Source organism: Triturus cristatus, chromosome 1_1, assembly GCF_964204655.1.
Source record: "Triturus cristatus chromosome 1_1, aTriCri1.1, whole genome shotgun sequence".
NCBI lineage: Eukaryota > Metazoa > Chordata > Amphibia > Caudata > Salamandridae > Triturus > Triturus cristatus.
In genome coordinates, this window is record NC_140579.1 from 12,288,737 (window position 1) to 12,432,915 (window position 144,179).

At 48.4% G+C, this 144,179-nt stretch overlaps 1 protein-coding gene across 2 annotated transcripts; it reads right to left on the bottom strand.

Moving 5' to 3' along the window:
* Positions 1–5,141: 5,141 nt before the first annotated feature.
* Positions 5,142–93,948, bottom strand: LOC146869128 (E3 ubiquitin-protein ligase TRIM39-like). 2 transcript variants are annotated; one of them, XM_085626183.1, is made up of 6 exons: positions 93,446–93,945; positions 78,664–78,759; positions 69,631–69,861; positions 54,806–54,828; positions 43,133–43,185; positions 5,142–6,211 (listed from the first exon to the last, which is right to left on the bottom strand). In XM_085626183.1, exons 1-6 carry the CDS (start codon positions 93,857–93,859, stop codon positions 5,697–5,699), a joined length of 1,332 nt encoding a protein of 443 aa, XP_085482309.1. In that variant the 5' UTR covers positions 93,860–93,945; the 3' UTR covers positions 5,142–5,696. The 2 variants fall into 2 exon arrangements, with proteins under 2 accessions (XP_085482309.1, XP_085483100.1); XM_085626974.1 differs by lacking the exon at positions 78,664–78,759 and having other exon boundaries at positions 93,446–93,948.
* Positions 93,949–144,179: the final 50,231 nt, after the last annotated feature.

Genomic DNA, 144,179 nt, shown 5'->3' on the forward strand with positions numbered 1-144,179 from the left:
TAATTAAAATGTATGGGGAGAGAAAAAAGCAAGACTGTGTGAAAGGTTATTAATGGCTCCATTCGAAAAGGGTGGTTTGGCATTTCCTCATATTTTCAAATATTGCCAAGAGGCCCACCTCTGGATTTTAGTAGCATGGTCCATGCGCGAATCGGAGAAGTGGCAGCTTTATATGGATCGCGCAGTAGTGGACAGGGATGTTTGGGATCTGCCTTGGATACTTAAAACTCAAACATGTCCTTGTCTGACTGTAAGTTTTTAGGCAACAATAAAAATGTAAAGGCAACTTTGGCGATTAATGCTCCTGCTGGAGAGAGATGGGAGTTTTATCTAGTGGCTGTTTCCACTCATGTTAAAGTAGCGTAGAGGATTAAGGTGCCTGCTGCAAAGAACATGTCCTTGTGTGTTCAGAGGTTTTCAGGCAACAATAAAAATGTAAAGGTAACTTTGGCGATTAAGGTTCCTGCAGGACGGAAATGGAAGTTTTATCTAGTGGCAGTTTCCACTGATGCTAAAGGATCACAGAGGATTCAGATGCCTAGTGCAAAGAGCATGTCCTTGTGTATCGAGGGGTTTTCAGGCGACAAAAAAAATGTAAAGGTAACCTCAACAATTAATGTTTCTGTGGGAGAGAGATCAGAAGTTTTTTCTAGTGGCTGTTTGTTTCCACTCATGCTAAAGTAGTGCAGAGGATTAAGATGCCTGCTGCAAAGAGCATGTCCTTGTGTGTTCAGAGGTTTTCAGGCGACAATAAAAATGTAAAGCTAACCTCGGCAATTAATGTTTCTGTGAGAGAGAGATGGAAGTTTTATCTAGTGGCTTTTGCCACTCATGCTAAAGTAGTGCGGAGGATTAAGATGCCTGCTGCAAAGAACTTGTCCTTGTGTATTCAGAGGTTTTCAGGCAACACTAAAAATGTAAAGGTAACTTTGGCGATTAATATTCCTCCTGGAGAGAGATGGGAGTTTTATCTAGTGGCTGTTTCAACTCATTTTAAAGTAGCACAGAGGATTAAGGTGCCTGCTGCAAAGAACATCTCCTTCTCTGACTGTAAGTTTTTAGGCAACAATAAAAATGTAAAGGTAACTTTGGCGATAAATGTTCCTGCTGGAGAGAGATGGAAGTTTTTTCTAGTGGCTGTTTATTTGCACTCATGCTAAAGTAGCGCAGAGGATTAAGATGCCTGCTGAAAAAAGAACAAGTCCTTGCGTGTTCATACGTTTTCAGGCGACAATAAAAATGTAAAGGGAACTTTGGCGATTAATGTTCCTGCTGGAGGGAGATGGGAGTTTAATTTAGTGGCGGTTTCCAGTGATGCTAAAGTACCGCAGAGGATTAAGATGCATGTCTGATGCAAAGAACATGTCTTTGTGTGTTCATACATTTTCAGGCGACAATAGAAATGTAAAGGGAACTTTGGCGATTAATGTTCCTGCTAGAGAGAGATAGGAGTTTAATTTAATTTAATGGCTATTTCCAGGGATGCTAAAGTAGCGCAGAGCATTAAGATGCATGCCTGCTGCAAAGAACATGTCCTTGTGTGTTTAGAGGTTTTCAGGCAACAATAAAAATCTAAACTTTGGCGATTAATGTTCCTCTTGGAGAGAGATGGAATTTTTATCTAGTGTCTGTTTCCAATAATGCTGAAGTAGCGCAGACGATTAAGATGCATGCCTGCTGCAATGAACATACTCTTGTCTGTTCAGAGGTTTTCAGGCAACAATAAAAATGTAAAGGTAACTTTGGCATTCATGTTCCTGCTGGAGAGAGATGGGAGTTTTATCTAGTGGCTGTTTCCACTCATGTTAAAGTAGCATAGAGGATTAAGGTGCCTGCTGCAAAGAACATGTCCTTGTGTGTTCAGAGGTTTTCAGGCAACAATAAAAATGTAAAGGTAACTTTGGCGATTAAGGTTCCTGCAGGACGGAAATGGAAGTTTTATCTAGTGGCAGTTTCCACTGATGCTAAAGGATCAGAGAGGATTCAGATGCCTAGTGCAAAGAGCATGTCCTTGTGTATCGAGGGGTTTTCAGGCGACAAACAAAATGTAAAGGTAACCTCTACAATTAATGTTTCTTTGGGAGAGAGATCGGAAGTTTTTTCTAGTGGCTGTTTGTTTGCACTCATGCTAAAGTAGTGCAGAGGATTAAGATGCCTGCTGCAAAGTGCATGTCCTTGTGTGTTCAGAGGTTTTCAGGCAACAATAAAAATGTAAAGGTAAATTTGGCGATTAAGGTTCCTGCAGGACGGAAATGGAAGTTTTATCTAGTGGCTATTTCCACTGATGCTAAAGGATCACAGGGGATTCAGATGCCTACTGCAAAGAACATGTCCTTGTGTGTTCAGAGGTTTTCAGGCAACAATAAAAATGTAAAGGTAACTTTGACGATTAAAGTTCCTGCAGGAGAGAGATGAAAGTTTTATCTAGTGGCTGTTTCCACTCATGCTAAAGTAGCGCAGAGGATTAAGATGCCTGCTGCAAAGAGCATGTCCTTGTGTGTTCAGAGGTTTTCAGGCAACAATAAAAATGTAAAGGTAACTTTGGCGATTAAGGTTCCTGCAGGACGGATATTGAAGTTTTATATCGTTGCTGTTTCCACTGATGCTAAAGGATCACAGAGGATTCAGATGCCTACTGCAAAGAACATGTCCTTGTGTATCAAGAGGTTTTCAGGCGACAATAAAAATGTAAAGGTAACCTCGACAATTAATGTTTCTGTGGGAGAGACATCGGAAGTTTTATCTATTGACTGTTTCCACTTATGCTAAAGTAGTGCAGAGAATTAAAATGCCTGCTGCAAAGTACATGTCATTGTGTGTTCACACGTTTTCAGGCAACATTAAAAATGTAAAGGTAACTTTGGCGATTAAAGTTCCTGTGGGAGAGAGATGGAAGTTTTATCTAGTGGCTGTTTCCACTCATGCTGAAGTAGCACAGAGATTAAGATACCTGCTGCAAAGAACATGGTCTTGTGTGTTCAGAGATTTTCCGGCAACAATAAAAATGTAAAGGTAACTTTGGCGATTAAGGTTCATGCAGGACGGAAATGGAAGTTTTATCTAGTGGCTGTTTCCACTGATGCCAAAGGATCACAGGGGATTCAGATGCCTACTGCAAAGAACATGTCCTTGTGTGTTCAGAGGTTTTCAGGCAACAATAAAAATGTAAAGGTAACATTGTCGATTAAGTTTCCTCCAGGACGGAAATGGAAGTTATATCTCGTGGCTGTTTCCACTGATGCTAAAGGATCACAGAGGATTCAGATGCCTACTTCAAAGAACACGGCCTTGTGTAGCGAGAGGTTTTCAGGCGACAATAAAAATGTAAAGGTAACCTCGACAATTAATGTTTCTGTGGGAGAGACATCGGAAGTTTTATCTATTGACTGTTTCCACTTATGCTAAAGTAGTGCAGAGAATTAAAATGCCTGCTGCAAAGTACATGTCATTGTGTGTTCACACGTTTTCAGGCAACATTAAAAATGTAAAGGTAACTTTGGCGATTAAAGTTCCTGTGGGAGAGAGATGGAAGTTTTATCTAGTGGCTGTTTCCACTCATGCTGAAGTAGCACAGAGATTAAGATACCTGCTGCAAAGAACATGGTCTTGTGTGTTCAGAGATTTTCCGGCAACAATAAAAATGTAAAGGTAACTTTGGCGATTAAGGTTCATGCAGGACGGAAATGGAAGTTTTATCTAGTGGCTGTTTCCACTGATGCCAAAGGATCACAGGGGATTCAGATGCCTACTGCAAAGAACATGTCCTTGTGTGTTCAGAGGTTTTCAGGCAACAATAAAAATGTAAAGGTAACATTGTCGATTAAGTTTCCTCCAGGACGGAAATGGAAGTTATATCTCGTGGCTGTTTCCACTGATGCTAAAGGATCACAGAGGATTCAGATGCCTACTTCAAAGAACACGGCCTTGTGTAGCGAGAGGTTTTCAGGCGACAATAAAAATGTAAAGGTAACCTCAGCAATTAATGTTTCAGTGAGAGATGGAAGTTTTATCTAGTGGTTTTTTCCACTCATGCTAAAGTAGCGCAGAGGATTAAGATTCCTGCTGCATAGAACATGTCCTTGTGTGTTCAGAGGTTTTCAGGCAACACTAAAAATGTAAAGGTAACTTTGCGATTAATATAGTGATGGGAGTTTTATCTAGTGGCTGTTTCAACTCATGTTAAACTAGCACAGAGGATTAAGGTGCCTGCTGCAAAGAACATGTCCTTGTCTGACTGTAAGGTTTTAGGCAACAATAAAAATGTAAAGGTAACCTTGGCTATTAATGTTTCTGTGGGAGAGAGATCGGAAGTTTATCTTGTGGCTGTTTCCACTCATGCTAAAGTAGCACAGAGGATTAAGATGCCTGCTGCATAGAACGTGTCCTTGTGTGTTCAGAGGTTTTCAGGCAACACTAAAAATGTGAAGGTAACTTTGGCGATTGATGTTCCTGCTGGAGAGAGATGGAAGTTTTATCTAGAGCATGTTTCCACTCATGCTGAAGTAGCGCAGAGGATTAAAATGCCTGCTGCAAAGAACATGTCCTTGTGTGTTCATAGGTTTTCAGGCAAAAATAAAAATGTAAACGTTAACTTTGGAAATTAATGTTCCTGTAGGAGACAGATCGGAGTTTTATCCAATGGCTGTTTCCAGTTATGCTAAAGTTTTGCAGAGGATTAAGGTGCCTGCTGCAAAGAACATTTCTTTGTGTGTTCAGAGGTTTTCAGGCGACAATAAAAATGTCAATGTAACTTTGGCGATTAAGGTTCCTGCGGGAGTGAGAAGGAAGTTGTAGCTAGTGGCCTTATCCTTCAAGGAGTATGTGGGGAGGTGTGAGGCTACAGTGGAACTAGATTTGACTTTACAAAAAAGTGTTGGAAGAGTTTATCTGGTAATTGGGAGGGGGCGTTTGTGAGGCAAACGGTGTGTGAGTCCAGAGTCTTTTTTTTGGGGGGTAGAATTTGGTGCATTTATTGTACTTTATGGGGAACAGTAAATTTCGTAGATTTATAAAAACAAAGTTGCTAGTTCATTGCAATGAGTGACTGTGTGTTCTTGGAAATTGCCGCCAATCGATGTGGTTAGGGATTTAACAATTTGGAAACACAAACAGTAAAGTAAGAGTTAACGACAGGCCGGTAGTTTCGTTGTTTTCAATCAATATTTTACTATTATAAACATGTTAGATTGGTCCGTGGGGCCATGCATATTACATTTACCCTTATTGCCCTTTCAATAGTTTGCAGACAAGCATTATTGATCTAATTACAATTGGTGATTTTTGTTGTAAAGATGCATATGCCACCCACATGCACCCCAGCACACTACCCACATGCATCCCACCAACACACACCTTATAACAACACACCATGCCACTGGCCCCTGAACTAGACACCAAGTTTGCAGTACGGAGCAGAGCTACCACACTGCTCTACAATATACAAGGCGAGACCGTAGCCAATGCTTGTTTAATTCTGCAGAGACTTTATGATATGTTACATGCGGTTTGGTGCATGATTCACACGGCAAACATTGTCTGCCCTTGTTTTAAAAATGTACAAGGAGAAGAGATACATAGTTTCACGTGAGGCTTCTGGTTGTCATGGCAACAGGTGAGAGGGTCATTGTGAAGAAGGTCCCTCGGAATGTTGGTGTTTGAACCGTGGATGGCAGTTGAGGGGGCGGGAGGGGGGGGGCTCACACCAGCCTCAGCTCCGCCCCTCCCCAGAGCAGGAAGAGCGGGAAGAGCCTCTGCGTGAAGGGCGCCCGCGGGAAGGAGTAGAGAAGCTCCATGGAGTCCGCATTGTACAGGGACAGCCGCCCCCCCTCGTAGTCCAGATACACCCCCAGCTTCAGGGGCTTCTCACGAGGGGACAGAGGGGTCTCAGGGGAGGTGAGAGCCTCGTACTGACCCCCCCACCCCCGCACAGCCCAGACTCCCCCCTCAGGTGACCATGTGAAGTCTCCCTTCCTGTCCACAGACTCTGCTGCAGCCCCCACACGCCACAGCACCCCCTCCTGCAGCGGCTGAACCTCCCAGTAATGTCTGCCGGAGGTGAACCCCTCGCTCCCCAGCACACAGGGGTAGTAGTAGGTGAATCTCTTGGGGGTGTCCGGCAGGGTCTGTGCTGTGCCCGTCAGTCTCACTCGTCGCCCCCCCTCAGACAGGAGGAGCCGAGGATGAGCCGTGTCAGGATCCAGAGTCACCATCACTGCAGAGAAGAGATTCACAATTAGAGATTTAACGACACAAAGAAAGGTTGTAATTACTGCTTCTGCTTTACATATGATTAATGTACACCACACCTGGAAGGAGCACACGGCGCTAGAGGGCGCGGCACTAGACTGCTCACTACACTAAAGCGCGCGGCACTAGACTGCTCACTAGACTAAAGCGCGTATTCATCCAGAGCACACACTACACCGAACACCACACTGCACTACACAGGACATTCTACTACACACTACACGCAGCATACTACATTGCTCTACCACACACGACGCACACTACAATAGCAGAGTAACAGCAACTTGATTAGATGGTACAGAGTGACAGAGCTCCTACAAGGAAATCAGTACTAGTCAGTACCCTGGATTATATTGTGCAGAGTGAGAGAGCTCCTAGAAGTCATGCAGGACTAGTCAGCACTCTGCATGAGACGGCACAGAGTAACAGAGATACTAAAAGGTATACAGTACTATTCAGTACCCTGCATTGGATGGTGCAGAGTTACTTGAAAATATACTGTACGAGTCAGTACATTGTATTAGATGACACAGAGTGGCAGAGCTACTAGAAGTTATACTGTACTAGTCAGTACACTGCATTATAAGGTACAGAGTGACAGAGCTACTTGAAGGTATACTGTACAAGTCAGTGCACTGCATTAGATGGAACAGAGTGACAGAGCTACTTGAAGGTATACTGTACTAGTCAGTACACTGTATTAGATGGTACAGAGTGACAGAGCTACTGAAAGGCATACTGTACAAGTCAGTACACTGCATTAGATGGAACAGAGTGACAGAGCTGCTTGGAGGTATACTGTCCTAATCAGTACACGGCATTAGATGGTACGGAGTGTCAGAGCTACTCGAAGGTCTACTGTACTAGTCAGTACACTGCTTTAGATGGTACAGAGTAAATTAGCTCCTACAATGTATACTGTACTAGTGAGCACACAGTATCAGATGAAACAGAATGACAGAGCTACTAGAAGGTATACTGTACTAGTCAGTACACTGTATTTAAGGCTCCCTGTTTTCCGTTTTTACATATTTTTAGAGCAAAATACAGACAGAAAACTATGTTTTTTTCTGTCTGCATTTATTTATTAAAGCTGATAAATACAGAAAATTGTGCTTCTTTTAAGTGACTCTCCGTGCGGCCTTTCATGAATTATAGACCAGCAGCTGAGCAGATGGACAGCACGGGAAATCAAAAACAGAATGACGTTTCTTTAAATAGAAGCATATGTCAACATACTTTTATATCATAATGCTAGTTTTTACCAGTGGATATATTGTTATGTAGAGCTTCAATAGCTAAAATACGACAGATATCAAAGTATGAGTGCGCGTCTATCAGTTAAATAGACATGGAAATGTACAGTTTTACAACATCATTTATACGGAAAACACAAAATAAATACGGATAAATACATATAAAACGGCCAAAAAATAAATACCATAACCACATACAGCATAGCCACATGCAGTCTTACCACATGCAGTATTACCACATGCAGCATAGCCACAGGCAGTATTACCACCTGCAGCATAGCCACAGGCAGTATTACCACCTGCAGCATAGCCACATGCAGGATTACCACATGCAGTATTCCCACGTGCATGATTGCAATGTGCAGCATAACCCCATGTAGTATTTCCACATACAGGATTACCACATGCAGTATTCCCACGTGCATGATTGCCATGTGCAGCATAACCACATGCAGTATTACCACTCAACCAGATATCACTGGGGACACATTCCACTTTGGCTGAAATTACAGAAATTGTAGCAGGAAAACGGCAAATAGTGTTCAGGAATTATCTGCAGAAATCAGGGCAGCAGTTCTCTACTGTTGTCTGGTGTTGTGTGTGTGCGTGCATGCATGGCATGAGAGCATATCTGCGTGATGCGACGGGCCTAACTGCAAGTGCAGGGTGTGAGTGTGGACTGTGAGGGAAGATCTCATGAATTGTGGGGAAAGCAGCAAAACTTACCTTCTCTGGTCCACGCCTGTCCACACCAATATCGATACTGCCGCCACCGCCAGGAGTCACAAGGGGGCCAAAACCGTCCACAGAAGCAGCGGGTGCAATCTACCGCGTCGCCGCCCCGGGACTCAAACTCCCGGCAGCCCCAGCGGCGGCGCGTTGAGCTGACGCGGTGAAAGCGCCAGGTGGCGCCTACAAACATCGCGGAGGCCCGCTTCGCGGGACGCGCCGGGCGAAGCCCGGGCTAAGGGCGGGCCCTCTGTGGCCCTCAGAGGACCGAATGAGGCCGGGACGGGCCATGTTATTTGGCTGCCAGGTACATATCTGATATTTTTTTCACAAAAAGCAACCACTATTGAATTGGCGAAATACTAAATTCAGAGTAGTATAAAGATGTTGTTCAACTATCTACTTGACAGGTGGAATATCAAAGATATTGAAGTAAAAGCCTCACTCACATAATAGTGACATGCTTCATCATAGGCAGTTACTCCACACCCAGAGAAGGTGGTACTCTCTGGGCGGACTCAACCAAAGATATACTGGGAGTTCTTAGATAAATGAACCACTGGTTAGGCAGGGAACCAGATCAAATTAAAAATACCTATGAGTGTACCCTATTTTAAATCCTTTATTATTGGGCACTCATGATATCAATAAAAACTTATTGTCGGGGTTTCTTTGAACTCGATTTGTTCAATTGTACCCTCAACCGTGTGCCAACATGTTTCGGCCCGTCTTGTAGCCCAATCGGGTCTGGGGGCCTTCGTCAGGGCGATATCTTTCCTTTCCTTATGCTATAAGGTCCCTGCGATTTAGCTGTACATGTGCTTACATGCAACTCATTCGTACGTGAGGCCTAATGCACTCACCTGTCCATATGTGCCTTCCGACTTCAGTAGAATTTTTCTATTGGACATGGAACACAAAGTTAACATGTATTTCTTTGACGACACAACAACATGAATCTATCTACAGCCCGTCTTGTGCTCGTAGTCTTTGATTCTTAGTTGTAGTGATGGTGTACCACCTGACTATGTGCTCTCTATTTTAGGGCTTAGTGTAATACATTAATCATTTCAATTTGCTCACCGCCACATCACATCCACATCTATACACCACACAACGTGATCATCATACTGCTTGTGTTTGACTATGAGTGAAAAGGATTGTGGCTAGAATGTCTTTCCTAGCCATCAATCCTATAGCTCTCTGCTTAGGCACCCATTCCCTCGTTGTGTTGTTTATTCATTTCTTAAATATATCACCATGCATAGGGATCGTGTATATCTCTTTCATCCAGTATTATATTAAGAACTCCCGGCGCTCACCTACTGCCCTGTGCCTACTGGCATCATGCAGATCTCGTGTGTTCAGGTGCAGTCCTGTAGTCAAACACTGCGTCAGAGATAAATAAAGGCAACTATTATCACGTTCTAAACCGATCTAATGATATACATCTCGTTCTCTACAAGATTCTAGTTTACGGAACCTTATTACCGCGTTTCTATCTTTTTTCGGTTTGGCAGAATATATACAGGGAGGTATTTATACTTATTTCGTTTCCGTGCCAGTGTTCCTACTTAAATCTTCAAATCCTGTGTTGCAGGGTGAACTTTCCCCCTCTTGTATATGTTTTGTTTGCAGTCCCTTTTGTTATCGCTAATCTTTTTTTTATAAAATTATTTAACCAGAACAATTTGGAACCATTCAGAGACTCTACGGGCGTCTCTGCTATCAAAACAGATCATGCGGGACAAAAGGCGTCTTAATTACAAAGTTTTCCCTCGCTGTCACTTACTTCATCAAGGACACCGCACCGCCGTTGCACCTAGTCAACCACACCGTCTGCCGTCGGGGATGAGAGTACGGCGGTGGCGGCTTTTAACCGAAGGTGCACGAGCCTAATTGGAGGGCGGTTCTAACCCAATTCTCTACCGTCACGCAACGTAATCGCAGCTGTTCGGACTTGTATGAGGCTGAACTACAAGACTTGTGGGAAATGTAGTTCATTTCTGTCTGGTGCGCCGTGTTCGATCCCCCTCACGGCGAAGGATTTGTTGTTTACAATTTTGAGGAGTATTTTGTTGATCTCTCGCGTAGCTATTTAAAAGATAATCGCTTGAAGTGTTGAGTTACCATTTCGCCGTTTTATTTGGGGAAATAGCCTGTCTCACCTCACGACCAGTGTTAGTGGGTATGATGTAGCCCCACTTGAATTTTGTATATCTGCTGACGGCAGATCATTCTAGTTAGTAGATTAATCTAATTGACTGCACGTTTGTTGCCAAGTTTCAACTTTCATGGTGTTATCCCCCTATATTCCTAAATTCTATATATCGAGGACTGATGTTACACCCCAATCTTTTGTTGTTATATATGCCGGAGGCTTTATTGTCTTTCCAGGACTATGCCTATTGTCATTTGCTCCTATATGCCATATTTTAGGGCTGTGTATACTTTGTGGCCAACTCTAAGTTAAATCATCCTGCTGAGTTTTCTTGTTATTTCCTATTGTTGTTTTAAACGGGCAATAGATCTGCTTTTGATTGCCATATTCAGAGATATGTAGGCTGTGTGGCAAAGCTACGTCATAGAACACCATGGAATTTCCTCGTTCAGTCCTGATGTTGTGCTTGACAAGCGATAGATCCACCTTTGCTCTAGTTTTAGCAATTGTTTTTCGTTGCAGCTGTCTGGTAGTCTCTCAATTACAGTCCAAGTAAAGTCATCTTCACTGTGTTTCTGCGTTTGAAAATGTCTCATCATTTTCGTGATGGTTTTACCGCACCTAAATGTACTGCGGTGCTCATTGATCCTGATCTTGACCTTACGTGTGGTCATCCCGATGTATATTTTATTGCAGATGCACGTCATTAGGTAAACCACATTGTGGCTGTTGCAATTGCTGAAGGACCTTTGTTCCCATGGTGTTTTGAGGCCCACGTCGATTGTTTTGCTCTGTGTTGTTAATTTGCATACACTACATGATCCGCACGGGTAGTGTCCAGTTACCTCTGGTAGATTCCAGAGTGTGCTCTGTTGGCCTGTTCTGCCTTGTTTCTTTTTTGGTCTGGTATGTACAACAGAGTCTTTGATGGATTTACCTCTCTTAAATGCAAACAATGGTTTCTCTAGTTTAAGTCCCCCAGAGTTCAGTGTTCTCCAATGTCGTAGAACTATGTTCTTTACACTGTTGGAATCTGTTCCGAAGGTGGTTACGCATACCAGTTTTTTGTCATCCAGTTTCCTTTTTGGTTCCAAAAGCCCTTCTCTGTTGCAGTTTTTTGCCCTTTTATATGCTTGTTTGATCAGTTTAGTAGGGTAGCACTTTGTCTTCAATTTCTGTGTTAATTTTTTGGCGTGAATTTCATAATTTGTTTTTTTCCGTACAATTTCTCCTTAGTCGTAGGAATTGGCCTACTGGCAAGTTGTCTCGCAGCGCTTTAGGGTGGAAGCTGTCATATCTGAGGAGGTTGTTGGCGTCTGTAGGTTTGTAGAACACTTCCGTTTTTAGTGTCCCCTCCGCTGGCCAGATTTTCAAATCCAGAAATGTGATGGAATCTTTTGTTAGAGTCATTGTAAACTTCAAAAATTCATCCCTGTTGTTTAGCCATGTCAGAAATTCTTTTGCTTTGTCGGCATCTCCTTTCCAGACTATAAAGATATCATCTATGAATCTTCTCCATACTCCCAAGTTGGATTGGTACGGGTTGGAGTCACTATAGATGAAACGTGTTTCGAAGTCATGCACGTACAGGCATGCTACACTGGGGGCGCAGGTCATCCCCATTGAAGTTCCATGGGTTTGTAGGAAATACTCCCCTTCAAATTCAAAGTAATTTCTTGTTAGGGCTAATCGTACACATTGAACCACAAATTTTATCGGTGTTATTGATGACCAGTTTTCCAGACCCAGCAGATTTTCGATCACCCTAAGTGAGGCCTCTTGTGGAATACTGGTATACAATGCTTCCACGTCTAATGTCATTAGGTAGTCGGTGGTAGGACTGAAGCTCAAAGTTTGAAGTTTCAATAAGATGTCTTGTGTGTCTTTAAGGTACGAGGGCATCCTCTGCACCATTGGTCACAAGAAATGGTCGGCAAATCTTGACAGTGGTTCGAGAGCCGAACCAATGCCTGACACAATCGGTCTGCCTGGCGGTGGATGTACGTTTTTGTGCACTTTCGGGAGGATGTAAAAGTATGGAGTTTTTGGGTCAAGTTCTTGTAAAAAATTTTCTTCTGCCTTGGTAATCCATCCCTCTTGTGCTGCTTCCGAGACCATCTCTTGTATTTCTCGTTTCAGACTCCCAGTTGGATCTCTCTGTAATCGTGAATAATTCCGTCGATCATTAAGTAATCTCATACACTCATTTCTGTACATCTCAATGGGTAGTATCACCGTTGCTCCTCCTTTATCTGCTGGTTTAATTATGACATCCTGCATTTTGTCAAATTCTGCCAGTGTCTGCCGTTCAATCAATGTGAAGTTGTTAAATCTTTGGTTGGTGTTATCTTTCAATTCGTCGATATCCAATGTTACTGCCTTCTCAAAGGCTAGTAATGCCGGTGGCATTGTGTGATTCGGGGGGATGAATTTCGATTTTTTACGTAGGCCTGTATTTTTATCTGTCAATTCACTCAGGTCCTCCGGTCCCTCTGTTTCTGCAAAGAACACCGACAGACGGAGTCTGCGAAAGAATTCGGCAAGTTCAATTCTTAAATCAAAGAAATTTGACCGATTCGTCGGGACAAAGCCTAGTCCTTTTTTTAGGACATTTTCTTGTTGTTGGGAGAGGATTCTCTTACTCAGGTTCAGTATTCCCGTGCGTTCTTGCTCGTGCTGGGTCCCTGGTCCTGTGCTGTCAGGTCTTCTCTGTTTGTATCCCATTGAACCCGTTGCCCTCTCCGGTTGCCTCCTCCTCGTCTTCGGCCTCGCCCTAAAAAAGGTTGTTGATAGGGTTGCCACGGGTATCCAAACTGTGGTGGTTGGAAGGGCGCTTGCATGAAGGGGTTCCATCCAAAGGGTGGTTGTTGTTGTATTCCTCCTTGCATGTATGGGCCTCTGTTTCTTCTTGGGTTGTTGCCTCTGCGTCTATTGGTGCTTTTTCGGCCTTCAGATGATGTATCGCTGGAATAGTTGCCAGAGCCTGTGCTTCCTGTGTCTGAGAAATCTGAGTTGTCTTTGTCTGTTGGGGTATAATCCTCTCTCGAGTATGGAAAAACACTCTCAAACTTAAATTTTTTCAAGTCTTTCTGAAATTTTGTAATTTTTGCTTGAGTAAGATATTCTTTGTACTCATTAATTACTTTATTATTTTCGTCCAGTTTCTTTTTGAATTGTGCAATTGTGATTTGAGTTTTCAAACCATTTTCCAGTGTTTTTATTTCAATAAGGAGGGCATCTGAGAGTCTTTTAGCAGTCTTAATAATTAAGACCATCCAGTCCCTGCTGCATTTCCATGCGATCAAGGACCAGCTGCGTCTAAATTCAGGGTCATTCAGGAAAATTCGTGGGGAGTTTGCCACAATCAACCCGTTGGGTGCTATATTACCCCTCAAGTATTCAGTCATGATGGCTCCGTGAAGTAAAGTTTTGAATTGGGTCCTTTTCAATTCCGTTAGAGAATCCCAATCGCCATTGTTTTGGTTAACGTGTGTGAGTAGTGTCGGAGATCAGTGGTGGCATAGCTAAAATGGATGATATTTCATCTTCGTCATACGCTAATCCCTCGGCCATCTTGGCGGGATGATTGCAAGTCTGTGGGGTCAAGATACCCCAGACTTGTCGGGTGACCTGATCCAAACTATGTCAGGTGTGCCACACCTCTTCTAGGGAGGTGTATTTCAGAAACCTCTCAGGGCTATGGAGGCCCCTCTGAACTCTTTTATCACAAACAGAGAGTGAGAGAATAAACAACGTGGTTGCGTTCTCCCAGAGTAACTTTTTTTCACAAAAAGCAACCACTATTGAATTGGCGAAATACCAAATTCAGAGTAGTATAAAGATGTTGTTCAACTATCTACTTGACAGGTGGAATATCAAAGATATTGAAGTAAAAGCCTCACTCACATAATAGTGACATGCTTCATCATAGGCAGTTACTCCACACCCAGAGAAGGTGGTACTCTCTGGGCGGACTCAACCAAAGATATACTGGGAGTTCTTAGATAAATGAACCACTGGTTAGGCAGGGAACCAGATCAAATTAAAAATACCTATGAGTGTACCCTATTTTAAATCCTTTATTATTGGGCACTCATGATATCAATAAAAACTTATTGTCGGGGTTTCTTTGAACTCGATTTGTTCAATTGTACCCTCAACCGTGTGCCAACATGTTTCGGCCCGTCTTGTAGCCCAATCGGGTCTGGGGGCCTTCGTCAGGGCGATATCTTTCCTTTCCTTATGCTATAAGGTCCCTGCGATTTAGCTGTACATGTGCTTACATGCAACTCATTCGTACGTGAGGCCTAATGCACTCACCTGTCCATATGTGCCTTCCGACTTCAGTAGAATTTTTCTATTGGACATGGAACACAAAGTTAACATGTATTTCTTTGACGACACAACAACATGAATCTATCTACAGCCCGTCTTGTGCTCGTAGTCTTTGATTCTTAGTTGTAGTGATGGTGTACCACCTGACTATGTGCTCTCTATTTTAGGGCTTAGTGTAATACATTAATCATTTCAATTTGCTCACCGCCACATCACATCCACATCTATACACCACACAACGTGATCATCATACTGCTTGTGTTTGACTATGAGTGAAAAGGATTGTGGCTAGAATGTCTTTCCTAGCCATCAATCCTATAGCTCTCTGCTTAGGCACCCATTCCCAAATACAAGAGATGGTCTCGGAAGCAGCACAAGAGGGATGGATTACCAAGGCAGAAGAAAATTTTTTACAAGAACTTGACCCAAAAACTCCATACTTTTACATCCTCCCGAAAGTGCACAAAAACGTACATCCACCGCCAGGCAGACCGATTGTGTCAGGCATTGGTTCGGCTCTCGAACCACTGTCAAGATTTGCCGACCATTTCTTGCGACCAATGGTGCAGAGGATGCCCTCGTACCTTAAAGACACACAAGACATCTTATTGAAACTTCAAACTTTGAGCTTCAGTCCTACCACCGACTACCTAATGACATTAGACGTGGAAGCATTGTATACCAGTATTCCACAAGAGGCCTCACTTAGGGTGATCGAAAATCTGCTGGGTCTGGAAAACTGGTCATCAATAACACCGATAAAATTTGTGGTTCAATGTGTACGATTAGCCCTAACAAGAAATTACTTTGAATTTGAAGGGGAGTATTTCCTACAAACCCATGGAACTTCAATGGGGATGACCTGCGCCCCCAGTGTAGCATGCCTGTACGTGCATGACTTCGAAACACGTTTCATCTATAGTGACTCCAACCCGTACCAATCCAACTTGGGAGTATGGAGAAGATTCATAGATGATATCTTTATAGTCTGGAAAGGAGATGCCGACAAAGCAAAAGAATTTCTGACATGGCTAAACAACAGGGATGAATTTTTGAAGTTTACAATGACTCTAACAAAAGATTCCATCACATTTCTGGATTTGAAAATCTGGCCAGCGGAGGGGACACTAAAAACGGAAGTGTTCTACAAACCTACAGACGCCAACAACCTCCTCAGATATGACAGCTTCCACCCTAAAGCGCTGCGAGACAACTTGCCAGTAGGCCAATTCCTACGACTAAGGAGAAATTGTACGGAAAAAACAAATTATGAAATTCACGCCAAAAAATTAACACAGAAATTGAAGACAAAGTGCTACCCTACTAAACTGATCAAACAAGCATATAAAAGGGCAAAAAACTGCAACAGAGAAGGGCTTTTGGAACCAAAAAGGAAACTGGATGACAAAAAACTGGTATGCGTAACCACCTTCGGAACAGATTCCAACAGTGTAAAGAACATAGTTCTACGACATTGGAGAACACTGAACTCTGGGGGACTTAAACTAGAGAAACCATTGTTTGCATTTAAGAGAGGTAAATCCATCAAAGACTCTGTTGTACATACCAGACCAAAAAAGAAACAAGGCAGAACAGGCCAACAGAGCACACTCTGGAATCTACCAGAGGTAACTGGACACTACCCGTGCGGATCATGTAGTGTATGCAAATTAACAACACAGAGCAAAACAATCGACGTGGGCCTCAAAACACCATGGGAACAAAGGTCCTTCAGCAATTGCAACAGCCATAATGTGGTTTACCTAATGACGTGCATCTGCAATAAAATATACATCGGGATGACCACACGTAAGGTCAAGATCAGGATCAATGAGCACCGCAGTACATTTAGGTGCGGTAAAACCATCACGAAAATGATGAGACATTTTCAAACGCAGAAACACAGTGAAGATGACTTTACTTGGACTGTAATTGAGAGACTACCAGACAGCTGCAACGAAAAACAATTGCTAAAACTAGAGCAAAGGTGGATCTATCGCTTGTCAAGCACAACATCAGGACTGAACGAGGAAATTCCATGGTGTTCTATGACGTAGCTTTGCCACACAGCCTACATATCTCTGAATATGGCAATCAAAAGCAGATCTATTGCCCGTTTAAAACAACAATAGGAAATAACAAGAAAACTCAGCAGGATGATTTAACTTAGAGTTGGCCACAAAGTATACACAGCCCTAAAATATGGCATATAGGAGCAAATGACAATAGGCATAGTCCTGGAAAGACAATAAAGCCTCCGGCATATATAACAACAAAAGATTGGGGTGTAACATCAGTCCTCGATATATAGAATTTAGGAATATAGGGGGATAACACCATGAAAGTTGAAACTTGGCAACAAACGTGCAGTCAATTAGATTAATCTACTAACTAGAATGATCTGCCGTCAGCAGATATACAAAATTCAAGTGGGGCTACATCATACCCACTAACACTGGTCGTGAGGTGAGACAGGCTATTTCCCCAAATAAAACGGCGAAATGGTAACTCAACACTTCAAGCGATTATCTTTTAAATAGCTACGCGAGAGATCAACAAAATACTCCTCAAAATTGTAAACAACAAATCCTTCGCCGTGAGGGGGATCGAACACGGCGCACCAGACAGAAATGAACTACATTTCCCACAAGTCTTGTAGTTCAGCCTCATACAAGTCCGAACAGCTGCGATTACGTTGCGTGACGGTAGAGAATTGGGTTAGAACCGCCCTCCAATTAGGCTCGTGCACCTTCGGTTAAAAGCCGCCACCGCCGTACTCTCATCCCCGACGGCAGACGGTGTGGTTGACTAGGTGCAACGGCGGTGCGGTGTCCTTGATGAAGTAAGTGACAGCGAGGGAAAACTTTGTAATTAAGACGCCTTTTGTCCCGCATGATCTGTTTTGATAGCAGAGACGCCCGTAGAGTCTCTGAATGGTTCCAAATTGTTCTGGTTAAATAATTTTATAAAAAAAAGATTAGCGATAACAAAAGGGACTGCAAACAAAACATATACAAGAGGGGGAAAGTTCACCCTGCAACACAGGATTTGAAGATTTAAGTAGGAACACTGGCACGGAAACGAAATAAGTATAAATACCTCCCTGTATATATTCTGCCAAACCGAAAAAAGATAGAAACGCGGTAATAAGGTTCCGTAAACTAGAATCTTGTAGAGAACGAGATGTATATCATTAGATCGGTTTAGAACGTGATAATAGTTGCCTTTATTTATCTCTGACGCAGTGTTTGACTACAGGACTGCACCTGAACACACGAGATCTGCATGATGCCAGTAGGCACAGGGCAGTAGGTGAGCGCCGGGAGTTCTTAATATAATACTGGATGAAAGAGATATACACGATCCCTATGCATGGTGATATATTTAAGAAATGAATAAACAACACAACGAGGGAATGGGTGCCTAAGCAGAGAGCTATAGGATTGATGGCTAGGAAAGAGATTCTAGCCACAATCCTTTTCACTCATAGTCAAACACAAGCAGTATGATGATCACGTTGTGTGGTGTATAGATGTGGATGTGATGTGGCGGTGAGCAAATTGAAATGATTAATGTATTACACTAAGCCCTAAAATAGAGAGCACATAGTCAGGTGGTACACCATCACTACAACTAAGAATCAAAGACTACGAGCACAAGACGGGCTGTAGATAGATTCATGTTGTTGTGTCGTCAAAGAAATACATGTTAACTTTGTGTTCCATGTCCAATAGAAAAATTCTACTGAAGTCGGAAGGCACATATGGACAGGTGAGTGCATTAGGCCTCACGTACGAATGAGTTGCATGTAAGCACATGTACAGCTAAATCGCAGGGACCTTATAGCATAAGGAAAGGAAAGATATCGCCCTGACGAAGACCCCCAGACCCGATTGGGCTACAAGACGGGCCGAAACATGTTGGCACACGGTTGAGGGTACAATTGAACAAATCGAGTTCAAAGAAACCCCGACAATAAGTTTTTATTGATATCATGAGTGCCCAATAATAAAGGATTTAAAATAGGGTACACTCATAGGTATTTTTAATTTGATCTGGTTCCCTGCCTAACCAGTGGTTCATTTATCTAAGAACTCCCAGTATATCTTTGGTTGAGTCCGCCCAGAGAGTACCACCTTCTCTGGGTGTGGAGTAACTGCCTATGATGAAGCATGTCACTATTATGTGAGTGAGGCTTTTACTTCAATATCTTTGATATTCCACCTGTCAAGTAGATAGTTGAACAACATCTTTATACTACTCTGAATTTGGTATTTCGCCAATTCAATAGTGGTTGCTTTTTGTGAAAAAAAGTTACTCTGGGAGAACGCAACCACGTTGTTTATTCTCTCACTCTCTGTTTGTGATAAAAAAAACATATCTGATATTAACTGGACTTGGTGACCTGTTCAACTCCATGAACTAAGAGGCGCTACTGTGTAGGCTAAGAAAGTGTCTCATGTGTTATAATTAATTCAGTTTGGCTAACTCTTATCTTTGCGTAGGCGTTTTATTTTATTTTCACAGCCCGCAACTGTTTAATTTAAATCTTAATAAATCCCGAGGTATCCACGACTATGTCGAAAACAATGTCAGGAACTAAACCTGCCACTGCTACAACACTAGATAACTATCTAGTAAAAGTTGTTACTAAAATAAATAGTGAAAGACGCAAATCACTAGGTCAGGGCTCTACCCCGACCACCATCAGTACACCCACCTTGTTATCTCCGCCTACTCATGGTGTGAGTTGTTGTATTGAAAACCATGATTTGGTAACTTTGGGTGATCTAGTCCCTATTTCTTCTGACATAGAATTGGTTGAAACTAATAGGGACGCCTTAAAAGATATAAATGAGGCTCCATCAGAGGAGTCTCCTGATCCGGTAATACAGAGAGTCTTGAGACCTCGTAAACATACCCAATTTAAACGGGGAGGTGCTCGTAGTAGTAATAAAAAAACAGGTTTTGTGTCTTTAACTGGGGACACCCTGAGGGAAGACCCATCCAACAACCTAAAGACAAAGATAGATTCTGATCGATTAGATTGTCTGGTAGGCATTTTGGAGGCTAAAATTCTAAAGATAGTTGAACCGTTAGTAACTAAAATTGGTGAACTATCGGCGGAAATTGCAAGTTTACGAAACCTTTTAGGCCCTCGTAGTAACCCACCTGTGAAAGCTAGTATTGTAGCTGGGGGTTCACGTGGACTTGTTGAGCCACATAAGTCCCCTAAGGTAGTTTTAAATCCTGTTGAACCCTCAGATGCTGCATCTATGATAGCAGTGAATAAAACCACATTTCCAGACAGTTGTCCAAAAAGCAAGAGGGAAACCAGGATCATACGTACAGCAGAAGCACGACCAGACTTACCCCCTGAATGTGCCCCTTTTGTGGCAGTGTTGACAAATGTTCCACCCCTGATGGATGGTGATCAGATTAATAAATCAGAATCCCACGAATCCCTTAAGAACAAATCTGTTTCGTGGTTAAATGAACAGTGTGGGTTTCCCGTGCAATTATCACACCAGATATTAACTACTAGAAGAGTTTCATAGATAGGGCATTCTCGCAAGAACACAAAGGGGGACTGCGTTATAATAAACTTTAGTAATCCTTCTCTAGTCAATAATGCCCTGTTAAAAGCCACCCTGCTCCCTCATAATGATCAGGGTATCATTCTCCGCCCACTGGGATATTTTTATAGGCATCACACAAATCAATCCAATAGTGACCTGTTGAAGAGTAGAGCACTTAGCCATGAAGGACAGTTTTTTCACGGTGTTGTTACATCTAACCGTTTCCAACCTTTGAGTGATTTAGACTCAAATGATTGACTTCATCGTGATTGGGTTCTTCCTATATCCATCAGGGAAGCTTCTACATCGACTATGGAGGAGGATCAGGGGATAGCAGAAATTCAGTTAAACAAGGGGGTGGAGGGCATCCCTAACGTTACGACGATAGAGAGGAATGTTAAAGATGGTAATGTGGATAGCTCAGCTAATGTCCTACCCCAGCCTGTAGGTACAAGGGTCCTTAGCTGGAATATAGCCGGCCTTAACAGTAAAGCGCATGATCCCTTGTGGAGGGATTGTTTATTAGGCTGTGAACTCATTGGGCTACAAGAGACCTGGGACACGGAAAGTACCTTTTTGCTGGATGGGTATTCTGCTTTTTGGTCACCCGCGGTGGTCTCCTGCAGGGGGAGGGCAAAAGGTGGACTTTTAACCCTCATTTCAATGACACTCGAGGGTTTTTATAGTAAAGTGGAGACAGGTTCGCCTTATTGACTTGCAGTGGAAATTCAAACCAATCAAACCAAAGTTTTTCGTTGCAGCTGTCTGGTAGTCTCTCAATGGCTTATTGTCAATTTTTATAATTCTTTTACTAAAAGTACGCCAAACGAACATTTAGGTAGTCTATATGATTTCTTGCAATTGTATGATGATAATAACAAGAATCCCTATTCGGTTATAGTGCTTGGTGATTTTAATGTTCATCGTTGTTCAAGCAACTGTTTTGTATTGGACAGTCTAGGTCCTTCAAACCAAGGAAATATTCACTTTGAACATACACCGCAGGGTATGTTCCTAGATGAGCTTATCGCTGGAAACGCTTTGGTTCATCCCATTAATTATTTGGATGATACTCCAACTTATAAAGGAAGTGGCCTGGGCTCCACCATTGATTATATTTTTGTAAGCACAACCGTAGTAGATAATGTAAGTCAGTACAAGGTCAACTGGTCTATCCATGGTGACCATAACTCTGTCCAGTTGACCTTGTCTGACGACCTAAGGAAAAGAGATTCAGATATAGCAAAATCTGTTCACAGCTCAACAGTGACCTTAAAAAAGCATACAAGGCCAAACCCATGGATGGGGAGAAATGGTTTGATCACAGTTGCTCATCAGCCGAACGGAAGTTAATGAGAGCTTTGAAAGTTGTCCCCCCTGACAAAGCTGAAATCGCTGTACTCAGGAAAGCATATAAAAAGGCCCAGAGTAAGCGTAAAAATGAAATTAGGGAAGAAGCTTGGGATGAATTTTTATCTATAGATGTCATTAAAAATAGTGCCAAATTCTGGTCCGTGGTAAACAAGCCCTTTTTAACGGCAAAAGTAATAATGAGCTCGACTGCGGCATTCAGGAAGAAAAATGGTTTAGTCACTTTACACAGGTGTATGATGGAGACGGTCCCAGGGTGGCACCCACATTAAACCTGGAGAATTATACTCTGTCTTTTACTGAATTACAGGTCACACATGCCATCATGCAAATGACTAGCAATAAGGCTCCGGGACCTGATGGAGTCCCGGCAGACCTTTTTAAATCAGACATTAAAACGTGGTCTAAAATTTTATTCAACGTTTTTGTTAATGCATGTCAACTGGGTCTGCCCCCGACCTGGGCGAAATCTGTCATAATACCTATATATAAAAAAGGTGACAGAGGTGATCCGAGCTGTTATCGCCCAATATCTTTAATAGATTCCTCTGTGAAAGTACTGGGGAGGGTTGTCCTTGCACAACTGACTGGTTGGTTAGAGGAGACAGGAACACTCTCTAAGGCCCAGTACGGATTCAGAAAAGGGATGGGCACCATAGATCAATGCCTAAATTTACAACTATTAATAGGCAAATATACGGTGGCCAAGAAAGGAGTCTTACTGGTAGCCTTTATGGACCTGTCATCGGCGTTTGACCGTGTAAATAGGTCAAAATTGTGGTCCATGCTTATATCCCATGGAGTAGACAATAACATCGTCTACTTCTTAGCTGACCTACACAGGGATTTAACGGCTACGGTACGGTATGACCAATTGGGCAATTGTACAAAAGACATACCCATATCTAATGGAGCTAGACAGGGGTGCATTTTGGCACCCCTGCTCTTTACGCTTTATATAAATGAATTAGATAATGCTTTAATCACCTCTTGTAATGACATCCCCCGTGCAGGGAAATGTTTAATTCCCGCACTCTTATACGCCGATGATGCCGCCCTACTCGCAAGAACGGGAGTGGGCCTTCAGTTACTGCTAGATTCATTTGCGGGTTTTATGAAGGCGTTGGATTTAACTGTTAATTTTGCAAAATCGCATGTTATGGCTATTGGTCCAAAATCTACAAAGATTAAAACTTTTAAATGTGGGGGCCACCCATTATCCAGGGTATTATCATTCCCTTACTTGGGCATTCTTTTTGATGATCAAGGTTCTTGGGTAACCCAAATTACAGCAAAAAAGATTGTTTTATCTAGAGTGACTGTGGCTGTTCTAGGTTTTGCAAGAAAGTTAGGTGCCAGGCCAATGAAGGCCCTTATTCAAGTCTATAGAGCGAAATGCTTCTCTTTGGCAATGTATGGAGCTGAGGTATGGGGTATTAAAAATGTTAAAAGCATACAGATTGTTGAGGATAGGTTTTTAAAAAACCTCCTTTCAGTCCCGATCTCGACTGCCAATTATAATGTCCATCAGGAGCTTGGAATTGGCTTTGTAGAGGACTCCATTGCCCTGGCCCCATTACTGAAGTGGATCAGCATCTGGTTAAACCCGGACTTACAGCTCAATCGCACGATCATGAAAGATTGTATATCACTGGATTATGGGTCACGCATACCCTGGCTGAAATATATTCAGAACCTGGCAATAAAGCTAGGTAGACCTGAATTATATCAGTCACCAGAAGCCCTAGTAAAGGGAGATACAAAATGGTGTAAAGAAACCTTTATGCATATATCTACCATGGATAGGGAAGGGAATGAGCTGGTAAAGGGCACCGTTAGGGCTCACCAGCTATGTAAAACAACACCATCCATGGAATTATACCTAGGATACGTCACAAATGTAAATCACCGTTTCTTATTGACTAGATTCAGATTAAATCAATTACACCTACTGTTTGGAGAAAAGAAAGGTTGGAAAAGGGTTGAGGATCTTGGCCCTTGTTCCTGTGATAATTTTTCACCACAGATATCACACACTTTCTTTTCTTCTGTGAGCACTTTATTGATATCAGGAAACGCTTTTTACTCCCTATATTAAAAAACAAAGGCTTTGTGCAGGTGAGACCTGCTCTTCTTTACCTTCAAATGTTAAATGATGTTTGGGAAACTTATAACATTGCAAATTTTTTATCTGCTGTAATTAGATTTTTGAGGAAATGAACTGTATCCTCTTTTAAATGCTTTTCAAATGGAATTATTACTTTTCTTTTTTGGATTTAATGTGTTTTTAGCCTTAGTGATTATTTAAATTGAAATCTGTATCCTTTTAAGTGTGTTTTTTAGTAGTATGCTTTTATGGTTTGCACTTAAACCGAATAAAGACTTTTGACTGACTGACTGACTGACTGACTGAATTGTGTGCATGCGCTAGGCCAGTGTAGCTGCATGCGCTAGGTCAGGGTAGGTGCATACTCTAGGTCAGTGTGGGTGCATGCACTAGGTCAGTGTAGGTGTATGCGCTAGGTCAGTGTAGGTGCATGCGCTAGGTCAGTGTAGGTGCATGCTCTAGGTCATTGTAGGGTCACAAGCGAAGTCAGAGTAGGTGTTAGACGGACCGGGAGGGTCGGCCGAGGACAAGGGGAGAGGTCTCCGGGGAGAGCCGTCTCCAGCGATCGTACAGACGAGTAACTTCCCCCCCACAGATGTACACCACACAAAGATAGGTTTTAGCGTTATTTATAAGCAATCTTTAGGTACGATAGAATGGTACAAGGAGGTCAGGACTCAGGGGTCCCCTCGATTCTAGTCTCTTGGTTGGGAAAGGGGGTAGCGGGACAGTCATGTTACCAATCTGGTAGATGCGATGAAATGATGGATAGCTCACAATCCTCGAGCTCGGTGTTCCAGTCGGACGGGCCGCGGCAGCGCCAGCAGGTCCCGGTGAAGGTGGTCGTTACACGGTCCGCGGCAGCGCCAGCAGGTCCCGATGAAGGTGGTGGTTACAACGGTCCGCGGCAGCGCCAGCAGGTCCCAACGAAGGTGGTAGTTACAACGGTCCGCGGCAGCGCCAGCAGGTCCCGATGAGGATGGAGGATGCAGAAGGCCGCGGCAGCGCCAGCAGGCAGAGTGATAGTTCACAAGGCAGGGCTACGGCAGCGCCGGTAGTCCGTCAAGGATGAGTTCTTCTCGGTGTCTCTCGACTCCAGGATACAACTGCCTTCCTGCTCTGGAGCTGCCCCAGTTATAGGTCTGGCGCCCTTTGATGTTCGGCCCCTCGCACTTGGAGGCCGGGAGGTCCGGGGTGAGGGAGTCCAGACACCCAGCAGGGGGGTGGAGCCAGCGCCCGGGGGAGCTGGGGGGGCGATCGGCACCTGGCGGGGAAGAGCCATCGACACTTCTTTCTCCCATCGACCTGCCAAGTGGTCCGTTCACCTCCTGGGTGGATGGTGGTGCCGGGATGTCGGGGCCTGGCCAGGCCCAGGGTTAGGGTCGAGCTGAGGCCACGCGGCCTCGTGGTGCAGTGTCAAAGATGGCGGCCGGGCCGGGCGAGGAAGCCGGTAGTGGTTCGGCCCCATGATACAGAGATGTCCGGGGGCAGGAGTCCCGTATGACACGGGGTGCGGGTTGTTTCTGTGGGTAACACCTGGAGGGCCGGGGCTCGGGCCCTGTCATGCGGGGAGGGAGCAAGCCCTTCATGTGGCCTGTCCAACATGCGTCCCCCCCAGCTGAAGGCGGGGAGAGTCACCCATCCTCTTGGGGACTCTCCTCGTCGAGGCGGAAAAAGCGTGACAGGCCATCTGCGTTGGCGTGGTCTTGGCCCGGGCGATGTTCCACAGTGAAGTCCATCCCCTGCAGGGAGATGGACCAACGCAATAGTTTGGGGTTTTCCCCCCGCATCTGCATTAGCCACTGCAGGGGTCGATGATCTGTTTGCACCCGGAAGTGGGTACCGAAGAGATAGGGCCGGAGCTTTTTGAGGGCCCACACCACTGCGAAGGCCTCCCTCTCGATGGTGCTCCATCGCTGTTCTCGGGCCAGGAGGCGTCTGCTGATGAAGGCCACCGGTTGGTCAAGTCCCTCGGAGTTCAGCTGGGAGAGGACCGCCCCGATGCCATGGTCGGAGGCATCTGTCTGTACGATGAATTCCCGACTGTAGTCGGGGGCCTGGAGCACCGGGGCAGTGCACATGGCGGCTTTCAGCTTCTCGAAGGCCGCTTGACAGTCTGGGGTCCAGTTGATCTTCTTCGGGTGGTTTTTGGATGTGAGTCCCGTGAGGGGCCCCACAATGCTGCCATAGTCCCTCACGAACCGCCGGTAGTAGCCGGTGAGCCCCAAGAAGGCTCGGACCTCGGTCTGCGTGACTGGGGGCTGCCAGGACTGGATGGCAGCGATTTTGAGTTGCAGAGGGGCCACCAGACCGCTTCCCACCTGGTGTCCGAGATAGGTCACGGACCCCTGACCAATTTGGCACTTGCTGGCCTTGATTGTGAGGCCGGCCCGTTGGAGGGCCTGCAGGACCTCTCGGAGGTGGTGGAGGTGGTCGGACCAGTGGCGGCTGTACACAGCGATATCGTCCAGGTAGGCGGCGCTGAACTCCTCGAGCCCCGCCAAGACCTGGTTCACTAGTCGCTGAAAAGTAGCTGGGGCATTCTTCATGCCGAAGGGCATAACTTTGAAGTGGTAGTGGCCATCGGGGGTAGAAAATGCGGATCGTTCTTGGGCCCGGGGTGTGAGACCGATCTGCCAGTAGCCCGCTGTCAGGTCGAAGATGCTGAGGTAGCGGGCAGCCCCCATGCGGTCGATCAGTTCATCCGCTCAGGGGATGGGATGAGCGTCGGTTCTGGTAACAGCATTCAAGCCCCAATAGTCGACGCAGAATCGGAGCTCAGGAGTGGTGCCGGGGGCAGCAGCTTTGGGGACCAGCACGACCGGGCTGGCCCAGGGGCTGTCCGAGGGCTCGATGACCCCGAGCGTGAGCATCTTTGATACCTCCTCTTGGATGCAGGCCCGTATCCGATCTGGTACGCGGTACGCCCGGTGTCTGATAGGGGGACTGTCCCCAGTGTCCACGTCGTGCAAGCACCAGGGGGTGACCCCTGGGGTGAGGGAAAACAAGGTAGCAAACTGCAGCAGGAGGTCCCGGCAGCCTTGGCGCTGTTCTGGGGTGAGGGCATCGGAGAGCCGGACCCCGTCCACGGAACCATCTTTTTCACGAGTCTTCAGGAGATCAGGGAGAGGCTCGGAGTCTTCTTCCGCTCCACTGTCTGTAGCCATCAGGAGGCTGAGCTCCGAGCGCACAAAGTGGGGTTTGAGTCTGTTGGTGTGGAGGACCCGGAGGGGGTTCCGTGGAGATTCCATATCGATGAGATAGGTGACGGGGCTCTTGCGTTCGACCACTTTGAAGGGCCCCGTCCACTTGTCCTGCAAGGCACATGGTTCGGTGGGGGACATCACCCACACTTGTTGGCCAGGTTCGAATTCGATGGAGGAGGCATTTTGATCGTACCATTTTTTCATGTCCTCCTGACTGGCCTCAAGGTTCGCTTTCGCCATCTCTCGGAATCGCCTGGTCTGATTGCGTAGGGTCAGGAGGTACTTGAAGACGTCTGGAGGGGTCTTTAGGGGAGCCATCTCCCAACCTTCTTTGACTAGGCTGAGGGGCCCTCGTACAGGGTGCCCGTACAAGAGTTCGAAAGGGCTAAAGCCGAGGGACTTCTGGAGAACTTCTCGATAGGCGAAGAGGAGGCACGGAAGTAGTACATCCCACTGGCGACGGAGGGGTTCTTCCAACCCCCCAATCATTCCCTTGAGCGTGCGGTTGAACCGCTCGACTAGTCCGTTTCCTTGAGGGTGATAGGGGGTCGTGAATCGGTAGGTGACCCCGCACTGTTGCCAGAGGGACTTCATGTACTTCGAAATAAAGTTTGTGCCTCTGTCGCTGACGACTTCTCGGGGGAAGCCCACCCGGGAGAAGATCCCCATTAAGGCCCGGCCGACCACCGGGGCTGTTACAGTTCGCAGGGGTACAGCCTCGGGGTAGCGGGTGGCGTGGTCCACCAGTACCAGGATGAACCGATGTCCTTGTGCTGTACGGGGGTCCAGGGGCCCCACAATGTCTATCCCCACCCTCTCGAACGGGGTGGTGACAACTGGGAAGGGCTGCAGAGGTGCTTTGAGTTTGCGGCCGCTCTTCCCGCTGGCCTGGCACGTGGGGCAGGACCGGCAGTGGTTGAGGACGTCGTTTCTCATCTTTGGCCAGAAAAAGTGGGTCACCAGGCGACTGTAGGTTTTGTCCTGGCCCAGGTGTCCAGCCAGAGGGACATCGTGGGCCAAATTTAACAGGAAGTCTCTAAAACGGAGGGGCACCACCAGCACTCGACTGGCCCCTAACTCCGCGATTCTCTGTTCACTGTACAATAGTTCGTTGTCCCAATAGACCCAATGGGCTCCGGTGGTGTCCCCTGCGCTCTGGGCGAGGGCTTGCTGGCGGAGTCCCTCGAGGGAGGGACAGGTCTTCTGTTCTTGACGGAACTGTTCCTGGGTGGGCCCCCCTTCTTGACGCCACTGAGCCAGGTTGGGACGGTCCTGGGGCTGAGTGAGCCCTTCGGGGGTTTGCTCTGGGGGGTCGGTATGGTCGGTGTCCTCTACTGGAGCGATCGGGGGAGGAGGTGCTGGCCATTCTGGTTCTTCTGGTCGGGGGATGGCACGGGCGGCCATGGACCGGGTGGTTACGCACGCCCAGTCCGGGAGGCCCAACATCCCCAGGTGCTCTCTTCTTTCTACGGCGGCCCACGGGGAACTCTCTAGATCATTCCCCAGGAGACAGTCCACGGGGGCATCATCTCGGACCGTCACCTTCAACATGCCGGAGACACCTCCCCATTCGAAGGGGACGCAGGCCATCCGACATAGACTCTCCGAATTGTCGGCTGAACGGACGGGGCAGAGAATGTTCGGCAGGATCTGCTCTGGTTTTACCAGGTGACAGCGGACGGCCGTCACACTGGCCCCCGTGTCACGTAGTGCCTCGGCCCGGCGTCCATTAATGTTCACCCACTGACTATATTTCCTGGTGTTGGCGGGTAGGGGAGCCCGCGGGACCATGTCTCTTCCCCCTAGGCATGCTAGAACCATGGCGGCCGGTTCCCACTCTTGTTGACCCTGCTCGTATTCTTCCTGTTCTTCGGAGATTTGTTCTCCCCCCAGGGCGGCGGCAGCTACCTGGCGGGGTCTCGGGGTTTGGTTCTGTGGACAGTTCGGGTCATTGGCGTAGTGGCCGACTCGCTGGCATTGGTGGCACGTGACATTGGCTCGGAGCCCCGCGCGCATCGGGGGGTTGCCCCGGCTGGCCGGGGGCGGGGTGCTGGCAGCGGGAGCGGCCGGGACGGTGTCTCTTCCTCGTCCCTGGCCTCCTCCTCCTCCTCGGGGACGGTGCTGACCTTGGTTGTTCCGGTTCTGTTCGTGCGGCCCTCTCCGGCCCACTCGGGTGCTTTCCCAACGGTCAGCTTCGGCGGCGAGTTGACGTGGGTCAGTCAATTTACTGTCGGGGAGGTGCTGCCTGAGCTCGACGAAGCAGTTGTTAGAGAGGTGCTCCCAAACCATGAGATTAAAAAGTTGCTCGTAGGTCGCTACGTGGCTTCCCTTGATCCAACCCTCGAAGGCTCGGCTGAAATAGTTGACATATTCCACCCAAGTTGTACCCGGGATCCGGGTGCAGTCTCGGAACCTCTGGCGGTACATTTCGGGTGTGAGCCCATATCGGGTGAGGAGGGCAGCCTTCATGTGGTCATAGGATGACATCAGGTGGTCTGGGAGCTGTAACAGGGCATCGCGGCCTTCATTGACGAACCTCCCCCATAGACCGGCTCCCCAGTCACTTCGATCGATCCGGTGGGAGGTCATGGCGATCTCGTAGGCCTTGAACCACTGTTGTATGTCGTCTTCTCGGACATACTCTCGAGCGACATCCTTGGGGATGTGGACTTTCTTTTCTGTCGCTCCCGGGGTGCGTGGTCGCTCGGGCACCTCCAGTTCTTTGTTCTGCTTCCGTAGGTCTATCTCTGCCAGTTTGCGCTCGTGTTCGTATGCTAATCTCTTTTCTTCGAGCTCTCTCTGCCTCTGTTTTTCTTCCCGTTCTTCTCGGAGCCGCAGATGCTCTAGGTTCAGTTTTTGTTCGGCTAATTTTAGTTCACCGTCCATTTTGAGCCGTGCCATGTCTAACTCATGTAGTCTGTTTTTTTCTCTCTCTTGGATCTCTTCCTGCGAGAGGCCCGTTCTTCGCTCTTCGGGAGCCGTGGTGTTCCTTTCTGATGCTGTAATGTTTTGGTCCGGGGATCTGGCGGCCCCGGTTTCTGCCCACGACTCAATGGCGTGCTTGAAATCGTCTTTGGTACTCAGGCCGGTGGTAGCAATGCCTAGTTCAATGCAGAATTGTTTCAATTCACGATGGCTGTACTCTTCCAATTTCTCCATCTGGAATTTCTCGGTGGATCCGCTCTCTTTGGTTGACATCGTGGTTTTGTCGTGGGGTGAGCTACTCTCTGTACGATTACGCGTTGATTCGGATTGCGCCGCTGGCCACCAATGTTAGACGGACCGGGAGGGTCGGCCGAGGACAAGGGGAGAGGTCTCCGGGGAGAGCCGTCTCCAGCGATCGTACAGACGAGTAACTTCCCCCCCACAGATGTACACCACACAAAGATAGGTTTTAGCGTTATTTATAAGCAATCTTTAGGTACGATAGAATGGTACAAGGAGGTCAGGACTCAGGGGTCCCCTCGATTCTAGTCTCTTGGTTGGGAAAGGGGGTAGCGGGACAGTCTTGTTACCAATCTGGAAGATGCGATGAAATGATGGATAGCTCACAATCCTCGAGCTCGGTGTTCCAGTCGGACGGGCCGCGGCAGCGCCAGCAGGTCCCGGTGAAGGTGGTCGTTACACGGTCCGCGGCAGCGCCAGCAGGTCCCGATGAAGGTGGTGGTTACAACGGTCCGCGGCAGCGCCAGCAGGTCCCAACGAAGGTGGTAGTTACAACGGTCCGCGGCAGCGCCAGCAGGTCCCGACGAGGATGGAGGATGCAGAAGGCCGCGGCAGCGCCAGCAGGCAGAGTGATAGTTCACAAGGCAGGGCTACGGCAGCGCCGGTAGTCCGTCAAGGATGAGTTCTTCTCGGTGTCTCTCGACTCCAGGATACAACTGCCTTCCTGCTCTGGAGCTGCCCCAGTTATAGGTCTGGCGCCCTTTGATGTTCGGCCCCTCGCACTTGGAGGCCGGGAGTTCCGGGGTGAGGAAGTCCAGACACCCAGCAGGGGGGTGGAGCCAGCGCCCGGGGGAGCTGGGGGGGCGATCGGCACCTGGCGGGGAAGAGCCATCGACACTTCTTTCTCCCATCGACCTGCCAAGTGGTCCGTTCACCTCCTGGGTGGATGGTGGTGCCGGGATGTCGGGGCCTGGCCAGGCCCAGGGTTAGGGTCGAGCTGAGGCCACGCGGCCTCGTGGTGCAGTGTCAAAGATGGCGGCCGGGCCGGGCGAGGAAGCCGGTAGTGGTTCGGCCCCATGATACAGAGATGTCCGGGGGCAGGAGTCCCGTATGACACGGGGTGCGGGTTGTTTCTGTGGGTAACACCTGGAGGGCCGGGGCTCGGGCCCTGTCATGCGGGGAGGGAGCAAGCCCTTCATGTGGCCTGTCCAACAGTAGGTTTATGCTCTAGGTCAGTGTAGGTGCATGCGCTAGGTAAGTGTAGGTGCATGCACTAGGTCAGTGTAGGTGCATGCTCTAGGTCAGTGCAGGTGCATGCTCTAGGTCAGTGTAGATGCATGCGCTAGGTCAGTGTACGTGCATGCACTAGGTCAGTGTAGGTGCATGCTCTAGGTCAGTGTAGGTGCATGCTCTAGGCCAGAGTAGGTGCATGCGCTAGGTCAGAGTAGGTGCATGCTCTAGGTCAGTGTAGGTGCATGCTCTAGGCCAGAGTAGGTGCATGCGCTAGGTCAGAGTAGGTGCATGCTCTAGGTCAGTGTAGGTGCATGTGCTAGGTCAGTGTAGGTGCATGCTCTAGGTCAGTGTAGGTGCATGTGCTAGGTCAGTGTAGGTGCATGCTCTAGGTCAGTGTCGGTGCATGTGCTAGGTCAGGGTAGATGCATGCGCTAGGTCAGTGTACGTGCATGCACTAGGTCAGTGTAGGTGCATGCTCTAGGTCAGTGTAGGTGCATGCTCTAGGCCAGAGTAGATGCATGCACTAGGTCAGTGTAGGTGCATGCACTACGTCAGTGTAGGTGCATGTGCTAGGTCAGTGTAGGTGCATGCACTAGGTCAGTGTAGGTGCATGCTCTAGGTCAGTGTAGGTGCATGCACTAGGTCAGTGTAGGTGCATGCTCTAGGTCAGTGTAGGTGCATGCGCTAGGTCAGTGTGGGTGCATGCACTAGGTCAGTGTAGGTGCAGGCTCTAGGTCAGTGTAGGTGCATGCTCTAGGTCAGTGTAGGTGCATGCGCTAGGTCAGTGTGGGTGCATGCACTAGGTCAGTGTAGGTGCATGCACTAGGTCAGTGTAGGTGCATGCTCTAGGTCAGTGTAGGTGCATGCGCTAGGTCAGTGTAGGTGCATACTCAAGGTCAGTGTAGGTGCATTCGCTAGGTCAGTGTAGGTGCATGCGCTAGGTCAGTGTAGGTGCATGCGCTAGGTCAGTGTAGGTGCATGCTCTAGGTCAGTGTAGGTGCATGTGCTAGGTCAGTGTAGATGCATGCGCTAGGTCAGTGTACGTGCATGCACTAGGTCAGTGTAGGTGCATGCTCTAGGTCAGTGTAGGTGCATGCTCTAGGCCAGAGTAGATGCATGCACTAGGTCAGTGTAGGTGCATGCACTACGTCAGTGTAGGTGCATGTGCTAGGTCAGTGTAGGTGCATGCACTAGGTCAGTGTAGGTGCATGCTCTAGGTCAGTGTAGGTGCATGCACTAGGTCAGTGTAGCTGCATGGACTAGGTCAGTGTAGGTGCATGGACTAGGTCAGTGTAGGTGCATGCACTAGGTCAGTGTAGGTGCATGCTCTAGGTCAATGTAGGTGCATGCGCTAGGTCAGTGTGGGTGCATGCACTAGGTCAGTGTAGGTGCATGCTCTAGGTCAGTGTAGGTGCATGCTCTAGGTCAATGTAGGTGCATGCTCTAGGTCAATGTAGGTGCATGCGCTAGGTCAGTGTAGGTGCATGTGCTAGGTCAGTGTAGATGCATGCGCTAGGTCAGTGTACGTGCATGCACTAGGTCAGTGTAGGTGCATGCTCTAGGTCAGTGTAGGTGCATGCTCTAGGCCAGAGTAGATGCATGCACTAGGTCAGTGTAGGTGCATGCACTACGTCAGTGTAGGTGCATGTGCTAGGTCAGTGTAGGTGCATGCACTAGGTCAGTGTAGGTGCATGCTCTAGGTCAGTGTAGGTGCATGCACTAGGTCAGTGTAGCTGCATGGACTAGGTCAGTGTAGGTGCATGCACTAGGTCAGTGTAGGTGCATGCTCTAGGTCAATGTAGGTGCATGCGCTAGGTCAGTGTGGGTGCATGCACTAGGTCAGTGTAGGTGCATGCTCTAGGTCAGTGTAGGTGCATGCTCTAGGTCAATGTAGGTGCATGCTCTAGGTCAATGTAGGTGCATGCGCTAGGTCAGTGTAGGTGCATGCACTGCGTCAGTGTAGGTGCATGCTCTAGGTCGGTGTAGGTGCATGCTCTAGGTCAGTGTAGGTGCATGCTCTAGGTCAGTGTAGGTGCATGCTCTAGGCCAGAGTAGATGCATGCACTAGGTCAGTGTAGAAGCATGCACTAGGTCAGTGTAGGTGCATGCACTAGGTCAGTGTAGGTGCATGCTCTAGGTCAGTGTACGTGCATGCACTAGGTCAGTGTAGGTGCATGCTCTAGGTCAGTGTAGGTGCATGCTCTAGGTCAGTGTAGGTGCATGCTCTAGGTCAGTGTAGGTGCATGCTCTAGGTCAGTGTAGGTGCATGCACTAGGTCAGTGTAGGTGCATGCTCTAGGTCAGTGTAGGTGCATGCTCTAGGTCAGTGTACGTGCATGCACTAGGTCAGTGTAGGTGCATGCTCTAGGTCAGTGTAGGTGCATGCACTAGGTCAGGGTAGGTGCATGCGCTAGGTCAGTGTGGGTGCATGCACTAGGTCAGTGTAGGTGCATGCGCTAGGTCAGTGTGGGCGCATGCACTAGGTCAGTGTAGGTGCATGCACTAGGTCAGTGTAGGTGCATGCACTAGGTCAGTGTAGGTGCATGCACTAGGTCAGTGTAGGTGCATGCGTTAGGTCAGTGTAGGTGCATACTCTAGGGCAGTGTAGATGCATGCGCTAGGTCAGTGTAGGTGCATGCACTGGGTCAGTGTAGGTGCATGCTCTAGGTCAGTGTAGATGCATGCGCTAGGTCAGTGTAGGTGCATGCGCTAGGTCAGTGTAGGTGCATGCTCTAGGTCAGTGTAGACACATGATCTAGGTCAGTGTAGACGCATGCTCTAGGTCAGTGTAGGTGCATGCACTAGGTCAGTGTAGGTGCATGCGCTAGGTCAGAGTAGGTGCATGCTCTAGGTCAGTGTAGGTGCATGTGCTAGGTCAATGTAGGTGCATACTCTAGGTCAGTGTAGGTGCATGTGCTAGGTCAGTGTAGGTGCATGCTCTAGGTCAGTGTAGGTGCATGTGCTAGGTCAGAGTAGGTGCATGCTCTAGGTCAGTGTAGGGGCATGTGCTAGGTCAGTGTAGGTGCATGCTCTAGGTCAGTGTAGGTGCATGCTCTAGGTCAGTGTAGACGCATGCTCTAGGTCAGTGTAGGTGCATGCTCTAGGTCAGTGTAGGTGCATACTCTAGGTCAGTGTAGGTGCATGTGCTAGGTCAGTGTAGGTGCATTCGCTAGGTCAGTGTAGGTGCATGCGCTAGGTCAGTGTAGGTGCACGCGCTAGGTCAGTGTAGGTGCATGCACTAGGTCAGTGTAGGTGCATGTGCTAGGTCAGTGTAGGTGCATTCGCTAGGTCAGTGTAGGTGCATGCGCTAGGTCAGTGTAGGTGCATTCGCTAGGTCAGTGTAGGTGCATGCGCTAGGTCAGTGTAGGTGCATGCGCTAGGTCAGTGTAGGTGCATGCGCTAGGTCAGTGTAGGTGCATGCGCTAGGTCAGTGTAGGTGCATGCGCTAGGTTAGTGTAGGTGCATGTGCTAGGTCTGTGTAGGTGCATGCGCTAGGTCAGTGTAGGTGCATGTGCTAGGTCAGTGTAGGTGCATGCGCTAGGTCAGTGTAGGTGCATGCGCTAGGTCAGTGTAGGTGCATGTGCTAGGTCAGTGTAGGTGCATGCGCTAGGTCAGTGTAGGTGCATGCTTTAGGTCAGTGTAGGTGCATGCACTAGGTCAGTGTGGGTGCATGCACTAGGTCAGTGTAGGTGCATGCACTAGGTCAGTGTAGATGCATGCTCTAGGTCAGTGTAGATGCATGCTCTAGGTCAGTGTAGGTGCATGCTCTAGGTCAGTGTAGGTGCATGCGTTGGGTCCGTGTAGATGCTTGCGCTGGGTCAGTGTAAGTGCATGCGCTAGGTCAGTGTAGGTGCATGCGCTAAGTCAGTGTAGGTGCATGCGCTAGGTCAGTGTAGGTGCATGCACTAGGTCAGTGTAGGGCACCATACCATAGCACACCACACCATACCATCGCACACCACACCATACCATACCATAGCACACCACACCACACCATACCATAACACGCCACACCATAGCATAGCATACCACACTGTTGGACAGGCCACACAGATGGCTTGCTCCCTCCCCGCACGACAGGGCCCGAGCTCCGGCCCACCAGGCATATCCCCGCGACAAGCACCTGTGCCCCGTCTCCCGACGGATCTTCTGCCCTCGGACCTCTACTCATCACGTGTTCCAGCCCCACCGGCTTCCCCGGCCGGGTCAAGCCGCCATCTTGGGCCCTGCACCACGCGGCCGCGTGGCCTCACCCCGACCCTAACCCCGGGCCTGGCCGGCCCCGACATCCCGGCACCACCATCCACCCAGGAGGTGAGCGGACCACTTGGCAGGTCAATGGGAGAACGAAGTGTCAAGGGCTCTCCCCCGCCAGGTGCCGATCGCCCCCAGCTCCCCCAGGCACTGGCTCCACCCCCTGCTGGGTGTCTGGACACCTTCATCCCGGACCCTCCGACCTCCAAGTGCGAGGGTCCGGACATCAAAGGGCACCAGCCCTATAACTGGGGCAGCTCCGGAGCAGGAAGGCAGTTGTATCCTGGAGTCGAGAGACACCGAGTGAACTCAGCCTTGACGGTCTACTGGCGCTGCCGTAGCCCGCTCTTGTGAACCATCGTCCTGCCTGCTGGCGCTGCCGCGGCCTTCTGCAACCTCCATCTTCCGGGGACCTGCTGGCGCTGCCGCGGCCCGTTGTAACGACCATCCTCACCGGGACCTGCTGGCGCTGCCGCGGACCGTACATCTTCCTGGGACCTGCTGGCGCTGCCGCGGCCCGTTGTAACGACCATCCTCACCGGGACCTGCTGGCGCTGCCGCGGACCGTACATCTTCCTGGGACCTGCTGGCGCTGCCGCGGCCCGTTGTACCGACCATCCTCACCGGGACCTGCTAGCGCTGCCGCGGACCGTACATCGTCCATCTTTCGGGGACCTGCTGGCGCTGCCGCGGCCCGTACCACCTAACCACCAAGCTCGAGGATTGTGAGCTCATCATCATCTCATCCGAACTACCTGACTGGTAAACAGACTGTCCCGCTACCCCCTTCCCTACCTTGCAAGACTCTAATCGAGGGGACCCCTGAGTCCAGACCTCCTTGTACCATTCAACCGTACCTTACTAAGTGCTTATAAAGAACACTGAACCTTATCCGTGTGTGGTATCTGTCTGTGGGGGGGAAGTTACTTGTCTGTACGATCGCTGGAGACGGCTCTCCCCGGAGACCTCTCCTCCTGACCCCGGCCGACCCTCCCGGTCCGTCTACCTTTTCTAACATTGGTGGCCAGCGGCGCGATCCGAATCAACGCGTAATCGTACAGAGAGTAGCTCACCCCACGACAAAAACACGATGTCGACCAAAGATAGCAGCCCCACCGAGAAATTCCAAATGGAGAAATTAGAAGAATACAACCACCGCGAACTGAGACAATTTTGCATAGAACTTGGCATTGCTACCACCGGCCTGAGTACCAAGGATGATCTAAAGCGCGCTCTTGAGTCATGGACAGAAACTGGGGTCGCAGGACCCTCCGACCAAAGCAGCGTCACACCAGACCAAAACAGCATCACACCAGAGGGGAACGCCACGGCTCCCGAGGAGCGGGGAACGGGCCTCTCGCAGGAGGAGATCCGAGAAAGAGACAGAATCAGATTACACGAGTTGGAGATGGCACGACTCAAGATGGATGGGGAACTCAAGTTAGCTGAACAGAAACTCAACCTCGAGCATATGCGGCTTCGAGAGGAACGAGAAGAAAAGCAGAGACAGAGAGAGCTGGAAGAGAAAAAAATAACGCTCGAGCACGAGCGCCGACTAGCGGAAATAGAACTGCGAAAACAGAATAAGGAACTGGGGGTGCCTGAGCGACCACACACCCCGGGGCCAATTGAGAAAAAAGTCCATATCCCCAAGGATGTTGTCCGCGAGTATGTCCGAGAAGACGACATACAACAGTGGTTCAAAGCCTATGAGATCGCCATGACCTCCCACCGGATCGACCGGAGTGATTGGGGAGCCGGACTTTGGGGGAGATTTATCAACGAGGGTCGCAATGCCCTACTGCAGCTCCCAGATCACCAAATGTCGTCCTACGACCACATGAAGGCTGCCCTCCTCACCCGCTACGGCCTCACACTCGAGATGTACCGCCAGAGGTTCAGAGATTGCACCCGGATCCCAGGTACAACTTGGGTAGAATACGTGAACTATTTCAGCCGTGCCTTCGAGGGTTGGATCAAGGGGAGTCAGGTCACCACCTACGAACAACTCTTCAACCTGATGGTATGGGAGCACCTGTCAAACAACTGTTTCGTCGAGCTCAGGCAGCACCTCCTCGACAGTAAGCTGACTGACCCCCGACAGCTCGCCGCCGAAGCTGACCGATGGGAAAGCACCCGAGTGGGCCAGAAAGGGCCACACGACCAGAACAGAAGCAGCCAAGGCCAGCACCGTCCTCGGGGAGGAGGAGGGGGCCAGGGTCGAGGGAGAGACGCCTTGCCAGCAACACCCGTGGCCAGCACCCCGCCTCCGGCCGGCCGGGGCAACCCCCCGTTGCGGCCTGGGTTCCGAGCCAACGTCACGTGCCACCGGTGCCAGCGACTAGGCCACTACGCCAATGACCCGAGCTGCCCGCTAAACCAAACACCCAAGCCCCGCCAGGTAGCTGCCGCTGCCCTAGGGGAAGAGCGATTATCGGAGGAACCCGAAGAGTATGAGCCGGCCCAGCAAGGGTGGGAACCGGCCGCCATGGTCCTGGCGTGCTTAGGGGGAAGAGACATGGTCCCGCGGGCTCCCCTACCCGCCAACACCAGGAAATACGGTCAGTGGGTGACCATTAATGGACAGAGAGCCGAGGCCCTGCGTGACACCGGCGCCAGTGTGACGGCCGTCCGCTGTCACCTGGTGAAGCCCGAGCAGATCCTGCCGAACATTCTCTGCCCCGTCCGCTCGGCAGATAACTCTGAGAGTATGTGTAAGATGGCCTGCGTCCCATTTGAATGGGGAGGGGTCTCCGGCCTACTGAAGGTGACGGTCCGGGACGATGCCCCCGTGGACTGCCTCCTGGGGAATGACCTCGAGAGTTCCCCGTGGGCCACCGTCGAGAGAAGAGAGCACCTGGGGATGCTGGGCCTCCCGGACTGGGCCTGCATAACCACCCGGTCCATGGCCGCCCGTGCCGCCCCCCCGATCAGAAGAACCCGAATGGCCAGCACCTCCGCCCCCGGTCGCCCCCGTAGAGGACGACGGCGAGGCCGGCCTCCCGGACCCGACTACCGAAGAGGACGCGCAGCACCAGGACCTTCCGGATCTGGCTCAGTGGCGTCAAGAAGGGGGGCCCACCCAAGAACAGTTCCGCCAGGAACAAAAGACCTGTCCCTCCCTCGAGGGACTCCGCCAACAAGCCAGCGCCCAAAACGCAGGAGACGCCACCGGAACTCACTGGGTCTACTGGGATAACGACCTGCTCTACAGCGAGCAAAGAATCGCCGAGCTGGGGGCCGGTCGAGTTCTGGTGGTACCTCTCCGCTTCAGAGACTTTCTGCTCAACTTAGCCCACGATGTCCCCCTGGCTGGACACCTGGGCCAGGACAAAACGTACAGTCGCCTAGTGACCCACTTTTTCTGGCCAAAAATGAGGAATGACGTCCTGAACCACTGCCGATCTTGCCCCACATGCCAAGCCAGCGGGAAGAGTGGTCGGAAGCTGAAAGCCCCTCTGCAACCCTTCCCTGTGGTCACCACCCCGTTCGAGAGGGTGGGGATAGACATTGTGGGGCCTCTGGACCCCCGCACGGCACAAGGACACAGGTTCATCTTAGTACTAGTGGACCATGCCACCCGCTACCCCGAGGCGGTGCCCCTACGGACAGTGACAGCTCCGGTGGTTGGCCGGGCCCTAATGGGGATCTTCTCCCGGGTAGGCTTCCCCCGAGAAGTCGTCAGCGAACGAGGCACGAATTTCATATCCAAATACATGAAGTCCCTCTGGCAACAATGCGGGGTTACCTACAGATTCACGACCCCCTATCACCCCCAAGGGAACGGACTAGTGGAGCGTTTTAACCGCACTCTCAAGGGGATGATTGGGGGATTGGAAGAGCCCCTCCGTCGCCAGTGGGATGTACTACTCCCGTGCCTCCTCTTCGCCTACCGGGAAGTTCCCCAGAAGTCCCTCGGTTTTAGCCCTTTCGAACTCCTGTACGGGCACCCTGTGCGAGGGCCCCTCAGCCTAGTCAAGGAAGGTTGGGAGATGGCCCCCCTAACGACCCCTCCAGACGTCTTCAAATACATCCTGGCCCTACGAAACCAGACCCGGCGCTTCAGGGAGATGGCCAAGGCGAACCTCGAGGCCAGCCAGGAGGACATGAAGAGGTGGTATGATCACAATGCCTCCTCCGTTGAATTCGAGCCTGGTCAGCAAGTATGGGTGATGTCCCCCACCGAACCATGTGCCTTGCAAGATAAGTGGACGGGGCCCTTCAAAGTGGTCGAGCGCAAAAGCCCCGTCACTTACCTCATCGACATGGGGTCCTCCCGGAACCCCCTTCGGGTCCTCCACACCAACCGACTCAAACCACACTTTGTGCGCTCAGAACTTAGCCTCCTGATGGCTACGGACAGTGGTGCAGAAGAAGACTCCGAACCCCTCCCGGATCTCCTGAAGACTCAGGAGAATGACGGCTCCGTGGACGGGGTCCGGCTCTCTGACGCCCTCACTTCGGAGCAACGCCAGGACTGCCGGAACCTCCTGCTGCAGTTCGCTGCCCTGTTCTCCCTCACCCCCGGGGTCACCCCTTGGTGTTTGCACGACGTAGACACCGGGGACAGTCCCCCTGTCCGACACCGGGCCTACCGCGTACCAGATCGGGTACGGGCCTGCATACAGGAGGAAGTGGCCAAGATGCTCACGATCGGGGTCATCGAGCCTTCGGACAGTCCCTGGGCCAGCCCGGTTGTATTGGTTCCCAAAGCCGCTGCCCCCGGCACCGCACCTGAACTGAGATTCTGCGTCGACTACCGGGGCTTGAACGCTGTCACCCGGACCGACGCTCATCCCATCCCCCGAGCAGACGAGCTGATCGACCGGCTGGGGGCCGCCCGCTACCTTAGTATCTTCGACCTAACAGCGGGCTACTGGCAGATCGGCCTCACACCCAGGGCTCAGGAACGGTCAGCCTTCTCTACCCCCGATGGCCACTATCAATTCAAGGTCATGCCCTTTGACATGAAGAATGCCCCCGCCACGTTTCAACGCCTTGTGAACCAGGTCTTGGCGGGGCTCGAAGAGTTCAGCACTGCCTACCTGGACGATATCGCTGTATACAGCCGCCACTGGTCCGACCACCTCCGTCACCTCCAAGAGGTCCTACAAGCCCTCCAGCGGGCCGGCCTCACCATTAAGGCCGGCAAGTGCCAAATTGGCCAAGGGTCTGTGACCTACCTTGGGCACCAAGTGGGAAGCGGGCTGGTGGCCCCACTACAACTTAAGATTGCTGCCATCCAGTCCTGGCAGCCCCCCGTCACCCAGACCGAGGTCCGAGCCTTCTTGGGGCTCACCGGCTACTACCGGCGGTTCGTGAAGGACTACGGCAGCATCGTGGGGCCCCTCACGGGTCTCACGTCCAAGAACCAACCGAAGCGGATCAACTGGACTCCTGATTGTCAAGCGGCCTTCGAGAAGCTGAAGGCCGCCCTGTGCACCGCCCCTGTGCTCCAGGCCCCCGATTACAGTCGGGAATTTGTGGTGCCGACCGACGCCTCAGACCACGGCATCGGAGCCGTCCGCTCTCAGTTGAACCCCGAAGGTCATGACCAGCCGGTGGCCTTCATCAGTCGACGTCTCCTGGCCCGAGAACAGCGTTGGAGCACCATCGAGAGGGAGGCATTTGCAGTAGTGTGGGCCCTCAAAAAGCTCCGACCCTATCTCTTCGGTACCCACTTCCGGGTACAAACCGACCATCGACCCCTGCAATGGCTGATGCAGATGCGGGGGGAGAACCCAAAACTCTTGCGCTGGTCCATTTCCCTGCAGGGAATGGACTTCACCGTGGAGCACCGACCAGGCCAAGACCACGCCAACGCGGATGGCCTGTCCCGCTTTTTCCGTCTCGACGAAGAGAGTCCCCAAGGAGATGGGTGACTCTCCCCGCCTTCAGCTGGGGGGGACGCATGTTGGACAGGCCACACAGATGGCTTGCTCCCTCCCCGCACGACAGGGCCCGAGCTCCGGCCCACCAGGCATATCCCCGCGACAAGCACCTGTGCCCCGTCTCCCGACGGATCTTCTGCCCTCGGACCTCTACTCATCACGTGTTCCAGCCCCACCGGCTTCCCCGGCCGGGTCAAGCCGCCATCTTGGGCCCTGCACCACGCGGCCGCGTGGCCTCACCCCGACCCTAACCCCGGGCCTGGCCGGCCCCGACATCCCGGCACCACCATCCACCCAGGAGGTGAGCGGACCACTTGGCAGGTCAATGGGAGAACGAAGTGTCAAGGGCTCTCCCCCGCCAGGTGCCGATCGCCCCCAGCTCCCCCAGGCACTGGCTCCACCCCCTGCTGGGTGTCTGGACACCTTCATCCCGGACCCTCCGACCTCCAAGTGCGAGGGTCCGGACATCAAAGGGCACCAGCCCTATAACTGGGGCAGCTCCGGAGCAGGAAGGCAGTTGTATCCTGGAGTCGAGAGACACCGAGTGAACTCAGCCTTGACGGTCTACTGGCGCTGCCGTAGCCCGCTCTTGTGAACCATCGTCCTGCCTGCTGGCGCTGCCGCGGCCTTCTGCAACCTCCATCTTCCGGGGACCTGCTGGCGCTGCCGCGGCCCGTTGTAACGACCATCCTCACCGGGACCTGCTGGTGCTGCCGCGGACCGTACATCTTCCTGGGACCTGCTGGCGCTGCCGCGGCCCGTTGTAACGACCATTCTCACCGGGACCTGCTGGCGCTGCCGCGGACCGTACATCTTCCTGGGACCTGCTGGCGCTGCCGCGGCCCGTTGTACCGACCATCCTCACCGGGACCTGCTGGCGCTGCCGCGGACCGTACATCGTCCATCTTTCGGGGACCTGCTGGCGCTGCCGCGGCCCGTACCGCCTAACCACCAAGCTCGAGGATTGTGAGCTCATCATCATCTCATCCGAACTACCTGACTGGTAAACAGACTGTCCCGCTACCCCCTTCCCTACCTTGCAAGACTCTAATCGAGGGGACCCCTGAGTCCAGACCTCCTTGTACCATTCAACCGTACCTTACTAAGTGCTTATAAAGAACACTGAACCTTATCCGTGTGTGGTATCTGTCTGTGGGGGGGGAAGTTACTTGTCTGTACGATCGCTGGAGACGGCTCTCCCCGGAGACCTCTCCTCCTGACCCCGGCCGACCCTCCCGGTCCGTCTACCTTTTCTAACGCACACCATAGCCCACCACACCATACCATAGCACACCACGCCACACCATACCATAGCATACCACACCATAGCACACCACACCATACCACACCACACCATAGCCCACCACACCATACTATACCACACCACACCATAGCACACCACACCATACCATAGCCCACCACACCATACCACACCACACCATATCATACCACACCTAGCGCTGGGACACTCCCGGGTAGCCATGCGGTTTACAAATGCTTTTTCATTCATTCATTCATACCATAGTACACCACACCATATCATACCGTATCATGTTCATGAACAGTAATATTCAGAGCTAATCATCACAATGGTATTTACCTTTATAACTCTTCACCACCACCTCTGGGCTCTGAATCTTCACATTATTACACCTGTAATAACACACACATCATCGTTGTATTAAAGAACAATTACAGCTACAGGAACAAAGGATAAACATCACATAAGACCCGTATTTGGAATAAGATTCAGTATTAAGAGCAGCGCCTGCGGACTAGAGCTCAGTGTGAGTTACTGTTAGAAGGTAGTTATGACACTATGGGCGGCCCGGATTTTTCGCTTTTTGAGCACCTAATTGTTGAGCTTTTACTGTGGGGGAGCCTCATAAGTTGGGACTCACCCACAGTGAACTCAGGATGTAAGAGACTGCATGGGGATTTTACTGGGGTCCCCCTGGCTTCACCAGGCCACTGCGCAGCAGCTGGAGTCAGGGACACCGAGCTGGTTACATCCAAACACATGTGTACATGCGTGTACACACGTGTACGGGCTGCACAGGGGAGATTCCTAGTGTGTGCAGTCCAGGAGCAGCTACAAAGTGAATGGTGTGGCAGGACTTATGCAGTATTGGGTGGTGACATGGAATAGGCTTTATACGCTGGAAAGAAACATGCCAGGGAAAGTCAGTGTGTCTTACTGTGTTTTCACTTCATTATTCCCCTATGGGGATGTGGGGCCCATGGCTAGATTAACTTCCATTAGGCCTACAGATTCCAGACACGCACTTAAGTCCACTGTAGCGGATGTGAAAAGAAGTATCCCGCAGAGTCCAAAGTCATATTTGTACTGCTTTTGGGTCATCCAGAACTGTCATATTTCTCTGAGCCAGCCATGACCAGACCTAGGCTGAGGGCTGACCCCAGCTGGGTGGATTGATAACCTTTCTTCCACAAGCGAGGGCCTCCGCTCCATGAAGAGATGATGGGTGGGGCTACAGGCTCATCCATCACTAGGTGCCAGGTGCCAGGCTGCACCAAGGAGGGAAGGAGTTGGGTTTCAGAGGCCATGTGGCCAGAGACACTGGAGGACGCCATTTTGAACAAACCCAGAGGCTGGACAAGGAGGGAGGGAGCAGGGGCAGGGACGTGCTGTGTCGCTGTTTGATAGGACCAACAGAGACTTCCTGCCAGCCCCCTACTCAACTTTTAAAAAGTGCTTGCACAGGAAGAGAAGCTCTCTCTGGGGTGTGGTCTGCTGAGGCTGAAGGTGCTGGAGCCTGGCGCCATGGGCAGTTGGAAGAAGAGACCCCTGACGGCCCCCAGGACCCTAACAGCACCAGAAGAAGAGCCCAGGACTGGTGCGCAGAAGCGTGGCCCCTGCGCAGGGAGAAGAGAGGCCAAGGAGGAGAGCCAGGCGAAAGGGTGGCGCAGGGAGCCAGTGAAGACAGTTAAGAAGGTGGTGAAGAGATCTAATTGCACCAGAAATGCTTTTACTTATGTTATTTCTTTTGGAGGAACTGAAGGTCACATGTGTAATATGAAGCACTTGTATGAGGTGATGTCATAAGCAAAGTGGGGTTATGTTGCCAGACATTCCTCCTAGGGTGTCTGGCTGTATATGCATAATCCTGTGATTTTATCTGTGATGCCTTTAGGAGCTGCAATTGCAACGCATTCTAGTGACCCACAAATGTGATGAGTACTCTTATTGTAAAGTGTTCAAGATGATGCGCATGCATGGGAGTGGTGGTACTAGACTCCACCCCCCTGCGGGAGGGGTGGAGATGTTATGCAATGTCACAAAGTAATTCCAACAGCTTATGTATATTTTAAATTGGTGCATAGTATTGAGTGGTGTGTGTTTAATAAATGTACTCTTACTTTTATAAAGCAAAGTATAGACTGGACAATCAATTATTGAGTATTATTTTTGCGCACCTGCAAATGGCGATTACTAGCCCACACCACCTCCCTTGAGTAAGCCTCAGACTGCTCTGCAACGCTACCCTCAGAGTCAGGCGCTACAATTGGGTGTTTGGTTCCCAGTGAAGGACAAATGTAGTCATGTTATTTGTGCCGGCCTCACAGAGGCTGCCTCGTTTTCCAACAGTTACTGTTCATACACAACAGTCAAAGCTCTAACGATATCCAAAAGTACCTTTAACATCTTATGACAGGATGTGGGTGTTCTAAGGCAGATAGCTCAGTGAGACCAGCGCGCTTCATGTGATGCTATGGAGTGCCTCAGCATGGGTCTTCTAGGAGCTATAGTTAGCTCAGTGAGACCAGCACGCTTCATGTGATGCTATGGAGTGCCTCTGCATGGGTCTTGTAGGAGCTATAGTTAGCTCAGTGAGACCAGCGCGCTTCATGTGATGCTATGGAGTGCCTCAGCATGGGTCTTCTAGGAGCTATAGTTAGCTCAGTGAGACCAGCGCGCTTCATGTGATGCTATGAGTGCCTCAGCATGGGTCTTCTAGGAGCTATAGTTAGCTCAGTGAGACCAGCGCGCTTCATGTGATGCTATGGAGTGCCTCAGCATGGGTCTTCTAGGAGCTATAGTTAGCTCAGTGATACCAGCACGCTTCATGTGATGCTATGGAGTGCCTCAGCATGGGTCTTCTAGGAGCTATAGTTAGCTCAGTGATACCAGCACGCTTCATGTGATGCTATGGAGTGCCTCAGCATGCGTCTTCTAGGAGCTATAGTTAGCTCAGTGATACCAGCACGCTTCATGTGATGCTATGAATGCCTCAGCATGGGTCTTGTAGGAGCTATAGTTAGCTCAGTGAGACCAGCGCGCTTCAAGTGATGCTATGGAGTGCCTCAGCATGGGTCTTCTAGGAGCTATAGTTAGCTCAGTGATACCAGCACGCTTCATGTGATGCTATGGAGTGCCTCTGCGTGGTTCTTCTGGGAGCGCCATTAGCTCAGTGAGGGGGGCAGAGAAAGGTTACATCTGCTCCTGGAGGGGTCTCGTGCATATACTTAATAAATACCTTCTTACCTGAGGTCCACGTGAATTCCCGACAGCACCCACAATACAACATTGTCACATCCAATCCCTGCCGGTGTAAACCTTGGCACCATTCTCTACAACTAAGATATTGAAGAGCCTTAGTGGGATATATAAGGAAGATATGAACCCAGACCGATTAGTAATGAAAAACTGGTTGCAAACAAAAACTCCCACGTCTTACAGAACAGCAGATTTTAGGCCGTAGGGGAAAGATCACAGAGGGAGAGATAAGGGAACAGGTTAGGAGGCTCAATAAAGGGAAAGCAGCAGGCCCAGAGGGGATCACAGAGGGAGAGATAAGGGAACAGGTTAGGAGGCTCAGTAAAGGGAAAGCAGCAGGCCCAGGCGGGATCCCATCTGAATCCTCTTTCTTTTTCTGGCTATCTTATTTTAATGAGATCTCTCTGGAAGGCTGTTAAATTCCACCTTCCTAATAAGAGGCACCTGTAGTTATGATCCTTAAGCAGGGTAAAGATGCTAGGTTAGCGGATTCCTACAGACCTCTATCTTAGTTGAACTGTGATTACAAAATGATTACAGGAATCTTGGCTAAGAGGTTGTCAGATGTCCTTCCAAAGTTGATCCATTTCGATCATAAGTGGTTTGTGCCTGGAAGGAAGCTGTATGAATTAACCCAGTGACTTATCGGTGCGAATGATATGGCCGAGGCCTCTAATCTCCTGTTGACAATCGCAAGAATTGATGCTGCTAAAGCATTTGATACGGTTGATTGGTTCTATCTTTGGGAGGTATTGCAGGATTATCGTTTCCGCAGCAATGTTACCGAAGTTGTGCAAATGCTATATAAGGTGCCGGCGGCTAAGATTTTGGATGGCGATCTTAAAGCTTTGTTTCAGATATCCAGGGGAACTAGACAGCGGTGTCCTTTGTCGCCAATTCTGTTCTGTGTATATATTGGACCCTTTTCCCAGATGATTCGGCAGGATTAGACCATGCTTCCCTTTGAAGCTGCAGGGTTACCAACCAGACTAGCACTGCATGCTGATGACATAGTTCTGTGTGCATCGAAGCCAGAGCTCTGTGTTCCACAGCTTGAGACGCATTCCAGAGATTCTGGGAGTCTGTCAGGGTATCTAATCAATAAGAGAAGACTGAGATTATGACATGGGCTAAAGACAGGGTCGGGCTTCAAACCAGAAACCAGATTAGGAATCATGGGAGCATCGTAACTCAGAGTTTGGAGGAAATATCTATAAAACTTAACTAAGGTATCCCACTGTCAATTAGGAAAAAATCGATGCTGATATGACAAATGATACGTTTATTTATGTGAACAAAATCACGTCCTTGTTAACAAATTCACCCAATGTGAACGCCGCATCAACCCGACTCGCATATACGTAGCCTGGCAAGCACTGAGACCGAGGCCCAAGGTTACTGATTGACAGGCCACAGGTGAAGTGGCACGTAGCCGGCAGACAAATGCATGAACGGGGAATCCGAGATCAATCTCACAGATTAGTGAAGAGACACTACAATTGTTAAGGGAGGTTGGCCCAAATAAAGCGAGCATGGCTGGAGGGGGCACGCGTGCTCCAAAAACACCATAAAGTCAGATGCCACATGAGTTAGGGACATAGAGCAAATTAGAACACAGCACACGCAGTGATCACGTGCTCCCTGTGGCAGACATCTGGACACTTTAACCACTGGCCGCGTTTTGTCCTTGCAAGGTCGAGGCCCACCTGGATTATCAATTAAAATTAATGTATGAATCTAGAGGGAGCAACTTACATTCCTCTCCCCACAAGGATCTCTAGAAACCTTTTATTGCCTATAATGAATTGTATATAGGAACGCTACAGATTGATTGTAATTTCAGACACTCCTCCGACCCTGTGTCTGTAACTGTTCTCCCAGCAGCTATGTTTAATTAAATAAACTGTTCCTGTGTTGCCAAAGGCTTTTCAAAGGTATTTTATGTTCAAGCCACACCGTGATAAAGATGCTCGCCTTACAAGATGGAGGGAAAATCTGCCCCTCGGTATCTATGGGAGGGTGAACACCATTAAGAAGCTGGTTCTTCCGAAGGTGATCGTCTTGTTTAACACTAAACCACTTCCTTTACACAAAAAGCTTTTGCAGAAATTGCAAGGGAGGGTCATCAGCTTTATATGAGCATCCAAAGGAGCCAGGATCGCACGAAAGAAGCTCCGGAGGAGACTGAAGCAAGGGAGGGTCGGCAGCTTTATATGGGCATCGAGGGGAGCCAGGATCTCATGAAAGGAGCTCCGGAGGAGACTGAAGCAAGGGAGGGTTGGCAGCTTCATATGGGCGTCCAGGGGAGCCAGGATCTCATGAAAGGAGCTCCAAAGGAGACTGAATCAAGGGAGGGTCGGCAGCTTTATATGGGCATCCAGGGGAGCCAGGATCTCATGAAAGAAGCTCCGGAGGAGACTGAAGCAAGGGAGGGTCGGCAGCTTTATATGGGCGTCCAGGGGAGCCAGGATCTCATGAAAGAAGCCCCGGAGGAAACCGAAGCAAGGGAGGGTCGGCAGCTTCATATGGGCATCGAGGGGAGCCAGGATCTCATGAAAGAAGCTCCGGAGGAGACTGAAGCAAGGGAGGGTCGGCAGCTTTATATGGGCATCCAGGGGAGCCAGGATCTCATGAAAGAAGCTCCGGAGGAGACTGAAGCAAGGGAGGGTCGGCAGCTTTATATGGGCGTCCAGGGGAGCCAGGATCTCATGAAAGAAGCCCCGGAGGAAACCGAAGCAAGGGAGGGTCGGCAGCTTCATACGGGCATCGAGGGGAGCCAGGATCTCATGAAAGGAGGAGGACACTGGAGCAAGGGAGGGTCGTTAGCTTTATATGGGCATCCAGGGGAGCCAGGATCTCATGAAAGAAGGAGACAGAAGCAAGGGAGGGTCAGGAGCTTCATATGGGCATCCAGGGGAGCCAGGATCTCACGAAAGAAGCCCCGGAGGACACTGATGCAAGAGAGGGTCAGCAGCTTTATATGGGCATCGAGGGGAGCCAGGATCTCATGAAAGAAGCCCTGGAGGAGACTGAAGCAAGGGAGGGTCGGCAGCTTTATATAGACATTCAGGGAAGCCAGGATCTCATGAAAGAAGCTCCGGAGGAGACTGAAGCAAGGGAGGGTCGGCAGCTTTATATGGACATTCAGGGAAGCCAGGATCTCATGAAAGAAGCTCCGGAGGAGACTGAAGCAAGGGAGGGTCGGCAGCTTTATATGGGCATCCAGGGGAGCCAGGATCTCATGAAAGAAGGAGACAGAAGCAAGGGAGGGTCAGGAGCTTCATATGGGCATCCAGGGGAGCCAGGATCTCACGAAAGAAGCCCCGGAGGACACTGATGCAAGAGAGGGTCAGCAGCTTTATATGGGCATCGAGGGGAGCCAGGATCTCATGAAAGAAGCCCTGGAGGAGACTGAAGCAAGGGAGGGTCGGCAGCTTTATATAGACATTCAGGGAAGCCAGGATCTCATGAAAGAAGCTCCGGAGGAGACTGAAGCAAGGGAGGGTCGGCAGCTTTATATGGACATTCAGGGAAGCCAGGATCTCATGAAAGAAGCTCCAGAGGAGACTGAAGCAAGGGGGGGTCGGCAGCTTTATATGGGCATCCAGGGGAGCCAGGATCTCATGAGAGAAGCTCCGGAGGAGACCGAAGCAAGGGAGGATCGGCAGCTTTATATGGGCATCCAGGGGAGCCAGGATCTCATAAAAAAAGTTGGCTAAGATCACATAGGAACCATTAAAATATTAGAAGTGCGGTGACACAGAGGCGGGTGATATACGCATGTTTGTGGACTGACCTTTATTTGCCTTCTTCTGGGGGTATGTAAGTCAGGCGTTTCAATAAATTATTGGCTGCGAAGTTAAGGTAAGCCCCTGCCTGATCCGATTTGGGATGGACTTGTGCCCGTACTGGGATGAGTTAAACTTGGATCAGGCCTCACTTGATATTTTTTCTGATATCGCCAGCAAGAACGGAAATCTGTAAGAAATCAATTACTCCCGACCCCCCAAAGGTATCAGAATGGCTCAGATCTGTAAGAGATGTCAGTAGACTGGACTTGGAGCGCAAGTCGGCCTCAGTAGATGATTAGTGTCCCTTACTACCTCTGCAGAGAGGAGAAGTCATGTCACTACACGCTGTAACCTCGAGGCACTGTTACTTCTTAGGATTCTTCTTTTCATCTTTGGCTCCGGCATCCATAGGATCTAGCTGTTCATTTAGCCTCTGGTGGATTCATAGAATCAGCATGGCCATTCATTTTATTAATAATAGATAAGATTGGGGGGCGTGGCCAACAAGATGGCCGGGAGGCAGCACTAAAAGAGAGCTTCAGCCCAGACACAGGCATACTCCATCCTCCTGCCGCCCCCTCGACTCTGAAAATCTTGAAATTGATCTCCGGATAGGGCGGCGCCAGGGGGCATGGAAATAGTGACACCCCAGAGCTGTCTGCAACGCGCTGATGCACAAACCGAGGAGAGGCCTACAAGTCACTACCTCTCTGCTGGAGACCAGGTGACCTGCCGAAGCTGTGGGGAGGACCTGGGGAGCTGCCGCAAGGAGGTGAACGGAGTGTGGGCGGTAAAGCGGGATGGCTGATACCATGATAGTGGTGGGGCCGGCCTGCTGACAGAACCTGCAGCCTGTAACGGAGCCCCGGCACGCCTCCCCTCTTGAAGACTGCCTCGCCACAGAGAGACCCCCCAACATGGTGGCTGCATTGATGTACCCCCCTCCTGAGGCCGACCGCAAGAGAGACTGACCGCTGATCCCCTGGACATTGCAGGCACTCCTACACGCCGTGGTGGAGATGAGCCGCGACAACGGTGCGCCCTGGTTGATGCAAGGGGCCCTCGGTAGGATGCTGGGGACGGATCCGGTGGTGGCCCTGGTGGACTCTTGGTGCTTGAGGTGGAGCTTTTCTGTGGACTCCCCCCCTCCAGGTGCTGTGCAGGGGTACGCCTGGAGGGTATAATAAATGTGGCTGCACACACAAGCGAGAGGCTGCCAGCAGTTGTTTATTCGCCCCACCCCGGGATTGAGGGTCGTGCAGAGGAGCGAGAGGAGACTAGCAGTCAGCCTTGGCAGCGTGGAGGTGAACTGGACTGGACGTGAACCCACACTCTTGGTGGCCGGTCCCATTGACTGGTGAGTGGGCTGTGTGACTTGCAACCTGCCATTGACCCTGACATTCTCCTCCTGTAGGATTTTCGCTGGTAACTAGCTCTGAACTAGGAACATGACCTCCACAGTCACATGACTGCCTGGTGCGATCCCTGCGCAGGCATCTGAACACCGGACCCTGGATTTGAATCAGAGCTGTAGGTGACACCAGGAGGTGGGAACTCTGTATCCTCTGTGCTGCTGCACCCCGCTGCTAATCCTGGAGTCCCTCACACAGCTTACCTGTGCAGAATTGGACTGGCACCACTGGTGGCATTCATTCTAGACACACAAGGTGTGGGAGCGACCACAACTGCAGCGCTGCCGCCAGAAATCCTGGAGATATTGAGGGAGAGAAAGTTGCAGGTCCTCAAGGTGGCATGGGTGAGGACAAACTGCGCAGGGGCAGCAAGCAGACAAAGATTGACGAGTTCATGGTACAGGGAGCGGGTAACACCACATCACAGTCTCTTGAAGAGGTGACACAACCTGCAATGGAGCCCTCAGGGGCCCAGATTCTGGCAGCAATTGAAGCCTCAGGCCAAAACCGAAGCCATGGCCATAGACATGAACCTCCTCCGCACCGACCTTCGCACGGTAGCGGAGCGATCAGTGGAAACGGAGACACAGGTCACGGAAGTGCAGGGGGAGATCTCCACATTGAGGGTGACGGTGGCCGCCCAGGCGGTCTGCTTGAATCGATTGGAGGCACGGATGGACTATGTGGAGGGCTGGTCCCGCAGATGTAACCTATGATTTATGGGATTCTCTGAGGGCGCCGAGGGTAATGTCCCAGAGACCTTCATGGAAGACTGGATTAAGACGGCACTCACAAACGTGACACTATTTCTTGTGGTGGAAAGGGCCCACAAGTCATTGGTCCCACCGCCGCAACCAGGAGCTCGACCCCGAAGCATAATAGGGAAATTTCTCAACCACAGAGAACGGGATAAACTACTATGAGGGGTTCGGAGCCATGGAGACCCGATATTTGTAAATAGCAGTATACGAATATTCCCAGACTATACAAGAGCTGTCCCATTTCAATGACAGTCCTTTAGTAGTGTCAAAGAAAAGCTAAAAATGATTGGCTTGAAGTATATGTTGCCTTACCCTGCCAAACTGAAGGTGCGGCGGGATGGACGTTCTCATTTTATCATAATGCCAGAGAACACTTGGGGCTGGCTGGAGGTCCATAGTGCTGAATGTCAGCCTTCGACATCCACGGGACGGGCTCGGGATTCACTGTGGCAGGGAGAAGGCCCCTCGGCTACTCCAAGGAGACAAAGCCAACGTAGACGCTGTTCCAGATCTGCTGCGAGAACGGTGGTGCAATCTGAGGGTACTCTGGACCTAGCAAAACAATGACAGGAGTGAGAAGCAGCCAGGGCCTTAGTTGAGGCAGTTACTTCTGCTGCTTCCTCAAGCACAGAATCGGATCTGTTGGGGACTCACGAACACCCGAGCGAGCAGGTGGTCGAATATGGACACATATTTATGGACCACACTGAAGGTGCATAAGAATGATGCTGTACTTGCCCCTGGTGTGACAGGTATGAGGAGGGCTGGAGGGGGAATGCCACCCAGTAGTACGACGGGACTGATTAGTCTGTTTGTTGAGGCTCCCCCTGGGATACTCAGTCATTGTTGTACGGACTTTAAGTGAGGTGTGATAAGATGAGGTGGTGGCACTGATAGAGAGCCCGGGTCATTCACCCACCATGCGGCCAACCCTCCCTTTTTCCCTGGCTCTATTATACTTTACTTCTTGTTTTTCTCCCATACCTTCTCCTGTTTCTACTTTTCTGTGGTGTGACTGATTACCCGACTACCAGTGTGAGAACCTCAGGGTATTATGGAGCGGAACTGCTGATTGAGCCGCCCCCTGGGGTGAGATCTGACTGTTTTCTGCCCCTTAGATATAATACCAGTTTATATCCAATAGAGGGATTGTACACACACTGTAGTTCAATTGAGACTGTTTTTGGGTGGGTGGGAGTAGCATTACGTGTGGGAGGACACTAGCTAAGTTGAAAGGTGTTTACCCGGGTGGTATAATGGGAGTCGCATATGGTTTTGGGTTATTATCGTTGTTGAAGCATCAGTTGTGTGTCTGAGGCTGGCGGGGGTTTGGGAATGGTGTGGAGAGGTGTGTCTGCGGAGGAGGAGAACGAGGGGGGGTGGGATGTTACGAGATGGGTGAAATTTTAAATTTGCCACATGGAATGTGAGGGGTCTAAACTCCTTCGTGAAACAGTATAGAACACACATCTATATTAGAAGGATTAGAGAGACATATATGTAGGAGACAGAAGCCCAGAAACTCCCAAAAAAATGGAGGGGACAGCTTTACTCATCCACTTATTCATCCTATGCCAGAGAGGTATCCATATGGGTGGCTCGGGGCTCTTGTTTCAGCTGAGTGGCCAGGTTGCGGACGTGACAGGATGTTACATACTCATACATAATGTATTGAATGGCCGGAATATCTGCTTGCTTAAAGCAGTGACAAGAGTAACTTTTTCAAGGCCCTAGAAATGGAATAATATACTCCATCCGGAAATTCACCGGACAACTATTCGTACATTGGCCCTTTTCATTGTATTCCGCTACATATGGAATCACTTCCCTCGTTTCACCTGGGTGACCAGTTTTCATTCTAAACTGGTCTACTTTTATATGTTGTTATTTGCACTTCCCTTTTTACTACTCAGGAGACTTTGCTCTCCTTACAGTGTACTGATTTTTACTTTTCTGCACAATCCTATATTTTCCTCAGCCCAACGGACGAAACACGTGTCAACTGCTTTTGCTCGTATAGACCAGATATTGGCCGTTCCTACTGATATATAAACGGAACATTGTGGAAACTACAAATGGCATAAGATAACTTCACAAAAAAGGGTAAAAAAGTTGATGGAATTCATATTAGGACTCCTTTTTTTTATTGAGTGGATTTCTACGTCTGCTCTAGTACTTATTATTTTGTATAATTGTTGCCAAGGACATTGTCCTAAGCAGGTGAACACCCTCGGTGGCAGGGTGCCTGCCGTACCATGGTGGCACCTCTACCCCACATGAAGATATATTGTGTATGATCCAACATCCCTGACAATAGTGCTGAAAATTGGATCTGCAGTTGTTGTGAGCAGAGCCACCATTTGTGTTTGTATAGTTAGGACATTAGGACTTCGTTTTTGCACAACTCTGAATTGAGGCAAACCCGGGGGGACTTTTCCAGAATGGGCTTGCTTTTTCTGTATGTTCAGGGAACTTTTCTTCAGACTCCAGTTAGGCTTTAAAGATACAAATATGTTTTGTGAGGACAGCAGCTCATTTCTGTGGCAATTATTTCAGGACTCAAAAGAGTTTGCTGAAAACTTGCAGGGATTTCTGAAAATTTAAGAGAGTTTCCGGATGACGCAGGGGAGGTTTCTGAGGACTTAAGATTTGTTTTGAGAATGTAAAGTGATTTTATGAGGATCTGAAAGTTTCTTAACACTTTGTGTGAGCTCAGTAGTGGTGTTTACACACTGCAGCAGTGAGACCTGCTCCTTACACACTGACAGGAGGATAATAAACCAACCTTACCTGCTTAGGGTGCTTCTGACATCCTGAAAAACAGGGAAACAAACACAGTGAAATCAGTTTCCAGAGGAGATGTTAAAGTTTTGGCAGTATTTTTAGGAGTGAAACACTTAACTATCTATGGTTAGAAAACAGTGAATGGGGTCACATGACACAGCACATTCTGGGGTATCGCATGACTAAGCACAAAATGTGATATTCAGAATGTGGTCACAAGATATAACAGAAACTGATCTTCGGAATTGTAATGACATAGCACAGTGTTCTTCTGAATGGAGTCACAAAACACAGCACATTCTGATATTCAGAATGAGCTCACTTGGCACATTGTAGGATGTTCTCAACAGGGTCACATGCATGGGCATCATTTAGGGATTGCCAGGGGTCGCAGCTGTGACTCCTGTCTTGTCCCTTGTGACCCCTGACACTGCTTGTGCAACCTCTGGCTTCACAGGTACCAAATGAGTACCAAGAACACAGAGGCAGCTCGCCCTTATGGGAGCCGTGCTCCACCTTTGTATTTCAAACAATTTTATATTCAACTAATAGTGAATAATAGATTATTAATCACTGTTAGTGTCATAAAAAATGGGGCACGAGGATCTAGAATGAGTATTTCTGTGGCAGATGACAAATAAAAAATGCTTTTAAATGTATGTAGGGTACAAGCTCGGGGATCGGAGTGTGGTTGTGTGTTTGTGAGTGTGTTTGTACGTGTGAGCATGAGTGTGTGTAAGTAACAGCGAGTGTCAGTGACAGGTAGTGTGTGTGAGCCACTAAAAGGGAGTGAGAATAAGTGAAGATGAGTGTCAGTGAGTGTGAGTGAGTCAGAGAGCACGAGTGAAAATGTATGAGTGAGTAAGAGTTGGAGTGAGTGTGAGTGTGAATGTAGGAGAGAGAATGAGTGATACAGAGTTAGAGCAAGTAAGTATGTTGGAGTCAGAGTACGAATGAGTGAGAGTGAGGTAGACTGAGTGAGAATGAATGATTGAGTGTGGTTGAGTAAATGTGAGTGAGAATATGATGTAATGCTTGCTAGTCTGCCATTGGCCCTTACATACTGAAGGTAATTTGTGGCTTATAAAGGGACCTATGGAAAAATTCTACTGCTGGAATACTGGAGGCAATTGTCGGCATGGGCAGGCACCTGTGAAAACCACTGATACTGGCAGACTGGAGGCAATTGTTGGCATAGGGGGTAACTGTGGCAAGATACAGGCACTAGCTCATTGGAGATGCGTCTTGGCATAAGGGAGGAAAACCATGACATAAGGGGGCAACAATCACAAAATTCTAGTCGTGATGTACTAGATGTAATTCCACCCAGGTGCAATTTCTCCATGGATGCGTTGCCCCCCTGTATTTGCTGCCCCCCTGGGCCCTAATATGCATTTAGACAGTTTATATTCCCGGTCGCGGTGCTTAAATTTTAGCGGTGAGCCGGCTGCACATTGCAAGCAGCAGACTTGGGGGCGTGGCATCATTATAGACAGCACCGGAAGATTGTCTGGGTCTAAAGATGTGTAAGTGCGCATGTCAGGATGGATGGATTTCTTCCTATGACCAACCCGGCATGCGCACATAAGGCCTCTCCTACCCGCACAATGTTAGTGAGCCAGGGATCATATACGCAGCGACCCTGGTCTCCAAAGGAGAGCTGACTTTGCCTGCTACAGCCAATCCCCACGCTGCTCTTATGCTGTGAAGCAGCTTCTGGATTGGCTCAAGAGGCGAACAGTAGGCCTAGTCTTGACGGCAGCAGGTTTGTCTCTACAGAAGGACATGGCCAATCACAGCATGGCTTTATTATGGAGCCACGCAGTGATGGGTCATTTTCTATCCCTTGCAGCCTTTCCTTCAGTCGCTCTACTGTTACCGCCTCATCGTCATGCCCAGCCCAGGGAGTAGCAAAGACGAGGGTGAGAAGCGCTGCAAATAAGTAACAGTTATGGTAATAAACTATTTTACAGGATTAATGTTTTCTTAAGATGTTTTACTGAAAATTAACCTGATAAACGGACATAAGAGATACCCGAGAAGATGTTCAGAATATGGTAAAAAACATCATGAAAACGGGCCATGAAATTACAGGGTGTCGAGAGCTAAACAATAGATGAGTGAAAAATAAAATCACAACGGGAAGCCAGATGAGTGAGGCACAAAAATATACATTTTCTGATTGGTAAATGTAGACTTCATCATTTAAGTGTTACCATGCAACCCGGAGACGATCTAAGAAGGCCAACCAGAACTAAAATGGTAATACAGTACGACTTCAGGATGATAATAAGCAAGCGTCCCGTGGCCGTATGTTGGTTCATTACAGTGTCCGGAGATAACTGGAAACGTGAGCATACAGTGTGTTTCGGGGGTTCGTATCCCACCCCTCTTGCAAGATCCCATCTTAGTGTGTGTTGTTGAATTATTAGCTGGACTCTAGATTCTCAGTAGAGTATTCAAGTCTCTAGACCTGCGTTTTTAAATGTTAGAGGCCTGATCATGTAAATTAAAGCAGCGTTTCACAGGGATCTTTTATTTTTAAATACATAAAGTAATCTGAGCCATTCCTGGCCACAAACTGGAGCCAGGAACATTATTTTACATTTCTTTTCATTGAATTTGAATGACTGGGAGGGTGTGGCATAAGGGCCAGAGCTGCTGACTTTGAAGCTGGGGATCCAGGTTCGAGTCTTTGCGTAGCCTCGACATCCTCCGATTCTGGGCAAATGACTTAAGCTCCTATGGACTGTGGCCTATGGACAGCGCCTAAAGACCCTCACTGGAAGCATTATAAATTGTAATGAAATAATGAGATAAATGTGAAATAGGTTCCTGGATCCGGTTTGTGCCGAGGGACCACTTGCAAACGGTACTTTATTAGTGGGTACTAGGGGGGACCCTGGGAACAATGCACCAGTTGCTCGGCCTTTAGTAGCTCACAATGATTTTACTGATCAGAAGTAGCTCCCTCTACAGAAAAGGTTGGAGACCCCTGGTGTACACGGATTACTGGTAGCACCAACGGTCTCATGCAGTAAAAAGTTACCACTGTAGAACGAGCAGGATTTGCAAGAGGGACAGTCGTGCACCTATTCCGCACACGTCCGCTGCCTGCGTCACCCTCCTATAGAGAATTCCAATGTTCTGATGTTATTGTCCAAGTTGCGACATGCTGTGTAAACTACGCATAATATTTACCAGCAGATCATAACAAAAAATACGACGTATCCAATGTGAGCAAGTATTGGCCTATGGGGGCATTGCATCAGGAGGAAGCGGGGACCACTTACCTATAAATTAGGAGAAGGTGAACCTGTCTCGGGCCAACAGCTATGGCACTCTGTAACAACTCTGTAACAACAGCAACAGCAAATCCTGCCGTACTTCCGCACCGTCTTCAGTGTTACTGGTGGAAGCAGAAGTTTATATTCTGATTTCAGCTCGGTCGCCAGAATGAAAGGGGACGTTGAAAGACGTTAAAGGCCGTTGAAGGGCATATAGTTTTCAGACCGGAACTGGAAAGTGGGCACGGATGGGTGCAGGCATTTTACAGCTTTCTGGCTTTTCAGAGATGCACAAAGCCCACAATGCCCATGTAAGCAGCTAGTTTTCCCACTCGCATACATGGGAGCAGATTGATATTTGAGCAGTGTTGGTAGGGTGGGCACCAAACTCTGCTCAGCTCGCGGCAGGCAGAGTTTTTGCCAAACTCCGTGCTCCAAGCAGAGCACAGAATGTGGCAAACTGTGCCAAAAAAGCAGAGTTTTCCACCCACTCCTAGAATCAACGTCCCTGGTCACATGACACAGCAGTGGGTGATATGAATGAGTTCACATGACACAGTCTGCTAGTCTAAAACAAGTCACATGACACAATCTGTGATATTCTGAATGTTATCACATGAAGCAGTGCAGTGTAGGATTTACTGAATGAGGCCACATGACAGTCTGTGATATTTTGAATGGGTCACATGACACTGCATTGTCTGTTATATTCTAATCTGTGTCACATGACCCAGCACATGGAGAACTTCACATAATATTATAAATCATGAATGATTTCCACCCGTCAAGGAGACATTTTACAAGACCTACAGGTGATATCACACACACTGAGAACACAGCTAGAGCGGCAAATGGAAACTGGTTTCTTCCTCTGAACACTCTGTATGTCACGCTTTGAATATAGGTATTTGGACCTCTGCAGTGACGTGAGTCATCCTAATGGGGTCTCATACACTATGATCTTTGTTACAATTTAGCGACATTTTGTAATCTATAGCGCTTAGACACCAACGGAGACAGTGCATGATACATGCATGCTGCATATGGGGGTTTGGGTGAGCACAGAGTGTGTCTATTGTGATTTAATGTATGGGGACAGGAGTCCATTTTGGTTCCCCTGTGTGTGAATTGTACATATGATGGAGGATGGCGGGAGCCCGCCAGATAGGGAGGTAGATTGTGGAAACCTTCTTCAGGTCTTTGAAGTGGACCAAACTTTTGTGAATGGAAAGGATTGGGGGGAGACAAATGAGGCTTGGAGGGAATTCGCAGCCAATTCCTGCATTCTTCATCCCCAGAAGAGTTAATGCAGTTCTGTGTAGCAGCCGGGAGGGAAGGCCTCTCTTCTGAGCCTTTGTGTCAGTTTCCTCCGTCAAGGCACACCCAGATCCACTCTCTCTTCCTGCCAAGATTGAGTGACAAAGACTTTAGCCTGACCAGTCCGTGCTAATAAAAAAAATGTCAGAAGTGCCTGAAGCCAGCTCTAGATTTAGAGCTCTCGGATTTTCATCTACATCTAAAAAATCTAGGACAAATACTAGTAAGAAACCCAGGTCACTGCGCCAGGAGTCTCTCTGACCAGAGTCAAGACCCACAAAGCACTGATGGAGATAAATAGCGTTAAATTTTTAGAGAACCATGTAAATTAGAAACAATATGTTTTTTAGGTATAAAAAAGTCAATCTTTACTGGAAAGATATTTTTCTTTTACACATTCTGAATCATATCGACCCTAAAATATCATTGATGGTCATGAATTACTATGATAGTCAGTCAGTGAATCTATATTTCGATGGTTAAAAATCATCATAAAAATACATTTTATAAAATCATGTAATTTACATTTCTGAGCTTCATTGGGATAAAAAAGCAAACACCAAACAAAGCTGATACAATTCATGCAAAAGAGGTGGAATATTATGTTCATAATTGCTTAATCTCTTGTGTTCCTTAACCTTACTGCTACTTTTAAAAAGCTTATTACAGAGCATAAAGTGCGCGTGTCATTTGCTCTTTGGAGTGCGGATTTAGCATGACGGAATTTTCCCTCTCTTAAAATATCAACCAAGAACGTGCGCCGAGGGGTACGATAAAATGGACACAATAATACAAAATGAAGGGTGTCCTGCGGAGACTTATTGTCGCAGCCGCAGGCACCCTTCTGCTCAATAGTTACAGTAAAACCAGATGGATAAGATCAGATATTAGGTAACAAATTGAGCCTAAAACGACACATTAAAAACCTGTCCTGCTGATTATACGTCAGAAATAAATAGGGTTCCATGCCCTCCCCATTCTTGACCAGGCGATAAGCCGCTACTGTGCGCTTTGATTATGCAGGAGCTGCTCTGACAGTTTCCAATTTTTCCAACAGCAGTGTTTTAATTTGTGGTTTCCGGGTCGTAGAAATTGTACACGGATTACTAAAGAGGGTATGCTGGTCTATGGTCTCTAGTGTTGTTTTAACATATTTCAGCCAGGGGATTTGCAACCCCTTATCCCTTTGCAAACAGTCTGTAACAATTTCCCTACTCAGTTCCGCCTCAGGATTGGCCCAAATTCTGAGCCAAGCCATAACCGGCCTAATCTTCACCTGGTCAGTGATGTAGGGAATCCCAAGTTCCGAGTGTGCAATTACCGCTGGGGTAGACTGTGGGATCTTTAGGATTCTCCGGAGAAATTTATCTTCCTCTTGCTGTAAATATTTAGGATCCCTAAAGCCCCACACCTCAGCCCCATACAGTGACTTTGCAGTACTTATTGAGCCATATAAGCTCATTACTTGTTCTGGGGACCAGCGTCCCAACCTGCGAGCAAAATTTAATATTGCACCACTTGAGGAGACCAGTTTAGTACAGCGTTCCTCAATCAGCGAATCAAACTGGATCTTGCCATCAAATAAAAGGCCTAAATAGGGAAAAGTACTTACAGTGCCCATTATGTGGGTCCCTATTTTAAACACACATTTCTTGGTGGGCCTTTTGCCTGCAACCATCACAAATGATTTACTCAGATTCACTGACAGATCTAAATTGTCCAAGAACTTTACAAATCCATCGATGAGCGATTGTAGACTCCGTGGTGTTCGTGCAAGCAGGACCGCGTCATCCGCGTACAGGAGTACCGGAATTTGACGCTTCCCTACTTTGGGACAGTCTACAGTCTGGGCGATAAGGCTTGTCTCTAGATAATTGATGTACAATGAGAACAAAAAGGGAGCGAGAATACACCCTTGCCTTACTCCGATTGTGCATGGAAATGGGTCAGTTCACCCCCCCTCCGCACTAAAGCGGACCCTAGCAGTGGTGTTCCAATGCAACTCTCTCAGAATATTTATGAGGCCCGGGTCTATTCCCAATTTATTCATCATTGCCCACAATTTGTTCCTATTCACGTTATCAAAGGCCGCAGCCAGATCCATATATCCCATGTAAATGGTGCCATTGCTTGCTTTGGTGTACTTAGCCACCAGTAAGTATAGATTTAAACACTGGTCACTAGTCGATTTTCCCGTTCTGAACCCATACTGTGTGTCAGCTATTGTGTGGTGCTCTTCTGTCCAGGTCATAAGACGGTTCAGAACCACCCACCCAAGTATTTTGGCTGAGTCGTCAATTAGCGATATCGGTCTATAGCATTCAGGATTGTCCCTATTCCCTTTCTTGAAGATAGGGACGATTAGTGCAGTGGACCAAGATCGCGGGAGTCCTGATTTAATGGCCGCGTTTAACACCCTCGTCAAAATTGGCGCCCGCAGGTCGATGTTACTTCGGTATAAATCTGGGGGTGTCCCATCGGGCCCTGGAGCTTTGTTCGGTGTCAACCCTTGAATTGCCTTAATGACCTCTGTTAGTGAGAGATCTATTTCTAGACTCCGTGCGCCATCCCAGCCCCCTTCTTGTTTTGTGTCTTTAGAGTGGTTGTAGAGACCCTCAAAATGAGTCACCCATTGTTGAGGGAGGATTTTTGTGCTAATGACCGGGGCACTACTATCCTGGAAACAGGGCCTATTAATGATCCTCCAGACTTCTGTGAAGTCCCTGTTTTCACCTGCCTCTCTTAAATCAGCCCAGACTTCTGCTTGTAGGGTAGCCTTTCTTTCTTTTATCTTAATTTTATAAATTTGTCTACACTTGGCCACTTCAACTTTGTCCCTAGGGTTAGCTTTGAGGCTTGATTTTAGATTTCTTAATGCTCGAGAGCAATTAGTATCGAACCATCTTGGCTGTGTGCCTGTCTTTCTAGGACCTTTTACTTCTAATAATTTATCAGCCAGTGTTGTCAGTTCCCCGAAGGACGCGACTAGATCAACTCCCCCTATCTTAGGGTCTAGGCAGTCTACGACATACTTTTTACCTTTTACAAGTAGTGTTGTGTAAAATTCCTGGCATTAATTATCGCCCACGTTAAACGCCTCCCCTGGTCTGTTGGCCGTAGACTGATATCCACTTGTTTATTCATTTCCAAGTGGCCATTGTAAAGTAATTCTAAAACCAAGGGATTATGGTCACTAAAGGTACTCCATTTAGTACTGGCCTCTATAATACAATGTTTTGCAAAGGGGGATATCAATATGAAATCCATAATGGAGGAGCATCCTCTTCCTTTAAAAGTTGGCACAAGGGTGCCCTCTGGACCCGGGACTATCAAATCAATCGTGTGTGCTAGCGTGTGGGTGCCAATTAATTTCGTTAGTGTTGTTCCCTCAGTGCTATGCTCAAAGTGTGGCCCCTTCGTGACCGGGCAAACGGCCCAGTCTACAGATACCGGTAGCAGGTTTGGGCAGAGGTGGCAATTTAAGTCTCCCATCAGTAACACAATTGGTTCTCCCCCCCCCCTTCCTTTGATCAGCTTCTTGGATGAGTCTAGCATCTAGTTCCTGCAGGACAGCGTTCCTACCATTTATAGGACCTGAATTGTAGATATTGAACAGCTGTACCCTCAGCCCTTGCCCTTGGAATGTTACTGCTTGAAGGGTGTGTGATGTCCAAGATGGTAATGTCCATCTTCCCTTAAGATTAATATCCACGTACAACACTAGCCCTCCCCTCGCCCTTCCTGCTCTACTTTCCTGGGCTGGGACAAAGAAACACTTATAGCCCTCTAAGTGATAGAGATGGAACTTAACCGCCCAGGTCTCCTGTAGAGCTAATATATGAAACCCACGTAGATGGTTTCTCTAATCTACATTTTCAAATTTTCGGGCTAGGCCTGCTATATTCCAGGACATTATATTCCCCCTTCCCCCTAACACCCTCACAACATTTGAACCCTGGGCGTTTAGTCTGACTACATCCCTCCTTACTGGGGTGATCTCCTGTTTCTCCCCGCCCTGCTTTAAAGGGGTTACTGCCAGCCCCTTCGGCTGGTGACTTCCCCGGGGTGCTAGTTCACTGATATCAGTGGACATCCTTCTTTCCATCCCCTCCTGATGCATCTCTAGTTGGGGTAGTCAATCGTTTTCGTCCAGGGACTGTAAGGGGCTGAATCTATTTGTCCACTGTGGGCCACCCTGATTTAATATTGGCAGGCCACTGTGTTCATATTTCCTTGCCCGGTACCCATCTGCTCCTCTGCCCCTTCTTCCCTGTGTGTGAAAGAAGGGGTAAGTGACACAATTTCTGGGATAGAAGTACCCTAGTGGCATGGATCGTATAGTGCTGGTCGCATTCCTATTATGATTGCCCAGTATGTACCCCACTAGGTTCGGGTTCCTAAAGTTTGCAATAATGCAGTTCCCTTCAATATCTTTCCTTCTACTGCCAATCCAATTTGCTCTCCTAACATGTAGGATTTCTCCAGGTTCCTCCCCTTGTAATGGCCTATGTATGTTCAACCAGTTAATGATCTTGTTTTTAAGTTCCATATGTGACTCTTTCTGACCCATCCTTAGTTCAGGTACCCCGGCAAACTCAACAACATAGGGACTTGCTTCAAGAGGTAAATTTACCCGTGGAAGGGGGGGGGGGGGGGGGGGGGCATCTATCCATTCGCTCCCGTCCTGCCTGGTAATTATCTTTCAGGCTATGAGTTGCGAGGTTCCCTGTCTGTGTCTGAGTTGGATTGGGCTGCATCTGGGGTTTATGGGTGTCATAATTCCCACCTTTTTGAATACTTCTTTCCTCAAGGTGAGCTGAGGCTTTGGGCAATGCATGGACTTGTACAATAGAGCATTGCTCATTACTTACACAGTTATTGTTGGCTGGAATTTGCCGTGTTAAGGTGGTCACTGCTTGTGTGGCATTTCCAATGAGATTGGAATTTGTGGACTCCTTCGTCTTGCCCTGTTTTTGCAGTTCATTGGCAATTTTGTCTAACTTACTAACTAGTGGTTTTATTTGGCTAACAATGAAAGCCTCAAGATGTTTTTGGAGGTCGGCAATTACAGGGTTCAACCACCCCGGAGGAATTAAGGGACATGGAGCTTCTATTTCCACAACCTCATCATCTGTTGTATGTGCCTTACCGCCCCCACTGGGCGGTTTCAGTTTTCTGATATGTATATTCTTGGTGCCCCGTTTTTTACTTCTGTTTCTAGTTCTGAATGTTCTATTTTCAACCTTATCGGGGAATGGCCCAGCGTCTGTTATCAGTTGGCCACAAGGGACAGCTTCAGGTGAGACGTCCAGGCTGCCATTATGTGAGGTTTCACAAGAGTTTAAATGTGTGGTTTGTATTGGTGTGGTTTGTATAGGTGTAAGGGGAATATTTGTAGGTGTCATCGATAAGCGCCTCTGTGTGCGCTCAATCTCCCCATTAACAAACCCAATGACCTTCCTTAGCATTAAATCTATTGCAGTTGGTGGCGCAGTGTGTCCTACTGGAGTGTTGGGGTCAAGCCCCATTTTTGTAGGAATGAGTGGTGTGCGTAGTTTCCCCTTGGTAGAGCGCGTTTTGGGTTTGGTAGCCATGGTACAATAATCTGCGCTATTCCCTGCCTCCCAATAAGCTCACAGCGGGGTGATTGGGTGATGCTGGACAACCCTACTTTTATTGACAGTTTAATTCGTTTTAAGCCCCTTACAAGAGGAGTCCGTAGTCCGCTGTACACAGATATTGTGCAATGTCCAAAGTCCTAGGCTGAAAAGTTGTGGCTTAGTAATAAGAACAAAGTTATACAAAAGTACCTGATTGAAAATCCAAGGGGGGTGGCCCAGCCCAGCCTCCTCTGGCCACTGATGGCCACAGAGGGCCCGCCCTTTGCCCGGGCTTAGCCCGCGCGCGGTCCCACGACGCGGGGGCTCTCTCCAAACTTAAGCGCCTCCGGGCGCGGTGTGGGCGGTGGCAGCTTTCCCTGCAAAAGCTCCTGGTAGCTGCAGTCCCCCCTTCGGCCGCGCTGCACTGATGGAAGGTGCTGCAGCGGCAGGAGGACCAACGAAATCACCAGCGGGACACGGGAGTAGAATGCAGCTTGCCAGCTAATGCCCCCAACAGCTGAACCCAGAGCCCCGCTCCACCAGGGCTCTCTCCAAACTTAAGCGCCTCCTTATGTTCAGCTCTTCCCAAAAGCTCTGATGTCACAGAGTATTATATCACAAATGCTGGTCCTCGAGAGCGGTCTCCGAGGTGCAGTCATTTGATGTGAATCAATATAGCAACTACAGCGCACACGGGGTTCACAGTTGTAAACATTGAACCAGGTCCAGAGCCACGATGCCTGACCGCCGCTTCCTCACAGGTGAGGGCAACCTGGAAAGGACCCCTGCAAGCAGAGCTGTAGGCTGCCTATAGAACAGAGGAGCTGTCGGCTGCCTATAGAATAGAGGAGCTGTAGACTGCCTATAGAATAGAGGAGCTGTCGGCTGCCTATAGAACAGAGGAGCTGTCAGCTGCCTATAGAACAGAGGAGCTGTCGGCTGCCTATAGAATAGAGGAGTCTTCTGTTGTAGGGCACTTCTCCCCACATCTGTGTCTTGTCTATTGAAAATCTAAGATAGTAGAATTACTGACTTAGAGGGAAGGAGCAAGCGCAGGACCACTATCATCAGATAACCCAAACATATAGGACAGTTTGAGTTCATCAACAGGTCATGGGCCATCGGCCTCAACTGACACAAGAGGTTCATCACCAGGTCAGGAGTCATCTTCCTGTATTTGTAAGAGAGGCTACATCAAAAGGTCACGGTACAGCATCCTAAAATGAGTCGCGAGGTCCTATCAACGGGTCCAGGTCCATCATTCTAGCAGGGGGCAAGAGTGGTCCTCTCTTGTGAGACGGATGAGCCTCCCCTGGACTGTGGGTCTTATTGGTCCCATTTCATTTCTCATCACTCACCCAAATCTATACGCCAAACTTTTAGCTACACTGGTGATGGTGGGCTTGATTCCCAAATTGGTCACCCAGGGAAACATAGCTTTACTATCTATTATTTTCCTAGAAGTTGAAATGGCATTTGAACGTGTGTTTGGATTAACTGGTAATTTACATGTTTGTACCAACATTGACAGGTCATGGTCATTATAAACTACTTCAACTTAGACTGTTTCAGAACTGGCTGTGGAACCAGAGAGGGATGCTCTCTGCCACCCTCGGAGGGATGCTCTCTGCCACCCTCGGAGGGATGCTCCCTGCCACCCTCGGAGGGATGATCCCTGTCGCCCTCGGAGGGATGCTCTCTGCCACCCTCGGAGGGATGCTCCCCGTGGCCCTCGGAGGGATGCTCTCTGCCACCCTCGGAGGGATGCTCTCTGTCACCCTCGGAGGGATGCTCTCTGCCACCCTCGGAGGGATGCTCTCTGCCACCCTCAGAGGGATGTTCCCCGTCGCCCTCGGAGGGATGCTCTCTGCCACCCTCGGAGGGATGCTCTCTGCCACCCTCGGAGGGATGTTCCCCGTCGCCCTCGGAGGGATGCTCTCTGCCACCCTCGGAGGGATGCTCTCTGCCACCCTCGGAGGGATGATCCCTGTCACCCTCGAAGGGATGCTCCCTGTCGCCCTCGAAGGGATGTTCCCTGTCGCCCTCGGAGGGATGCTCCCTGTCGCCCTCGGAGGGATGTTCCCTGTCGCCCTCAGAGGGATGCTCCCTGTCACCCTCGAAGGGATGCTCCCTGTCGCCCTCGAAGGGATGTTCCCTGTCGCCCTCAGAGGGATGCTCCCTGTCGCCCTCGGAGGGATGTTCCCCGTCGCCCTCGGAGGGATGCTCTCTGCCACCCTCGGAGGGATGTTCCCTGTCGCCCTCGGAGGGATGTTCCCTGTTGCCTTCAGAGGGAGGCTCCTGGTCGCCCTCGGGGGGATTTTCCCTGTTGCCCTCGGAGGGATGCTCCCTGTTGCCCTCGGAGGGATGCTCTCTGCCACCCTCGGAGGGATGTCCCTGTTGCATAACAGTGGGGAGCAGTCTGGCGCTTATGTGCCAGTTGGTCTGTTTGTTTACAAAATGATTGCATGTTGCTTCTTCCACTCTAGTGCCCTATACATGGAGCTATTTCTCAGGAAGCTTCTGGGTTGTAAACGAATCAACCTAACTGAGCAGCGCATCACTATCAAAAGTGACAGATTAAGGAGGTTTACGCCTCTATCCCACCATAAGCCACATTGGTGAGGAATTTGGTTGCTGTTCATGGTTTCATGATAATCTAGTTTGCGGACTTTCATGTCACACACTCTGTAAAATGACCAAGGGTTACTTGTGATATATAATGGTCACTCTTCTTCAAACTAAAGCGTTTTCTGTGGCAATCTTTATCTGGGGCGGAAAAAAAACAGTGAACTTTTCACTACTTATTCCAAATGCCTAGTTATATAGCTGTTCACCCTAACAAAAGATCGGTGAACGCAAACGTAAGTGGCCATCTGTCTCAGGAAAAAAGTAACTGCTTTAGAACAGAAATATTTTCAATTCTCTAAGATGCTGGCTCAGCTTTTTTCACAATTTGCTCCTTCATTTCCATGTTAATTACGGTCACTGGTATTGCCTGGTGTGTTGCATTAACAACGACCTCTACAGCCTCCTCATGTCAACTGATGCCACACCCAACCATCCGCTCACCACACAGAGCACCACAGCCACCATGAACTCCATCCACTCTGGAGCACCCACGGACCCCTGCCCCCACCACCTCTATTCTCAACGCATTCATCAACACAGCCACCTTTACTGATCAATGGAAACATGCAGAGGTCAGACCGCTCCTCGAGATACCCTCCGCCGACCCCAGCAAACTCAAAAACTACCGCCCCATCTCTCTGCTCCCCTTCCCAGCCAAAGTCCCTGAGAAGGGGATCAATCACCAACTCACAGAGCACCTGGAGAGCAGCAATCTGCTGGACACCTCCTGAACTACCTTCCACGTCCACCACGGCACAGAGACTGCCCTGACCACCGATGACAGTAGGTCCCTCCTCAACCGTGGGGAGACAGCGGCTGTGATCCCTCTCAACCTCTCAGCAGCGTTCTCACGACACCCTCATCAAAAGAATCCACCACATCTGGATCCAGGCAGACACCCTCAAATGGATCACATCTTTCCTCACAGGACGAACCCACAAGATCTTCCAACCACCCTCCGCTTCGGAACCCAAGAGCATAATCTGCGGCGTCCTTCACGGCGGCTCGAGTCAGCCCCACCCTGTTCAACACATACATGACGCTTGTGGCCGACATCGTCAGAACCTACGGCCTCAACATCATATCCTACACAGACGATGCCCATCCTCTCGCTCACAGAAAACCCTTCCACCACCAGGGCCATCTCCCACAACTGCATGACGAGCGTCACTGACTGGATGAAGACCATCTGCCTGAAGCTTAACATGGATAAGACGAAAGTGCTGATATTCTGGGAATAACACCTCACTGTGGAACGACACCTGATGGCCCTCCTAACTCAGACGCACACCCACACCGACAGACCACACACGCAACCTCAGCATCACCCTGGACAGCAAACTCACCATGAAAGACCAGATCAATGCAGTCTCCTCCGTCTGATTCCTCACCCTCCACATGCTCCAAAAGATCTTCAGATGGCTCCCCATCAACACCAGGTAAGCGGTCACTCAAGTTCTAGTCACCAGCTGGCTGGGCTACGACAACCCGTTCTACGCAGGACTCATCATCCAACTCCTGAATGGATTCCAGACGATACAGAACTCAACTGCCAGACTCATCCTGGACCTCCCCGGGAGGAACCACATCCCCCCACCCCAGGAACCTCCACTGGCTCCCCATCCGTAAAAGATCCCAATTCAAGATGTTGACCGACGTCTATAAGGCCGTCCACGACCAAAGACCAGCATACATCAACCAATGCCTGAACTTCCACAAACCCTCCAGACACCTGCCCTTCACCTCCCTCTCCCTCACTCCACATCCACCGAAGCAACAGTGGAGGACGTTCCTTCTCCTACCTCACTGCAAAGTCCTGGTACGACCTCGCCTGCACCTCCGAACATCATCCTCTCTCCCTGATTTCAGAAAAGGAATCGAGACCTGGCTTTCAACTGATCCCAGCAAGAGCCCAGCGCCGGGATACCCTCACGGGTGATTAGCCGTGCTCTACAAATCCAAGTAGATTGATTGATTGATTGATTGATTGATATCTCACCTTCAGGAGTTCCCATGCAGGCTCCTCACACTTCTTTTCTATTACTGTTATCAAGGCGTTGAGAGAGGTGATTTGATTGGACAGTTTGGTGATATTTGCATTTTCTACCATGGTAATTTTCTTCTCCATCTCCTCCAGTTTTTCACAAAGTGTTTGCTCGTGTTCTTTCAGGAGTTGCCGCAGTTTTTCAAACCCAGATTCAATGTTATTCTTCTCAGTTCTTAACTTGTCCTGTCATAAGCAAAGACACAAAAGCTGGTTAGATATTAAAAAGTTCAGGGGGAGGGTCGAGGGGTTAATAGCTACTTTAAAAAATCAGAACACTTGCGTGCTTCTCCTAATTTCTGAACTGCAGCCTCTTACTACCTTCACTTTTACTGTCTTACATCCTTCTCCCACTCCTGCCCCCTCCCCTGTCCTCAGACACCTTACAAACTGTGGGGAGGGCAGAATTTGTGAGGCTGCAGAGAAGTTAGATCCATGAAGAAAGTGCAAGGGAGCGCACCCACCACAGGCAGAGACAGTCAAAGACCCAGAGACAGGCTGAGTGGAGACTGGCTGAAGTCAAGTGTGAGTGGATGTGACTAGCACAATAGAATTTAAATGAGGGGGGGCAGGAAGATGCCAAGGTTGCAAGCCTGAACGGTTGGAGCGGGTGCTGTTCTTAGTTTGTTCAGCCACCAGGAGTCGTTCCAAGGAGAGGTGCTGTTCCCAAAGATCATAACTTCCGTCTTGTCTGTGTTGTTTTAGGTAGTTTTTTTTAATCCAGTAGGCGATGCCAATCCTGCATCTTTGGAAGTTGGCCTTCATGGTGGAGGGGTCTTCTTATAGTCGGGGGATGAGCTAGGTGTTGTCAGCGTATAATATGATGTTTATTCGGTGAGTTATGCTGATGTTGGCCTAGGGAGTCATGTAGATGTTGAACAGAGAAGGGCAGAGGGACGCCGCAGATGATGTTCTTGGTTCTGAGGTGAAAGGTGGTAGGTGGATTCTCTGGCGTCTTCCGGTGAGGGAGGATGAGATCCATTTGACAGCATCTCTGCCAGATCTCACCTTAGTTTTGACACCAGCGATAGGGATTTCCCGAGGTAAGTTTCCAACTTTACCCACCACCGAGACAGCCCAACACTAGTCAAAGGCAATCTAGGTTAAATGGGGGAAGAGGGGATGGAAAGACAAAGGTCACAGGTCCTACGGAGTCAGTGCAGAGATGTTTATGTTATCCAGATATATTCTATATGCCTTCTGAGTAAAAAGGAAATGAAGTTGCAATCAGTGAATCTGCTATTACGATAGGTTCTAAACAGCACGTGTCTATATTGCTTATTACTAGTGTAAGAAAACCTGAGTAAATCCCCTCTTCCGTTAAGTAGGCAAATGACTGCATATAATGAAGTATTATACAATGTAAGGGAATAAGAATAGAGAATAAAGGTTTATGTGGCAACAGGAATCAAGAACACCATAGATCCTATGTACATGTGTGAGAGTTAAGTATACCTTGTAGCCTTCTGTCTGTGGGACAATAGAAGGCTCAAACTACAGACTAGAAAAGTAGAAAAAATGGAATCAAAGGTAAAACGAACTTCTATATACAATTTCCAACTGTGTATCTCTTCTAGTCAAAAAAAGGTCAAAAACATAATACAACAAGCATTGGCATAGCCAATAGGTCTCGCCTTTGGGACCTTATAAGTATTTAGTTATGCGGCACAATATCCTTGGTGAAACAACATTAACTCTTGCATGGTTAAACACCTATAAGGTCCCAAAAGCGAGACCTATTGGCTATGCCAATGCTTGTTCAATCTGGTGAGCGCCATTTACTTTGAACATTTATACTATGTCACTATCATAGACATAGAAAACAGATCTTGGTTCCAACTTTTTGAAAACAGATACACATGGATTAAAACTGAGAGAAAGTGCACGCAAAATACATACACGTGAAAAACATTCGGTAAAATAAGTGGTCATAATAAGAACTACGCAATTATAAAAACGCATAGTGCATTTAACATAAATCCATTAACTGCAAAGTGCATCATTGGACCACTGAAATATACATGCAATGTATAGAATTGACAATTGTAGTGGAAATGTATCGATTTCATTATATAAGAACATCTGCTGTCGTCATAAATCTTTAAAAATTGCGCAAACCCCTTTCATATAACATTTAAAAATGAAGCGTGCTGCGTAAACATGAGGCGTCAGGGAGATAGGATTAAGTACAGCTGATCCCTTAATTAGCATAGAAACCGCTCAACGCTAAAGCCGTAAAACACACTTGTAATTGAAATAAAATGCATGGCTGCTCAATGCCGAGTTAAATATAAACAAGTAGGCGCGATTGAAGCTTAAGGTCAATAGAACATATGCCAGACTTTCGAAATGTGACACATAATGTGTGTTTAGGATCTCAAGTGCCAATTCATGAATAGCATGTTGAAACAAGTGGGACTGTAAGTCCCATAATGCCTCATTGTAATCACATGCAAGTGTAGAACAGGCAAGGAAAAGTCCAAAGGCATCTATAGTATAAATAGCGTCCAAACTCAACAACCAAAGCGTAGCCTACAAAGTTATGCTAGTGTTCAGAAAAATCACGTGCCATGCAACACACTATGAGTGAATGCGCATCTTCACCACTGAACTCCGGGCACGGGCGCCGAGTGGATTCCGGATGGGAAGGAATGTAAATTAAAAAACACCCTAATAGTGTTAATGTCAAGTGTTCTCTGCTGCCTATGCAAATTCATTAAAGTGTAGGGTCGGGGAAGATCTTTGTGTAAAAATGTACGAGCCAAGCAAACCTCACCATTGGCATTTCTAGTCAGGGGGAAAACAAAGACACAAAGACAGACAGACAGACAGACACACACACTCACACCCCCACCTCCTCCACCCCCCACCCACCACCCAACACCCGCCACCCCCCGTGAGAGGCACACAAGGCATAATGTGCCTTGACAGAAACCCACATGGCGGCTGCGCGCGTGCGCGCGCACGCAAGCTTGAGGCCAGGAAGAGCCTGTAGAAGCACTTTCAAAAGCCACTCACTAAATTTCTCGCAGCGCATGCGCTGGCTCAGCGCAGCCTAAAAATATATAGAGCCTTAGTAAGTTTCCGTGGACTTAATTCTTTAGTGTTTTAGAGACAAGCATTATTATGGCTCTTACATTTTGTCCTTAGGATTATCACCACCATGTGCCAGAATGGCGGACTCCTGAGGCTGAGTACTGTGATCTGATAAGTGTAGTTTCATGCAGAAATTATCATCAATTAAACGCAGAGTGTGTTACCACCAAGGAGACTGGAAAATGTGGTCCTTTGAATGTCCTGGTTTTCCTTTCTTGTCTCTGCAGGGATGTTCAGGAGCTGAGCGGGAACGGCCACGCACGATACCGTAAAGCAAGAGAGAAAGCCGATGAAAACACAGCTGAGGAGGCTGAACATGGCGTGTAATGACCTGGAAGTAGAAGGTAAGTGAACCGACGGCAGGAAGGCTGTAGGCACAAACACTAAAATGCCAAGCAGCTTCCTGCCGGGTGAGGCAGTACCGCCCCTGCCACATCCGATATACGGATCGCGGCAGGCTTGATAATCTCCTTAGGTTTTGATGTGATAAAGCCTGTTGATAAGGTTGTTATGTTATGTTATGTTATGTTATATAATCTTATAGAGCGCACAGATGCCGCAGCCAAGAGGCGTCCCAGCGCTAAGGAGATGGTGACACGACACAACAAACATTGGGAAGACTCCAACAGAAAAGAGTTTAAACTGTGGAAAATAGGAAGGTTTTTAGAGCCTTCCTAAACAGGAACAGATCGGGTATAGGTTGTGGTAGGATACAGTGCTGAATGCTGCTGAGAGGTTGAGAAGGATCTGGGCTGTTGTTTCTCCCCAGTCGAGCAGGGATCTAATGTCATTAGTGGCGTCGATCAGGGCGGTTTCAGTGCTGTGGTCGTGCGGAATCCAGATTGGGAAAGGTCAAGAGGATTGTTGATCTCGAGTTGATGGTTGATGGCCTTTTTGAGGACTTTTGTGGAAATGGGGAACAGAGAGATGGGATGGTAGTTCTTGAGTTTGCTGGTGTCATTGTAAGATTTCTTGAAAAGGGGCTTGACTTCTTGACATAGTATAGACATTAGAACTCCTATAGAGGGTAAAGGGCACCAGAGATGACGCTAAACTTTTTGGGGGATTGTACATTGCAACCCTAAAATGACTTTATTTCTTACTAAAAATAAGAGCAGGGGTAGACATTACATTATTGTGTCTTTAGGTTGACTGTTTAGTTCTGAATGCTTGCCTCGCCCTCTACTTCAGTGAAAAGACTTTGACTGCTCGATCTCACTATCGTGAGAATCAAGTGCAGAAAGGGATGTCCTTGGCTCAGTTTTGAGCTATAGTAGGACAGACCCCAGGACACTAGAGGCAAATGACCTCAACCAACATGATCATTACCCTTGAGGCGTCCGCGCCTGGACCGCGCCAGGACCCCTGGCCCCCTTGTCTGCCGACCCACACGATGGACTTACGACGCCACCACCCTCAACGCACTCAAACCCGGCCTGAACCCCGCCTGCTATCGAGCCACCCCGAAACGCACCCACGGACCCTTCACCTGCCAAGCCTGCTATTTCACCTGCCTCCGGCCCTGCACCGCACCTGTGAAAGCGACGAGAACCAGCAACAACCACCTCAAGTGCATCCTGCTCAACACCCGCTCCGTCCACGGACACGCCGTCTAACTCTGGAACCTGCTCGACACAACTTCACCAGACGTCGCCTTCCTCACGGAAACCTGGATGAACGCCTCCTCTGCACCCGCCATAGCCATCCCGGACGGATACAAGATCGCCCGGAAGGACCGCGTAAACAAGACCGGAGGAGGCATCGCCATCGTCCACAAGTACATCTTCCGCATCTCGACAAACCACGACGACACGTTCACAGCCGCCGAGCACCTCCACTTCCAGATACACACCGACCCAAAGACCACCCTCAGAGGCACCCTCATCTACAGACCCCCGGGACCACGCACACAATTCAGCGGAGACATCGCAGACTTCATTAGCCCGCACGCCCTCGTCTCCTCAGACTACATCCTCCTGGGGGACCTCAACTTCCACCTGGAGAACAACAATGACAGCAACACCACCACCCTGCTGGACAACCTCGCCAACCTCGGACTCAAGCAACTGGTCGACACCCCCACCCACTACGCCGGCCACACGCTCGACCCAGTCTTCTCCTCCAGCAAGGACATCTCCTTCAGCCACTCCACCGGACTCCATTGGACTGACCACAGCTGCGTCCACTTCAGCTTCAGGATAACCACGACCCACCACCACCCGCAACAGGTTCCCCGCAGGAGCTGGATCAGGATCACCACAGACCAGCTCACCACCTCCCTCAGACGGAACCCTCCCGTCAGCGCAACGGACCCCGTCAGCGCAACGGACCCCGACGTAGCAGCCCGCATCTTCACTTAGTGGCTCACCGACTGCGCTAATGACCTCGCACCTCTGAAGACCCCCCCCCGCAGACCCAGCAGCAAGAAAGCCTCTTGGTTCACCGACGAACTCAAAAGCTCCAAGAAGAACTGCCGCACCCTCGAGAAAGCCTGGCGCCACGACCAAACCACAGAAAACATGACTGCCCTCAAGAACGCCACCCGCATACACCACCAGCTGATCCGCACCACCAAAAGGTCAACATTCAAAGAACGACTGGAAAACAACACCCACAACAGCAAGGAACTCTTCAGCATCGTCAAAGAGTTCTCCAACCCCAACGCCGGAGACAACGACATCACCCCCTCGCAAGACCTCTGCGACTCACTCGCCTCATTCTTCCACCGCAAGATCACCGACATACACAACAGCTTCGGCACACCAACCGCGCGCCCAACCACCGAACCAACGCCCCCCACCACCACCATCTGCAACTGGACCCCTAGCAGCACCGAAGACACCACCCGAACGATGAACACCATCCACTCCGGATCACCAACCGACCCCTGCCCCCACCACGTTTTCAACAAAGCCGACTCCATCATTGCACCCCATCTCCGGGACATCATCAACGTCTCCTTCACCACCGCCTTCTTCCCGGAGAGCTGGAAGCATGCAGAGCTCAGCGCCCTACTGAAGAAACCAACAGCGGACCCCACCGACCTCAAGAACTTCCGCCCCATCTCGCTCCTCCCCTTTCCTGCCAAAGTTATCGAGAAGATAGTCAACAGACAGCTCGCCGCCTTCCTCGAGACGAACGGATCCCTCGACCCATCGCAGTCCGGTTTCCGAGCCAACCACAGCACCGAAACCGCCCTGATCGCAGCCACCGATGACACCAGATCCCTGCTAGACAACGGGGAAACAGATGCCCTCATCCTCCTGGACCTCTCTGCGGCATTCGACACTGTCTGCCAGCGCACCCTAGTACAGCGCCTCAGCAACATCGGAATCCAAGAGAAGGCACTGGAGTGGTTCATCTCGTTCCTCGCCGGCAAAACCCAGAGAGTCCGCCTCCCCCCGTTCAGATCCGAGGCCACCGAAGTCATCTGCGGCGTACCACAAGGATCATCACTCAGCCCGACCTCTTCAACGTCTACATGAGCTCTCTCGCAGACATCGCACGCCAACACAACCTCAACATCATCTCCTATGCCGATGACACCCAGCTGATCCTCTCCCTCACCAACGACGCCGCCACCGCCAGAGCCAGCCTACACGAAGGGATGAAAGACGTCGCTGAGTGGATGAAGTCCTCATCCTGGGATCAGCCCCCTCCGCCTGGGACGACTCCTGGTGGCCCCCTGCCCTGGGCACCACTCCCAAACCTACGTACCACGCACGCAACCTGGGCTTCATCCTGGACTCCTCCCTCTCGATGACCAGACAAGTCAACGCCGTCTCTTCATCGTGCTTCAACACCCTGCGCATGCTCCGTAAGATCTTCCGTTGGATCCCCACCGAAACCAGGAAGACAGTCACCCAGGCACTCGTCACCAGCCGATTGGACTACGGAAACACCCTCTAAGCCGGAACCACAGCCAAACTACAGAAAAGACTCCAGCGCATACAGAACGCCTCCGCATGACTCGTCCTGGACATCCCCCGACACAACCACATCTCCAGGCACCTGATAGACCTGCACTGGCTCCCCGTCAGCAAGAGGATCACGTTCAGACTCCTCACCCACGCACACAAGGCCCTCCACGACCTGGGCCCCAAGTACCTCAACAACCGCCTGGCGTTCTACACGCCCACACGCCAGCTATGATCAACCAGCCACGCCCTCGCCGCCGTGCCATGCATCCACAGAGCCACCGCCGGAGGAAGATCCTTCTCCTACCTGGCAGCCAAGACATGGAACTCCCTCCCCGCCCGCCTTCGGCTGACCCAAGACCACCTCGCCTTCAGAAAGCAACTCAAGACCTGGCTATTTGAACAGTAGCGCCCCCCCCCCCCCCCCCCCCCAGCGCCTTGAGACCCCCCGGGTGAGTAGTGCGCTATACAAATGTTTTGATTGATTGATTGATTATGGTCTGGCAGTGCCTGTGCAGGGCTATGATCTGGTGACAAGCACTTTGCAGCAATGAACGCGTCACTCAGTTGTCAGTACTATCAGGCGGCATAGTGACATGTGAGGTAACAATCATTGCAGAGTAAAGAGTGTATTTTAGGAAAAACTGTGAGTTAAACACTTACCATGAAATGTTTATGGCAATGACACCCTTGTTAACTCTATCACTACAGACACCCCTATGCAACACTTAAATATCGCGACCAGCGGCCGTGTCAGAGCGGTGATAAATGTGTGTCTCTGCTAGTTGTGCGTCCACGTTACAGGCCTGCCCTTTCTTCCAGCCTGAGACAGGGTTAAGTGCACTAATTATCCTGGGACATTCCAATCAGCCATGTCCTATCCCTGTAAGAGAGGTCTAATAAAGGCATCAAATATGACCGATTAAATAGACTGTTGCAGGAAAACCTTGCAATGAGGATTGAGCAGAACAGAGAATGTCCACGGTCAGTGGCTGATGATGTATAAACAACACCGGAGCACGATTACATTACTAAATCCTTGGTTTAGGAAGAGTCTTACACCGTGCTTGCTCGATGGGTGGATAGATAACTCCAGATCCACGCATACACCAACTCACAGAGGCACAAACTCATACAGATGCACAAATATCCATAGACCGTAGTACAACACAGATGAACATCTCCAGACCGTGCATACACAACCCCCGCAAATCCACACTCTCACATTGGCACACCCATACATATACATACTGACACAGAGATGCTTACATAATCTCAATGATGTATAACTCCCGACCTATGAATACACAAGCTCACAGACGCACACACACATACAGATGCACATGCATTTGCATTTGCAAACTCATAAATACCACCAGACTTTGCGATATGAAAACCCCTAGACAGGCATTCAAATATGCAAGTACAAACCCACAACCAATAAATCCAAACTAAAGCTTACCCAACCTTCAAACACACATGTACCCATATGAGCACATGCATCTATGAATCGCAATATATACATGCATACACAGAAAACTCATCCATGCCCACAAAAACACACAAATATAGATATGTGCAGACATGCATGCACTCCCATGAATAACTCCAGGACCATCCATACATGAACACCTAAGCATAAACATGCATACATGCACACGCACACACACACTGGTACATATTTACAGCCAAATAATGCCACACTTGTGCACATATACACTAACACGCACCATGTAAGTATGTAAGTGCTATCTTAAGGTCAGAAAGTAATTCTTGTTTTTATTTATTTTAGGATGGACCCTTGTCGATATCAGCCCCAATATCCAAGCACAGTGACTCTGGTCAGTAGATTTATCAGGTGGAACCCTTGTCGCAGTCTGTAGGGTCACTCATCAGCCGCTGTGTGTCCTTACAAAGACATGGGCATGGACACATACAGACACACAGAGACACAGCACTCCCTGCAGCCACTCACCCTCATGGTTTTATATTGTTCCTCTTCCTTGAGTTTCGACTCCAGAATATATTCCGCCTCTTTCTTCAGAAGACGCCGCCACTCTTGAAGTTTCACCTGCAGAGATGAGAGCGCAAGAAATAAGTGTAGATCTGTAGAGTGCGGTCTTACTCACTAGAGTTTCTGCCCCATGTGGGCAGACTGTACGTGCCAGTCATACATTAATATTGTGAGTACCACCCAAACATATCCAGATTGTAAGTACCAGTCGCACATATCAGGATTGTAAGCACCAGCCCCAAGTATCACAGCCAAGGAGACAGACCACGGTGTCACTTCTTTGGACCTGTTCTTGCCTGAAAGGACCTGAAATCCTGTTCCATGCAAACTAGCTTCATCACTGGCACTTGTACTTGATAAAGACACTGGGCTCGAATCAGAAAGGTAAACTTAGACTTATGGTCTAAACTTAGACCAAACGTCTAAGGTTATGACTTTGGGAATTCACAAAGGGCATTTACAGGTACCATCTTTTAGTCCGCACTCGGATTGTTTGTGAATTCCCAGAGTTGTAAACGCAGACGTTTGGCCTAAGTTTAGACCAAACATCTAAGTTTACCTTCGTGTATCGGGGCCCACTGTGCACACTTTAAGACTAACTGCATGGAAACATTTAGACTTCGCAATTTGTTTTTTAACAAAGGGGTGATGGGGAGCAGAGAGATAGTTTTTACCCAAGGGGGAGGTATCTTGTGAGTTACAAATGGCGGGACCCTTTTGGCTTCAGATGGACTCTACACTTAGACATGAATGTTCGAATGCAGGGAAAGGGAGACAGGTTTGGAACGTTGAGTGTAAATCTACCCTCCGTGTGTGGCGTAGGCATTTGCGAGTGCCCAGCCTGGGGAGAATGCTACACACAGGACATTCTGACCCTCACTCTTATAAACTCTGCCATACCCAACTCTTTCAAACTCCACTCCTGCCACTTCCCTCTATCAATCTCCTAAATAGCATCCTTTTAACTGATCTACAGACGACCCGGACCAAGCAAGCACTTAACAGAAGAAACTTCAGACATCACCTCTGCCTCCATCCAATGCAGTCACCCACATTCCTCAGAGACTTCCACCTCCCTGGCAACTCCAATACAAAATGCATGAAGGAATCCTTCTACACACTACTCAACACACTGGAAATAACAGAACTTATCAACAACCCAACACAAAGGCAACACGTCAGATCACTTTCTATCAGCGTCTCCTAATAGCTGCACCCAATTAGAAGACAAATATCCCTCCACTCCATCCAACAGCCTTCTGAAACATGCCAGAACACTTCAGCCCTCCAGAGATGTCGGAGTGTGAAAACCGTAGAAGTCAAACACCCTACTAAAAACAGGAAGTGCAGATCCTTCACCATAGCAGCTAAATCCTTTTTCTACAAAACCACCATCAGTGAGGCAATCAACATAAGAAAAACTCTCTTCAAGCTGTCAAACAGTGAACCAAACCTCTCTCAGAACCCACAGTCTCTGCATCAGTCGAGAAATACAATGCCATCAAACTCCTCTTCCCCAAGATAAACATATCATATCTAACGTTGTTGCCACTTCCACAATCCCGCCACTGCAAACCATCCCCCACTGCCACACCCGTCAATGGATCTTCTTCAATCCAGTCTTGTACATGGGTCTCCCCGATATCCTAAACTTTAGTCTAGAGAACCTCTGATCATAAGAAGACCCTTCCTTCATCTGTCATCAAAATGCACCACATTGTCAGCATCTCCTTCAGCCAAGGAACACTCTCAGACGCTCTTAAGATCTTTCCACTGCTATAAAAGCCATCCCGGGGCCTGGCCGACCTCACAGAAGTCTAACCTATTACCTACCTTTCATCTGTAGGGAAGATCAACAAGAAAGCAGCTGCCACACTCTACAGGGGCACATCAGCCAGAGTAATCTTCTACAGGAGGACCAATCTGTCTTCATGCCACGCTGCAGCCCTGACACAGCCACACTCCAAGTAGTCAACAACTCCCTCCTCGTCAACGACAAGAAACACTCTCAACCTTATGGTCCCGTTCCTGGACCTCTCTGTAGCCTTCGACACAGATGATCATCCAGCTCTGATCAATACCTTGAAAAAATGAGTGAGATTTTCAGGCACTGCCTTTAAATAGATCCCATCCTACATCACCAACTGGAATCTGTTCATGCAAATAGGTTCCACAAGATCACAGAAATTCACTGTCTCCAGCGGAGCGCCTCAGGGTTCTATTCTTTCTCCATCATCTTTAACCTCTACGTGGGATCTCTCGGATCCATCCTTACAGACACATCAAGATCCATCAGAATGCAGATGATGCGCAACTCTACCTTAAAAATCCTCACCCAACCACAGCCTTAAATCCTGCCCTGATCTCATCCAGTCTTGGATGTCCACGAATGTATTAAACTTAAACGCCACAAAGACTGAACTCCTCCTGTAAGTCGCTAGCTCAGAACAGACCCAGATTTTACTGGTGCAAGGTGTCCACTATAACTAGTGGACAGCATATACCAGGCCAACTTCTCACATGCCACACCCTGCATTACTGCACCTCTTCTGCTGTGTCTGAGCCCATGTGAGCCCATGTGCCACACCCTGCATTACTGCACCTCTTGTGCTGTGTCTGTGCCCATGTGAGCCCATGTGTGACACCCTGCATTGCTGCACCTCTTGTGCTGTGTCTGTGCCCATGTGAGCCCATGTGTCACACCATGCATTACTGCACCTCTTCTGCTGTATATGTGCCCATCTGTGCCCATGTGAGACACCCTGCATTACTGCACCGCTTCTGCTGTGTCTGTGCCCATGTGAGCCCGTGTGCCACAACTTGCATTGCTGCACCTCTCTGCAGTGTAAGTAAGTAAAATTTTATTGTGTATGGTTAATTAAAACCTTTACAAAAAAGTAAAATTCAACAAGCTTATTTCATTTAAATAAATATTTTAAAAAACATTTGCAGTTTTTTTTTTTTTTTTTTTTTGTAGAAATGAAGTCCAACTTTCATTGTCTATTTTCAAAGTCATTTGTTCCAATAAGACTTTAAGTTTTGCCCAATAGGTCACCTCTTTTTTCATTTTCCTGCAGAAGGCGACTAGTTTTCTGAAAAAATCTGGTGGCCCTGCAGGCTGTCTGCAATTGTTGGCTGTTCAATACCAACATAGCTGCCGACCGACATGTTCTAATTTGAAAAAGGCGGAATATCTGTAGGAGATAATACCGTCTCAATTTACTCAGACGAGGACAGATGCACAGGACATGGATCAAAGTTTCTTCAGAGAGACCACAAAGCCTGCACAGCGCTGTTGGCCATGTTTGCTGCCATGCCGGGATCTGATCTTTTGTGGTATAGGTTCCCAGCCGTAGTCGTAGTAGCATTTGTTGCGTAGATGGTGTTATATAGCTAACTAGATACGGTTGCGGGTTGCATCTCTCATATGTAGCCAATACCATCCAGCCGTGTTTTTTCTTTGCCAGAGCTGCTTTATCGGCCATCCAGGATTTATGTTTTGCAGCTCCATTGGCTATTTTTTTAAAGGCCGCGAAGGTATGTTTGGAGTTCCACGTCTCTTGCATGTCTAAGCTTTTCAATGATTCTTCCAGTGTTGTTTTCCAAGCCTTTTTTCCTTTTGTTTGATTGTTAATTTCAGACCAGCAGTGACCCATCAGTGTGTCTTCTTGAGCTGCTCTTAATTTCCAGCACGTTTTTATTGTGGCGGCTTGTCTAGCATGGTGCTGATTTAATAACCCGAATTCAAGGCGTACCTGCGCCTGAGATGCAAACTGCGGAATTTGAAAAAGATGTTTAAACAACACTGACTGTTGGAGGTTCAGGAAATTAGCGTCTTTGCCTCTGTATAGGTCGGAGCCATACGTGAGGGATGGTAAAAATTTGGCAGCAATCACTTTCAGCAGGTATTCATTCGATGGGCATTTTAATTTAGTTAGTAGTATGTTTAAGGCGAACCGCAGTTTGTTTGCCTGGGCTTTTCTGTACAGGGTATGTTCTCTCAATGACCATCTTGAGTCAACCAGTACTCCCAAATACTTGTAGGTGGAACTTTGCTCTATATTATGCCCAGCAATGTACCATCTGAATGTTTGCTGTCCTGGGTGAGACGCAAAACAGACCACTTTCGTTTTTTTGTAATTAAATTGCAGCCCATGCGTACTGATATATTTGTGCAGCCTTGTTATAGCTCGTTGGAGACCCAACGGGGTCTGGCTGCAAAGGACTATGTCATCAGCGTACTGCATACTCCTTATTTTATGTTGGGCTAAATTTGGAGGGTCTGTTTGAATCTCTGAGATGCTCTTGTCAAGGTCCGCAGTAAAGATATTGAAAAGAGTGGGGGCCAATACACATCCCTGCTTGAGGCCAATGTAGGTAGGGATTTTTGGTGTTGTTCTGTCCCCGTTGCCAAGTTTTATCTTAACCCAGGTAGATGTATACAAGTTTATAATGGCCCGTAACAACTTCGGAGGTATGCCCCAGCTGGCCATCTTTTCCCATAGGATCTCCCTTGGTACTGTGTCGAATGCCGCTTTTAGGTCGACAAAACAGGTGTACAGTTTTGTAGATTTAGCCTTTGCTTTATCAACAAGAAGATTCAGCGCTGTCAGGTTACATGACGTGTTGGTTCCAGGCCTGAACCCTGTCTGGGTGATTGGGAGTATGTTGTTACTACTAACCCAATCTTCCAATGCTTTCAAAAGATTGGATGCATATGCCTTGGCTTCTACGTCTATAAGCGCAATCAGTCTGTAATTTGCTGGCTCTGAGCGCACACCTGTTTTGAAGATTGGGTGCAGGATGCTCCCTCTCCATGAAGGGGGAATACTTCCTGATTGAAATGCATGGTTGTACAATGGGGTAAGGTATTCTGCCCAAAACCATTGGTCATATTTAAAAAGCCCATTCGGCAAGCCGTTCGGACCCGGCGCGCCTTTTGACTTTAGTTTTTTCAAGACCATTTGGACTTGGCATTGTGTAATCCAATTTTCAACAAATATTTGATTCTTCTTCATGCTTTTCATTCAGCAGGTGATTGGAGGGAAGTTGATTCCTTTCATGTGCACAGGTCATTTGGGTTTGCTCTAGATAATGGATCCAGTCTTCCTGTAATATGTTTACGTTAAAATCGAGGGCTACTCCATTGGCTACTTTGTTTATTTCTGCCCAAAATTTCCTGTTGTTATTGGATTTGCTGGCTTCTAATAATTGTAGCCAGATTTCTGTTTGGTGTTGTTTCTTTACGGTCCATACTTCTTTTTTGTATTTTTGCCTCAGAGTATGTATTTGCCTCTTAACGTCATCACCCCTCTTTATGACTTTCCCTTTAAGTTTTCTGATTTCCTGATTGAAAGTCCTTTTTTTGCTCCCTATTGCTCCCAGGTGCACTTTATGTATCTTGGAGGATTTTCTTTTGTTGGTCTGATTGTTTTGTCCAAATTTATCCGTCAGAGTTACGATCATTTTTTCCCAGTTATCCTGGTATGCCGATGGGGTTTTTTCGTCGTCTTCTGCCGACGTGGTTTTGACGTGATCCATGATTTCACCTACATTCTTTCCATTCCAAACTAACCGGTTAAGATTGTAAAGGTTCGAGGCTACGGTCAGATCTTTGATTGCTGGGGCCCTTGAATGTTGTAATCCGATCTCTATTACTTGCGCACTATGATCACTCTCCAGTTTGTGGATTATTCTATAAATAAGTACTATTTGTAGTACTTCAAGGTCAACCATTGTATAATCCAGTATAGATTGAACCTTTTTATCAATTCTGGTTGAGGATGCCGGCTGGTCCTGTGGAAATCTGCCATTCAAGGTGATCAATCCAATTTCTGCCAACATCTGTGCACACATCTTGCCATATTTATCTTTTTTACGATGGTCTATTATTGTTGGGGGGATTAGTTTCCTGTGCAAGTTGTTTCGTTGGCTTTCATAGGCAGGATCTGATTGTAGTAGAAACATGTTTAGGTCACCAGAAACCACCAAACCAACCTGTGGATAAGTGGCTTGCAAGGATTTAAGAAGTGCTTTAAGAGTCAAAATTTTCTCTAATTTGCTCTTTGCTGCCGGATGTATATAGATATTGCATATGATCAGTGATCGACACTCTTGCAAATCCTGATGTCCTGAACTGGGGTCAAGGGGGAGAGAAATTTTGATACATTGAATCCATGTTTGACCTGACTCAATTGACTGAAGTGACCATGGGACATTGGTGTTCAAATAAATCGATAGACCTCCCGCTGCCCTGCCCTTTCGACCTCTTTTGATGGCATATTGTTGAATTTCTTTGAAGCCATTTAAGTGTTCCGGGGAGATAGACCAAGTCTCTTGGAATAATATAATGTCAAAATGTTTGAGGAAAGCTATTAGTTCAGGATCATTTATTTTTCCTCCAAGTCCGTTTATATTCCAAGAGCATACCTTCAAGTTCGGTTTTCATGCTTCATCCCTCTTGTTATCCGCTAAGCTTACTGTTGGAGGTAAAACTTTCCGCGTCGGACTAGTAACTCCTGACCAGCCTTGATGGATGATCCGTAAATTGGACCATCCTCCCTTACTACTATCCGAGCCACCAACTGCTCCCCGGAGTATTCCGCTGTCGGACTTTGAATTTTCATTGGCCAGCGTGGATAACGGGCCCGGGTATCTTTCGGTTTCAACCGGTCTTATCTCGATTCCCCATTTTGCGAACTCTTCCCTATGTTGCCAAAAATCTTTAGCCTTCGAGGGATCCTTCCATGTTACCACTGTCATTTCTCTTCCATTTCCGTTTGGGATTATTTTGAATTCAATACTTTCAATATGTATGGTCTTCAGGTGTTTCAATGTTTCGATTGAGTTTGAGAGTTTTAAAATAGCGCTCCGGTTAAGAATGTCATGACTCCCCCTGGAGCTATAATGCGGGATAAGCTCATGAGAAAGCACCTCAGCTGAATGTGGAGCCTCTGCCTCTACTTTTGACCCCACCTGCCTGATTTGGGTGGTTTTTAGGTTATTTGCTAAGTGACCCTGGTATAAAATATTTATCTGAGTTACAGGCTCTTTCTCAAATGATGACTGTGAGAGACTTGTACACTCACACTCTTCTTTTGACCCCATCTGCCTGATTTGAGTGGTTTTTGTATTATTCACTCGATGGCCCTGGTATGGAACATTTGTCTGAAGTGCGAACTCTTTCTCAAATACTAGTTGAGAAAGACTAGAACACTCCAGTCGTTCTATAGGGAGGCTTTGTTGCAACCCTTTGGCCAACGAAGTTGCTTTTTGTGACGTTGCCGACTTTCTAAAGTAGTGTGTGATGGTTTTTTGATCTATTTGAGATTTTTTGTAGAGGAAGACCAACTACCGATGTCATTTTTTCTTTTTCTTGCGCCAAATGGAAAACTTTATCGATGGTTTTGAGTTCATTTTGAGTTGCTGACTGTAAAAGGGTTGATGGGGTAGAGAGCTGACAGATTTCCCCTTCGTCTTCCTGTGCATTAGTAATTGGTTCTTTCACCTTTTTCCCGTTCTCTTTTAATTCTGTTATTTGATTTTGTTTTGAAGGATTGTCCACTGAGGTCTCTTGTTGCAGATGCATTTTGAACAATGTTGTTCTTTTTTTTCCTTGTTGCTTGTTTTGTCTGGCTTTCCTCAGACGTTTGCGTTCGCGTTTTGTTAAAGAGTTAATTAGTCTTGATTGCTCTTTGTTTTGAATCCCTAAGTCTTGGCTACCTTGGTTGACTAGATCGTCAGTGCCAATCGGTTGAATATGGATGTTTTTAGAGGTTTTTGTCTCGATGTTTGTGATGGTGAATGGAATACTTTCTCCCGTTGGATCCAGAGTTGTATCCTCGCTGAATGAAAATTTACCACCATTATTAGCGGTGGTATTTTGCGGGCTTCCTGCTGTTGGCTCCTCATTTAAGACCTTGCTAGCTGTGGAGTCCTCGTTGATACTACATGCCGGGGGGATAAGAGCATTTCCTGCACATGGATCTTCAACGGTTGTTTGGGAATTACTTGTGTTTTTTCTTACCTCTGACAAAATATCTGTTAAGATGTTTGGCAGCTCGGCCAGATGGATCATTTTTTCAAGGCACTGGCGTTCATGGAATTTTATGAGCGGATCTTTCTGCACTCGTTCAATGAGGGAGTTAAACTCAGTTATTTTTCTTTCTATTCCTACAACATGAGAAGCCAAGATTTGTAAAAGGTCTATCTGTAGTTCTAATTTTACTGAATGTTGGAGTAGCGTAGTCGAGATAGTTTCCATGATACCTATAAATGGAGTCCATAATGGAGCCTGTTCTGATAGAACAAACTCTTGGTGATTACCACTGGTTTGGGGACTGTGCCAAGCTGTTTCCTCTGATATGTTCTGAGAGAAATCTTGTGAGGAACTTCCCGGGCCTGGTCCCGGAGTTGATGGTTGATTGTACACTGAGTTCAGGGACTCTGGAACTTTTGTTGAATTTGCTATATTTTGTGAAGTAACAGTGAGAAGGGGATACACCTCTCCTGATAGACTGAATGATGTTTTATCTACGACCTCACTGCTTGTTATTGAGCTAGAGTCTGCAGAACAATCAGGAGTTAGTTGTGGCCTCGAACCTGCAGGAACTTTTGATATTTTCTCATTCATCAATGGCTCCTTAACAAGTTTTTGGCTTTCATGTGCCCTGCAGCTTTCCGAGATTGTGAGTGCATTTCCAGTTAGCTGTTCTCCCTGTGACCTTTCTTTAAATTCTGTAACTATAGTGCCCTTGTTCCACATATCACTATCCTGTGAATGTTAATCCTTTATATAATGAATGGGCGCCCCCTAAATCAGGCCCCGCGGTGGAACCGAGAGAGCCCTGGTTTATTATGCCCGGCTTAACTGACGAGTTTGGTAACTTTTCCTCTGGGGAATCCGATGTTACTATGTACGTTTCCTTTTGTACATTAGAAATGTTTAGTAACTCTCTTGAGTTTATTTGCGCTTTGACCGTTATTTTTTTAGCCGTTGTTTTATGGATTGGCCATAAGCTTTGAGTGATGTCGTTTGTAGAGTTGCTCTGTGACTGCGGGGCTATCATTATCGTGCCAACTGACTGGGACTTTCTTTTCTTGCTGGTGGTGGCCTTAGGTGTCTGAGCTTGCGGCTGGAATGGTGCCATAATCTTCGGAAATGGGCTGGCAGGAGACGGTAAGGAAGGAGTAGAAGGGATTAAGTAGTCTGTTATCTTGGCTTTTATAAGGCCTGGGGTTATCTTTTGAGTCTTATTTGGGGGAGAACTGACACTCATATCAAACCCATCTGTTAGTTCCTCATCAAATGGATCACTTGATCCTTCACTCATGTTTCTGCGTTGCTGCTGTCGTCTTTTGTGCTTGATTGGCTCTGTTCTCACTCTGCCCGATCTCATGGTGTGTAATTGTTTCGAACTAGTGTAGAATCTAGTACTGGTTGGTTGGTGGTACTGGTTGGTTGGTGATTGGAGTGTACACCCCTCTGACTTCACCTTTCCACCTTCCCTGCGAGCTACGTTCTACCAGCTACGGGCTCGGGCGTGTCAGAACTTGCTTTTCGCAATGGTGAGGCGTATAGAAATCAATTACAGTGAAAGGTAGTGAAATTTTTTCTCTGCTATGGTTGCTAGTCACTAACCTGACTCTGCGTACAAATGGTGGTGCAGTCTTTTCCTCTGTGTAGGAACCGCAACTTCAGGAGAGCTGCCTCAGCTCACTGCTTCCCCCTCTTACTTCACCTGAGCCGCCACTTCGATATCTCTCTGCGTCAGTGTAGGCGCCGCTGCAAATGTACAAACATGCAAACCAGCGCAATCCTGCTAATCCCACTCTTTTCCACCGTGAGAGAGACTTCGACTCCCTGTACAAGCGCCTTAGTTGTTATGGCGCCTTAGTCGATGTAGTGCCTTGGTCGATGTAGAGCAACTGGGATGACCCCCTTCTATGGCAGCGGAAGGCTTGACAATAGGTTTCCGGTCACAGGGAGGTGTGACCACCTCCCAGACAGGCTTTAGTGTATTGGGGCTGGGTGGGTGCACTCAGAGTGCTTTGATGTCTGCACTGGTGGCACATTTGGTGTCCCTGTGCATAGTCCAGCTCAAACCGGTTGCAGGGGCCATCAGCCACTGCTTTGGCACAAAACTGGACAAAGGACATGGGTGTAGCCACCCCTCTGTCCTGACCCTCCCATAGGTGGGTCCCCAGAGTTTGTCCCACCCTTTCCTTGGGTATAAAGTAGGAACCCCTGACTACAGGTTTTTAGATTTACCTGGACGAAACTCTGCTACAGAAACCAAGTAATTCGACTATTGAAAACTACGTTGGATGACTGAAGAATCTCCCTTGGAGTGAAGAAGTAACTTCCCCGCAAGGCAGGCACCTTAAACACATCTGATCGGTTTGCATCTCCGAAGCTCCTGAGGACTCCGAAGATTTCTGTAACACAGTAAGTGGGTTCCCAAGTGTCCCCAAGGTCGACTAGTTCTCTCAGCAAACCTGAGACCCGCATCCCTCGTGGGGACCGTGCAACCCGTACCCCTGGGCACCGTGTCCATTTGCAGCAGCATATGCTTTTCGGGGATCCCTGAGGCTGTGCTTTGGGCTACTTGTAGTCCTGATCCCGAGCAGTAATTCCACCAAAGATTTCTGACCTACACTCCACGAGTGTTCCGTGGGCTGGTATTCTGTGATTCAGCTCGAGGTCCCTTCGCGATCCCTGCTCCGTTGGCCTGTGGGTCCCTGTGAAGGCAACTCTAACTTTCCGTGGACTTTCCTGGTTGCTCCAGACGTGCCCTGACTCTCCATCATTTGGGGAGTCCCCAGGACCTTGCTGGTCCTCACCGAAGCATCTTTTCTCTGGCCGCGTGGGTTGCAGTTGCCAAGGTTTGTTGGTGTTCAATCTGGACACTGACCTCCCAGCACCCGACATCCTTTGTGGGACAGCTCACCTTCAGACTTTGGTCACCGTGGACGTCTCCTGGTCCCCGTGGCTGCAGAGTCAAGCTTCACCTCTACTCACCTGAAACACCCGACATCGGTGGGCATTCGACTATCGTGCTCCTGGTCACTGTGAAGTGACCCAGACTCTGTCCCCTCTGCTTTCAGGTTATTCTCAGCTCCAATCCAGGCTTGGATCACACCGGACACTTTTCATCTTCCCGGCAGCAGCACTTCTTCGCATCACGCCATTGAAATCAATGAGCGTTTCCGACACCACTTGACCCCTATGCACCGGGCTCCTCTGGGATAGGTAACACGGGTACCTCGGTACTCTCAAGGGTGCTGGCCTTAGAACCTTCTATGTTCGAAAGGGTTTGCTTAAAGTCCTCTCCTAAGTGTCCTTAATCTTTAAAATTCCAACCGCGACTTTCTCATATAGTTGTACGGAACTCGCGGCTGTGTTCTCACACTGCACCCGTCCTCCGTGAGTCCCCTGTGTCACTACCTTGGGTGGTTCTTTGGGGTCCCAGCGATTCTACGTACTCTAGGCACTGTGTCTAGTCAAGTCGGGGTTGTTATACCACTTTCTTAATATATAGTTTGGTCTCCCCCTGGGGCCCACTGTGTATTGTGCTATTTACTGTCGTTCTTGTGATTTAATATTGTGTGCTTTGTTCTCTAATCTCATAAAGAGGTTAGTAGAGAGTGTTAAGTAATAAATACATATATTTTATATATACCTTGTGTGGTTCTCCTTTCATTTGGTCATTCAAGAAATTATAGACTGGTAAACCAAGCTGCTTTACATTCCTTCGAGACATAGCCTGAAGGCTGCTCTCCACAGCTACCACTAGAATAGCTTTCAATAAAGGCTGTCTTTAACCTAATCATCAATAAGGGACGTTTGGACTGGTGCAAGGTTTCCACTATAACTAGTGGACAGCATATACCAGGACAACTTCTCACATGCCACACCCTGCATTACTGCACCTCTTCTACTGTGTCTGTGCCCATGTGAGCCCATGTGCCACACCCTGCACTACTGCACCTCTTCTACTGTGTCTGTGCCCATGTGCCACACCCTGCATTACCACATCTCTTCTGCTGTGTCTGTGCCCATGTGCCACACCCTACATTACTGCACCTCTTCTACTGTGTCTGTGCCCATGTGAGCCTGTGTGCCACACCCTGCATTACTGCACCTCTTCTACTGTGTCTGTGCCCATGTGAACCCATGTTGACACCCTGCATTACTGCACCTCTTCTACTGTGTCTGTGCCCATGTGAACCCATGTTGACACCCTGCATTACTGCACCTCTTCTGCTGTGTCTGTGCCCATGTGACCCGTGTGCCACATCCTGCATTACTGCACCTCTTCTGCTGTGTCTGTGCCCATGTGACCCGTGTGCCACATCCTGCATTGCTGCACCTCTTCTTCTGTGTCTGTGCCCATGTGAGCCCGTGTGCCACATCCTGCATTGCTGCACCTCTTCTGCTGTGCTTGATGTCCAAGTGGGCCCATGTGTCACACCCTGCATTACTGCACCTCTTCTGCTGTGCCAAGCAGCATGTGAGTATGTGTGCTACACCCTGCATTACTGAACCTCTTCTACTGTGTCTGTGCCCATGTGAACCCATGTTGACACCCTGCATTACTGCACCTCTTCTGCTGTGTCTGTGCCCATGTGACCCGTGTGCCACATCCTGCATTACTGCACCTCTTCTGCTGTGTCTGTGGCCATGTGACCCGTGTGCCACATCCTGCATTGCTGCACCTCTTCTGCTGTCTGTGCCCATGTGAGCCCGTGTGCCACATCCTGCATTGCTGCACCTCTTCTGCTGTGTCTGTGCCCATGTGACCCGTGTGCCACATCCTGCATTACTGCACCTCTTCTGCTGTGTCTGTGCCCATGTGACCCGTGTGCCACATCCTGCATTACTGCACCTCTTCTGCTGTGTCTGTGCCCATATGAGCCCATGTGTCACACCCTACATTACTGCACCTCTTCTGCTGTGTCTGTGCCCATGTGAGCCCGTGTGTGACACCCTGCATTACTGCACCTCTTCTGCTGTGTCTGTGCCGATGTGAGCCTGTGTGCCACAACCTGCATTACTGCACCTCTTCTGCTGTGTCTGTGCCCATGTGAGCCCGTGTGCCACAACCTGCATTACTGCACCTCTTCTGCTGTGTCTGTGCCCATGTGAGCCTGTGTGCCACATCCTGCATTACTGCACCTCTTCTGCTGTGCTTGATGTCCAAGTGGGCCCATGTGCTACACCCTGCATTGCTGCACCTCTTGTGCTGTGTCTGTGCCCATGTGAGCCCGTGTGCTACACCCTGCATTACTGCACCTCTTCTGCTGTGCTTGATGTCCAAGTGGGCCCATGTGTCACACCCTGCATTGGTGCACCTCTTCTGCTGTGTACAATGACCATGTAACCGCATATACCACACCGTGCGTTTGTGCACCTCTTGTGGTATGTCCGATGACCCTGGGAGCCTGTGTGCTACACCCTGCATTGTCGCATCAAGTCTTCAGACACTGAGAACTCACACTGCACTGCCACCCTGAATCCGTTGAGTATAGTGCAAGGTCCCAGAACACCCACACACATCCCTACTGCTCTTGTGCAGCCGCCTCTGTGCGTCACAGTATGCGGCCTATGATCTCAGCGCTCTGACAGACACACTGTGTGCTCTTTTGCAGGTCGTCATAAAGCCTCACAGAGCGCATTCACTTGCGATCCCTAAAGACCAACGAACGTACCTTGTAATTTTCAGCAGCCTTCTCTAGGGACACATAACACCCCCAAAATATACATTGAATCCTCTTAAAGACGTAATATGTGCATTCACTTGTGAATCGTGAACATCCACAGACATGCGCTGTGCTCCTCGGCAGCTCCTTCCTCTGCAGAACGTACAGTGTCTTCACTTGTGACTCTTGGACACCTACACACATACCTTATGATGATCTTACAGAGTGTCTTCACTTGTGAATCGTGAACATCCACAGACATGCGTTGTGCTCCTCGGCAGCTCCTTCCTCTGCAGAACGTACAGTGTCTTCACTTGTGAATCTTGGACACCTACACACATACCTTATGTTGATCTTACAGAGTGTCTTCACTTGTGAATCTTGGACACCCACACACATACCTTATGATGATCTTACAGAATGTCTTCACTTGTGAATCCTGAACATCCACACACATACCTTGTGCTCCTCTGCACCTTGCAGCTTTGTCCTCTGTGGAACTTACAGTGTCTTCATTTGTGAATCCTGAACACCCAGATACACTCCTTGCACAGACTTCCCTTAAGGGCCTCCGTGTGCACTATGATCCATAAACATTCACACGTACGTCTAGAGCTCTTTATCAGCCTCCTCTATGGACTCTCGGGTGCCTTTTAACTCCCTGAACATCCCCAGACATACCCTGTTCTCTTATGCAGCTTCCTTAATGGCATACACAAGTAGGGTGACCAGATGACTCCATGCCACCGGGACACATTTCCTTTTCTGGGCTTTTGATTTAACAGATCAGGGCATTCTGGGACTTGTAGTCTTCCTTCATTTTACTTGACCCTGTCGCTTCAACACACCAGATACAAATGATATGTAAAAGCTAAATCCAGGAATGGAAAAGTGGTGTCCCAGTGACATGGAGCAATCTGGCCACCCTATAAAACGGGTGACTCGTGATTTGTTAACACCGCGTACTGCGCTTGTGGTCTTTGACTGCCCCTTGGTGTGGCTCACCAAGTGATTTGTGATCCCTGAACGCCCACAGACATACCTTGTGCTCCTCTGCAGCCTCCTCTACAGGACTTGCTGAGTGAGTTTTATGGTCCTTGGACTCTCGGCAGACCCAGCACATCATGGTCTGATCCTCTGCACAGAACAGCCTCAGTTTCTCTTCATGTTTCTCGCACAGATTCTCCTCCGGGGGCTTCACGGGGGGCAGATGAAGGCGTTTTGCAATTTCCACCATATTCCCCAGTTGCCTGTTGGGTCGGAGGTTTCTCCCAGAAGATATTTCCCTGCACTGTGGACAGGGGAAGTTTCCATCTCTTCCCTCCCAGCTCTGAGTGATGCAGGAGCGGCAGAAGTTGTGTCCACACTCGATGGACACAGGATCCTTAAAATATTCCAAACAGATGGAACAAGTGGCCTCTTCCTTGAGGTCCCCGAGCTGAGCTGCCGCCGCCATGATTCAGAGATGCAGGAAGTAAAGTTAAGTTTCATTTCTCTCTGTGTGCAGTGGGTGTGTCTGTGCGTCTGCCCCTCTCTGGCTGCGCTGGGACTTCCGGGTTCATGTTACAGGCAGAGCAGGGAACTGCCTCCTCTGCTGCCTGTGCTCTGACTGGAGGTTTCCCTTCTTTCTCGGTAAAATACCAGCGATTTCAGTTTCCTTCTCCGGTTCCGTAAGTGCCAGGAGCGGTCTCCTAAAGATGGATTTGTATAAAATCCTCCGAGTTACTTTTAACCTCACAATTCTGCGTCTGCTTGTTATAATATTTGTTTTAGAACTGGAATGACATCTGGAAAATAATTATGAAACAATTTCTTCATGCATTGTCTGTTTGAAAGGCTGAAAAATAACTGCTTTTCTCACTTCTTTACATGTAATAATTCATTATCGGGATCTCTGGCATTACCCGTAATTGGAGGGGCAATGTATACCGCAGGGTGGACTAAATTATACAGCGAGATGAGGCAAAATATGCGGCTTAATAGCAACCTTTGACCGCATGATTTCAATATCCTGCAATTTTATCCAACACAATCATTGTCTGAGCGGAGGTTTCACCTCATTAGTGCAGTTAAACTCCTCACTACAACTTTCATCAGTTAAATGGAGACCAGTGGAGCCTTGGAAAGGGGCTGCCACATGTGGCGCTGTTTAGTCCTTGTTCAGCTGTTTGAGGCAGACACCGTTTTATGCGGTACATGCGGCATAGCCGTAATTACATGCCCAATTCAACTTGTGCAAAATCCATTATTTCCATTGACTCTGATCACAAAACATTTGTGCAAAAACAAGCTTTCTATTTTGTTCGGAAAATATTTGTAAATATTTTACTGGTTATAACTACACATTGTTTTAATTTAACACCTTGGAATTTCACGTGTGTTCAGTATTTACACTGCTCATATCAGTTACTTCTATACTCAAACAGGAGCTGTTCATTAAAGGTCAGAGGTCAGAACCTACCAGTGATTACAATAAAAAGCTGAGTTTGCTTTCTCGTGGTGGACACTGAAAAAGTGAATAAAACATAAAAGACCCTTTTACTCTCCTTGTCTTGCATAGTTAGTGGTGACTATTAACTATTTCCAAATCCAATGTAAACATATGAGATATATACACTTCTGCGAATTTTAGGTGTGCACCTTTAATTGTTTGTATGTGTTTCTGTGAATTTTGGGTGTGCACCTTTAATTGTTTGTATGTGTTTCTGCTAATTTTAGGGGTGCACCTTTAATTGTTTGTATGTGTTTCTGCGAATTTTAGGGGTGCACCTTTAATTGTTTGTATGTGTTTCTGCGAATTTTAGGGGTGCACCTTTAATTGTTTGTATGTGTTTCTGCGAATTTTAGGGGTGCACCTTTAATTGTTTGTATGTGTTTCTGTGAATTTTAGGGGTGCACCTTTAATTGTTTGTATGTGTTTGTGCGAATTTTAGGGGTGCACCTTTAATTGTTTGTATGTGTTTCTGTGAATTTTAGGGGTGCACCTTTAATTGTTTGTATGTGTTTCTTTAGCAGACGTGCTGGTGCTGTAAAGTATATTGATCACTAATTTCCTTCTTGGTGCTCGCGCCTCTGTTTGTGGTTTATTACAGCCTAAGACGTTTCAGGCCGATGCTGAAAGAAGAGAGAGGGGCTTCACCTGGATTCTTTGAATAGTGTAAGGATGGAAAGTCCTTCCGGGTCAGTGTAAGACATGAGAGTGAAATATCTCCACAACATGTCTGCAGCTTGCAACACTCCTGTGCGTCATCAGAACAATTCACCGTCTACCATGTACCAGGGCTCCCCTGAGACTCTGTAATTATGTAATATACTATGCACATAACCACCGATGTGTACGTTATACCCCAGAGAGTACATACATATTCCGCTGTTCTTATGCCAGTCTAAACTTTGTCCAAACAGGCTGCACCAAGATGGGCCAATCCCCGTGTGTACATTTACTGACACATATATGAATGATTTAATTATGTAAACATATGCATGCAGGTTTTTATCCATACATTTCAGTCATTCATTAAAAATATCCTGATCTGAAGTTTCTATTGTATTCTATTTTTAGGTCTGGCGTTAACCAAGGCCTTTTGATTGTACTAAAATATTTATAATATACTAACATATAGCGGCTTTCAGCCACCCCTCTTCATCCATTGGTCTCTTGTTGTGTCATTCACATTTTGCCTCCACCCACTACACCGTGTAGCATGGGGCAGAGGGTCCGCCTACTCAAGTCACTGGTTAACGTCACTTTGAGTGACTGCATTTCGCTCACTCACAAGGAGCACATCCACACATAAGTCAGTTCCCCTCAGTGGCAGTGTTTTTTGTTTTTACTTTATAATTCCTTTAGTCTTGCCTTTGTGTTTAGAGGCTTCTGATGTGAACACAGGGCACATAACATCCTTAGCAGATCCCAGCTCCTGCCATTGCTGTTGTAAACTCCTTTTGGAATGTTTAGCTTTTCTGGCAGCTGCTATTTCACATGATTGAGTTAGTTTGAAGCTGTTCTGTATTAATTTGTTTTATTTTCACTTTATTTATTTTTCTCTTTTTTCTTTCTTTCTTCCTTTTTCTCCTTTCTTTCATCTTATTTCCTTCTATCTTTCTCTCTTTCCTTCTCCCTGTTTCTTTCTTTCTCTTTCTTTTGCTCTTTCTATTCCTTTTTACTTTCTTTCAACTTTTTTCCCTTTTTTCTGTCCTTCCTTCATTTTTCTCTCGTTCTTTCTTTATTTTTCGCTTTCTTTCTCTTTCCTTCTTTCGTTCACTTTCCATGTTTCTTTCTTTCTCTTGCCTTATCACCCTTGCTTTCTTTCATCACTTCTTTAAATGCTTCCTTCTGTCTTTCTTTCTTTCCTTCTCTTTTTTCCTTCTCTCTATCTTCCTTTCTTTCATTCTCTTTCTTTCCGTCTTTATGTCCTTCTTTCTTTCTTTCCTTCTCTTTCTTTCTTCCTTTCTTTCTTTCCTTCTCTGTTTCTTTTCTTCTCTCATTCTGTCTTTCCTTTTTCTCTTGCCTTTTGTCAGAACCCTTTCAGAGGACCGAGGGGCATGTAGGGGCTACTGGGCTCAACCGTGGTGGTTGAGACCTTCTACATCTGATGTCCAAGGGCACTACCTACTATGGGTCCGGATCAACTGGGACAGGTATCCTTTCTGCACTTGACTCCCAGGGGTAGCTGTGGTTGAGCACTCACGGCTCCCTTGGGGGCATTTAGATACAGTTCAATGAACACGTCTCATAACTCAAAGTGCAAACAGTACGAGCAATAAATCAATCTCCAGTCCAATACTCGCTTTTATAGAAAAAAGAAGCATTTTATTTCTAACACTACAAATACAAAGGTAAATGACATTCGGAAGCAATAACGCAATCTCCCTTCAAGTCTGGGCTCTAGTAGTTGTCAGGCAGATCTCTGTTCCCCCCCGCCTTCTTGTAATGTGTTTGGCGTTATTCCTCATTTAGTGGTGGCTGCGTCCAGGTAATGCAAACTATTAGGCCGCACTCAACAGTTTTTCCTTTGACACTTGAGGAATTATTCAAAAGCGTCCTTGGTGCCGTAGCAGCGTTAGCAGCAAGTCCTCCGGGGCCACAAAGGCCCAGTTCCAGTCTTACCCGCTCTGGCGGTGTGGCACTGTTCATTGGTGAAGCGAGTGCCCTCTCCTCTGGCTCTCATGAGTCCGGATGGTGTAGGGTAAGAATGTGTCGCTCCCGATGTACGCAGCAGCACCCGGCGGCCCAGTCTCTCACTGTCAAGCGGCGCTGCCACTTCTTTCCAGTGATCAGAGCTTCTCCGGCTCTGCAGACACAAAGCTAAGCTGCTCGTCTCCCCCTAGCGGAGGGGGCCGGGGGGGCTGGTGTGGTCCTCTGGCTCCCAACCGTAGCTCCAATGAGGGTATTATGTGCTCGGCAGTGTCTTGATGACCCTCGGGGAATCCGTCAGGTTAGATCTAATTGTGTGGGCTAGACCCACTGATCACAGCAGTTTTGCTTAGGCCTGAACCCTTGGCCAGAGTGATACCGGCAGCCCCATGTTGAACATGATCCAGGCGCAGACTCTCCTTATGCAATCGCCCTCACTACGTTGGCCCCTCCTGGCATAAGGAGTCGCTGATTTCGGCAGTCACAAGTCCGGCACTCCTGGCCCAAAATCAGTTCACCTGCGACAACTACTGGAATACGATGTCTCCGCAGCGGAGTGACCTGGTGCACCGTGCTTCCGATACGGCTCAGAACAAGGGACCCATTTCTTGGCATTCTGGCGTTGCACAGGCGATATTGCACACGGGCCACTGCCTGATCGGTGCACAGCCTCACACCTCGAGGACCCAGGGAATGCACGTGCAGGGCTCCCCACTGGACCTCGCTCCCTCCAACGCTCTCCTCACCCTCACAGGGCACACTAGTCTTGGCAAGCAGGCAGGCGCTGGTGCTCCAGGGGAGGTAATCTTGGTGTCCTGGGTGATGCCCCCTCACCTAGCGTGGACCCCGCAGGCCTTTGCACCGAGGCAGGAGTCTTGTAGAGCTTCCCCTCCTCACACAGCTTGTCTGGCTGCTTGGCAGAAGACCAGTATTTGAGGACTCGAACCTCCCCTCCTTATAGTCCTTTTCCAGACACCAAATGTGATTTAGAGTCTGAGTCTTTGAAGGTTTATGTTGGGGTTCTGCTTCTTTTAAAGTGGGCACCTCTCTTTTTCTTCCCTCATGACACATGTCTGTCACAGCAGGCGAGACTTTGAAGCGGATTGTCCCATAAAACCACTCTTGGTCGTGACTAGAATTCACACCTGGATGTCACCCACAGTGATATGTGCATCTAAAGGTTAATCCCAGACCCCAGCCCTCCTCTTTATGACTCCCTTTTCAGCCCTAACTCTCTTCCTGAGATGTGTCCAGGCCCCTCCTTCTGATCTCTCACAGAATCAAAGCGCATCCTTTGAAGTGTGAAGGGAGTTGCTTCCTTTTCCTTCCAGTGTGTGTCCCACCCATCTCACAGGAATGCAGCAATACACAATCCTGGGGGGATCACTCTCCCAAACACACACACACGCTGACAGCACACCCACTCACCATCTGCGCGCTGCACAGCACTTCATGTATTGTACTTCACTCAAGCACACATGCAACCAGGGAAAGCTTTCAAAGCGCACACACTCCGCAGCATTACGTCTTTCAAGTCATGTCATGTATTCCCCAAGGTATTAAAAGTCACGGGTGAAAACCCGTAACCCCAGTTGAGACCTCGAGGGGTACAGTATCACACACAAGCATTTTCAATGCAATTGGTCTCGCATTTGTAAAAGTTAGAGCTGTTGGCGTTTAAAATGACAATGTTTTTTACTTTTTTTTTTGCAGTGGAGTAATTTGCAAAGCAGCATTGCCATTGGTATTTTTAACGTCAACATCTCTACCTTTAACCAATGAGAAAGTGTTATAAGCTGAATACATATTATGAACTAAGACAACAGCCAGACTGATTGGAATGCAGAGCTGCAAAGTAACGCTGGCATTCCTTACAGAGTACATATTGGAATGTAAATACCAGAGCGCGCTCTGGCACGGCTGGTGTGATACTGACTACTGAAACTAGGCAAGCACCATCAGGCAACCAACAGTGCTCTACCACGTCGCAAATGCAGGACGCAAATTCCCTAATTGCCAGGAAAGCAGGAGCACTAAACCGGCAAAATTTAATTTTGCTTGGGGCTTTTAAAAAGGAGGCACCAGGCATGCCTGCAAGATCTGAGAGAGCCTTAAAGGTATATCTGTGACTATACCTTGGTAGGAAGTAGATTTTGGCGTCGCTGTGCCCCCCTTTCCATCTTGTACTTCCAGACTGCTCCTTAATTTCTCCATCTATCCCACAGCGCCGTTGCATAAGGCAGGGAAAGAGAGAGAGGAAGGGTGGAGAATAGAGGGACAGGGAGAGGAGAAAGAAGGGGGAGTCACTATGGCACACGTGTTCCTTTAAACATGGTCATATACCACAGCGCCGTTGCATAAGGCAGGGAAAGTGAGAGAGGAAAGATGTAGAGAATAGAGGGACAGGGAGAGGAGAAAGAAGGGGGAGTCTCTTTGGCACACGTGTTCCTTTAAACATGGTCATATACCACAGCGCTGTTGCATAAGGCAGGGAAAGAGAGAGAGGAAGGGTGGAGAATAGAGGGACAGGGAGAGGAGAAAGAAGGGGGAGTCACTATGGCACACGTGTTCCTTTAAACATGGTCATATACCACAGCGCCGTTGCATAAGGCAGGGAAAGAGAGAGAGCAAGGGTGGAGAATAGAGGGACAGGCAGAGGAAAAAGAAGGGGGAGTCACTATGGCGCACGTGTTCCTTTAAACATGGTCATATACCACAGCGCCATTGCATAAGTCAGGGAAAGAGAGAGCGGAAGGGTGGAGAATAGAGGGACAGGGAGAGGAGAAAGAAGGGGGAGTCACTATGGCACACGTGTTCCTTTAAACATGGTCATATACCACAGCGCCGTTGCATAAGGCAGGGAAAGAGAGAGAGGAAGGGTGGAGAATAGAGGGACAGGGAGAGGAGAAAGAAGGGGGAGTCACTATGGCACACGTGTTCCTTTAAACATGGTCATATACCACAGCGCCGTTGCATAAGGCAGGGAAAGAGAGAGAGGAAGGGTGGAGAATAGAGGGACAGGGAGAGGAGAAACAAGGGGGAGTCACTATGGCACACGTGTTCCTTTAAACATGGTCATATACCACAGCGCCGTTGCATAAGGCAGGGAAAGAGAGAGAGGAAGGGTGGAGAATAGTGGGACAGGGAGAGGAGAAAGAAGACGGAGTCACTATGGCACACGTGTTCCTTTAAACATGGTCATATACCACAGCGCCGTTGCATAAGGCAGGGAAAGAGAGAGAGGAAGGGTGGAGAATAGAGGGACAGGGAGAGGAGAAAGGAGGGGGAGTCACTATGGCACACGTGTTCCTTTAAACATGGTCATATACCACAGCGCCATTGCATAAGTCAGGGAAAGAGAGAGCGGAAGGGTGGAGAATAGAGGGACAGGGAGAGGAGAAAGAAGACGGAGTCACTATGGCACACGTGTTCCTTTAAACATGGTCATATTCCACAGCGCCGTTGCATAAGGCAGGGAAAGAGAGAGAGGAAGGGTGGAGAATAGAGGGACAGGGAGAGGAGAAAGAAGACGGAGTCACTATGGCACACGTGTTCCTCTAAACATGGTCATATACCACAGCGCCGTTGCATAAAGCAGGGAAAGAGAGAGAGGAAGGGTGGAGAATAGAGGGACAGGGAGAGGAGAAAGAAGGGGGAGTCACTATGGCACACGTGTTCCTTTAAACATGGTCATATACCACAGCGCCGTTGCATAAGGCAGGGAAAGAGAGAGAGGAAGGGTGTAGAGAATAGAAGGACAGGGAGAGGAGAAAGAAGGGGGAGTCACTATGGCACACGTGTTCCTTTAAACATGGTCATATACCACAGCGCTGTTGCATAAGGCAGGGAAAGAGAGAGAGGAAGGGTGGAGAATAGTGGGACAGGGAGAGGAGAAAGAAGGGGGAGTCACTATGGCACACGTGTTCCTTTAAGCATTATCATATACCACAGCGCCGTTGCATAAGGCAGGGAAAGAGAGAGAGGAAGGGTGGAGAATAGAGGGACAGGGAGAGGAGAAAGAAGGGGGAGTCACTATGGCACACTTGTTCCTTTAAACATGGTCCTATACCACAGCGCCGTTGCATAAGGCAGGGAAAGAGAGAGTGGAAGGGTGGAGAATAGAGGGACAGGGAGAGGAGAAAGAAGGGGGAGTCACTATGGAACACGTGTTCCTTTAAACATGGTCATATACCACAGTGCCGCTGCATAAGCCAGGGAAAGAGAGAGAGGAAGGGTGGAGAATAGAGGGACAGGGAGAGGAGAAAGAAGGAGGGGTCACTATGGCACACGTGTTCCTTTAAACATGATCATATACCACAGCGCTGTTGCATAAGTCAGGGAAAGAGAGAGCGGAAGGGTGGAGAATAGAGGGACAGGGAGAGGAGAAAGAAGACAGTCACTATGGCACACGTGTTCCTTTAAACATGGTCATATACCACAGCGCCGTTGCATAAGGCAGGGAAAGAGAGAGAGGAAGGGTGGAGAATAGAGGGACAGGGAGAGGAGAAAGAAGGCGGAGTCACTATGGCACTGTTCTGCTTGGGTTTTTGGATCAGATAGAACCCGCTCAACAGAGCCTCTCTAACCCAAACCAGAACGTTACCCCCTCCCTAGGGCCTATTCACACCTAAATAACCACATATATATACCACCTAAGGACAGGGAATTCCTATTATATATATACCAAGACCTCTTATAATACAAGTGGCGGCCTCGCGGTCGTCAGTGGACCCAGGACTTCCTGCCCAGACGGCAGCCTCAGCCTCGCGGTCCCAAACGGACCCAGGACTTCCTGCCCAGACGGCAGCCTTAGCCTCGCGGTCCCAAACGGACCCAGGACTTCCTGCCCAGACGGCAGCCTCAGACAAGTGGCGGCCTCGCGGTCTCAAACGGACCCAGGACTTCCTACCCAGACGGCAGCCTTAGCCTCGCGGTCCCAAACGGACCCAGGACTTCCTGCCCAGACGGCAGCCTTAGCCTCGCGGTCCCAAACGGACCCAGGACTTCCTGCCCAGACGGCAGCCTTAGCCTCGCGGTCCCAAACGGACCCAGGACTTCCTGCCCAGACGGCAGCCTTAGCCTCGCGGTCCCAAACGGACCCAGGACTTCCTGCCCAGACGGCAGCCTTAGCCTCGCGGTCCCAAACGGACCCAGGACTTCCTGCCCAGACGGCAGCCTCAGACAAGTGGCGGCCTCGCGGTCTCAAACGGACCCAGGACTTCCTGCCCAGACGGCAGCTCCAGCCTCGCGGTCCCAAACGGACCCAGGACTTCCTGCCCAGACGGCAGCCTCAGACAAGTGGCGGCCTCGCGGTCTCAAACGGACCCAGGACTTCCTGCCCAGACGGCAGCTCCAGCCTCGCGGTCCCAAACGGACCCAGGACTTCCTGCCCAGACGGCAGCCTTAGCACGAGCTCATCCTATTATTACCATGACATACGACAGGGGAATCAGTGTTACTATGTATCAGATCACACAAAGACCGCTAGTTGAGCACAACCTGTTCTCCAGTTCGAGGGACTCCCTTCTCCCTTATCCAGTTACCACTTACCTGATCAGGGTTAACATCTGTTCATTTCAAGTCACAGCTGACTAGAAGAATAGGCTACCCTCTTATACAAGAACACGCAGCAAATGTTGATTCACTACAAACTATATACTTTATTTAGTTACTACATACACACTCACAGAACATAGTATATATATATATCATAACCTGCAAAGAAAAGCGAAAGATTAAGTTGTACACTCTAATAGAAAGGGGTTGACATCACCTTGGTCGTATGTAGCCTGCACTCAATGGTCATCTAGGTTCCCTTCTCGTCTGTGCCTCGGCTTCGCCTGGAAGTCACACCTCCGCAGTCACGGATCTACTCCCTTCTCTCTCTCCGAGTCACTGGGACCTCTTCCTCATCGGCTACTCTCTTCTCTTTGGAATATCTATTTCTTGGTTTTTCTTCACCTTCAAGTTCGTCATCTGTCTTCCCTGAAATAAGTAGTAGCTTTTCTGCTAACGGCCAGGTGCCGCTTACGGACTACAAGCAAGTGCCAGTATCTGCCTCAGACTTTCACTAATATGGAGGTGCATTCTCTCATGGAAAATTCCAGCCCGTAACCTACCGCCCACCAAATTCTTGTACCTCCCCGTGCCAAGGACACGTTCCCAGCCGGCCGGCCTGATGTAGTGTCTTCGGCATGAAGAAAAATACAATCCTTCGATAAGGGCCGGCCTGAACCGGTTCTCTCCAAGCGAATAACACCTCGTAACTAAAATACTGCCTTTGACCTAGAAGCATCTCAAGCTGCCGGAGCAGAAAGAAAGATGGAGTCTCTCCCGTTTAGGGCCTACCAGGCCTGAATTCAGCACGGCTCCATGAAATACCCTCACTACAGAACAGGTTATCCCTAATACTAACGAATCTGTCCCCTAGGCTATGTGTACAAGCCCTGATCTATGGGGAAGAGCACGGGATCATGTCAAAGTGCCTGGTAAATAGGCTCCATTCACTACTCTAACCCTTAGACTTGGATGGAAAGAGACTGAAGTCATATTGGTTCCCCTTTAACACAAGAAAGGCCGGGAAAATCGAGCAGTACATTTCACCCTTGACTTCAGTCTATTATACATTCATTAAATGGAGCTAACATCTGTGGAAGAATAATATGAAACAAAGCTAACTGATCTACGTCTAGTACCAAGTGTGCAGAATTGAAGTAGTGAAGGAATACACTGGATGAAGCAACAGATAACAATCAAAACAGCGACAGCAATCAGAATGCCACCTAATGTTTGGCGTAACATGTGTATATCCGGTAACCAATTAAAGAGCCAGTCAAACCAGCCCTGATCAATGTGTTTTCTGACTTCTTCCGTCAAGTCATGCAACTTATCCAGATGTGCACGAATGGATTGTGTATGATCAGATAAGTTAAAACAGCAGAGGCCTTCAAAGTCAGAGCAATCATGTCCATGTTTAAGCAAAAGATAATCAATGGCTGCTCTATTTTGCAAAATGGCCCTACGTTCACCCTGGGCGTCTAATAGCAAGTCAGACAAGACTGTAGAAGTATGATTAATAGATTTCACCATCCAGCAAGCCATTTTCCCAAAGGATTTGGCATTATAAACCGCCAAAGCAGGAACACCAATAATTGAAACAGCTAGGCTAAGATATTCAGACTTGGAATATAAATGCAAAGATGAGTCACAATCCTCCTGTAACATCACAGTATCTCGAAGCACACGAGAGTTGGCATTCGGGTGTGACGAAAACATTAGCAAACTGAGTCTCGCAATGGCACAAGGGCCTCCGGAAATGTTTGCAGGGACATATGGCCAGGAAGTATTACCACATGAGAAAAGCCATCCGGCAGGTAGTAACATCGCACGATAGTGACTGGGGGTAACTACCAAACTATTGCAAGTCATATTGTTCTGAACTGAAACACATGTGGTTGGTGTCCTTTGAAAGCACAAAGTTCGTTCATGAGACGTAAATGAAGTGGCGCCTTTTAGTTTTAGGCGTAGACATTCAGAGATTGCACTAGGATTACATGTAAGAAAGAAGCATAGATCACCTCGTGTGATATTATACGTAACTATTTGGGACTGGATGGGGAGTTGCTCATTCGGTAGTTCAGTGCACAAGGGGCAATATGCATGGGTAGCAAAATCACCCAGGAGAATATTGGGACGAGCCTTTGAAACATTAAAAATATGAACTAAAGTCTCCAATGAGGCGGGGACAGCAACTAGACAAGTCGCCAGAATGTCATGTACAGATCTCATCGGTGTCAAACAGAAGTGAGGGGCATCAGTCACTCTTTTCGCCAGTAATGTCCAAAAGTTCGATGATGAATCCCACGCATTGAAGGAACGCAACACTCGGGTTCTCAGTTCATCCCGGGTTGACGGGATCCCTTCTCTCTCGTCGAACCATCCCAAAAGGAGTCCAGTTCCGACACATCCTGCAGCAACAGTCCAAAGAATGATCTGAAAAAGAACCAAATACAGGCATTAATCATTCTCGTAAATAACATTTGTCAGCCGGGACTGCTTCCCAGCTATCTTTCCCTGGCCTCATAACCAAAACGGTATTGTCCTGACCGGTGGCAATAACCTCTGCTTGTACAGGGGGATTCTTAGGCGACTGCACCCAAACCCTGGCCCCAGGGTTATCCGTAGAGCCAAAACCTTTCTGGCCTCGTACAGTTAGCAAAGTTGGGGCAGTGCCTTTCATTATTTCACCACTGAAAACAGGCATAATGAGTAATTGAGCCACTCGGTCAGCGCGGTGTATCAGTAAGTCAACCTCGCTGCTATTTAGCAGGAGCACCTTAATCTCTCCCTGATAGTCACTGTCAATTACACCTCCAAGCACCTGAATGCCTTTTACAGCCAGCCCCGATCTAGGGGCGATCAATCCAAAATTTCCAGGTGGTATATGAATACCAACACCGGTAGCAATGATGACCCGATTCTTACTTTCTAGAACGGTGTCATCCATGGCATGCAAGTCTAAACCTGCCGACCCTGGGGTCGCTCTGCATGGAGCCAGAGCTCCGGGAGTAATTTCCCAATACATTACAGTTTCTCTGATTTCATTAGGCATAGTCTGAACATTCGGGGGAAACAAACGCATAAGTGGAGATTCAGCATTTAAAAAAGGACGATTATTCAAAATCAATAGTGCTTGGGGTAGAAAGTCTCGCCAATTTTTATACTTGTCATCTGTTAACTTGCGCAGTTGGTCCTTTAACAGGCCATTCAATCTCTCCACCAGGCCCGAGGCCTGTGGGTAGTAGGGTATATGGAATATCCATTCAATATTATTTTCCGCACAGAATTCCTGTACCAATCTTCCACGAAAATGGGATGCATTATCAGATTGAATTTGGAATGGCACACCATAATATATCATAATCAATTCTAATGTTTTAATAGTATTCAATTGGGTAGCTTGCTTACATGGAAGGGCTACCAGCAAGCCACTATATGTATCGACAATTGTGCAAACATATTGACAATTCCTACTCATGGGAAGTGGACCGATGTAATCAATCTGCCAAATTTGAGTGGGCAGTTTCCCGCGATGTAAATGACCTTTAACAATTTGGGGTACCTTACGCTGTCTGATATGTTGACAAACGGGACAGTGTAGAATAACATTTTTAATTAGATCTAGTGGAATATAAATTCCTCGATCAGCAGCCCACCTGCTAGTGGCCTTCTCTCCAAAATGTCCTGCCTTCTGGTGTGCCCATTTCGCCAATCCCGCAATATCAGAATCTTGCCTGTCCACCACTGCCTCAGCAATTTTAGATTTCTCATCTGCAATGTTATGAAAAAATTTGTCAAGGGAGTCTATCGGGGTGTGAGCATCCACATGGAAGATTGTAACAGTACTCTGTGGGAGCATCTCCCAAATCTCTTGCCATAACTCTTTTCCCCACAGTTCCTTGGAGTGTAACCTCCAATTATGGGAATGCCAAGTCGGCAACCAAACAGCCAGTCCATTGGCAGTGGACCAAGAATCGGTGAAAATATGACATGTACCAGGTAACTCTTGTTTCAAAACTTGGTAAACAGCGTAAAGCTCGGCAAATTGGCTACTCTTCCCTTCACCAGTTGTGCTCAGCAGTTTCTGCGTGATCGGATTATAGGACACCGCCTTCCAGTGCCGTGTCGTCCCTATAAACCTCGCTGAACCATCTGTGAACCAAACATGGTTTCTGTCCTCTGCGGACAAATCATCAAAAGGCTTACCCCATTTAACAGGAGACTCCTGCGCTAAAGGTACGGAACACTCACTCTCAATCTCAGTCGACGGTGCTCGCGCCACCTGCTCATGTAAAGAAGCAACTCCTTTCGGGCCCACACGTGCCCTGTCTTGTATGTACCATTTCCATTTAATCACGCTCGCCTCTTGAGCATGTCCAATTCGGTGAGTTCTCGGTGAACTCAGAACCCACTGCATGATAGGAATTTCAGGACGCAAGAATATATCATGTCCCAAAGTCAATTGCTCGGTATCCACCAAAGCCCAATAACAAGCAAGTAACTGTTTCTCAAAGGGTGTATAACGCTCACCAGCATCAGGTAGCTTTTTGGTCCAAAAACCTAACGGTACTTTACTCCTGCCTTGTTTCTGCCACAAACTCCAATTTGCATAAGGGCCTTGCACAGACACATTCAAATCCACATCACCATCACCATCACGTACAGGCCATAAATCCATAGCATGTTGAATTGCCTCTTTTGCCAGGCTAAACGCATCTTGCTGTGGCTTATCCCATTCAAATGCATTCTTTTTACGTGTAACCCGGTACAAGGGGGCCAATATTTGACTCAAATGAGGAATATGCTGGCGCCAAAAACCAAATAAACCAATGAAGCTCTGGGCTTCCTTCCTATTCCTCGGAACTGAAAAATCAAGAATCTTCTGTTTAACTTGAGGGATCACTTCACGGTGCCCTTCATGCCAATTAATACCCAAAAATTTTACAGCCTGGGACGGACCTTGCAATTTATCCGGATTGATTTCCCAACCTTTCTCACGCAGGCACTCAATGACTCTGTCCATTTGTGTCTGAACTTCCTCTTGTGTTTCGCCTTGGATCAAAATATCATCAATATAGTGACATATCTGAATTTGGGGATGAACCGGTACCTCAGCCAAATGCTCTGCCACCAGCCGGTGACATATCGTAGGACTATGCACATAGCCCTGAGGAAGACTTCTAAACGTCAGCTGACGCCCGTTCCACGTAAAACTGAATTGTTCCTGACACTCAGGGGCAATCGGAATCGAAAAGAAAGCATTAGCAATATCAATGGACGCATACCATGTACCTGGATGTTTTTGGATTCTTTCAATTAGGGTGATAACATCCGGTACTGCAACAGTCAAAGAGGGCGTGTGTTTGTTCAATTCTCGATAATCAACAGTCATGCGCCAAGAATTATCACTCTTACGCACCGGCCAAACAGGATTATTCCAAGCAGAAGTAACTGGAGTTATAACACCTGCATCCACCAACTCCTGAATAGTGGTACTAATCTCCTCATGACCACCTGGAATACGATACTGCTTCTGACAAACCACTTTGGTCGCCTGGGGAACTTGTATGGGGGGCATTCTTAAACGACCAACCCGTATAGGTCTGGACGATATATAATGCGTCGTTCCAAATTGGTAACACCCATCATCAAGATGCAACGTCATTCCTTTCAAAATATCAATTCCAATTATGAATTCTAAGAGTGGCACCACTAATACAGAATATTCTTTTCTAGGGATTCTACCTATTCTCATTTCAAGCAAAGTTTGAACTGCAGGGGTTTCTTTTCCACCTAATCCGGTAATAGTAAAAGGCTGACCTGTAAACTTCTTTGATTTTCCATGAATAAGAGTGGCCTCCGCTCCTGTATCTACCAATGCTCGGGCCCTTTGGATATTACGATGTCTCCAATAAATATCAATATCTACATAGGGTCTATTATCTCTGTGAGCCCATCTGTGTACCGGAGCTTGACCAATTTCCTAGTCATTCTTACTGCATTCTGTCTACCAGGACAAATCAGGATAAAGACTCTCACGTTTCTTAGGTATCGGTACCTCCTGTTCATATCCATTCCCCGTACGGAACGGATTCGAGTCTTCAGTATTGTACCGCGGGTTACGATCGACCAAACTGTGACGATCCTCTCTCCTCCTCAACTCAGGAGATTGATCCCTATCATCTCTACGCCTGCTGTAAGCATAATCATTTCTCCCCCTTTCCCTTTCCCCCTCTCTCTCCCTGTCTCTCTCTCGACGGGGGGACACATCACGTACAGAACGCCGATCATCACGACGATCAGAGCGCCCACGGCGGTCGTCATCACCGCTACCGTCAGAACAACCACGATCACACTCAGTCGTCCGAACACGGCGGGCACCCTCCTTTCGATCCAAGCCTCGTTTGCGAAACAACTCCCACAAACGAGCAGTAGTCTCACCGTCAATGTCTTCCCGATGCACACCATCAGCCAAAAGACCAGAAAAGATATCACGTCTAGTAAATTTATTTTCACCAGGAGTACGAGTGTCAGACCGGGACTGACGTTCAGGTTTAAACCACTCACCCAACTCACCGAGTTGGCGCACCGATTCCAACACCGTAGATAACACATTACCAGTCTGATTAATCAATAAAGTCATCATGACCTGCTTATAGGCGACAGGAGAAGAACGAATAATACGATTCCGCACAGAAGACGTCAACATCCCATCAAGCAACCTGTCAGCAGTACCCAGAAAAATAGCCGTTTTCATCACCTCCTCCTTAAGACGTTGCGCAGCGTCACGCAGAGTATACCACGGCTTGTCATTGACAGGCCAGTCAGATTCAGTAGGATATTTCAGATTACAACCCTCAGTCGCCAATTGGAGTAAAGAAATTTGACCACCACCATTATAGTTACGAAAATGATCCTGCACAGTAGAATCCAAACTCAAAGAACAAAATTTCAAACAATCGCCAGTATCCAGCATAATACCAGCAGCGCCCAGTTCATAAAGGCGCACCATCCATGTGAGTAAGGCCTCACCAGCCCGCTGCCTAAATCGCTGCAAAATATCACTAATTTCTTGTTGAGTGAAGTCTTCCAAACAGTCTAAAGAAACACCCTGCTGAGCATTGGGAGACTGCTGCAACTTCCGACGAAAAACTGGATGCGCAGAGACCGCAGGACGAGCATCACAAGGAACCCGATCAGTGCTCGTAGAGGGACAATCAGTGTAAGGGGCATCGATCCCACCCGAAGAACGAGCACAATCACATGGTGCACCGTCCGAGGTGCGAGAAGTAGACTTACATTCATGACGGGAACGAGAAGACTCGCGCTTGACAGACTCCTCACCCGAGGAACAAGAGGCACTCGAGTCCCAGATATTACCATCCCACTCATCAGGATTCCAATCTAGTCCAGCTTTCGCCACGACTAGACGCACCTTTTGCGTCGAAACCCGACCGCGCCTGTTTTTGTATTTATAACGAGCAATCCGCACAGCCGCCCTTTCGGCAATCGTTTGGTAAGTGTCAAGTTTGTCAGAGAGCAACTTATTTTGACACCGCAACAAAGTATGAGAATTCTGAATCTCAACAAAGTGTGCTTCCACATCTTTAAGAGAGATCTGTAATTTCAATAATCTCTCATGCAGAATCCGATACGCAGACAGAAGAACCCAACCTCTGCGCCCCAAAATGGGAATCTCCTCACCCTTCGATACAGGTGCCTTCTGCAAACAAGCAATCACATTAGCCGGCTCCGCCGACTCCAAAGAAGAATTCCAATTTTCACTCAAACCAGTAGAGTCAGCCCACTCACGGGCTAAAGCTTCATAAGGCGTTGAATCCCATCCGGGAATATCAACGGGCAACTTAAAAGTAGATTTAGATTTTTTAGAAAACATCGTGAAAAAGAAAGAAGAAAAGAAATGGAGAGGAAAGAAAGGAAGAGAAAAAAAAACTATACACGCAAATATATAAAAAGAGAATGCAAAGAAAACCACGCACGCGCCGAAAGCAAACACAAGACAATCACAACGCACACAGGTTTCGTAAACGGTTCGTGACGCCAAATGTTCTGCTTGGGTTTTTGGATCAGATAGAACCCGCTCAACAGAGCCTCTCTAACCCAAACCAGAACGTTACCCCCTCCCTAGGGCCTATTCACACCTAAATAACCACATATATATACCACCTAAGGACAGGGAATTCCTATTATATATATACCAAGACCTCTTATAATACAAGTGGCGGCCTCGCGGTCGTCAGTGGACCCAGGACTTCCTGCCCAGACGGCAGCCTCGCGGTCCCAAACGGACCCAGGACTTCCTGCCCAGACGGCAGCCTTAGCCTCGCGGTCCCAAACGGACCCAGGACTTCCTGCCCAGACGGCAGCCTCAGACAAGTGGCGGCCTCGCGGTCTCAAACGGACCCAGGACTTCCTACCCAGACGGCAGCCTTAGCCTCGCGGTCCCAAACGGACCCAGGACTTCCTGCCCAGACGGCAGCCTTAGCCTCGCGGTCCCAAACGGACCCAGGACTTCCTGCCCAGACGGCAGCCTTAGCCTCGCGGTCCCAAACGGACCCAGGACTTCCTGCCCAGACGGCAGCCTCAGACAAGTGGCGGCCTCGCGGTCTCAAACGGACCCAGGACTTCCTGCCCAGACGGCAGCTCCAGCCTCGCGGTCCCAAACGGACCCAGGACTTCCTGCCCAGACGGCAGCCTTAGCCTCGCGGTCCCAAACGGACCCAGGACTTCCTGCCCAGACGGCAGCCTCAGACAAGTGGCGGCCTCGCGGTCTCAAACGGACCCAGGACTTCCTGCCCAGACGGCAGCTCCAGCCTCGCGGTCCCAAACGGACCCAGGACTTCCTGCCCAGACGGCAGCCTTAGCACGAGCTCATCCTATTATTACCATGACATACGACAGGGGAATCAGTGTTACTATGTATCAGATCACACAAAGACCGCTAGTTGAGCACAACCTGTTCTCCAGTTCGAGGGACTCCCTTCTCCCTTATCCAGTTACCACTTACCTGATCAGGGTTAACATCTGTTCATTTCAAGTCACAGCTGACTAGAAGAATAGGCTACCCTCTTATACAAGAACACGCAGCAAATGTTGATTCACTACAAACTATATACTTTATTTAGTTACTACATACACACTCACAGAACATAGTATATATATATATCATAACCTGCAAAGAAAAGCGAAAGATTAAGTTGTACACTCTAATAGAAAGGGGTTGACATCACCTTGGTCGTATGTAGCCTGCACTCAATGGTCATCTAGGTTCCCTTCTCGTCTGTGCCTCGGCTTCGCCTGGAAGTCACACCTCCGCAGTCACGGATCTACTCCCTTCTCTCTCTCCGAGTCACTGGGACCTCTTCCTCATCGGCTACTCTCTTCTCTTTGGAATATCTATTTCTTGGTTTTTCTTCACCTTCAAGTTCGTCATCTGTCTTCCCTGAAATAAGTAGTAGCTTTTCTGCTAACGGCCAGGTGCCGCTTACGGACTACAAGCAAGTGCCAGTATCTGCCTCAGACTTTCACTAATATGGAGGTGCATTCTCTCATGGAAAATTCCAGCCCGTAACCTACCGCCCACCAAATTCTTGTACCTCCCCGTGCCAAGGACACGTTCCCAGCCGGCCGGCCTGATGTAGTGTCTTCGGCATGAAGAAAAATACAATCCTTCGATAAGGGCCGGCCTGAACCGGTTCTCTCCAAGCGAATAACACCTCGTAACTAAAATACTGCCTTTGACCTAGAAGCATCTCAAGTTGCCGGAGCAGAAAGAAAGATGGAGTCTCTCCCGTTTAGGGCCTACCAGGCCTGAATTCAGCACGGCTCCATGAAATACCCTCACTACAGAACAGGTTATCCCTAATACTAACGAATCTGTCCCCTAGGCTATGTGTACAAGCCCTGATCTATGGGGAAGAGCACGGGATCATGTCAAAGTGCCTGGTAAATAGGCTCCATTCACTACTCTAACCCTTAGACTTGGATGGAAAGAGACTGAAGTCATATTGGTTCCCCTTTAACACAAGAAAGGCCGGGAAAATCGAGCAGTACAGGCACACGTGTTCCTTTAAACATGGTCATATACCACAGCGCCGTTGCATAAGGCAGGGAAAGAGAGAGAGGAAAGGTGTAGAATAGAGGGACAGGGAGAGGAAAAAGAAGGGGGAGTCACTATGGCGCACGTGTTCCTTTAAACATGGTCATATACCACAGCGCCGTTGCATAAGGCAGGGAAAGAGAGGAAAGGTGTAGAATAGAGGGACAGGGAGAGGAGAAAGAAGGGGGAGTCACTATGGCACACGTGTTCCTTTAAACATGGTCATATACCACAGCGCCGTTGCATAAGGCAGGGAAAGAGAGAGGGGAAGGGTGGAGAATAGAGGGACAGGGAGAGGAGAAAGAAGGGGGAGTCATTATGGCACACGTGTTCCTTTAAACATGATCATATACCACAGCGCCGTTGCATAAGGCAGGGAAAGAGAGAGGGGAAGGGTGGAGAATAGAGGGACAGGGACAGGAGAAAGAAGGGGTTGTTGCTGTTGCAAATGTATTCATTGAAACGTGGTTATATACTTAGCAGCTATTTTTATTTAGAGTGCTGTGATTGGCTGATGTGACTTCTACATTTTTCACTGATGTGAAGCAAATACTTAACGTTTTACTGCGTTCAGAGCCAGAAAGGTGTTAGGGAGTCTGGAGAAAGAGCACGGAGAGTGCAGTGATGGGGAACAGACGTTAACTAACCTATTTGTGCCCCAAAGCTTAAGATCCCCGTTGAATGGGAAGTTTTCCATTTAATGAGATCCCCTGAAACTAGAACATGTGTCTTGAATACAAAAGGTAATCAAATTTCCACAGGAGCACTGATGTGAAAACGAGCAGGAAATTGTAAAAGACTCCTGCTGCCTGCCTTAAATGTTACTGGGAAGGAAGACCTGCACATTTCGGCCGGCAGCTGTAAGTAAACAAGAAAGACGAAAGAGAAAGTAGAACAGGAGATGGTAAAAAACAAGGATGAAGAGTAGAAATGAGGTGGCGGGAATGTTGGGGGGGGGGGAATGAGAGACTGACGACAGAAGCCATGAAAAGCTATGAAGAGGGAAAAGAAAAGACAATGTGCAGACTGTGGCGCAGTACAGTAGGAGCCAGGGAGGGCTGTCAAATATAGAATTATAGCAGAAGAACTGGAAGAACGGGATGTTATTCACCGACGGCTTCTGCGTGACATCTGATGGCTGAGAGTGAAGCTCGTGCTGCCAATGACGCCCTTAGAATCGCGAGATGAATAGCACCCCCATTATTCACAGATGCCAATCTGCCATTTCATGTTGTAAAGCGACCCCCCAATAATTAATTTCTGCATCTAACATACAAGCAGCGGCAGAGCGGCCATACAAAGTGTAGTAAAAAGCGGGTACACAAGTCTCACCTTGAGTTAGCAACTGGCGACTGCCGGCCTCTGGGCACTGCGAGTCCGGCACCAGGCACAGCTGACTGTGCCTGTCCGGTCACATTATGTGGAATGGTAACCCCAGTGCACCATGGGAAAGCAACGCTTATCACAGAGTTGCTCTACGCGCGGAGGAAGCAGGACAATACATTTAACATGTATGTTCACCTTGGTGGGCGGAAGACCCCTCAGCACTATGATTTTAATACTGCTGCGTACACCGTCTCTGACTACAATGAAAATGACATCAATGTGTGTTTGAGGAAGGCTGTACCTGGAGACAAATATGCCAGCGCCCCATAAAGAAAGAACAATTAGTCAGTCGTAGACTGGAGCGCCGGCAGAAGTGCTTTGGAAAGATACTGCTGCTTTGCACTTCGCCTCTTTACAGCTGGCAGTGGCACGTGATAGCCGAAGGCAGTTGGTTCAGCGTCCGATCGCCAAAGCAGATGAAGCGGGCACCACAGGGAATCACTAGCAGGAAAAAACGCAAGTAGTCCCTACAGGAAGACATGACCAGCTACAACGCAAGTAAACTGTAGTTGGACGGTGCTGCTCAGCAAAAACCGGAAATGACGTGTGGGCAGCACTAACCATTAAGGAGCCGGGAAAGCTACGTAAGGGAGATCTGTACCAATGGCAAGCTGCAGGCGGGTTTACACTCATTACCGTATTTACTTTAGGTCTTGCGACAGCGCATGCGCGCTGCTTACGCTCGACCTAAAAATGTGAAGGTAACTTTGGCGATTAATGTTCCTCCTGGAGAGAGAAGGAAGTTTTATTTATTGGCTGTTTCCACTGATGCTAAAGTAGTGCAGAGGATTAAGATGCCTGCTGCAAAGAACATGTCCTTGTGTGTCCAGAGGTTTTCAGGCAACAATAAAAATGTAAATGTAACCTTGGCGAATAAGGCTCCTGCTGGAGAAACATGGGAGTTTTATGCAATAGTAAAAATGTAAAGTTAACTTTGGCGATTAATGCTCCGGCTGGAGAGAGATCGAAAGTTTTATCTAGTGGCTGTTATCCCTCATGCTGAAGTAGCGCAGAGGATTAAAATGCCTTCTGCAAAGAACATTTCCTTGTGTGTTCATAGATTTCCAGGCAAAAATAAAACTGGAAAGGTAACTTTGGCGATTAGGGTCTTGCTGGAGAGAGAGATTAGAGTTTTATCTAGTGGCCTTCTCGACTCATGTTAAAGTGATGCAGAGGATTAAGATGCCTGAACATATCTGTAGTGTCCTGTGAGACACGTTCTAGTGGCCCGCAGGAAGCTGTCATTCCAGCCACTCCCTCGAGGGCTGGACACACTGCAGCCCCACACCCATCCATCACGGGTGCCACGAGTGACGTGGCCCCGTCAATAAAAGGGCCCGAGTGCACGTGCTCGTGGCCAGTTACTGCACTCCCTCTCCTAGTGTCTGCCTCTGTTATTTACACCGTGTGGGCCTGAGGCTCACACCACAATATCCTTGTATGTTCAGAGGTTTTCAGGCCACAATAAAAATGTAAAGATAACTTTGGCATTTAATGTTCCTGCGGGAGAGAGAACAGAGTTTTTTCTAGTGGCTGTTTCCACTCATGTTAAAGGAGCGCAGAGGATTAAGATGCCTGCTGCAAAGAAGATGTCCTTGTGTGTCATATGCATACATTTATTCAAATTGGAACCAAGCATATATATGTTTTTGGCTCAGACTAAACATTTCTTACTTTCATCATTTTTTAATTTACTAAATATGTTCTGTGTGAGGTTTTTGCATACATAGATGGTTAAAGTGCAAAGTGTTCCTACGCCAATTTTGTAAAATACAAATATAAGAAACCAGATACTGACAACAACGAAGATGGCTGTATGAAAATACCCTCTAATTGATGTTTTTGCCTTTGCAGTCTGTGCAGTATGGTCAGCAGTGGTAGACACCAGAGAAACATCCAAGCTGCTAACAATCCTATCGACGTGTACCCGTCCATGTGGCTCTCGCATCTTCACTCGATACATTTAGAGAAGTTAAAATGCCTCAAAAATATTAAAGTCAACATATGACAATCGCACCATTGTGTTGTTTCAATTGCATGCAACGTAGCAGCACTCCTAATGAATTAAATGTTTATTACATTTACACTTTTAAATGATCATCTTTTTCGGACTAATGTGGCGTGCAACCAGACACAAGACAGCTTGGCCCATTTTAAGTGCACTATTATCCCAATAAAGGTCATCGTTCTGCTGAATTAAAAGTGTTTATTTCTTAGCGTCTTAAAAATTTTGAAGCACATGCAGGTTCCATAACAAATCCAGAAGAAATATTACTTACCTTTGGTAACAATCTTTCTGGTGGATTCCTTGACTCCCTGGAGAATCCTCATACCTGAATATCTCACGCGACAGACCAGAATTGGAAACTTCTAAAATAACCTTCCAGAGCCAGTAGGGGCGAATGTGCGGGGTCAACGCCTGGCATCAGGTCTCGTCCATTTGTAACCATGCCTTTCGAGGTGAAGAAGAGGTAAAACATCGGTCATTGTTACGATGCACCAGAGACATCTAAATTGGTATCTTATTAGAAGGCCTATAACTTTCCTACAGAATGGGTATGAAGGTGAAGTTAGTGAGTAATCTACAGGTGGATCGAGTATCCACCAAAAATATTGTTACAGAGAGTGAGCAACTTTTTCTATCAATGGATGCTTCGACCTGCAGATTCCTCACCTCTAAAGTAGATTTCAAAGCAATGTCTACTGTTGGAACTGCGTGCTAGAACTCACACAGACTGAGGCCAGGTGCTGGGTTCAAGGTGGTTGCAGCCTTTCCTGTCCCTGAGACTCTGATCAGAAGGCCAGCCAACTAAATGATAGGTTTCTTAGTTATGTCCTATTACTTACCGGTAATCTTCATTACTCCGGGTCCCGTAGTCCTCGACACCGTCATGGACAAGTGAGATGTAACTATCTCACTGACAGAAAAAAGAACGCAGGAATGCTGGACCTATCCTCCCCCCTCCCACTGGGAGTACATAAGGAGTACCGGTCCCAGCATTCCTCCTGAAATACCAAGCCCCAATGAAGGCCGGCAGACAGGGAGGGAGGGAGGGAAGTCATGACGGTGTCGAGGACTACGGGACAGGAGTAATGAAGATTACCGGTAAGTAATAGGACATTACCCCCAGGTCCCTACGTCCTCGACACCGTCATGGACAAGTGAGAAATACCTAAGCAAACACCGGCATTCATACCAGAAAACACAACAAACCACCAGGACAGCAAACAAACCCCGAGATTTATTGGAAATAAAGAAGAAAAAAACATCAGGAGCGAACAGAGCTCAACACCCCCAACGCAAAACCTCCATCATCCCCCAACAGATTGAGGAGCCGATAACGCCTGATGAAAGTATTAGAAGAGGCCCACGTGGCAGCTCTACAAATCTCAGAGAGAGGAACACACTGAACCTCCGCCCAAGATGCAGCCACCCCTCTCGTAGAACGACCCTGAACCCCCAAAGGAGGAGGAGACCCAGACAGAGAGTAGGCCAAGGAAATGACTTGCTTCAGCCAACGGCCGATCGACACAGAAGAAGCCTTACTCCCAAGTGAAGCCCCAAAGGAGATAAAAAGGGAGTCCGACTTGCGAAACACCGCCGTGCGGTCAAGGTAAATGCGCAAAGCCCTGCACACATCCAACAAGGACCACTGGGGACCACCAGGAGAATCCAAAACAGAGCCCAGGGCAGGCAACACCAACTCCTGGCACCTGTGAAATTGCGAAGAAACCTTCAGCACAAAAGAAGAATCCAGCCGGAGCACCACCCCACCCTCCGTGAAAGACAGAAAAGGAGCACGCGCCATCAAGGCCCCCAACTCCCCAAGACGACGAGCAGAGGTGACAGCCACCAGGAAAACCACCTTGAGAGTGAGAAATTTGAAATCCACCACATCCAAAGGTTCAAAAGGAGGACCGATCAAAACACGCAGGACCAAAGGTAAATCCCACAGGGGAAAAGAAGGACGAGGAACAGGCCGAGAAACAGTAAAACTGCGTAGAAGACGAGAAACCAAGTCCTCAATATCGGAAAGATTCCCCGACGGGGAGCGAAATACCCTAACAGCGGCCCACTGGGCACGCAGAGTAGACACAGCCAAACCCTTCTCGAAACCCTCCCACAAAAACTGAAGGACAACCTGCAAGGAACAGAACAAAGGGGAGACGCCCAACGCCGAACACCAACGATCAAAATTACCCCAATGCTGATCATAAGCCTTGAGGGTAGAAGGCCGCCGGGAACGCTGAAGAGCCACCGCTAAATGCTCCGGGAAACCGCGCCGCCTCCAACCCTGCCTCTCAACTTCCACACCGACAACCGCAACCGGAGAAGGGACAGGGACGGGGAAGACCGAAGGGGAGACGGAGACAGGGGAAGAAACCAGGGACCCTGAACCGCCAAAAGACGCACCGTCGGAAACCAGGACCTTCGAGGCCAAAACGGTAGGACCGCCACCACCTCCCGATCTTCCTGACACAGACGGGCCAGAAATCTGGGAACCAGAGCCAGGGGGGGAAAGGCATAGAGGAGACGCGACGGCCAAGGCATCGACAGTGCGTCCACCCCCCAGCAACCCTCCTGCAGAAACCGGGAGCAAAAACGGGGGAGCTGAGCATTGTGCCGGGAGGCAAAGAGGTCCAGAAAGGGACGCCCAAACCTCCCGCACACAAGCCGAAATGCAACCGGGGTGAGAGACAACTCGAGAGAATCCAGAAAGCACCGACTCATGACATCCGCCACACAGTTGTCCACTCCCCGAAGATGAACCGCCGTCAGAGACAGCAGATGGCTCTCCGCCCAACAAAACAGGGGGACCACCACCGCATTCAAAGATGCCGAACGAATCCCCCCTTGATGATTCAGATACGCCACCGTCACCATATTGTCGGATCCTACCAACACATTCCGATCGAGCAACAGTCCCCGAAAACCCATCACAGCCCGGGACACCGCCATGAGCTCTCTCCAGTTGGATGACCTGCGACTCTCCAAGAGGGACCAACGACCCTGAAGGGTGCGAGACCCCAAGGTCGCACCCCAACCCAAGGCGCTGGCATCTGTCGTCAAGACCAGAGAAGGAGAAGACTGCAGGGGCAGACCCAATGACAGATGACCCCTCACAGACCACCAAAGAAGAACCGAAAGGACCACCAGAGACACAGGAACCAGAACATCCAAATCGCGGGACAGGGGATCCCAGCGAGATAAGAGGTACACCCAAAGGGGGCGCAGATGAAAACGCGCCCAGGCCACCGTAAAAACAGTCGCCGCCATCAGACCCATAAGACGCAACGAAAGGCGCACCGGAAAGGCACCCCCCACCCTGAAACGACGAGCAAGGGATACCAACGTCACAACCCGAGGCTCGGGGAGGAACACTCGGTTCAGATCCGAACGGAAGCGGGCCCCAATGAAAACCATGTCCTGAGACGGCGTCAGTTGACACTTGGGCAAGTTGATCAGGAAACCATGGGCCCGCAACGCCGAGCACACCACCTCCCTGGCCTCCAGCAACAGGACCCGAGATGGAGCATGGATCAACCAGTCGTCTAAGTATGGGTACACCATCACCCCTCGGAGATGAAGCCACGTGACCAAAGGCGCCACCACCTTTGTAAACACCCGCGGCGCCGACCGGAGACCGAAGGGCAACACCATGAATTGATAATGACGCCCCAGAACACAAAACCGCAGAAACCTGCGGGACCGAGGATGGATCGGAACATGGTAATATGCATCTTGAAGATCCAGGGTACACATGAAGTGACCCGGCAGCACCAAAGGAATCACCCTTTGCAAAGTCTCCATGCGAAAGGGAATCCTGGTCACCCATTTGTTCATAACCCGTAGATCCAAAACCAAGCGGAAACCCCCCGTGTTTTTGGGAACCAGAAAGATCAGGAAATAAAAGCCCACCCCTCTCTCTGAAGGAGGAACCTCCTGAATGGCACCTTTCCGAAGAAGGTCCAGAATCCCGTGGGAAAGATGAGACCGCTTCACACGACTCGAAGGCCAAGGAGTTGGTCGAAACCGGAGTCCGGTGGAGGAGTCGTAAACTCCAGAATATAACTGTGGCAAATGATCTCCAACACCCAGACGTCGGAACAAGATTGAACCCAGGCATCCAGGAAGAAGCGCAGCCGCCCTCCAACCAACAACTCGGGAACCACCGCCAAAGAGTCAGGAACGCGGCTTGGCAGGTGGAGGGGACTTAGCCTTACGGTCCCGACCATGGGCAGAAGCAAACCTACCCTGGCCCCTCACAAACTGTCTACGAGAGGCAGGACAAAAAAAAGATTTGGATTTAGAAGGGACAGGAGCAGAAGCAGAGACTTTAAAAGAAGAAGAATGCTTTTTCTCTTTAAATAGCGTGTGCAATTTGGCCTCCAACTCCCCCCCCCCAAACAACATAGTACCCTGAAAAGGCAACCTCAATGCGCAAGCCTTCTGCACAGAGTCAGTTTTCCAGTCCTTAAGGACAAGACTGCTATGTGCAGCCACACAAGCCCCCCCCTCCGGACAGAGCAGAAGCACGCACAACGTAAAAGGAGACATCAGACAGAAGCTTCACCTGACGCTCGATCTGCTCAAGCAAACCAGAACAGTCCGTGACATTGTCCATAGATTGATAGAGGGACTTCAGGTCAGACAGCAGGGACTGCGAAACATAAGTCCCATAGATGCCAGCCCTCAAGGCCAGGTGGGAACCAGAATACACCTTACGGAGCGCAACATCCGCTTTCTTGTCAACAGGATCTTTCAGCACAGCGTCCTCAGCAAGGGAAGTGCGTCCCACCAAACTAGCCACAAAGGAGTCAATAGGAATTGAATCCGGAAGATCTGTAGCCATATCCTGCAGAGGATAAAGCCGAGCCATGAATCGCAGAATCAAAATGCGATCCGGATCAGCCCACTCGCGCTTCAAAACATCTTTAATGAAGGGATGGACAGGAACATCGACTGTGGCAGCACTCTGAAATTGTCTCAACAAAGGGCCCCTAGAGGTACGAGGCGCGTCCTCGTCAGGGAACCCCATGTTCTCTTTAACATGCTTCAGAATACTGGGCATAGCGTCCTTGTCCACATATTTGCCCTTCAAATCGCCGTCCCCCAACCACGCAGACTCATCGCCACTAGAGTCCGAAGAAACAGGAGCAGGGCACTTGCGACGGGACCCAACATCACCCATCTCGGTCAAAGTTTCCCTGATTAGGCGCTTAATGTGCGCATCACCACCAGCATCACAGCGCCTGGACCTGGCAGGGGAAGGAGACCTGGAAGCAGTGGAGGAAGAGGAAGATGAAGACCTCTCCCGGTGATGACGTTTCCTAGAACGCTTCCCCATCGCAGAGTAATACACCAAACACAGCCAAAACACAATAGCAAACAACCGCTATGCGGTACTTACCCCATCGGCTCGTTTAAACGAGCCTCCCACAGCCGGGAACCTCGAGGCGCCTGACTTCTGTTTCCACGTCCAAAAACCGGAAGCCAGGCAGGACGAAACCCGGAATGGAAAGGAGGCTGCAACCAATCACTGTGCAGCACACCGGCCGCGCCCCCTAGCAAACCCGGCAGGCAGGAGGGGCGGCCATCGGGCAATGAATTAACCAAAGTGGTATTACACCGCCGCGCGGCGAAGGATTCCAAGAAGCCCGTGCCACTCCCCCCAAGCCCGGCAGGGAGGGAGAGGCCAGCAACGAAGGGCCGCCGGCACCAGGTAGGAACCCGCAGCCACAACGGAAGATCCAGAAACAAGGCAGGAGCGCCCCCGCTCCTGCCGCGTCCTCACACTGCCAGGATGACAGAAAAAAGAACAGGAGGAATGCTGGGACCGGTACTCCTTATGTATTCCCAGTGGGAGGGGGGAGGATAGGTCCAGCATTCCTGCGTTCTTTTTTCTGTGAGATAGTTACATCTCACTTGTCCATGACGGTGTCGAGGACGGAGGGACCTGGGGGTAATATTACCCTATATGATTATACATGTCGAATATTTACTTGGATTGACTCTATGACGTTTCTCAATAATATGATGTAGTGCCTTTTGTTCATTATATTTCTTCAATAAAGCATTTCTAAACTGAAAAAAGTAAATAAAAGAAAGCAGGCCAGCCAACTAGCCCTTGGAGTCAGTCTGGTGGTCCTGGATTCAAGGTGCAGGTCCAGTCCTTCACTCAGGCAGCACAACAGTGCTACAGGATAACAGAGCAGCATTCCTTCATGTAGAGCAGCACAGCCATCCTAAGTCTTCCACAGGTCCCGATATGTACTGAACAGTTGGGTCCGAGGGTCCAATATTTATATCTGGTATCCACTTTGAAGTAGGAGAAGGTTCTAGAGAATTCCCTTTGATGTTTCCTGCCTTGACTTCCCTTCTCTGGCCTGATTCCAAGCTGGCTGTATTAACAATGCAGGGGTGACGAGTCCTTTGAGAAAAGGCAGGGCACAGCCTATTCAGTTGCTAGTAGGCCTGTTTCCAAGTCCGCCCCTCATCCTGCCTGTTGATGGCCCATCTAGACACACCTAATCTCTCTATTGTGTGGCTGTCTGTGAGGAATAAACAAAGTCCAACTGTTAACTACATTTGGGTTGACTATATCCACTGTTGGTGTGTTTCTGTCTTCGTTTCAGATGAAGGATGCCAGGAAAGGGAAGTTTATAAACAAAATGGCACGAGCCTACTGGTGAGATGGGAGCTGTGGTGGACTTTAGCTCCCTGGTTGAGGCACTTTGACGATATGAATAATCTGGAATGTTCCCTGCTGGAGCCCCCGGAACTCTCTCTCTGGTCTCTGTTTCGGCACCTAGCCATCTGGCTCCGGGGAGATGGGCTGCCCTTGCGTGCTGATTCATTCTGCTGTGCCTGCCCCAAGCATGCATCTAATATGGGAACAATACAAACAGTCCACCAGCATCTGCGTACAGTGAGTACGACACCCCACATCTGTGCGTCATGAGCAAGCATCCTAACACCCAGAGACTACATCAAACCCACACACAACCCCTGTGCGTTGTGATTGTGCACCTCAAACTCATCGTACTCATTGAGACCACTGCAGCGTCACATCTGCACGTCTCGGCTGCAGTCTGCTCCCTTTGTATCAGGCAAGAGTCAGTGTGTGTGAACGCCACATGCTATTGTTAGCTAATAATTTACACCATTGTCTGCTCTTTTAACTTGGAAGTTACAATTGTCTTTCTGTACATTGAAGGGCGCCGACATTCCAGACACACGGCTGATCTTAGAGGGTGTGGCTTGGTGGCTAAAGCGGCCGACCTCAGAGCTGGCGAACCAGGTGATTCTAGGCAAGTCTATATATATATTTTTTTTAACGTGAACTAGACTGGAAGGTATCAGAGCACTTTACATGGGCACCATTTGCATTACAGATGAACACATTTTAGGCACGGGGAAATTAAGGGATTTGCCCCAAATCAGAGCATGTTTGAGTCTCCGGTCAGGCTGTAACCTGGTTCCTCAGCTCCAATGTGGGCCGCCCTAGCACTTTAAGCCAGGCTCTGTCCCTGCGTCTAAAGAGAAGCAAATATCAGTCTGTAACGCAACTTGTGCCGGTGTAAATCGCTGTGATACCTAAAAGACATGCAGCCCATAGAACGACACCTAAAAATACTGCGAAAGGCACCACAAAACCCAGCTAAGAAAACATTTAATGCAACCATGTATGCCTTTCTGTCCACGTCACCCCCTTTCAGGAAACACTCTCCCCACTGAAAAATGCCGGCTAAGCAGCATGAAGCCCAAAACCTTTCACTACTAGCTACCTTAGCATCCTGCAAACCCCGATTCCGCAGCCACACCCCCACAACCCTCCCTCCTACTCACATGGCCACCTCCAAGCAGGAAATATTGAACCAGAGGAGAGACCCTCTCCTACCTTCCAAATGTCATTGGACCCCTGGTGCGCTACTCCCTAAGGAAATCCGTGGATCCGGCTTCACAGGGTCCACTGTCACCAGGGCTCCCCGTGACCCGACAATTGCTGCCCTTTTGCACCCCTTTCAACTGTGCTCCTGTTACTCAATTAAAGTCCAGGAGCTCTCGGACGCTTCTGCCCGATGCGAGGGTGAGGAGCAGTGAGAAGAGGGGAGGCCACAGGAGAGGACCGGCAGGCCCTCACCTCCCTCCTTGCACTACACGCCCTGAATACCTGTGCCAGCCGTGCAGGGAGATGCAAAGTCTGCGCTGCCTCCTGGTGCTTGACACCCGCACCCGTGCACGTTGCCCCTGATCTCCGTGTCTTATGCTACCTAGGTTCAGACCCCACCACCTAATGCCCTCTGCACCTCTACCCCCGCCCCCACTGTGCCATCTCACCATAGCACCTTATAATATGCCCTGGTAACCACTTCCTGCATTGCATTCTATGGTCTCCAATCGCAGGCAGTAGCCCACCGCTCTCCCCTGGACTGAATCCAGCTCTTTCTCTGAACCAGGCAAAACTTCAGAAATAATCCCTCCTGGCCAAGATGCAGTCATTGGTTCCAGCTGATCTCAAGAGCTGCTGGCGCCCCGAGGCATGTGTTTTTGGCTGTCAAAAGTGCTCAAAATGAGGTAATGTTAACCTGTAAAATTGCCAATACTAACACAAAATGTGCTGAATTATGCTGCGGAATTTGCCTTTTCTTTGTGCCTAATTTAGTTAGACCTAACGCTTAATTTGGTCCTCCCCTAACGCATATTTTCAGTGGCTCTACTCATACGTAATGTAAATATCAACTCTGGGGCACTCGCCATTTTAAATGCTGCAGCCCTGTCGCTGCACCAGCTCTCAGGCACTCCTCAACTGCACCTATGTGTCATTGAAGTGAGCAGTGCTTGTAGACATTAACCCTAAATGAGTGTCACAAAATACCCATAATCCAACACAGCTGTTAATTAGCTAAAAAAGGAACTTGACGCCTGGCCACAGCACAGCTGCTCGCTTCCTAAGTTTTCACCTATCACTTCTAAGTTTAGAAAACATAGGACATAAATGAAATGCTGAATTAAACTGTGGATGAGAACCTGATTTCTAGGGATATTTATTTGTCAATATCTTTGTCTCTTATGCAGTTTCTATAGTTCCACTATGTCTGCTGGTTTATATGTTGTGGCTCTGATCTCAAAAGAAATTCAGAAACAGGCCTTAGACATGGCGTATAATTACAATTGGGCTTAAGTTCTGCGAAAGTAAGATTTAGAACAGGAGAACCGATATGTCAGCCTAAAAAATAAAAAATCAAATTTATGAAGCACAATACTCGTACAGCATTACTGGCCTCCTCCTGCCTCCACTCCACTCCTTTCCTGCCTTTCTTCTAGCCCTCTTTTCTCTCTCATTCTTCTCCATTACATCCACGCTCTAACACATTATGTCCTTCCTTTTCATCAGATATTCCTTGCTTACAGTCGCTTTATTCCTCGCCCCTTCTCTTCCTTCACTCCTTTCACTTTTCCATACCTCTTTCCCTTCTCTTCATTACTTACATCACCTCAACCCCACTCCTCTTCTCCTCATACTCCCTGTCCTTCTCTTTCGCCAATTCCTTCTTTTGTCTCCTTTCATTTTCTTCCTTTGCTAAACCTCTTCATACACAAACTACCTATCTCTCTCCATCTTCCTTTCTATGTATTTTATACAGCTCTCAGCCCTATCTATTCACCATACCACATATTTACAACACACAAATACACTACACACAACAGAATTCCACCTCACACAATTCAAGAACTAATAATTCCAATTCACTCCACTCCAAACAACTAAACATAAATAAAAAAACAAAATCATTTACAACGCCAAAATTTCAAACTTCCACAAATGCGAGACCGATTGCATTGCAAATGCTTGTTAAGAAAGGCGACCACAACGACACGACCTGTTATAGACCAATTTCACTGCTGGATTCCTTAGTGAAAGTGGCCGGGCGTGTCGTTTTAAGTAGACCCAAACTCCTGCAGCTTCCTTGGTTCTTCTCCTTGGCAAAAGGTTCATCTTGTTCCCAGAAGTGATCTAATTTCTTGGGATAAGGGCTCCAATATTTATACCCCAAAATCCTTTGTCCTCTGAGGGCAGAGGGGCCTTTTCCCAGTCCAAACCAGTTCTGGAGCACTCTGTTTACACGACTCCTTCTTTCTCACTACTGTGGAAATATGCGTACTATTAGAATGCATTGTAATGGAATGCAATTCAATGCTATGCGTTGTAACGTCATATATTCGTCTGGGACACCATGCTGCACCTGTCCGCACAGTGGCTGCCGTTGAGAAATGCTGCAGGGGGGACTGGACATGTGGGGGGTGGGAAACACAGGGTAGGACAATGGAGTGTGCATGGATGCAGGTGTGTCTGTGTGAGCGGGGGATGACATTTCTTGGTTTGGGAGTATTAAAAAGTACTATTCCCACTATAGTGAGTGCAACCCTATAACCTTGCACCCCAAGACACACCTTAAACCCTAAATTACATATTTCTGACCACCAAAACACACCCTAAAATTCATCTCTGATCCCCATAACACACCCTAAAATTCATCTCTGACCACCAACACACACCCTGAAATTCATATCTGACCCCAAACCACTCCCCTGAAATTCATCTCTGACCCCCAAACCACACGCTAAAATTCAACACTGACCCCCAAAACACACCCTTGAATTAATCTCTGACCCCAAAAACACACCCTAAAAGACATTTTTGCACACATGAACACACCCCAAATAGTCTTCTCTGACCCCCAACACCAATGCCCACACTGACACTTTGGTATCTCTATTAGTGGCTTGACAATGCACGCAATGTCAAGGCAGCTACGTTTTTGAAGTTGCATTGTAAAGGCATTACAATGTGATGCCTGGTTTGTAATGTATGACTCGCATGCCCAAGTCAAGACATAGGCAACCCCGTCGGCGTTCGGCCGCCTCTGGACCATTGACAGCAACATGGACCCTTCCTCTCAGACACTCCTCCGCTATGACATAAGCACCCTCCTCGCCATCATCCCTGGATGCAACACCACCTGTCATCTAGCAACACTGTGTTAAACTCTTGGACACTGCACCTGTTGACACTACAAACGCACCTTCTGCCATATCTGCACACCAGTGCCTCGTGTCGTCCAGCCAACCAACAGTGCACACAACCGGATCACCTGCATCCTCATCAATCAAACATACAACAGAAATATGGGACCACCTCACAGAAACCACTTCAAATATCACCTTCTTCCCAGAAAACTGGACTTACCTCTGCTCAGGACCAGACATTGCCATCGCCATCACTGACGGATATTAATGACACACCGACCATCCATGAGGAGGCATTGATACCTCCTACAAGTAACACACTTTGACTGACCACGCACCCTAATGACCTAACGTGAACCTGGTACAACTCAAGTTCAAGATCCGTACCAAGCACAAGAACATACTCTGTGTCACCCTCATCTGCAGGCACTCCGGGCCATGGAGCCCCATTCCTCAATACCATTGTGGACATCATTGCACCACAGGCTCTACCATCCATCGACGACATCCTACTTGGAGAACTCTAGTTCCACCTGGACATACCCAGTGACCAGAAGACCACACCCTCCTATGTAAGCTCACCAACATCAGACTCAAACAGCTATTCAATGCACCAAGTCACATAGCATGACACATGGTCAAGCACTTCTCCTCCACCAGCGGGAATTTCAACTGCAGCCACACCACAAGACTCTCCAGAGCCAACCATCTTTGCATACATCATGTCTTCACTATGCATACGGTACCCCTCCGCAATCATCGTCCCACCTGACAAATGGATCATGGCCACAGTAGAACTTCTCGTAAACTCCCTCAGCACCACCATTCCTATAACACTTACAGACGATTACACCGCAACACGCTACCTCCACCAATGGATATCAAACTGCGCCAACACACTAGCACCCCTCAAGAGAGACCATGCAAAACCTAGCACCAAGTTGCTCCATATTTACAAAATGACACATGCAGGCATATGAGTGACCTTGTGAAGCCCTGTGACACATTATGCCTGCTTCAAGTATGATATATGCAGGGTGTGCGTTCCCACGCGACAAAGCCTCATAGGAGTCGCAAAGTGAATTCCATCAAATATCACTGCAACAATAGTGAGACACCACTGGGTCAGTACCTTACGCCTGCCTCATGGCAGTTATAAGGGTGTTGCAGTGCCACAGGGATAGGCTGTCCCCATGCATTGCTGGAGGTGCATCATGGTTGTGACTTTTGCACTGACAGATACGTCATGGATTCCAGACATATCTGTCATTACGTGCAACATGGACCACTGTCCAGTGAATACAGTGCATCCATGTTGTAACAAGAAGGGCATAGTGAAAAGTGCTGCAACGCTGTCTTGTTGCAGCACTGCAACACTTTTCATGAAAGAGGCCCAGGAACGCGCACTATCTTATTAATGCTGCAAGTCCAGCCCTGTAGTTTTGTTGCGGGGCAGTGCAGCGCAGCGACATTCCCTGCAGTGCTGCCCAGCACAGAAACCTGCTGAGATGAGGCCCCAAGTTTTTGTTCAATTTCTGAGTACAGCTATATTCTGGTCTTGAAAGCAGCCTCTCACCGCAGTTAGGGGCAGTTTATTTGATCTTGCTCCATACAAGTATTTCCTTTTAAAGATCGCAAAGTGGGCTTTGGGGCCATTTTGGCACTGGAACGGCTACCTTGCATCTCATTTTTGTTAGCTGTCAGTAACAGAAGTTGGTTTCTTTGCAACGAACATTTTTGCTGGTAAATCGATGCTTACTAAAGTTAGCAACAGCTTGTACATATGGTGTTGAAGAAATCAGGGCTGTACCCTCTTAAAAGTGCTGCAACAGCAGCAATAACTTCTTGTACATATGCCCCTTTGTGTCTTGTAATTTTACATCCTGCACAGGCACTGAGGGTTATTGTTATGAGCACCTAGAACCACCAGTGCATTAAATCCTGTTTACAGTAAAACGCATGCATGACAAATTGCTTGTTGATCCCCCCATATATTTGTAGGCACATTGCCCAATTCGGCAACCTTGCACCATGGTGCTGTGCTGGCAGCATGGTGATTAGGTTGATTTTGTACATGATGGTGCACCTTCATACACATGAGCGATCTGTTGTTATTGAGTTATCTTACGATACATGCAGTGCATTTGATAGGAATAAATGGGCTGGGCACATCAGTAGATTCCTCATTGTACCTCATCAGTAGGCCAGCTGTGGGGTGTCATGGCACTCAGATGCATTTTTGTATTGGGAATTGTTATTTTATATGAACATGCATAAGTGGACACAGGTTTTGCATGGAAAATACCCCATTAGGTTCACATGTCACACCACTGGCATGCCAAATGTAGCATTGACAGCTTGTTACTTAGAGGCACATGTTAGAAATTGTGTTAGAAATTCATTTTGGAGGTACACAGAACAGCGCAAATGCAGTTATATAGCATTCAGGACACTGCCATTACACCTATATAGTTTTTAAATGATTTTGATGAAATAAAAATTTTTGAAGGAAAGCTGAAATTTTACCCCGTTCAGAGTTCCATGACTTCCGTGACCTTGTCCCCCTGAAATTTAAAATAACAATTTTCAATGTTTTTGTAAAACTATTCATTCTATATCATTCAGTATATGTTTAGCATGCTATTGAGCCACTGTAGCACTTTGTTTTTTTCATTTTAACCCAATTTTGACCGTTTTTGAACACTTTGATGCACCAATGATGTTTTTGGACTTGGTCATTTTTCGCTTCATGGAGACTTCAAAAGTGTTAGAAATTCAATTTGGAGGTACACAAGATGCTGTAAGTGCACCTGTATAGCATTCCAGACACTTCAATTGTACTTATATACTTTTGAAATGATTTTGTATTAAATATTTTTTTGACCTCTTGGAGCACATGGAGCAGCACCATAGCCTTCTGTAGAAGAAGTGACTCTGTTCCCTGAACACCTAAACATATGACGAATATCACTAAAACAGGTGGCTGGATGCTAGAATTGGGTCTCAGACATTGCTGGTACATCACCTGAGGTATAATGTGGGTTCCTGATGTCCACAAGGACACACAAACTGTCATGAGATATGATACCAAATATTTGCAAAAATTGTCAAAAAAAGAGTTTTTGACAAATTTGCTAATTTTCCAAATAGCTCAGAATGGATATCAGGGTCACTTTGTGAGTACCCAGGACCTAAATATACTTGTTGGAAAGCTCAGATCTGATGTTTTCATGTGATCTATGTACCTTTGGTATTATCTGAAGTTTTTTTTCAGCTTCCAGCCAAGGGAAAAACCTGAGATCGTACCCGGCTGGGTGGAAGTGACTTTGCCCCCTTAAGCCCAAAAACTTCAAAAAGTCATCCCTGGAGGCCAGAAATGGGTCTTAGACACTCCTGATATGTCATCTGAGGTATACCATGGGGTCCTTAGATCTAGAACTAGAAATGTGATGTTACTCTGAGCTCTAAGGCCTATAATGGAAAACATAAGTTTGACACCAAACACCTTGAAATGTCACATATAGGAGTCAGACATGTACCTGGAGGCTGGAAATTAGCCCTAGCCACTCTTGTTATATCACCTGAGATATATTATGGGGTCCTGGTGGCTACAGGGACCTGAAAACAGTCATGAGGGTTGATACTCCAAATTAGCAAAAATTGTCAAAAAAAGTTTTTTTGACAAAATTTGCTAATTTTCCAAATAGCTCTGAATGGGTATCACAGTCACTTTGTGAGTACCCAGGACCTAAATATACTTGTTAGAAAGCTCAGATCTGATGTTTTCATGTGATCTATGTACCTTTGGTATTATCTGAAGTTTTTTTTCAGCTTCCAGCCAAGGGAAAAACCTGAGATCGTACCCGGCTGGGTGGAAGTGACTTTGCCCCCTTAAACCCAAAAACTTCAAAAAGTCATCCCTGGAGGCCAGAAATGGGTCTTAGACACTCCTGGTATGTCATCTGAGGTATACTATGGGGTCCTTGGGTCTAGAACTAGAAATGTGATGTGACTCTGAGCTCTATGGCCTATAATTGAAAAATAAGTTTGACACCAAACACCTCGAAATGTCAGAAATAGGAGTCAGACATGTACCTTGAGGCTGCAAATGAGCCCTAGCCACTCTTGCTATATCACCTGAGATATATTATGGGGTCCTGGTGGCCACAGGGACCCACAAACAGTCATGAGGGCTGATACTGAAAATTAGCAAAACTTGTAAAAAAATGTTTTGTTGACAAAATTTGCTAATTTTCCAAATAGCTCAGAATGGATATCACAGTCACTTTGTGAGTACCCAGGACCTAAATATACTTGTTAGAAAGCTCAGATCTAATACTTTGAAGGGGTTTGTGTACCTTATGGACTATAAGAAGGTTTTTTTCACTTCCAGCCATGGGGAAAAACCTGGAATCTTACGGAAGTGATTTGATTTGATTTGATTTAGATTTGTAGAGCGCGTAGCTACCCAAGGGCGTCCCAGCGCTATAATGTTAGCTAGAAATGAACCTGGGCCGGAGTTATCGGGGGAAAAGCCAGGTCTTCAGAAGCCTGCGGAAGGGAAGCAGATTGGTCGTAATAGAATAGGTCATTGTTTTTCATTTCACTGATTTTTAGAAAACAGTTACTTTACTCATAATCCTTATGCTTTTAATGCAACTATTTATTGTATTTAGACATTTATTTTGAACATTTGTTAACCATTCTTACTATCTGGTATGTTTGCAGATGCTTGAAACAAGATAATACTATACATTAAGAGACGGCAAAGGTATGCTACGTAGAATGTGCTGCTTTGTTTTTCGTATACAATCATCTCTGTCATAAATTATGACTACCTTGTAGATCGAATGTGTTTTGTATGGTCTAATTTACAGATACATTTTGTAAGCTACTGTTTCAGTATTAGGCTATTGACAGTTATAGATTGTATACACGAAGCACCAGCACTAGGTATGCCTGATTACGAGAAAGAGTTGATAAAGTAGCACATCCCTCTACCTTACCCTTCTAACAAGCATCGGCTAACTGTTTCTCTAGTATTTCAATCAATCAATCAAGATATTTGTAAAGCGCGCTACTCACCCGGAGGGTCTCAAGGAGCTAGGGGAAGGGGGGTCCGCTACTGCTCGAACAGCCAGGTCTTGAGATGCTTCCTGAAGGAGAGGTGGTCTTGGGTAAGACGGAGGTGGATGGGGAGGGAGTTCCAAGTCTTGGCTGCCAGGTAGGAGAAGGATCTTCCTCCCATGGTGGCTCTTCGAATGCGTGGAACGGCGGCAAGAGCGTGGCTGGACGATCGTAGCTGGCGGGTGGGAGTGTAGAAGGTTGTTGAGGTACCTGGGGCCCAGGTCGTGGAGGGCTTTGTGTGCATGGGTGAGGAGTCGGAACGTGATTCTCTTGCTGACGGGGAGCCAGTGAAGATCTTTCATGTGTCCGGAGATGTGGCTGTGTCGGGGGATGTCCAGGATGAGTCGTGCGGAGGCGTTCTGGATGCGTTGGAGTCTTTTCTGTAGTTTGGCTGTGGTTCCCGTGTAGAGGGTGTTACCATAGTCCAAACGGCTGGTGACGAGTGCCTGGGTGACCGTCTTCCTGGTTTCGGTGGGGATCCATCGGAAGATCTTACGGAGCATGCGTAGGATTTTGAAGCATGATGATGAGACGGCGTTGACTTGTCTGGTCATTGAGAGGGAGGAGTGCAGGATGAAGCCCAGGTTGCGTGCGTGGTCCGTTGGTTTGGGTGCGCTGCCCAGGGCAGGGGGCCACCAGGAATCGTCCCAGGCAGAGGGTGATGGTCCAAGGAGGAAGACTTCCGTCTTGTCTGAGTTCAGTTTCAGGCGGCTGTTCGTCATCCACTCGGCTACGTCTTTCATCCCTTCGTGTAGGTTGGTTCTGGCGGTGGCTGGGTCGTTGGTGAGGGAGAGGATCAGCTGGGTGTCGTCGGCGTAGGAGATGATGTTGAGGTTGTGTTGGCGTGCGATGGCTGCGAGGGGGCTCATGTAGACGTTGAAGAGGGTGGGGCTGAGTGATGATCCTTATGGTACGCCGCAGATGACTTCGGTGGCCTCGGATCTGAACGGGGGGAGGCGGACTCTCTGGGTTCTTCCGGCGAGGAATGAGATGATCCACTCCAGGGCCTTCTCTTGGATTCCGATGTTGCGGAGGCGCTGCACCAGGGTGCGGTGGCAGACAGTATCGAATGCTGCGGAGAGGTCTAGGAGGATGAGGGCCGCTGTTTCCCCGTTGTCGAGCAGGGTTCGGATGTCGTCTGTGGCTGCGATGAGGGCGGTCTCGGTGCTGTGGTTGGCTCTGAAGCCGGACTGCGTATGGTCGAGGGATCCGTTCGTCTCGAGGAAGGTGGCAAGCTGTCTGTTGACTGTCTTCTCGATGACTTTGGCGGGAAACGGGAGGAGCGAGATGGGGCGGTAGTTCTTGAGGTCGGTGGGGTCTGCTGATGGTTTCTTCAGGAGAGCGCTGAGTTCGGCGTGCTTCCAGCTCTCCGGGAAGGTGGCGGTGTTGAAGGAGCAGTTGATGATGTCCCGGAGTTGGGGTGCGATGACGAAGTCGGCCTTGTTGAAGACGTGGTGGGGGCATGGGTCGGTTGGTGATCCGGAGTGGATGGTGTTCATCGTGTGGATGATGTCTTCGGTGCTGACCGGGGTCCAGGCGCGGAGGGTGGTGGTGGGGGGCGTGGTCTGTGCGCCGAAGCTGTTGTGTATGTCGGCGATCTTGCGGTGAAAGAACGAGGTGAGTGAGTCGCAGAGGTCTTGTGAGGGAGTGATGTCGTTGTTTGCGGCGCTGGGGTTGGAGAGCTCTTTGACGATGTTGAAGAGTTCCTTGCTGTTGTGTGCGTTGTTGTCTAGTCGTTCCTTGAATGCTGTCCTCTTGGTGGTGTGGATCAGCTGGTGGTGTTTGCGGGAGGCGTGCTTGAGGGCGTTCATGTTGTCGGTAGTCGGGTTTTTTCTCCAGGCTTTCTCGAGGGTGAGGCAGTTCTTCTTGGAGTTCTTGAGGTCGTCGTTGAACCAGGGGGCCGTCTTGCTTTTGGTCCTGTTGGGTTGGTTTTTCAGGGGTGCGCAGTCGTTGGCGCAGTTGGTGATCCACTGTGAGAGGTTGTTGGCTGCTTGGTTGGGGTCCGTTGAGCTGGCGAAGGGGTTCTGGCTCAGTGCTGTGGAGAGCTGGTCGGTGGTGATCTTGTTCCAGCTCCTGCGGGGAACCTGTTGCTGGTGGTGGTGATTCGTGGTTCTTCTGAAGCTGAAGTGGACGCAGCTGTGGTCTGTCCAGTGGAGTCCGGTGGAGTGGCTGAAGGAGATGTGCTTGCTGGAGAAGACTGGGTCAAGCGTGTGTCCGGCGTAATGTGTGGGGGTGTTCACCAGTTGCTTGAGTCCGAGGTTGGCGAGGTTGTCCAGCAGGGTGGTGGTGTTGTTGTCGCTGTTGTTCTCCAGGTGGAAGTTGAGGTCCCCTAGGAGGATGTAGTCAGTGGAGGGGAGGGCGTGTGGGCTGATGAAGTCTGCGATGTCTTCGCTGAATTGTGTGCGGGGTCCAGGGGGTCTGTAGATGAGGGTGCCTCTGAGTGTGGTCTTGGGGTCGGTGTGAATCTGGAAGTGAAGATGTTCGGCGGCTGTGAGGGTGTCGTCAGAGTTGGTTGTGATGCGGATGGTGTTCTTGTGGACGATAGCGATGCCTCCTCCCGTCTGGTTGACGCGGTCCCACCGGGTGATCTTGTATCCGTCCGGGATGGCGATGGCGATGTCGGGTGCTGACATTTAGGACACATAGTTGGAGACCCAATGCTCCTGAGAAATAAAACCAGAGTTTCACGATGAGATAACGGATGGCAAACAGTCAGGAGGAGAAAGGGGGATATAAAACGAGAAAAGCAAGGAAGAAGGGAAAGAACACCTGGTAATAAGGCGTAAGAGAAAACAGACAACAGCGAACATAGTAGCCAAAATTCAATAAAAGTCACAATATATAGAATAGGCAGAGTCTGTCGGATGCCCTCTATCGACCAGCAAAGTGAACCAAAAGAGCCAGTAATACATATAGAAGCAGGAAAATTGGAGCAAGAGTCAAAGGAAGCAAAACAACCGGATACTCTACAGGAAAAGACCTGCAATGAACAAAGGAGTCAAGACAGACATATTGATAACGAAATCACGCACACCATAAATACTCAGGTAGAAAAAGAGGAAAGTGCGGGAAGTGCAATTTGCTCTGAAAATAACTTGGTGGAGAATACATCAAAATTGACGTTCGTGCCAGAATATTGCACAAAAGGAAGGCAAGATATATTAAATAGAGGGAACCTTTTAAGGTTGTTCAAAGAAATCCCAGAACTAAAAAGAATACCGTCGCATGATCTTTTAGCCGTGGAATTTAAGTACTCCGCGGAAACCCCGGACTTTGAAGAGACTTTGACTACCTGGTCCTCAAAGGAACCAGTGGACAGGATATATGCTACCAGAGTAATTTTCGAATTCTGGGGAATCGTACTGAGGCCTTACAAACACCCACGCTACCCTTACCCCTTCCTAACAAATCAGAAGTACACACCTGCAAAAAAAGCAAATAACATGCTTACACGTCGCCTGATCCACCACGCCACCGGGGCCAACAAATTCAAAAGAAGGCAAGGAAATAGCGAGGCAATCAAACCTTGAACAGTCTACAGATGGCATTACAGACTGGTCCTGGGTGCCAAAAGTTCTTAGTAACACGCGTACCTAAAGAACAGTCAAACTCACTTACGATGAATAAAAGATGGGGGCAGATAGTTCAAGCTAATGAGCAGGATACAATAGAATCCCTGAGGCAGGATCACATGTTGAGGGATAGAAGGCAGAACAGGATAAAGATCTGTCCGTGGAACGCCCACGGATTTAAAAATATGGGGCAGGACCATGAAACTCTGTTCTTCCTCGAACAACAAGACATAATTTTATTTCAAGAAACGTGGAACATGAACCCAACAGCAATATCAGGATACATAGAACATCACATTCTAGCAGAAAAATTTGCAAGATTTGGTCACCCAAGGGAAGGCTTATCAACATATATATTACAAAAACATGTGGTTGGCAAACAGAAGAGTTAGATGCCGGGGTAAACTTGCTGCAAGTTACAAAATTTACCGGAAAGCGAAATTCAAACAAACTAGACTGGCAATTAATACTTGTCAACGTATATGTTCACTCTGCAAAAACAAAAACAGAAGCAAAAATTCACAACATTAATGAATCTGATCAGTGCACTGCAAAAATCACACAAATTCTGCCCATTGATTATTTCAGGAGATTTGAACAGTAACCTAATAAAACAGAATAACAGAAAGAGGCAGGAGGACTGGGGATACCAAATATTAACGCGAAAGTTAGAAAAGTGCGGCCTGTCAATCCTGAATGGTAACATTATAGGGGATAGGCCAGCCGTAACAACGTACTCAAATGGAAAAAGTCGATCTACAAGAGAAAGGCGGGGCCGGCATTGGCCACGCCAAAAGTATGGCGGTCGTGCCGGCCCCTGACGACCAAAGAAGCGGGCCTGTTGCGCACGGTGGTGACGCGACCGGCGCGCCTCGCCAGCGATTGGTCATGGGTCCTGGGCGTGACCCGGAAGTGATTGTAATCACTTCCGGGTCACGCGTGGGCTAACGCCAGGCCGGTTAGAACCGGCCTGGCATGGAACTAAAATAATATTTTGAAAGCTATGGCCAATCCTGACTGTTCTAGTAATAAGATTACTCCGTCGCAAGAGCTATGTGATGGCCTAGCAGCTTTCTTTCAGGATAAGATTAAAGGGATTATCGAAGGTCTGAAACCAGATACCTTGTTAGGTACTAGTGTAAGGGAAGAGCTAGGACCAGATAACTCTTCAAGAGGTATATTGGGATGGAGCTATTGACGCAAGGGACTTCCCTTGATCACTGGGACCTTCCTACGGAGGAAGAGTTTGTTAGGGTGGCGATGGGAGTCTCTTCTGGCTCACCATTGGATCGTATTCCTCAGAAACTCTGGAAAGAGCTGGGCTCTGAGATCTTTCCACAGCTTTACCAGATGTGCAACCAATCCCTTAGTAGTGGAGTGGTTCCGTCCTGCTGGAAGGAAGCGATAGTTTCACCTCTCTTAAAACAATCTTCATTGGATCCTACTTGTTACGGGAACTACAGACCAATTTCCCTTTTGCCATATCCAGTAAAGATAGTGGAGCGCTTGGTGAGCCAGGCGCTCTCTGGTTTCCTGGAGGGTAATAATAAGCTGGAGGAAGATCAGTTTGGTTTCCCGCCTGGTCATGGGACGGAGACCGCATTGGTCACTGTGTTGGATAATCTTCAGAATGCGTGCGGACAGGGGACAATCTGCGATGCTTATACTGCTGGACCTGTCCGCCGCATTCGACACGGTTGACCATGACTTCCTATTGTTAAGGCTGGAGGAAGTGGGGGTGACAAATATGGCTCTGCAATGGTTTTGCTCTTATCTGGCAGGTAGACGACAGGCTGTGACTTTGCCTCTGTTTCAATCAGATTTTATTCTTAATGAGCATGGGGTCCCCCAGGGGTCCTCAATTAGCTCTATTTTATTCAATGTTTACATGCGACCGCTGTTGGAGGTCATCAAAGCCAATAACATAAGTGTGGTTAATTATGCCGATGACACGCAATTGATAGTATCCCTGGAAGGTGATCATGCGAACTCCCAGGAAATATTTCATAAGTGCATGGGCGAAATGGTGATATGGTTGAGAAACAATGCGCTGCAATTCAATAATGCCAAAACAGAGATTCTGCACTGTGGGGTGGGCAGAGTGCCGACGGTTTTACCATCTAATTTTTGGCCGTTCCCTACAGATGCATCTCTGGTATCCGTGAGGACAGTGCGTAATCTGTGGGTCAGCTTTAACGAGAAGCTCAACCTGGAATCACATGTATATAAAGTAGTTAAGAATTGCTATTTGCTCATTAGATGTCTCCGTAAGGTGTTACTACTTCTGCCCTCTATGATAAGAGGCACAGTGGCCAGGTGTGTTGTTCTCAGCCGCCTGGATTATTGCACTGCTTTGCTGCTGGAGTCTCCTGGCTATTTGGTCTCGCGGCTCCAGAGCATTCAGGCAGTATTTTAATGAGAACACGTAGATCATCAGCCTCTCAGGCATTAGCTGAGCTGCACTGACTCCCGGCGAGACAACGGATACTGTTCAAGTCCTTGTGCATTGCTTTTAAGGCTCTCCACGGGCTTGGACCTAAACCGCTTCAACGTAGGTTCAGTTGGTATGTACCTGCACATAGCCTGCGCTCCTCGGCAGCTAATCTGGCAATGATCCCAAGGATAAAAAGATCTACTATGGGTGGACGAGCGTTCGGCGTTACAGCTGCGTGCTTGTGGAACAGTCTTCCCCTGGAATTGAGACAAATACAGGATTTGCTGTTGTTCCGCAAGCAAGTTAAGACCTGGCTCTTCCCTAGAGCGTAACCAGCTGTCCGGCTCAGTTCGCAGTTGTGTTTAATCTCTTCTACTGTGTCTTAGCGCCAGGATGCCCGTAGGGTTACAGTGCGCTTTTTAAATGCAAGATACATACATACATAAATACAGAAAAGGCTGGGGAGTGGAGGAGTCTGTCTCTTTGCTCCCCGCTCCCCCAGCCTGCTGCACCAGCATTGCTAGGAGGCTGTAACTTGATTTCTCTTTTTTTTCCAGATTGCGGTTTGTTGGACGTGGTTTTGTTACGAGGCGATTCTACGAGGATCCTGGGTTCAAGTCCATGTGTGGTGACTCATCTTGATCAGGATGGCGTGGGGTCGTGATGGCCTCGCTCCGAGGCGTATTCATTATTTGTCGTTTTTCTGGTTGCAGGCTGGGAAGCGTGCGAGAGAGAGCAGCAACTGCTCGCCGACGTGAACTACGAAGCAGTAAAAGTAAGCGGCTGGTGTGATTCACCGCACCGCTCGCCCACAGCGAGGATCGGCTGTTAAGGAAAGAGATTTATGGGCTTGTTGTCCCGCATTGAAAGTAGCGCGTTAGTCAGTTGCGAGCGCTCGGCAGTTACAGGGAATTTTAAGAGTGCCGGGCAGTGCGCTGATTAAAGCGGGTTGTGCGAGGGGATCAGCTGTTTTTTCCCGCTTTGAGGAGCGCATTCATTATCGAGCTCACGCCGGTCACAAGAATTTTACACAGTGCTGGGAAGCGAGCTAGCAAAGCCGAACAGCTTTTTTTGCCCCGCATTAAGGGGAGAGTTCACCGGTGCACAAGGTTTGTGCACCGGGCTGTCCTAGGGGTGTAATTTATGTTTGCTTCCTTTTTCCCGCGGTCTCATTGATTGTATTGAGGGGTGCCAGCAGCATTTTATGGGCAATTGAATCTAAGCCGCGTTTGCTCGCCAGGGAGCTGCTCAGCCTCATCGGAGGCCTCACTTCATCTGTCTTTGGTTCTGTTTTAGTCTGCAAGCAGCAGGGGACGTGTGGACTTACGTGATTGCAGAGAGGCCCACGAGGACTTCGCTGGGTGTTTAGCAGCAGATGGTGCAGATCACATGAGGATCTTAAGGGGACACAGACAGGCCTGCATTCCAGCGCTTCCGGGAGCCACGCGGGTTTGAGATGACTCACCTGACCCACTGGATTAGTTGGTGTGGCGTGGCTCTGGTTGCCTGGGTGCTTACGGCCGGTTGTGTACCTCCTGCTTTGTAAGGTTAGGGCTTGGACAGTGTGCCAGGTCATTGTGGTGCGGTGGAGTGTGTTTAAGTTAGGCTATTACACTGTTCCCTTTTCTTAGTGTTGGAGGGCATTGTATGAAATTTGGGAAATAGCCAGCACATTACCAGTAAATACTGCAGTTGGGATAAGGATAATGGCCCGTAAGGCAAGGCGGGGTGATCAGCGTTCTCGTATGGAGAAACTGATGGAAGCAATGATGAAGGTTGACGAGTTGGGGCAGGGTCTCGCTGACCTCAGAGAACGGGTGGATGGGCAGGAGGAGACAGAGGAGAGGGCTAGGTGTAGCATTGTGCCCCCCGGGGCGGCATTTCCCCCCCACTCCCCAAGCAGGTTAAGTCTAGAAAAGGGGTGCCAAAAGAACCTGTTACACCTAATAACCCTGTGCCAGTCCCCCAACCTAGGGAGGAGCCCGGGCCTTCAGGGGTGGTTCCTTTAGGGGGTAGCCCACAATCCCCAGTATTCCCGGCGGGAGGGAACCTGGTTCCGCAAGATTTAGTGTCACAGTTAGCGGCAGTCCTTCCTTGGGTGGGGAAGGCAGGGAGTTTGTCACCAGCAGTGGGGGCGAAAGGCATCGGTGAGGATGTACTTGCTGAAGCAAGGCGGATAGTTGCTCGGTTTGATGGGTCACCTGGGATAAGACAGTTGAGGGGCTGGGTGCCCCTTCCCCTATCATTCCAGCGGGTGGGACCACCTCACTTGAACCCAACAGAGGACTACCAGTGACCAGCCTGGCAAAGGAGAAGCTGACGGAGCCAACTGGCGCAGCTCCAGTAGGGAAGCAGCAAACGTTGCCTGCGTTCGGTGTGGGGGAATCCCGCACCGAGAGGGAACACTTGGCGAGACATGTCACACAAGAAGTGAAAGAAAGGATATTTTCTGGGAGTTATGTTAGTATGTTCTCATTGCTTCTTGATGAAAATGAAAGGGAGGAGGCAAGGAAAAAGAAGGACTGGACGCTCCCTAGGGAATGAGCAAGTGAACTACAAAAGTTCAGGATTGAGGAGAGTTTGAATAATTGGATCAGAGGTTTCTCAATATTCATGGCAGTGATGGCTGAACGTATTCCTAATATGCAGGCAGAGATGGCATGTTACCAGAGCAGGATCACGGGGCGCATGACAAGTATGGTGGGATGGGATGGAAGGAATACAACAAGAATTTTAGGAGAGCCAAAGCGTCTGACCCATCCCTCTCTTGGGACCGCATTGACACGATTGCCTGGTTAGACCAATTTGGTGGAGGGTCTCAGGACAATACCAAAAGCCAGTCCTTGCAGTCCTCTCGGCCACATTCATCCACAGGCTCCTCCAATAGTGCAGGTAGCGGGGGAGGAAGAAAAGGGACATGTTGTGACTTTAATAGGCGCACATGTACTAGACCTCAAGGCACGTGCGAGTTCAAACATGCTTGTTCTATCTGTACCAACTAATCTAACCTGAATATGTAGGGACACCGGAATGCAAGAATGAACTCTCTGTTAGGGCCAACCCAGGTGTAGCGGCAACAAAAATTGAAAAAGAATTGCGCTTAGGCAGAATAGCTGGGCCGTTTGATTCCATCCCGGTAGAGAATTTTGTCTGCTCCCCTTTGGGAGTGGTCCCCAAGAAGGAAGGTGGAGTTCAGGTTGATCATAATGTATGGAGCGTAACCCCCGTGTATGTATGGAGCGTACCCCCCGTGTACGTACGAGTCATACCCCCGTGTATGTACGGTGTATGTATGGAGCGTACCCCCCCGTGTATGTATGGAGCGTACCCCCTGTGTATGTATGGAGCGTAACCCCCCGTGTATGTATGGAGCGTACCCCCCGTGTACGTACGAGTCGTACCCCCGTGTATGTACGGTGCGTACCCCCAGCGCGTACACGGGGGGGTACGCTCCATACATACACGGGGGGTACGTTCCATACATACACGGGGGGGTACGCTCCATACATACACGGGGGGTACGCACCGTACATACACGGGGGTACGACTCGTACGTACACGGGGGGGTCGGCACGTACTCACGGGAGCTGGGGGGGGTCAGCGCGTATGCGGGCACATGTCTCCATGGTTGCTATGGGAGTTCGGTCCGTACGGTGCTTTTTCCATACGGTTGTATCATCGGACGCACGGGACGGATCGTGATTCCGCGGTCGGACTTCACTTTTCACATTTGTACGGTGACTCGTCCGAGGACGTGTCGGACACATTTTCCGACCCGAGGACGTGTGGGGAATACTTCCCAATGCGATTCGTACGGACTTTTTACCATGCGAATCGTGATTGCCAGTTTGTACGGCACTTGTACGATTCGTACGGTAAAAAGACCGGATACGAGTCGTACGGGCAATTTTTTTACCGGATCGTGATCGGCACCCATATCTTAAATAATTTCACCTTTGGATAATTTTGGTCACTTGAGCTCCTTGTAAATTTGAGAATAATAGAACTTTCACATATTGTTTAACCAGTTAGCCAACATTTTATGATCTTTATTAATGTTATTCAGATTTTAAAAGTTTGCCGAGCTCATTGCTTATAAAATTATATTTAATGGAAGAAAAAGTTTAATACTTTTTTAAAGTGTAAATTGATTTTAAGTAATCACATACAATAAACTTTTGACTTGACTATCCAGTGGCTGTTTTCACTGATGCTAAAGTAGCGCAGAGGATTAAGATGCCTGCTGCAAGGAACATTTCCTTGTGTGCTCAGAGGTTTTCAAGCAACAATAAAAATTTTAAGTTCACCTTGGCAAATAATGTGTCTGCGGGAGAGAGATCGGAGTTTTATCTAGTGGTTGTTTACACTCATGTTAAAGTAGCGCAGAGGATTAAGATGCCTGCTGCATAGAACATGTCCTTGTGTGTTCAGAGGTATTCAGGCAACAATAAAAACTGTAAAGGTATCTTTGGCGATTAAAGTTCCTGCGAGAAAGAGATGGAAGTTTTATCTAGTGGCTGTTTCCACTCATGCTGAAGTAGCGCAAAGGATTAGGATGCCTGCTGCAAAGAACATGTCCTTGTGTGTGCAGAGGTTTTCAGGCAACAATAAAAATGTAAAAGTAACTTTGGCGATTAAGGTTCCTGCTGGACAGAAATGGAAGTTTTATCTAGTGGCTGTTTCCACTCATGCTAAAGTAGCGCAGAGGATTAAGATGCCTGCTGCAAAGAACATGTCCTTGTGTGTGCAGAGGTTTTCATGCAACAATAAAAATGTAAAGGTAACTTTGGCGATTAATGTTCCTGCTGGAGAGAGATGGGAGTTTTATCTAGTGGCTGTTTCCACTCATGTTAAAGTAGCGCAGAGGATTAAGCTACCTGCTGCAAAGAACATGCTCTTGTGTGTTCAGAGGTTTTCAGGCAACAGTAAAAATGTTAAGGTAACATTGGCGATTAAGGTTCCTGCAGGACGGAAATGGAAGTTTCATCTCGTGGCTGTTTCCACTGATGCTCAAGGATCACAGAGGATTAAGATGTCTGCTGCAAAGAACATGTCCTTGTGTATCAAGAGGTTTTCAGGCAACAATAAAAATGTTTAAGGTTACTTTAGCGATTAATGTTTATGCTGGAGAGAGATGGGAGTTTTATGCAATAATAAAAATGTAAAGATAACTTTGGCTATTAATGTTCCTGCCGGAAAGAGATGGGGAGTTTTATCTAGTGGCTGTTTCCACTCATGTTAAAGTAGCGTAGAGGATTAAGGTGCCTGCTGCAAAGAACATGTCCTTGTGTGTTCAGAGGTTTCCAGGCAACAATAAAAACGTAAAGGTAACTCCTGCAGGAGAGAGACACTAGAGTTTTATCTAGTGGCTGTTTAGCCTCATGTTAATGTGATGCAGAGGATGAAGA

Bases quoted from the DNA above. Each gene is read 5' to 3' on its own strand.
- LOC146869128 (XM_085626183.1), bottom strand. From the start codon at position 93,859: ATGGCGGCGGCAGCTCAGCTCGGGGACCTCAAGGAAGAGGCCACTTGT. The intron at 78,760-93,445 runs GTATGTCTGTGG...TCATCTCTGCAG, and splicing joins AGGCTGCAGAGGAGCACAAG to GTGAAACTTCAAGAGTGGCG. The intron at 6,212-43,132 runs GTAAATACCATT...TCTTCTCTGCAG, and splicing joins GGTGGTGAAGAGTTATAAAG to TGATGGTGACTCTGGATCCT.